Here is a 144179-nt window from a genome sequence, read left to right on the forward strand (position 1 = left end):
ATTGAAATTTTTCAGGAAGAATACTTATTTACATACAATTCGGGATTATTTAGTATTATACAGTAAAGCATTGTTTGTACGTCTTTCAAGAGATTGTCACAAAATGCCGTACAAAAAATATAACCGAAATTGCTATGGACAATTTTTAAGTATTTTAATGTTAATTTAAACTACTATATATTACGTAGGTTTAAAAAGGGTTATTAAACTTTTCCTTATTATAAAAGTGGGAGATTTTTTTTATTGTATAGCTTAAGTAGTATACACTTATTTTATGATTTATGTTTAAGCATATGTTTAACAGACAGTCATGCTCAGTATCTGAGTGTAAGTACCTATTAGGATTCGAATTCAACTCACTAAATGGTTTTTCAATGGTTTGACGAACAAAAGTACGGAGCTTTTCGTTACGCCTTTAAAGGAATGTAAATAACTTCATTCTTCGTCTTTAATTTATTTAATGAAAAAAAAGGAAAAGGATGTTATAATCTCTGGATATTTGGAAAACATCCTCCCTCAAAAGAATGAAGAAATAATGATTGATGCAAGAAAACTTGGTTATGCATCGTCCTCTTTTTATTAAAATACTCTAAATATTCTTTCGGATAGATGAAAACTTTATAGTGAGAATGATCATGCATGAATTGGAACTGTGAAATGGCGTATAAATAAATCAAGCATATAAACGATGTTCGAATGTGGCTATAAAGAGAAAATTATGACCATCGGTTGAAAATATAAGATTGTATTCGTGATAGATATGAAACGATTTAAAGATGATTATGGCTAACGGAATGATGAATTAGTATCGAACATTTCAGTTTATCGGTGATTATCAGGAGCGAATACAGATAAAATATAGAAAATTTTGAGCTTTTCTAATATAAATAATGTACTGCCTTTATTATACTTTTTATCGAACATAACTTTTCTTACATGCAAAAGTTACATGCGTCTTGCAGTATCTAATTGCATGCATGCATGCATTGAATTGCGCATTGCGTATTAGATTTGCAGGGGTTTTATAACAGATAAGATATTCAGATTGTATTTTGAATAGGATTACCATTGTAAAATTCAACTTTTCAAATATGTCTAGAAAATAAATTACTACTTGAAAATATACATTTTTTTCCATTTAATTTCGATGCAAATGATGTAATTACATGTAAACGATGTACGCACTTTTTGTAATTAACATTTTTAAAAATACTGTTAAACACATTAAGTATTGACACTTTTCATTGTTTCAATAACTACGTGTATATAATATTAAATACATTGCTTATGCGCAAATTCTAATTGCTATAATGACAAACAAATGTTAGTGAAGACAAAGAAAGCTTTAAACTCTGAATAAGAAAAAATTGCATTTGTAAATTGTAAAAATCATTACTCACAGAATACGGAGGATGATGCAATCAAGTCAGGTGCGGGCAAATTTTCTAACATATTATACTACCAAATTTTTATCTAAAGATTCCAATCTTTAACTTTTTATTGAAATAAAAAGTCCTCCAAACTAGATAAATATGGAAACTATCGAATTCAATATCTATAAACGGAAAAAAATTAACTGCTAGACTAAATTTTTATATATATATATATATATATATATATATATATATATATATATATATATATATATATATATATTAATTTTCGCTATTTTACTGTCTAACGCTTTACAGTTTAGATTCTTCTGCTGCCTTTCTTCAATATTTTGCCTTTCCTTAAATTCGTTCTCGCTTTCTTTAAACATTTCACTGTGTAAGTTAATTATATGCTTGAGCTAACTAAAATGATCAAATTCAATATTTGCTGTAACAAATAAAAAAAAAATTGTAGTTGTAAAATTCCAAATAAATTGCTTCGGAAAAAACATTTAGTTCCGAAATTATTAAACTCTCTTTAAAAAACGTCAATGATTTTCCGTTTTTAATAGTTCCCCCATACCACGTCAGAAGAGCAAGGGTCATATTCAGTCTAATGTCGCATGTTAGAACACAATTGTTTTTTAAACTGCGAATTACGATCCTAATAGAATACAAAAAATAATTTTCCCAAAATCGCATAAAGCATTTCTTTTAGATTCTATAACACTTGACAGAAAAATATTGTTAAAAAAATGTCTAAACTCAACTTCTTTGAACTGTATTTTACCTTGATAAATTCGTCATTTTCAATTACTTTTTTAAATCTTTATTATAAAATAAACTTAAAATGTTTAGACTATAATTTTTCCACTCAAATGTATAGCATATTTGAAAGGAACAGCGGATATCAAATTCGCATTATTTAACTGAAAATATTAAATGGTAGTATATCATTGTAAGTTATTGCATATTATAGTCAGTTTGTTTTAAACTTCTGACCAAAATTTTAAATAATAGTTTCCGAATTAAGGGTTTTTTTTCTTGGTTGTGAAATGGTGAATACATGTATTGTGTCAGATCAATTATTGCTGACTGGGTACGTGGTGTAAATGTTTTGTGCTAAAAAAGAGTGCACATTTTAAAATGGCACCTGACAGAATGACAATGTGCACGTAATTAAATGCATATTTTTGTGAAAAATGCCATTATCCAAAATTTTCTTATCCATATGCCTTAGTTTGGTTGAAAATAAAAAATAGTTGCATAACACATTTTTCAAATATCATAACTTTTTTTAAAAAAACAGTACCAGACTATAATATAAAATTTGTCTAAAAGAGAAAGTTTAACTCAAGTTAATTTGAGAAGAGTTGTACAATATTTAAATAAGCACTGCAAGTGGCATACAGAAAGCAAATAAAATTGTACAAGATGTTTAATATATTGCCATTCAACTGTAAAAACACTAAGGAGACATAAAGCTAATCTATTCATTATAGAAACAGGATATTTAATAAAAATTAACTAGAAAAGTTTTTTTACTAAATGATTTTTGTGAACAAAATTTTTAAATTTTTAAATTTGCAAATTATTTCACTACTTTTTGCATAATAAGAACTTTAATTCACATATAATTAAAAATATATATAAGCAATTTGTTTCAACTCGTGTTTTATTAATTTTATCTATTCATTATAAATATTGAATAGTAGCAATGTGGTCGTCAATGGAATCTCGTTCTTTATCACTAACCAATATTTTCAGAGCTTGTCCTCTATTTTGAACAGAAGTGAAAGAAGTGAGTTTTGAAATATTTCTATTGGTATTTGCAGCGTTTCCAACTTCCAACATTCGGTTGATATTGATATATTTGTATTTTTGATTTAAAATATTTGTCTAAAAGTTTTCCCATTTCCATTCATTACCCAGAATGGCAGTGAATAAAAATTGTATGGATTTTTCAAGTGAATTTAATCTTGAATTCAGAATTTACCATTAAATTCTTTAAAATAATAGTGACTATTAAATTCTTGCTGCAAATTAATAAAATTTCTTTTTTTCAGTTGCAATACATCCCAGGAAAGTGATGCAATCTGAAGTAGGATCAGATATCTAAATACTTCTGTGCATCATTCGAGTGAAAGTACGGATGGCTTTCAAGAAATGAGAATGACGTCATTTAGAAACACAATACTCCGGCAAATCATAATCAAGTACTTGAAGCACAAAATGCTTATTTTGACTCAATATTAAGGTTTTTCATGGTGGAGGTATATATTGATCTTTTCTCACTAACATTGGACTAAAGACATCGCAATTTCGAAACTTTTATCAGTTCGTAACTCATTGTCAAAACTTTCTGATACTTCAAAATGATAGACACGTGGAAAATACGAATTGATGAAAAGTATGCACTAATTCTCAATTCTGGAGATGAGGTGGTTTAATGAGAAGCCATTCCAAATCAGTTCAGTTGAAAGAATGGTCAGCATTTGCCATACAGTCTGTAACCAGAGCATTCTAAGTTTCGCAGTTTAAAATGTCATCTTGTTAAAATTTTAGTTCGCAATTCTAGTAGAAATATTTGGTATCTACTGCTAATGACAAATATTTTTTCCAATAAATGGTAGTGCATTTTTCGGAGGCTTTTTAGTTAAATTCAGTAGATACTGAGATCAGATTCTAAATATTTTGAAAGGACAGTTTAGGTAAAAATTACGCAATGAATAATAATAATGAATAGTTTCTTTTCGACTTTCTCGTAAGTGTGAACTATTTGAGGGAATGTCTCTTTGGTTTTGCATTACAGTTAAAGAACGTTTGTATACTTGTTCGTTGATGAAGTCCAGTATTTGAAACGGATAGAATTTTAGTAATAAAACCACAAATTAATAAAATTTAAATATATGTTCACATAATGCAAGGACTCGTTGACATTTTTTTTTCAAAAATTAAGTAAAATTATCTTTTGAATGTAAGGTTCTTAAAATTAGTCCATTTTGCTTGGTGGAGAGAGACTTCTAGCAGATGGAATGTCAAAGATATTCAGATCGGAAGATATTCAGTTTGTGTTTAAAGGCAGTTTAAGTTTCTTTTAGTTGTATTTAAAGGCAGTTTAAGGCATACTACGTAGCTGATTGCACTTTCCAGTCATCGAATTCCAGCCATCGAATTCCAGTCATAAAAATAAATCTCAAATAATCTTTCGAACTGACTAATGATGAGAAAAATGAATATTTAAATTCTCAAGGTCGATTTGTGGCAACATGACATCTGACATCGGTATGAGAAAAAATAAAGATGGTATGAACATTTAATCTGGTCTAATTATGCAATCTTCCAATAGTATTTAAAATTTTAGCACTTGTGAATAGGAAAATGAAAGTAAAAAAATTTGTATTGTTCGTCTTGTAACATGAGAGAAAAACTTGTTTAACCAGAATAATGAAGCAGTTTTTTGAAACGATGCAACCGTTTTACGGGAAAAACAAAATTTAATAGAGTTTTTTTTTTTACTAAGCCTCACTTTAAGGTTTTCAGAGAATTTAGGTCACTCCAAAACGAATCAAAGAAACTATATTGGTCTAAATGTGCATCACTTAAGAAAATCGATGAAAATCTCTAAATGAATGGAGAAAATGGCAGTAATTAAAGGTGATTTTACTGTAATTGTCACTCATTATAAAGATATTCCATTGTAATAATCGCCAGAAATTACAAATGAATTGATCAGAATTTGCAAGGTGTAAGTTTTCTGAAGCATTTTTCATGCAATATCTTAAAACATTTAATGGATCTTTTAATTATTTCTGACTAATGTCAATCTTACAACTTAATCTCAAATTTCAAAATTTATTAAAATTCAGATTCATCGTATTTTGCAGTTGATATCGAATATTCAAAAGTTGTATAATCCGCAGATATGATAGTATCGATTTTCTAAATATTTCGCTATATCTGAAAATTCCTTCTTGAAAACTTAATCTTTATTTGAAATTGATTTTTGTGCATCTAGATGCCAAATTAAGAGAAGGTTGTTCCTGAAGAAAACACATTTTTGAATTCCGATCTTATTATCATCGATGTAGTCGTGTAGCGTCAATTTTTTGAATAAGTTTTTCATATTGTATGCTTTTTCGCAGTTGTCCAATTCAATGTCAACATCTCCTGTTGAATTATTCATTTCTGATACCATTTTGGTGATTTATTCTTCGAGGTTTATGGATTCTTTATTGGTGAAGGTTTCTGGATCGATACATGAAGAAAGTTTGGAAAATAGAATGTATCGTCATAAAGCTTAAAATGTCACAAATGGGTTTTTCTTATACAGGGAGACATTTATCACTATCTAAAGTTATCGGATGAGCGATCAATTTTAACATCAAGTGTCTTGTCATTAACGAAATCTTATTAGTAGTATGCAAGACGTCTTGCGTAAAGGATCTTTTCAACCTCCCTAGATTTCAAGATTGCAGTTTCTGCATTCGGCTGTCTGAATAGATTGTCATGGGTTGAAAAATTTGTATGAGAACAATTTGGCAACCGAGAAATTTTTACCTTCTTAGTTATTTCTCAATGTTCAGAAAAAGACTAGAAATATTTTCCAGAAACAAAATTTTAAATAATCAATCGATACCAGAATGTTTTTCAAAAATGTGCCCCAACAATTTAATATGAATCTTCGCATTTTTATTACCTAAAAATAACTGGCGAAATTCGTTGTTAAACTTAGTTAGTTGTAAACGTTGATCTAAATATTTTTTTAATACATCTTAGGGCTCTACAATGCATATTATTAAGTTTCCTTTAATTCTTAGCTAATTTTTGATAGAAAGATAATTCTACATGAATTTTAAGTGGGAGCCGACGAATATTAAAATGTGATTACTTTCAATTTTTACTATTATCAAGAGTAATTGGAGTTTTTAAAATAAGATAGGGAAGAACCCAAAGGGATCGTATGAATATTGTCTTTAGTGTTTGTAAACTCAGCAATAGAGAAATCCATGCATCTTTTACTTTTCCTTACTATTCCCTTTCTTGTGCCTTTGATTCTGAAAATATTAAAAGTCAATATCCGACGTTTTATCTTGCGTTAATTTTTCCCATTCAGATAGATTGTGTAAATCAGTATTTCTAATAGCTAGACTTCTCATTGTAAGAAGTTAGAGAAAAGTGTAACAAATTCCAGAATAAAGGTTCTGGAAATTTGGTATCCAAGTTGAACCAATCTCAAGCGGGATTTTTTTTTCACCTGAGCTATTTATCGCTATTCCAATACAATTCTGAAGAACATACACGCGGTAATCACCGGCGGCGGTAAGTTATCAGTAACTTTTCGGATGGTATGCAAGACCTGCATTTTGGATATGTTTTACATAGTTATATTCAAAAAACAAAATTCTATGGTTTTATTTATTTTTGGTAAAGAGGTCTGAAAAGATTATCAAAGACTGGAAAGTATACATAAGAAAGAACTCTGGATTGTTGTAAATATTTTAGTTCTTTAGATGCACTTGATGTTTTGTGACCAGAATGGATTTGCGCTTTTCCGGAAAGTCAATATAATCAATAGGAAACATAATTTCTTTTAAATTAAGGATTGGACAGTTTAATATGCATCTTTGAAATTGTAACAATCCGAAAATTAAAATTAACAATTTTTCTGTATCAAGAAGCAATTGCTGCTTTAATCAAAAATCGGTATTTTCAGTGAGATAGGTCTGTATTAAAAAATGTATTGTTGAAAATGTCTGTATTAAACAATGTATTGTTGAAAATTTGTTACAAGATGAAAGTTTTGCCTCAAAGTGAAAAATTTTCGTGTTATACTCAGTAGAAAAACACAGTAGAATCGCCCACTTGAAATATGTTTTAGTGTTCCAAATCCATAACAACTTATTCTATTAATTTGTGAAAAAATGCAATTCGACAAGTGATATAGATTCTTTCTTACGAGATCATTTATGAAAGGTGAAAATTCAAAGAATGTTATAATAATTTGTCAGGAATTACTTCAGGTGATTGATGCAGAGTAGTTAAAGGTACAGATGCCATTTTTGTTTCATCTTTAGGATATTATTTGGTGTGTATTACGCAAAGATATTGCGGAATATAGTGAATGCTCCGTTTTATATTTGTATATAATGATTTGTGCGGATTGGAATTTGCATGCAAATTTGAGAAATCTAAATTTCGAACATGAGATCTGTAGACGGCACGTACTGCATGGATATTATGGTGAGAGAATTATAACGAGAGGCAGCGGGTGATGGAATGCGAATTTAAAAGTTAGAATTGTGTTGGAACATAAATGAATCGTGACTGACATTGCGATTATAAATAATGCGGTAAGTTAGAGAATTAATAAAATAATGGGTCATCCGAAGAATGTGGGAGTTATGTATCAAGCAATTGTATTTTTGATGAAGTTTGAAATGCGAGAGATGTATAGGGAGCTGTGGTGCTTTGTTGGACTGGGTAATGAGAGGAATGAAGTCTATTGTCTTGTTGGAATGGGTAATGAGTGGAATGAAGTCTATTGTCTTGTTTGATTGGGTAATGCGCGGAGTGAAGTCTGTTGTCTTCTTGGACTGGGTAATGTGTGGAATGAAACCTTTTGGACTGATTGCGTGGGTAATGTACGAAGTGGGGCTTGGGCTTTAGGGCTGATGGCGTGGGTAATGTGTGAAGTGGGGACTTTAGGGCTGATGGCGTGGGTAATGTGTGAAGTGGGGACTTTAGGGCTGATGGCGTGGGTAATGTGTGAAGTGGGGGCTTTAGGGCTGATGGCGTGGGTAATGTGTGAAGTGGGGTCTTTAGGGCTGATGGCGTGGGTAATGTATGAAGTGAGGGTTTTATGGCTGATGGAGTGTGTAGCTTGTGGAGTGAGTAGTGCTGAATTGTTGGAGTGAGTTATGCTAGTAATGTGAAAACTGTGTGTTGTGGGAGATGATAGTTGTAATGCGAGTCATGGAAGTAGACAAATTTTTCGACTGCGAAAACTGTGGATCGAGATGGTATTTACAGTGTGTAGAGAAATGTGAATTCGTATAATGTGTATATGTGAAGTGTGTAGGATGTCCAGAGAGTGTATGGAATTGTGTACATATACGGTATGTGGAGCTTCCAGTCAGTGTTGGTAATTGTGTAGTCATGCGGTTTGGAGACTGCAGTGTTTGTGGGTAATTGTGTAGTCATGCGGTGTGTGGAGAGTGCAGTGAGTGGGTAATTGTGTAGCCATGCGGTGTGTGGAGAGTGCAGTGAGTGGGTAATTGTGTAGCCATGCGGTGTGTGGAGAGTACAGTGAGTGTGTGGAATTGTGTATCCATGCGGTCTGTGGAGAGTACAGTGAGTGTGTGGAATTGTGTAGCCATGCGGTGTGTGGAGAGTGCAGTGAGTGTGTGGAATTGTGTAGCCATGCGGTGTGTGGAGAGTGCAGTGGGTAATTGTGTAGCCATGCGGTGTGTGGAGAGTACAGTGAGTGTGTGGAATTGTGTATCCATGCGGTCTGTGGAGAGTACAGTGAGTGTGTGGAATTGTGTAGCCATGCGGTGTGTGGAGAGTGCAGTGAGTGTGTGGAATTGTGTAGCCATGCGGTGTGTGGAGAGTGCAGTGAGTGTGTGGAATTGTGTAGCCATGCGGCGTGTGGAGAGTGCAGTGAGTGTGTGGAATTGTGTAGCCATGCGGCGTGTGGAGAGTGCAGTGAGTGTGTGGAATTGTGTAGCCATGCGGCGTGTGGAGAGTGCAGTGAGTGTGGATAATTGTGTAGCCATGCGGTGTGTGGAGAGTGCGATGAACGCGGGGAATCGTGTAGTCATGCGGTGTGGGGAATACTGTTTATGTATGAAGTGTGGGTGTTTGGTGACCGCAGTGTGAATGGAATGAATTGTGAAGTCCTGCAGTGTGAATTGAACGAAGTGAAAAGTCTACGAGTTGATAAATGCGGATCGAGATTGGACAATATGCATGTAACTTGAGATATTACTGAGTACGAAATAAATGCTATTAAATCGAAGTAGTGTCGAATAGGGCCCAGGTGAAGGTTCACTGTTTGGAATATGTGAAAAACGGCTTTTTTGCTATAGGTAATACGGATTGGATGAATTTATTGCTTCGACAATATCCGGCGTTTGAAAAGATGTTTGGTCGTATATTTGGCGATATGCGACTTACTGTTTTTTTCTGGTAGATTTGATTTTTGGAGATAAAATATTTTTTCTTCAATTTTATTAAGAGAAATATTCTCTTTCCTTCGTTAAAAATCAAATAATTTGTTGTATTTCGCATCTAACACTTGTTTATGCCCCTACAAATGAATTTAGTTTTATTTAAAATTAATAATTTAATCAAAATGCTTTATAAAATTTTTTTCCTTCAATTTTAAGCCCAGTTGAGATTCACAAGGTTGAGAAATTTTTCGCTGATTGCGCGATAAATTCATATTTATGCGAAGAATTTTATTTTATCGCAGCAAACATTGATCAGTCTAGTTTCCATCTTAGTGAGTAAATCAGTACATACCAGTTATTTAATGTGCTTGACTTTATGCTGCAAGCATAGAATGTCACACTTGTTTTCAACGACCTATTTTAATAAACGGAAAACCTCTGAACGTTATATTTTGGTATAAACATGGATTTTATTCTACAAACACCCAAAACAAAGTTCATAAGATCCCTTTGAGATTTCTCATCTCCTGTTTTTAAACACTTTCATACTCTTTATCCCTACAAAATTCGCAGATATTAAGATTCAAGTATTTTGTTGGTTTTCCCTTAAAATTCATATATAATTATCTTTCTATCAAAAATTAAAACTTTAAGGAGACTTAATTATCTGCGTTGTCAAGTATCAAGTCAGACTTAAAAATATTTAGATCAATTATTGCAACGATATCAGAACTATTTTAACAAGTGAATTTCGTCTTTTATTTTTCGGTAACAAAAATGAGAAGATTCATACTAAAATGTTCGATACATAATTGAAAAAAAAATATTTTGCCGGTTGCTAATTTCAATTTTTGTCTGGAAAATATATCAAATCTTTCCTGCCACCGAGAAATAAACAAAAAAGGAATTCCTCTATAGCCGAGTTTTTATTCCTTATGCATATTTCGCCGCCTATGAGAATTCATTTAGACATCCGAATGTAGAAACTACAGACTTAGAATCTTGGGTGGTTGGGAAATTATATTTAAATAAGACATATCCCAAAGAGTATGACATACTGCTGGTTATATTTCGTAGATGACAATGCTCCTGACTTCTAAACTGGTCTTTCATCCAAAAACTTTGGCTAGAGATAAATTTCTCCTGTATAAGAAATAAGCGATTTTTTATATTTTAAGTTTTATAGTGATGCATTCTCATTGTCAAAACTTTATTCTGGAATCAATCCGGCAACCTTCGCTATTGGGAAAATCCAATAGTTACGAAGAGTAAATCGCCAAAATGGGACAAGGAATGAATACCTCAACAAGAATTGTTAACATTGAATTGAGTAGCACAGTGAGAAGCAAGCAATATGAGAAATCTATTGAGAAAATTTAAACTACCCGTCTACATCAATGATAATATGACAAGAATCCAAAAATATACCATTTTGAAGAAAGGATTTTGACACTTTGGATAACAAATTTTAGAAAGACAAATTTGAAGTAAATGATCAAGTTTCCAAGAAATTTAGAGGTATGATATTCCTGAACTCCGTAATATTTCCAAATCTGTTGATAACATTGTTTTCGATTATTGGATTCCAATCAACAGCAAAATACAATAAATATCGATTTTAATAAATTCTGAAATATGAAATGAAATTGTAGGGATGACATCGACGCAAAAAGAAAAGATCAATTGAATTTTCACTTATTGCATGATAAATGTATTGGAAAACCTACTACGACTTGTAAATTGTCTTGAATTCCTTGATAACTACAAATGATAATTAAACTGATTATCTTTACAATAAGTGATATTAATTGTAAAATCTTAAAATTTAACATTTTTGCCATTCATTTAAGAATATTCATCGATCTTGCGAAGAGATCCGAATTCATATTCCAACTTCAGATAGCTTTTCTGATTCACTTTGGAAAAAATCAAATTTTTTTTAAAATTCTAATGTCTAAATTGGATGCAAAATCATGAGTTTGATTGAATTTAACATTTCACATAAAAATGTTACATGATATTTAAATGATTTAAAGCAATACTCCACCATTCTCAAAAATGAATTTGTTATTAGAATTTATTTGTAAATTAATTTTAAACACTTAACATCTGGTTTTAACTTTATCTTATGTCCAAATAAGATGTAACGTTATTATTACAATAAATTAAAATATTCTGGAGAATATCCTCACTTTAATCTTTCTTGGAGCCTAAATCCATTTTCCCTGGACCTTTAAACAGAGAATTATTTCCATGTTTCAATTCATATGAGGGCGTAAGTAAATTGTTCAATGGCCTTTTTACCGAAATTGCACATTTTTTTCAAAGTTTCGGCAAAATGAGTTGGGTAGAAGTTTATCTATCATATTCATGCGAACTTTCCATTTGAAAAATGCAGCGAATTGCAGCGATGAAATTAGGGATATGATTTTATTACGAATTATAGATTTTTAGTAATTTTAGATCGCATCTTCAAGGACATATTTATCATACGATACATTTTATACATACGAATCTGAATGCGAGAAATCTAATGTAACAAGCAGAATGGACTCAGTTAAATTTGAAGAATCTTATATTAAAAATATAATACTGCTTTAATTTTAGAAAATTTTGTCAGTCTAAAAATTATCTGTTCATGTATGCGTGTAATAAAGTATATGGTATTTTTTTTTTTTCAAATTCCAATCTTTAAATATTGGATTAGATTTATAGGCAAAAAAGTTAAAAATGCATATGACAATGAAATATAACATGAAACCAAAGAAATTTCACAGTATTTCGCAAACTTACTAGAAAGTCGTAGGGAAAATAGTCTTCGTGATCTCATTACTTACAAACTGAAATTACATGACATTAATTTATGTATTCAAAATCGTCTGAAACTATAAAGTAATATTTTCTTAAATTATCAATAAATAATGAGAGAACCTGAAAAATGTATCTTTTATTTTAATATTTAATTAGTGATATGATATCCGAATATCCTAATACAATCATCAATTTTCTCAAGTGTGTAGTTAGGAACTTGATATTTTGAAGGAAATACATGACACCATTAGAAGATTTACTAAGCTTAAAAACAAATATAGTTTATTTGAGAAAATAAGATCACGTTCAGTGTATGTGACGGATATGGAAGTTCCTACAAACTCCAACTTCTAAAGGACGTGGCATCTGAAATGAATATATTTGAAATGACTAAGATTCAGTGCGGATAAAGCAAGAATCAATTTTGAATTGAATTATGGATAAGGATGGAATAATGTGTTCAATAATAAGAAATTGTTATTCAGACTTTGAATCATCTTATCAAAACTTACAATCAAAATGAAAGAACAATGAAAATGAAATGAAAGAAAAATGAGATGAAAGGAAAGAACTTAAGTTGAATGCTTGTCTTCCAATTCAATGTAGGATTGAGTATTATAAAAATTGAAATAAAAATAAAGGAAACAAATTTTAAAATTTTGAGATTTTCTTCAAAGTTTTTATAAGTTTATTTTTTAAAGCTTAACTAGCTTGGATATTTGGCCATGAACAATACTGAAGAGAGCATGAAATAAGCTCTATACTATCCGACTACACTGTCATTCAGATATATGGTATGATTTTTACCATTTTTTTTAATTTGTGTCCTGCATGAAAAGTTCTCTTTTTCTAGAATTCGTATTGAAACTTCAGAATACAATCCTATATATTATTGATAGATTCTAATTTCTAAATTGTTGGAAGCAAATTTCTATAAATATTACATATGAAATGTTTTTAATAAGAAGCAAGGATTGCGCACTTTCTGTAATTTATTTGAATGTAGTACCAGATAAATCAAGAATGGAGCTTATCAATAAACTCAATATTCTATGGTAAGACCAGAACTGGCATGTGAGGTTTTTCTTAATTGATAAAATTGTTTTGGATAATGTCAAGGCGCATTTTCATGGCCATCTTCAGTCTACATCTTGTCCTTCTGGATGCTCAAGAAACTTTCAAATTGGTACAGGAATTTAGTTCAAGGATTTGTTAAGTAAAATTTATAATAAAAATAATAATGTAGACAAAATTTTCATTTTAAAATTCTAATGCATATTCATTTTTTTTATGAAGTGTTTAAGTAATTTCATGCAGAGGCATGCAAAATAACGAGAAAAGTGATAATTTTTTTAAGATTAAAAACACATTCTTGGATCCTCTTTACTGGGTATTTTATTTCGGATATCGGTGAATAAAATCTTCAATTTAAAGCAACTTTTTATTGTATTCAATAGCATCAACGATTAAATTCCAAATTAATTGCATCTCGGATAAATTTGAATTCCCGACTTAAATTACTGAGCGGTATCCTGATGGATTAATGGATTCCTTTCTATTCTGAATAAATGCAAATGTGTTTATTTTTTTTCCAGATCTTACCGAGTACATATGCTTCATTTGGAAGAAAACTGAAGGCAACCGAATAGCTAAAACATCCAGAGAGGTCCATTAGCATTATCCATTGTGCAAGCAGAGGTTAATAAATCCTCCACTAAATGAAGTCAATTACCTAAACAAAGAAAAACCATTATGATCTTACCCCAGAACTAGAAAAATTGAAGGCAGTTCTCTTCAATTGAACAGTGTGTTCAAGAACTGAACAGTTACCCAAAATGAATTGATTAATAAGCTACTTTAATGGAAGATCTAATAGAAAATATTTTTGTGAAGCAATACTATATAAACCAATATTATGATATGATCATCTGCCAAATAATTCCTGAATCTAGACAAAACTTTATTTTTCGGCGAACCGACCTGATCATTACTGTTGGTAATGTACAGAATTTTGATACTTATTTTTTATTCATAATCATAAGTTGACACATTGCATAAATTTTTATTAAATCAGGAGTGATCCAAAAATTATTTAAAACTCTTTGCAGGCATACAGTTTATTCTATCGTTAAAAAAATTGGCAATTATTTCGCTTTTGAGTAACATATCGTCAATTTGAAAGGGTTTTTAAATTTCCAATAGCTTTTTAATTAAAATTATAAAATTTAATTAAAATTTTAATTAATATGTTATTGAAATGCTAATGTCTTCCTTATGTAACTTCTAAATGTATTGCCATAAAAAAAATCCTTTTAAGGGTATATATAACTAATTTCACTAATTTTAATAAATATTATAACAATTAGTCTTTAAGCACAATTTTGTAGTAATACCTTTCATTTATATAACCTTGTACAAAATTGTACGATTGTAAATAATTAGTGTCAAGATATTAATAGCTGTCATCTGACTGAGCAAAAAACAGAATTTTTAGTTTCAAAATTTTGATATATTTTTAAATACTGTTGCTTTTTGATACATTATTAAGTTGGCATTATTTAATTAGATTGAATGAATACTTACGCCTTATCAGAAATGCCGTGATGATAGTGAATTTAAGGATTTTACGCGATAAAATTATTTCTATGAGGAGAGAATTCCCTTGTGTAATGTTTGAAGGTAATTTATTTTTAATGAAGTTTTTGTTAAGACTATAATATATTTAAGCAGATTTTAGAAATGGTGTATAATGGTGACAAACGAATTTTTTGTGTTAATAATTAGCAAAATTGCAACAAATTTCAAATTTCAAATTCCCAAATGAGCTTTGACCTCGAAAGTGATTAATTTGACTTTTCAGACAATTCCCGAGTTCAAAACCCATGGTTTTGGAATTATATCTGTTGTTATTGCTAGCCAATTGCTTTCAGTCAGAATAGATGAGAATCGGCCTTAAAACAATATTTGAACAATAAATTAAATCTGTTGAACGAATTCTATTCAGAAAAGTTTTCAATTTGAAAACAAGTGAATGCTAATGATAAAACGAGGTAAACAGATACTATTTGATAGTTTTAGCATCTAACTTACAGATTCAGGTAAACTTCTGAAGCAGATTCATCAATTGTGTGATCTTTTGTTGGTCTGTATATACGCCTATATGTTAAACGTGATGTAAAAAAGCAATGATTCAGATAATCGAAATTCTGTATGCAATATTTCTACTATAATTACAGTTCATCAAATTTTTCGTTCCAGCTGGTAGAAAATAATTTCCAAAGTACATATTTAGTTTTCTTTATAATGCATTAAATGTAAATCTGAATACTCGTGGCCTTGACGTGGGCCCGTAATTCTTATGCAGTGAAAGAGAGGACAACATCTTTAATATAGAATGTATGAAAGTTACAGCGGAAGATCACTGCTATCGATTTATATTGTCCATAATCATTTTTTTTGTTTAATTAATATAATGTTATTTCATTATCATCCGTATTTTATGTGATGTATTAAGGTTTCTTTTTCGTTTTTAGAACTATCAAGTCTGGAATATTGGTATGCATATCTGTACAACTCGTGACATCTCGGCTGTATGTCGGAAGACACTGTATTTAAATGGATATTTTTAAAGATTGTCAAGAATTTCCTTGGATCCTCATCGAACTCTTAATAAACTCCACATATTTTCTGCTCAAGGATTAGAAAGGCAAGTAACAAAAAAATCACCTTGATACTGACAATTTTGGAATCTTGTGACAATATCAGTGACATATTGACGCATAAACTCCAACTTAGAATGTCCAGGATTTCTGAAAGATTATAGAGCGAAGAAGAATTGTAATGTTGAATATGCATCAGAAATTGACTTACAAAGAGCCTCGTGTATAAATTAAGGCTTCAAGTCTAAGCCTTAAGCCTTAAGTCGCTGGGCATTATAGCAAGTGTGTAATATATTGGAACACAACAGTGAGATCATATAAGAAGCAATCATTTTAATGATATCGTAAAACCGTTCCCAAGTTGAACTGAGATATGTTGCCTATAATCAACATTCTTTTTATTGAAGTTACCAGTTAAAATATTCTGGTCTTATTTTGAAAGACTATTGATGTTGAAATTTCAATATTTTTCTGAGTTTCTAACAGTATAATTTTCTAAATTTCTTCAGTGCATTATGACATCTACTTCAATAATTTAGTCCTTTTAGGAAACCAACAAATCTTTCAATTATTTAAAATTTCAACATGCGTATTTAGCGTTCCAAAGAACAAATAATTTTCAAGATTATATCTAATCTTCATTCAAAATTTTACCGTTAAAACTGCAATATTATTTTTGACTAGAACACTGAATACATATTAAGTTCCTAAAGATAACATTTCCATTGTTCCTTTGTGAGAAATATAAATACACTTTAAAATCTCGTAGATCAAGATTTTGCTTAAGCCTTCATTCCACAGTTGTTTCTGTTTTCAACTTTCTTGCCAGTAGTGGATAAAAGGACTTCAAAGATTAGTCAATTTAAGTTTTAAAGTTTCATATATTTATATTGTACATGTTTATAAATATGTATTTACATATTTGTGCACCATAAAATATTTTTCTGCTAATATTATTTAACCCTTTTCCTTAGTTATGATTGAAATAATGAAAGCAGCCTGACTAGAATTATAACTGCAAAAATATACTGTAAACAAAAAAATACACTTTGTAATCATTTGTTTTCTTACTCTCAAGCCCATTGAAAATAGTTCGAAATAAATCAATTTATCTCCATGTAATTCGGTATAATAATAAATCTCTTCTGAAAATATATTTATACACCAAATTTTAAAAGTATCATGAACCATTGCATGTATCAAGAACTAATTAAATTTTTTGATGTCTTAATTTTCTTGAAATGTTTATGACCCTTTCACCTAAGTATTAATATATATATATATATATAAAACTTCACCTAAATATTAATATATATATATATATATATATATAATATAATATAGGCATTTTTCTGCTACGAAAACGATTTAATCTCAAGATTTTTCCCTCTCCATCTCCTGTTATGTAAAATTCTTGGAAGAATTTCATTTAAACTTTAAAAAAATATATTGAGCTTACAAACTTTTTTTTAAATCATTTACGAAAACTTCTCCATAGCTAATATTGAATAAAATGGTACAAAGTTCCTGTAGTAAAAATTTTCTACCTTTGCATCATTTTCCTATTCACTTGAACTGTATATTTTCACATTTATTTTATCACTTTCGCTTTTTTTTGTACATGTATAAATATGAAATATGTTTTAAAGTAACTCATGTGTGAAGCTCTTGTTTTGTTTCCATTAGACTGACATTTGACTCCTAAATTTCAGTTTTAATACATATATTTTATATTCGAGACGAAATAAACATTTGTGTTTATCCTAATAGAAATTGCCAAGGCTAAGCTTGTGACTATAAAATGAAGTATCTTAGTTTACAATGAATATGGAACTAAATTTATTATTTTAACAATTTTAACAGCAATCTCGTTAAAATATCTAATTGTATATCTAGTTATGTTGTGCATAACTAATTTTATATTTGTTAGCTTATATGAAATTGAGCCGGATGTTATGAATTTATTTTGATTGTTAATCACATTCATAACAAAGAAATGTATTGTTAACTTGATTATTTAAGGTATGGATATAACCATTAAAATTTGTGATAAAAATATCTTTGAGACATTTTGAAATTATAAGATATATTAGCATATCTAGAATTTTTTCTGCAAGTTAAAGATGCCAATAATGTCTTATAGAAAAGGCTTATAGTTATGATACAATTTCAATATATGTGTTCAAAAATATTTATTTGATTATAATTTTTAAAAAATTACGAAAACTTTTCCCATTTCTGCAAGTAGTTTAAAATTAAAATATTTTGCAATTTTTTTTGCATTCAGTAAAAAATATATTTTCCATGGAAAAATGCTTTATTTTTTATATTTTAATTCTTGAATGCCGAGTTTAAACAGTATTTAATAATTTTTCAATATCCTAGTATTTATAAAAAAAATATATTAAATGAAAGGGGAAAACATTTTCGCGTTGACATCCGACTGGTTCGGCCGGTCAGCCAATCGGATATCACCTTAAATAACAAAATATTGATCATCATGCCTGATCAACATGATGATCAATATAATTTTGAAATGTTGTTGTAGAACTGAAACTAATAGAAATTAAAATGATGGTTAGCTTTTGAGGAATAAAATACATTTTCATGTCTAATAAAATTTTAAATGCGAAAAATGGCAATCATACAGGAGCATATCTTTAGATTTCATTTATTTACTTCTTTTAAATTTTAAAAATCTTAATAGGCTCCTTCTAGAATTCAGTCAATTTTAAACGGAATTATAAAATTTAGAGTAACTTGTCTTATTGAATAATAAAAAAAAAAAAATTCTAAAATGTTCAATCTAAATTTCAAGTTTTTTAAAACTTTCGTTAATAATCGTATTTTGAATTTAATATTACGTATTAATTCGCAGACATGTAATTTGTTAAGAGATTTTTATATGTTCTCTATGTGAATGTTTGGAAGCTTTTTTAATATTATTTGAATAAAGTAAAATTGTAAAATCGTTTTCTGATTATTTTACTCCGTGAATATATTGTATTTATCAAAACTATAGAAAAATATAAAATTTAATTTTTGTTTCGATTTTGCAAAGATAAATTTTTTTTTCCATTCCTAAAATACATTTGAATTGAAATAATTCTCTATTAATTATTTCGTGATAATTCATGAATTATTTCGTGTTCTCGATGACCATATACTTTTATAATACTAACCTAATTATTAAGTAATCAGTTTAATTGTATTTACTATTTAGTATCAATGTATTTTTATATTTTTTTATGAAAATGATTCAAAGATTCCATATTTCTTTTAATGAATTATAGATTAAAATGAAAAAAAAAAATTTCGAAATTCAATTTTGAATATGTAGCTTATCAAGTTTCGTTAAATTTAATTAAATTAGCATAGTACATTTTACCGAGGATGGAATTCTGCAATTCATTTTTTTTTTTTTCATTTTCTGGTATATTTTCATTAATAATGCCTTATTTCCATATTATACTAAATTTTGTTTGATTAATTATTTTGATTGATATTTTATTGTTTACTAGTGGCATTATTAAAACTGCACTTAAGTTCTGTAATATTTATATATATTTTTTTAAAGACTAATTTTTTTTAAAGTAATTATTGTACAATTCCAAAAAATGTTTAAAACTTATACTGTGTAGAATCATTGCAAACGTGTTTCCTGTATTGATATAATTTTATAAATGTATTATTGTAAATTAAGCTTTCAAATAAAATTTTATCCCGAATTACTATGTTTTCAATTTTTATGAAATCGCTATTTTTATTTATATAAACATCTGCTGCTCAGATGGCACAATCTTCTAGAATTTTAAAATATCTGAAGTTTTGTATGATGAAGCTTCTTAAACTGTTATAAAGTAAAAATAAATGGTACGTGAATCTCTCTAAAAAATATTAAATTAACATTAAATTAATTCCCGTCTGAATAATCAATATTGGGAACTAATATCTTAGGAAATATAAAGTAAGGAAGCGTAGGCCATTTAGTGTATTTTAATGCAATTGTTAAGTAAATTTAAATCAATTTGCTACCATTTTATTATAAATTAATTGTTTTAGATCGATAAATTACGAGTTAATGTAATTTTTTCTCCTATTCCAAAAATATTATAACGTATAAAATAATTAGAATTCGAGATTTTGACAAATCTTAACGTTTCAGATTTCTTTAAAACCGAAAAATGTTTTTGGAATTCTATCTGTCAAAAGATGCAACTAAAAATCCTTTAAGCTAAGTGGAAGAAATTGGGATTGTGGTTTTTACTGCAAATTTGCTGATTTTCTTTAAACAAAATTTTATTCTTATATAAAACCTTAAATAGTTTATAATTTGAAATATCTATTAAAATTTCTATATTTGAGTACATTTGTTTTTAGTTTTTATCAAATTCTATGAAGGAACAAAATTTTTTCTTCTAATATTTTTGCCAACAATAGTGTGCACATCTATGCATGGATAATTTAGATCTTACAAGTAATGTAATGTAGCACAATTCCTTTAATCTGGAAGGAAGGCTGCTGTATCACTTATGGGTTGGAGGATATAATCCTGAAGCAATTTCCATTAAAAAATCGATAGACTCCGCTGGGCTTTGTAGAGTTTACACAAAAGCTAAACTTTTTGTTTCAGTTTCCATTATCAGATATTTAAACTTTGATAGAAATTTTCAAACAGCAAATTTCTACTTAATCCGCTAGGATTGATGATTGCTTTGGGAATTTATTCGGGAAGTAAATGGAGATGTGAAGGCATTACAGTATGGAGACTCTCGGGAAGTTTTTTTTCTTGCTGTCAAAGCCATTATCCATCAAACGTAACATAGAATATTCATGATTTTTTTTCTTTGATTTTAATTTGATTGTGAAATCCATAGGTGTAAATACTTAATTTGACATTTATTTCTCAATTAAATGCGTAATATTATCATACTATTTCCCCCCGGATCTGCAAAGTTTGTAATTTAAAAAAAAATTAATCTGAGTACAACTAAGCGAAACCGGTTTCTATAAAAAAAATGCAGTCAATAATGTAGGTGAATTATGGTGGTATAATAATTTTAAATAAAAAAAATAAGTTGAATTTCGTTTTATTTTGGAACTTGGGCTTTGTTTATTTTGTTCAAAAATGAAATTTTTCAAAAGTGAATTAATAAATAATATAAATTAAAATTTCAAAGCTTACGACATTGTGCTAAGGATAATGCTCAGCTAATTTGGAAATTATTAACAATACTCAGAAGAAAATGATACAAACTTAATTTTCTATAATACGATATTTTCAAAATATCCCCCACTAGCAATAACAAAGTGTTAAGGTCTTGAACTAAGCTTATTGCGTTTAGCTACGAAATTTATTGAATGGGGAAGTACTCTACGAATTTGAACCATTGCAAATTTATGTAGAATGTGTTGCGTTAATTCATTGTAATCTGGAAAAAACGCCATTTCTTTATAGGAAATGGTCAAACCTATTTCTTTCAACAGATGCAGCAATACTGAGCTAGCAAAATGGAGATTACCATGTTTCCAATCGTGCCATTTCCTTATTGATCAACCTGCACAGAAAAAATAAACTTTATTTTATTAACTAAATGTTTCTCACTATGTTTATTCTCTGGCATCAAGATAACTAAATTCTATCCACCTGTTTTTACATTAAATGGTCAATGTAAACACTTTTTTTTCATAAATTACTCTTTATTCTCATATGTATATGATTAAAATATCGATGTCATTTAAAATATTGGCAGCATGAGTACAGATGTGATTCATGTAAGTGATTGAAAATAAATCTGCCTATAGCCATCCATGGACGTATCATAGTCTTTCTTTCCAATATCTTGACCAGTTTCCATGTTATTGGAGTTCTTTTCTTGTGATATTCTTCTACCCGTAGTAGATTTCAGTGCCTCGAACAGTTTTCATTAGCACATCTAATCATGAATTCATTTGAAATATCCAAGTTCTGTGGCCTGCCAACGCATTTGTTTAATCTAAGGGTTGACTGTTCATATTGGAGTCTTTCATTGCTATTATCACAAAAGAGGAAATGCTGACAGATCATCCTTTTTCCCCTCAAGGATCAGAAAGCGCTCTTCGCTTCACATTTTCCTTCCCAGTTATCCATTAGTCACATTCATAGATAATCAGCTGGCATATTGAATGTCAACCATTACACACACACACACAATATTGCAGTTATGTAGTCTTTTCAAAATATTCGAGAACGAGTTATCTCACGCATTCTTGGCAGTAGCACTGAGCTGAGTCTTGCATATAAAACGATGCTGCAGTTTCAAAAATGAAAGTTAGTGAACAAATTCAAGCCACATATTTAATTCGATAAAAAGGCAAAGTTTTTAATAAACTAGGCAAAATTTTCTAAGCTGATCCACATATTTATGTTCATCTTTTTCAAACGTTTTCACATTGTTTTTAAAGCTAAACTTTTACATTTTAATCCTGAAAAAAAATACAGTTTGGCGCAACATAGTCAACACCATGGCTCTTGTGCCAATAAAATTTTTAAAAAATCCAAATTCCAAGTTCAAGCCTGAAATAGAATACGGAGAATAGAAAAATGTGGTTTATATAGGATACCTTTATTGAAAAATCATTTACTCGTGTTTCCTATCCAATAAAATGTCCTAATATTTCATGAATTAAAATTATTTTTAGCCCTAGCTCTCTCTGAAAATTTCGTTATTCTTCAGGAATTTAGTTTTCTAAGTCGTGGAATCCCAACATAAGATTTTAGTGTTTTCAAGTAATAAAACATATTGTATAGTTATTTTCCAGTATCTGGGTAATTTGAGAAAAGCAGAAATCTAATTAAGTACAAAATTAAATGTAATATTTTCAAAACCTTCTGCTTTGTTACTGCAGTACATCATAAATTGTTTTCTGAATATAATGTATTAAGGCTTTTTAAAACCTTTAGCGCTACATTGTCAAAAATTGTATCAAGTAGAATGAAAGAAATCGTCCATCAACATTGCTTTCCATTCAATTTTTTATGTTGTCGTTTTTCATTTTTGAAATTCGTCAATTATTTTTTAAAAATCTGGATTATTAAAGAAAAAAAAAGAAAAGAAAAAGCTTTAAATCAAATAAATTTAAAAAATCGAACTTTTATTCTCTACCAAGACTGTTTAGTTACCAGGTGCTAATTTGAAGACTCTCAATAATTATCCAAAGCTAAATCATATCTTCACGTCAAAATAATAGTATCGTATTATATGCTATTTTAGATATTTATTACAAGAGTAGAAAAGTTTGTAGGTTTTCAGAGTATTTTTAAACCATTAAAAGCTATTTACTGCTTTCAATACTTCATTAATTATTCTGTTTCTGCCATAGAAATAACTCTACAAAAGAAAAAAATCCTACTTTCTATACATTATATGACATTATGCAAAATAATATATTGAATTCCACTTTTATTATTTAATTATTTGCTTCTGCAAGAGATTTGAGTTTGGATCCAAAAGTAGTATTTGAAGCAGCTGAGACAATATTTCATAAAAATTTACTCTTTTACATGCTTTAAATGTTTCAATGTATCATGTTAACTATATAGGAGACATTTCATACTAACAATAAATATTTTCATCTCTATTAAATATAATTTATACTTCAAATTTTCTACTAGTATCTCTACGCATTGCTTTTTAGACACTTCTAGGATAAATGTATTCACGTTACATTATTCTCAAGAGAAAGTATTTTTTTCTTCATTCAAATTGATGTTCTGAAAAATTTAAAAACTTCCTTGTTTATAATGCTCATATCTCTAGAGGGCTTCTACGTTGTCTAGTTCAATTGTTTTTCTTAAAATCTGAGTCGCAATCCATCAGTCTTTTATTTCTTGAACAAACGTAAACAAAATGGATTTCCCCTTCGAAAATTTTGGACAGGAAACAAAAAATGTATTTGAAACAAAACAAAACAAAAATATTTGCAACTTAAGCACGTTGTTAAAGATTTTTTGCTGTTTGAGATAAATATTGTTTATTATGTTGTGAGCATTAAATTTTGAAAATAGCTTAGACATTAAATTTGGAATATATTATAGTAGAAGTTATTTTTTGAGTTTCGGATGGAAATATTGTTATTTTACGATCAATAGCATTTTTGAAAAATAAACTAATTTAATTTGCTTTTACTTTGAAGAAAAACATATCAGAAACATGTTGATATTATTAAAATAAAGATATTTAAGTATAAGCATTAATTAGTTAGATCTGACAAGAAATTCAGGTGATCATTTAAACTTACACTTTTGTGATGTTTCAATAAAAGCTTTGGAATCCATTATTCAAATAAAATGATGACTTTCAAATTAACTAAAATTAAGTTAACTTTACATTCATTTATATTTCACATGTTTGAGTACAAGAAAAACATTACAACAAGAATTGGTTCCTTTTCTGACTGCCTCAAAATTGAAACATACTGTTTCTATAAAATAATTACTGAATTATACTGTAATTTATTAATAACTGTATATGTTTTTTCATTATTCAATTTTTTTTACAATTGGTATCAAAACCTTGACATTTCTTTAATGATCATCTGATCTTTCTCATTTTGTAATAGCTCAAAATAATTCCACTAGTTCTAAACAGTTTTGGAAAAAGAAACATTTTATATGAATCCATCCATTCGCTTTTGAGCCTGAAAACTCATAAAAGAAATACGTCATGCTGAACTTCTGCTGAAGCGATATTTTTTCTAAATTATCCCACTTTTTTTTCACGAAGAAATAAGAATTTAAAAGAAAAGTAAGACGTTTTCTTCTTTATTGTGCACAAAACTATTTTCTGTTGGGGTATGGTTTCATTAAAAAATTCCATTTTGCAATATTTTTATTCGATTCAACTAAAATAAAGCCTAATATTTTCTGAAATACTAGATTGTTAATAATTTTTTTTGTCTGAAAATTTTAATTCTTCACGTTATTTTATTTTTACATTCATAACAAGAATCATGAATGAGCTTATGAGCTTTTTTCTAAAAAAATTCGTTAAAAACTTAAATGAATCAATTTTCATCTGGGAAATTTTATAAATACATGGAAATATAAACGGTTTGAAGCAAATTTAATGGGGTTCAAATTTGAATAAAATTTGTTTGTTAATTTTTTTGTATTTTTGCCATGTAATTAAAAGTTGGCATAATAAAAAGCATAGATTACATTTATTTAGTAGATTATACTTCTGTGCTGCATATTATATTGCATTTAGTTAAAAAATTTAAACGAATCAATTTAAGCGAAAATGTGATGTAGGAATCATAATCATTGAAATGACTGTTGCAATGAACTAAAACAATAGTAAAATCATAGGTCAAAGGGATTTTTTCTGAGGAAATTCTCCTCAGATTTTAAGTTTCACATACGTGGACTTTGACAAAAGAAAGTACTGTATTCTTCGAAAAGTCCAACTAGAGATATTGTTGGACCTTTTTTTTTTTCTCCCTGAGCACATAAAACTCATTTCTGGCATTTGCGAGTGTTTGTCTGTCCATATGTCTGTTTGTCAACAGGGTAATTGAAACGCATGAAATTTGGCAAGTTTTCTTTATATTAGATGTGTAAATTTTTAACAAAATCCATACCATTTGAATTGTAATTCATTATATTGTGCAGTATATTTCCAGAAACATAGAACATACTGAAGGAAAGTAGAACCTACACAGAACGTACACAGAAAACATGTCCAAAACTCAGAACATCAGGTCATCTCCTGATGCTCTCTTTTCACTCTGTCGGGTGAAAATATCCGTCGCTGAAAGAACAAAATCTGGAATATCTCAATTATGTCATAATGCCCTATATCAAAAACTACATACAGCGGAACATATGATTTTTTTGTATCTGTTGGATTCAATAATCACTCTTGGCATTTTATGACAGCAGCAATCGCATGAAAGTGAGATAGTCAGCTCAGATAACAAATGTGAGACCAGTTGTAGATAACTTACAAAAAATATGTTTGCATCAATAAAATATACTGCAATGATACTACTTTATAGCAATATTCATGCTATGTAGTTTTCTAACAATAAGGATATTAAGAAATTACCTTGTATAAATCCCAATTATTTAAACACTACTGGTAATAGGAGGTATAATAGATTTTATTCATTGTAGCTATTTCTTTCACATTTCTAACAGAGCGTATTACACTCTTTCATGCTGATAAGATGCCTGAATATTGTTACGAAATTTCCGAGGTTCGTTTGGATAGTGGGAATTATATGGTATGGAGAACGCTCAATCAGCAGGAAAGTAGAGAATAAAACAACGACGTTTATTTACACGAAGGAACACAGGACAGCACAGAAGACGATTATCCTCAGCCCAGACGTTGAGCACACAACAGCATACACAGCAGCATACAACAAAACACTCTACTGCAGACAGTAGCGCACAGCTTAGTTCAGCAATAGCTTGACTCTGTCGCTGCTCTGCTAATCTCTGGAAGGCCAGTTCTTTACCGTCGATTCCGACTTTGACGACCCTGTCAGCCGCGGCCGCCTCCTTTTATAGGTCTCAGGGGGCAGGGCTAAAAGCCTCTCAACCAATCAGGAACGTTCGAGGCGTATCTCGGTTCCTACTGGACGGTACGGGAAAATTCTCGATGTTTCGGGTAAATCTATTTTGGCGCCAAAGTCGCCAAGTCGCCAAATGTTTGCCAAATTTGTCGCCAAGCTCTGGGACCTCCGGCGCGACACACGGATTCCGTCCAATACAGATGACTGTAAAACATTCTTTCCGATGGTGGAACCAACTATGCTGGGAAGCAGCATTACAGATTCGTAACAATATGAAAAATTCACTTTGAAATTAAATTAATAAAAGAATAAATAAGCAAATTACCGAAACTGTATGAAAATAAACGATGTGATATTATATGAAACAATATTCTTCTAGAAATTCCAAAGTCGAAATTGAAATATCATTGCCCATTACTCTCAACTATAGGCTTCATACTTAATTCTAAACTGTTAAAAGGTGTAAAAAATTATTTCGGAAAATCGAGATCAATTTAGATTTCATAAATGCATACCGTCCGTAATTATGTATCACATGTGCATCCAATTCTCGATAGTTCAGATGTCCTAACTTATACAATTATGTGTGACAAATAGAGAGAGGTCAATTTCAGCCATAGAAAAGGACAAAGAGAATTATTATAATTATCGCTTGTCTGGCAAGTATTTATTTCTTGGAGCGAATTTTTCTGGGGATTTAATTTAACCTCAAAAGAAAACCGTCTTGGCACCTTTACTTCGGAGAATAAAAGCTTTAAAGAGACTCGATCAAAGAATCAGTAACTAACATATTGTTACTAAGTCTGGAATTAAAGATACGCATTTATTAACTTTGTGATAAAGCTTCTAATATGGGATTAAATTTGCAATTCATGGAAGTTATTTTGTGTCATTATCTGTGATTATGGCTTATATTAGAAAAGTTCAAGTAATGACTTGTTTGGTGTGAAAAATATGAGGAATGATACATGGTAAAAAAAGGGAATGAAAGTTTTGCATTAATTATGTGTTTTCTAATAAAAGTGGCTCGAAATGATTTAAACAGTAATGTGTAGAAATAAATATTTAAGGATCCAGATCGGTAGAAACATTGAGTCAATAAATTTTAGGTCTAAATGCATTTAAAAGGGAAAGCTACTATATGGCCACTATGTATGTCATAAAATGAGGTACATGATGGAATTAAACGTTTAATCAAACATCTAATTGCACACTGTCAGCGTTCATTTCGCATCCTTATGAATTATATAGTGTACATTTGAACATTTAAATGATATTTAGTTATATTAACATCCCATTTTAAAGCAACAATAGGGCTATTTTGGGATGGACTTTGTAGTTTTGAACCACGGTCAGATGACGAGGATGAAACCTGAGCTGGCACCCGCTCTCCAAACTCGCACATCATTCCAGTGGGAAGATATGTGGCCCGACAGATTTAATGAGCACAAGACCAGCTTCCAAGATGGTTCTCTTGTGGAATCGGGTCACCAGCCTGGAACCCTTGGGTAACGAAGACTTCAGCGGCCTAACATTGAAGTGAACGAATAATTTGTGACAAGTAGCATATTCGTTGTATTAAATATTGGTAAAAGTTATGAAAGCATATCAATCACCTTATCATATATAATTCCTGAAATATACTTTTCGCTTAAAAATTCGAACAAAAAATAAATTAAAATATTATATTCGTACAAATAATATAATATTATCATATTATGAACTGTCATATTTTTTCCTCTCATATTATGAAAAAAAAAGGAATTTATATAAAAAAAAATCAGTTCGTACCTTTCGAAAAAGAAGAAAAACATATCATTAATTATTTATTGAAATAAGCATAACGATATCAATAAACGAAACAAAACGGGAATAATATGCGGGTTATGCCATTGATATCTTAATAAATTTAAAAAAAATTCTGCATTGAATTTGACGATTGTAAAAAGTATTTTTGTATAATAATACTTTATGAAAATTATGAGCGAACAATTCCAAAATTAGGCTTTATTGTTAATTATTTAAAATTCTGTTTAAAATACCTTAATAAATATCTCTTATGCGCACATTCTCACCGTCCACTAATTTCAAGAAAAATTAGACCCGAACGTTATTAGTTAGCTCAATAAATCAGAATTGTATTGCGCTAACAGACATATTCATGAACTTACAGAGAGCCAAAGAATACACATTGCTTTTATTATTTTTTAGAGACAAAATAAAACAGAATTCCGTATAAAGTAAAGAAATACTGCAAATAATTCTTTAAACAAATATTTTTCTTAGATAATCTAATATGCTAATCACAATCAGAGTTTTGGAACACCTTGCTAAAAATATTAAAATTTGTAACATTCGAATATTCCTTAAAGATTTTTTTCGAGTTTTAGAGAAACAAGTCATAGTTTAAAATCTGATGTATTGCATACCTTAAGAAAACATTCTTATTTCAGATTTCCGAAAATCATGCCTAATACTTTATCTAAATATTTTGAAGACGACAAGTATGCGATGCATTTGTCATGGAATGTAAAATGTGAAACTAATCCATTCCCTTTTAAATAGATAATACAATATAAGAATTCGAGAAATGAAAGAATTCAGATAATAGTATTTTCTGTCTTCACTATTTCTAAAATAAATATTTGAAGGAAGGAATATGCATTTTATATTCAATGTTTATTTTTTTATAAATAAATGATATATTGATTTTTTAGAATATGTTATAATTTTGAAAAATCGAACTTTTGCCTGAGTTTCTCCTGTCCTATTCTTTAAAATCATTATTTTTTGTTCAATGATGTGCTTGACTCTCAAAATCAATTGTTGTTTTCTAACTAAAGAGATAAAAGTCTTAGCAACACTTTAATTTGATAACGTTTTTACGCTGGCAATATAATGGAGAACGAAATATGATGATGAAGAAATTTATGCAAAGAAGATCTTCGGCCTGAGAACTATCAAATTTAGGTTTTAGCTTTTTCATAGGAAATAGATGATCGGTAAGATAAAGGTTATGAAAATTTTCGTGATTTTTTTTAAAATTTAATATGATTAAAATTTTATGGTTTTTATTCATTTTCGTTGGGTACATTTCGCCAAAATATTTTTTTTCCTTTTCACAATGTTGTGCTAAATATTGTTTTTCATCGCCACTTGTGAAAAATTATACAGTCAGAAGCCTTATATACTCTGTGCTGATTTTTGGTATACTATATTAATTAACCATTATAAGATGACACTAAATTAATTATCTATTATTCTTATAATCAAATATATGTTTTCTTCAAGTTTATTTATTTTGTCGAAATCTTGGAACATTGAAAGTGTAAAGAACTCATGCATTTCAAATGAAATAAAGATTTCGATTCAATTCTTCCTCTTAGTCTTACTTTTGAAACAACGTTACCCAATTTATAGCCAAACGGTTAATATAACATGTTAATATATCAAACGATTGATATGTTTCTAGCCAAATGATTAATGTGTTAATATGTTTATTAATATTGATTAGACATTATGGACTACTTTACTACTTGTAAAGTTTTCGAAATATTGTCCAATATCTTAATTGGCTTGAAAGAAAATGCTAACAGTTAGTGATGATTTGAATTGCAAACAAGATAGATACATATCTGGTACATTCTAAACAATATTCTTTTCCAAAACAATTTTTTCTAATATCATCTTTCAACTTGTTTGCTAAATTTTCCAATAATACAATGTATCTCACATGAATAAAGCATAAATATTTCATAAACAACAGTATTCCTTTTTTGATCTTTTACGATAGAGAGAAAGTTGTCGAAATATATATTTCCACATTTCAAATTCTATTTCAATTTACTTTCAATTACGTGCTCAACAAGGAAAAATAGCGGGCTTTAAAAAAGAGAAAATCCTCTCAAACAAGGATTAGGGTATGCAGTTTCCATGTCTTTGACTTTGTCTTGATCGGAAAGGAAAGTTTATCGCGGTCCTTTAGAAAGGATATTTGAACGGATTATAAGTCAACTCTTCTGTTGCGGGGATAGTTTTCTTTTCAGTATCTTTTCGAAACGCAAGAAACAATTTTAGCTTCATAAAAGCGAAATGAAAGTGAGAATTTCTCTCTTCTCGAATGGTTTTCTTTCTCTTAAACATTTTGTATTCAAAATGTCTTATTTAGCAATTAACCCTTTAAAGGGCCTTTTTTTTTCTAGTCATATTATGTTAAAATATTTTTAGGCTTGGAATTAGAATAAGAAAAGGGATTCATTTAGCTTATTAGATAAATTTAATTTGATTCATCAATTAATTTGGTTCATTAATAATTAAGTAACAAATCAAGACACATCATTTTGTCCGAGATAAAGAACTGAAGCATGTAAGTTTCTGACTTACTAAAAAAATTTGTCAGAACTTATGCCAACCTACATAATTTCATACAAAGATTGATAAATTTGGTGGAAAGCATACTTCTCACAGACCTAGAAAGGGTTAACTTCAGAACTTCTGTTATAGAAAGAATGTATATATCCAAGATTTCAACTGATTATTGGTTTAATGTACAGAGGTTGAACACATTGATTTGGAATTTTTTTGATAGATTAAATAATTTTTCGTTTCAATTGTTTTTTTAACTCACATTAGGGAGAAAATTTAGTATCTCTAACACTGAAATAGCAAAATTAAAACAAACCCAACATTTATATTCCCAACAATTTGTTTTTTCTGTTACAGATTCTGTATCAGCTATTAGCGATATTTCAGCGATATTGTTCGACATTCTGAATGCCAGCGATTTCTTAAATGTACCATACTAATATTTTGAGGTATTTTGTATTAAAAGTGTTATGATTTTGAGACAAACTAACTTAGAGAATGTAGCGGAAGCGTGCTGCATTCTTATTTAACATGCTTCTAAAGCAAATTACATGAACAAAATGCATATACTTGCAATCCATCATAGTACTTCCCTTTCACGTATACTGCCTTACTAGCTGCAAACAAATGGCATCTGCATATGACAAGCATAGAAATAAACTATTTTCATGCATAAATTAGAATTTAAAAAAATAATTGGAAAGTAATATCATTTTTGTGCATTTTTGTCATTTTTTAAATATTTTTATTTTTTATTCAGCTAAAGAATAAGAATGAATAATATCTTTGTGTTTATTTCATATATTCAATAAATATTTTTTGTATCTTACAGAAGAAATCGTATCCAACAGTAACCAACAAAGTATCATCGGGATTGCACTCCGTGAAAGTTTCCAGCATATACTCTAATAAATGTCCCTGCGTATTGTTAAACGCAAAAGAAGAACAATATTTACAAAAGAGTTCATTAGCATGGGATCTTAGTGATTAATCTCAGACGTCCGATTAATACACAAGCTGTTGAATATCGAATTTATATTTAGAACGTCTTTTTTCTGACTGATTAAGACCAAGATTTAGCACAAAATAAGAATTGTAGTCAGAAAATTGCATACCACACTCCACATATTTATGTCCTTGTGTTTTTTAGTTATCACATTTTCATGCTTGTGAAAGCACAGACAGACTGATGGTAAAATCCTTTGCAGATTTAATTCCAAATTTGACTGCCGTTTAAATTTTATGTGTTAACTCTGTTTACTAAATTGTATCTGTTCTATCTCCCTTCGTTATATAGTTATTGTGCTAACTTATATTACGACAGTTGGATAGACATACTTATTGCCAATGAGTGTCGCAGAGAATCTGATAGATATCTACAAGTCAGATGAGAAGTTCATAAATGAAATTTCAGTCGTATAGTTCAAGGTCTCATTTTTCAGTCATCTTGTTCACAGACTGACCTAATTTCAAAATTTGTTTTTCGTACGCACGGAAATCTGAAACCTGTAATTTTTTCAAAATATGGAGTTTGATTTTTTTGGACGATTATAAGCCTTTTTTTTGTATGCTATGTATACGATTAATTAAAGAACTTCCTTATGAGCCACTTCTATGATGTTTTTTTTTCATTTCTTTCGAAATAAATAATTTTATTACGCATAATTTATTGATATATTATGTATTCCAGGAAACCCATTTGTGCAACGGATAAAATTTTTATGTTAAAAAAAGTTTTCTTTTATCGGGAATATTTATAATCTTATTGGATTAAAATAAATGTTTAAAATGCAGTAATGTCTCAGTTGTTAATTTTCAATTTGTAAGCTACAAGTTTAAAAAATGATCTTAGATGTTTCAAATCTATTTGTTTATCTAGAAAATAAAATGATATAAAGGAATCCATCTCTCCCATTTATTTTTAAAGAAATTTAAAATACAACAAAATAGATATTAAAATCATTGATAAACTCTGAATTCTAATACTCTTCCATAATTTTCTTATGTGATTTAAAATATTTCAGAGCTTTGAATTTCAGTTATCTGCTTTATTTGAATATTTTATATTAAAATGAGACTACGAATCACTGTCTTATGTCAAGCTGCTGCTATTAGGAATTTCTGCATCCATAATTTTCAAACACTTTTATTTACAGTGACTAATTTCAGTTTTCATTTTGCAAAGATGGCATTGCCTATTCGAGTTTTTGAATTCACTTAAATATGTAATATAGATTTCTTATGTGACTTACAGAAAATTTAACAGTGCCTTATTTTATATATACTATATAAAAACACTAAGAGTTTAAATACTTAGTTCACTTAAAGTTTCATCAAAAACTTAATGTAAAATAAGAACAAATAAAGTAAAACATCTATCTTGAATCGAATAAGATTCATAGCATTTTAAAAATATATTGGTAAAGAAAAATCTGACATGGGGAAAAAGATATTTTGAAATTCTAATTTCCTTGTAAAATTTGAATTACTTCTGTATTAACAAAGTTACGATGAAATCGGCTAATTAAAGAAAACTCGTACTTTAATATATTTTTATTAATTTTTTTGTATTTTTATTTAATTACTTTATTATATTTTTATTTAATTACTTTATTATATTTTTATTTAATTTATTACAAAATGGTTTTTATAAATAAATTCTGAATAATTAATTATAAAAAATAACTTTATTATCTGTTTCCAACAGGCGAGTCTTGGTTTTGAATTAAGCATTTTTTACCACTTAATTTATTCATAGCATTATTCGAAAAGAAGAAGCAAGTTTAAAACACCTATTGCTAATAAATGGCAGTAGATAGACATATAAACAGTACTTTACTTGATAGAGAAATATTCAAAGTTTTACACAATGTACTTAACCTGAATTTCATTTTTCATGCTACAAATGTCGATTCCATTTTCTTTTCTAAAGTAAAGTAATTAGCTTCTTGTAGCATCTGTAAACCTATTTAAAATGAAGCTTCTCTTTATTGAACCGTCGTCCTGGCCTAGGGGTAGTAAGTCTTCCTCGTGATTTGGGCGTCCCGGTTCGGTCATGGTTATTCTTATGTGTTCTATCAGTGAGGTGTGTGAAAGTAAAAAGGGGTTGTGCAAGCGAATGTGACGCATGAAGTAGCTAAGTCGTACTTAGGGATTGCAATACCGGTATACCAGGATACCGAATACCGGTATTTTGAGCCATTTGTACAATTTCGTAATACCGGTATTCACAAGTTTAAATACCGGTTTTTCGGTATTTACTAGAAATTTTTAAAATTGTCTCCACTATATGTTCAGGTATCGCGAACATAGCAAAATAGTATACGTTTTTGTTTCTATGTCTCCATAATGGGCGAAATTAATTAGCTAATTAATGGATTAATTAATTGCTTAAATCTAAATTAGCGAAACATGGATTATCTCTGAAAGAAAATATTGTATCCATAATGACTGATGAAGCAACAATTATGAAAAAAGTTAGAAAGTTGATTGGTGCAAATCAGCAGCTGTGCTATGCACATGGAATTCAATTAGGAGTAATAGGAATTCAATTAGGAGTAAACCGAAAAAATAAAGAACAGAAGAATTCAAATACTGTGGATATAGAAATTTCGGACTCCAACTTTGAAAAGAGTAAGAATGAGAGTGATATTGACAATGAAGATAATGACAATGTAATTCTTGAAGAAGATATTGCTAATCAGGATGAAATATTAACCTGTCAAGATTTGCTTCCTATAATTTATAAAGTTCGAAAAATTGTTAAGATATTTAAACGTTCCCCTATAAAAAGGATATATTACTAAAATATGTACTAACTGAAAATAAAACAGAATACATATATGTTAATATTGGATTCTAAAACAGTTGGAACAGTTTACTCCTAATGATGGAACGATTTTTGAAACAGAGAAATCCAATCCAAAAAGCAATAATCGACTTAAACCTGTAAATTAATTTTTCAGTTAGTGAATTCGGCTTAATATCCAGAACTATATCAGCTCTACTACCAATAAAACTGACTATTGAGGCATTATGTCGGAGAGATTTTAATTTATTAACAGCTAATGCAACAATGAATTTCATGTTGCAGTCACTGAAAGAACAGCACACATCACTATCTGAAGAATTATATATTACATTGAAAAATCGCACAGAAGAAAGGCATACCGAAATAGAAAATGTCTTATGGTATTTACATAATTATAATGATTTTAAAAATGAAAATTATAAAGAAGAAAAGAAAATAACCCATTCAAATCTGATTAAGTTTAGAGTAAATTTTCGTAAAATTGTTTACCCACAAACCTATCCACATTCGGAAGAATTCGGTTCAATTATCGAAGATTATGATGTCACTACTGTCGATAGTGAAAAGGAATTGTCTCTTGAACAGAAATTAGAATTAGCGATAAATAAAATTTCTACGAACCAAAAATACAATACAGAAATCAGTTATATCCAAACCCACCCGACGGGAAATCGATTTATTTGAAGATGAGGGATTTAAAGGTAAATACTTGGAAAAAGTATATCGCGCATTGCTAACAGTACCACCAACTATCGTAGATGCCGAAACATCGTTTTCGACAGCTGGTCATTTTTACACAAAATTACTTTTCAGGCTTAATGACAGTACAATTGATGCATTATGTTTTTTAAGATCACATTTCAAAAAGTTGTAATAGTACCCCAGACTGAATAGTGATATTTACACTTTTTTGTGATTTAAATAAATAAGATATTTCTTTACTTTTTTGTGATTATATAAATTTATAATTTATAAGTTACAAATTATTTTTGTGATATTTACACTCTCTAACAAATCTGGCAAATGAAACAAAGAAACACCTGTGTTTTCTTTCTTTTTCAAAAATTTCTAATACCAGTATTAAAACCGGTATCCCGGTATTAAGATTTAAAAAATACCGAATACCGGTATTGAAATTTGGTCCGATATTGCAATCCCTAGTCGTACTCTTGGCCCTAATTGGCGCTACTGAAAAAACAAGAGACGCTCACTCGGCTTAAATCACAGACAGATAACTGTCGGTGGGCTTGTAAAATGCCATAAGTCACAACAAAAAAATAAAACTAATTTGACTTTATCCGTTAGTTCATCATTCGTAAGTCCTAAAAATCGCATGCATTACACGCCATAGAAAGGGAATTAAAATTCAAGAATTACTTATAACGTAAGAATAACTTAAAAATTAGCGGGCTTGTAAAGTGCCACAAGTCACAGCACAACAGCTGTAAGAGTTCAGTCTTGCAGATCTTGAAGCACACACTACGCTGATGGCTATGAAACTTCAAGCTCCCAGTTTCCTCTGCTTATTGGCTTTTTAAGGTTATGTTTGAAAGCAGTTTGGCACGCTCAATAATTTTACCTGACTTGCTAGATGGGAATCTACTGATACTTTTCTTTTTGAATATACAGCCATCTTCTACGAATTTCTTGTACCATCTGCAAATCTATTTATGACGAGGCACTCTTTGTTGAACATAAAACGAAATGCATTCTATAATGCAGCAATGGACTCACTCTTTGTATACTGCAGTACACAAAACGAATTTTACTCATATATATTTCTATTTCTTCATGAATAAACTACAATGGTACTTCTATCGGAATTATTTGAATATGGGAAATAAAATTTGAATTTTTCTCTTTTCAATATATGTCTCGATCCATAGCCGTTTATTACAAATAAATATTTTAAATATATTCCTTTTTTAAAATTATGTATGTATGTATGTATGTATGTATATATGTATATATATATATATATATATATATATATATATATATATATATATATATATATATATATATATATAGAGAGAGAGAGAGAGAGAGAGAGAGAGAGAGAGAGAGAAACAAAAATCGATAATTGTTATTTAATTATGTTAATTTAATTTAAATCCTAATTAATTTACTCATTTTGATCTTAATTTAGCCCATGTTACTTTATTCTAAAATTTCTCTTATTTTCTGATCCAAATCCCACTTTTTATTTAATTTTTCTAACACACCTCTAAAATATTGATGACTAGCGTATTTCTCATACATCGAGTGCAGGGAAAAATATTCTAAATACTACGGCTTTCTCTTAAAGATACCTAAGATTCCCTTTCCTAAGTCTATACGATTCGAAGAAACACCTATCAGTATATCTTAATAAAATCCCTAAAAAGAAAAATATCTGTCACTTTTCTCTTGTGTCGCTAAACATTGTTTTGTCTTGTGTTGTAGACGCGATTTTTTTTTCCATTACTATCCTCGTGTACAAAATATGCATTCAGAGATAAAATAAAATGAATTTTATTCGAAAATTTTCTTCTTTCTGATCACGCATCAATAAAATAGTGTTTGCAAGTATATATATATATATATATATATATATATATATATATATATATATATATATATATATATATATATATATATATATATATATATATATTTATATATATATATATATATATATATATATATATACAAAAGTATTACAATCAAATTAATAGGAAAATCAAAAAAACGAAATAAAAATTAAACCAAAAAAAAATATAAAAAATAATCCGGCATGAAGACTTTTTCAAGGGTCACCCTCAGGCAGGGATTCGAAGAAAGAGATTTTTTCTGTGAAGGAAATGCAGACATTTGTCTAATAATGATTCCTCGCGACCCGAAAATCCCCTGAAATTAGGCCCAAGTGATATACCATTTTAACAGAAAGGAAAATACAAAACAACAAATTAGAAGAAAATAACCACTACTAAGTAAAAATACAATAACAAAATAAAAATAAAAACAAAAAATACCATAAAATAGCACTAAAGGGAAAACGAAAAGGCAAGAATTCCATCTGCAGTCAAGGAAATTTTAAGCTATCGATTGTGATTCCCGCATTTTAAAAACACTAACAGTCAAAAAGCTAACGGTAAATTAGGTAAAAAATGGTAGGCTTCCAACGCCATCTATTGAGTGATCTAATATGCAAGAAAAATTCTATTTTTATTTAAACCAAAGAATTAATCATAAACCCTACCTTGTTTAATTAAAAAAATTGACATTACAGTAATTTCTAGGAAATTCATTTTTAATTAAATTTTTAATAAGGTTGTTTGATGCTTCAATATAGGAATTTTTATTATTGCAAACCCTTTTGATCCTGTTAACTTGTGAGGAAATTAGATTTTTGAAAATTTTAGAGTTTAGATTGGAATGGTAGTTACATAGTTTTGTTATTTTAAAGTTGAACCCGTCGCGCTCTCTACCAAGGGTCACTGTGGAAAAGGGATGAATTCAACTTTAAAATAACAAAACTATGTAACTAAAATTTCCTTGACTGCAGATGGTATGTCCTTGCCTTTTTTTCTTTTAGTGCTATTTTATGGTATTTTTTGTTTTTATTGTTTTTTTTGTTATCGTATTTTTACTTAGTAGTGGTTATTTTCTTCTAATTTGTTGTTTTGTATTTTCCTTTCTGTTAAAATGGTATATCACTTGGGCCTAATTTCAGGGGATTTTCGGGTCGCGAGGAATCATTATTAGACAAATGTCTGCATTTCCTTCACAGAAAAAATCCCTTTCTTCGAATCCCTGCCTGAGGGTGACCCTTAAAAAAGTCTTCAGGCCGGATTTTTTTAAATATTTTTTTGGTTTAATTTTTATTTGGTTTTTATGATTTTCCTATTAACTTGATTTTAATATTTTTGTATCAATTCATCTATGTTTTAGAAGTAGCTGCAGTTGCGCTCTCTAAATACTATGAAGTTCTTTTTTGGTTTTAGTTTGGATAGGTAATAAATTATAGTTGCGATTTCGAAACTGTTTCGTTCCGTTATCATTTTAATTTCGTTTTCAAACTTTTTCTTACTTTAGATTGGTTACTTATATATATATATATATATATATATATATATATATATATATATATATATATATATATATATATATATATATATATATATATATATATATATATATATATATATATATCGTGTATGTGTGTGTGTGTGAGAGAGAGAGAGAGAAAAAGATCTTATTTATTTTAAAAGTTACAAATTATTTGAAAAAGGTAAAATAAAACTAATTCAGCCTTTTCTTCAATCTTGTTTTCAAACTTTCTTGGTTTATATGGAGATTTTTATTTATTTTATTAAAGAATATAACTGCGCATTTTGTATCAAAATAATGTTATTGAAATCACTGTACAAGAAAAAACAAACACACAGAGACCATAAAAGTGTACAATACCATCATTTGAGATCATGTAAAAATACGATACGGCTGAAGTAAACTGTGCCCAACCTTCGCTAAATATTACTTTCCCCCCTTTCAGATAGATTGCCAAATGTTGCAACCCAATTAACTGTGCTAGAAAGACGATTTTCAATACCTGGATTAATTTCGGCAATATTTGACAAAATTTAATATTCGTTTTATTCATTTAAGTCTTATCAGTGATGATAAACATCTCAAATATAGATCCCAACTATGTAAACTAAAAATCTTAATTAGACGTGGTTCTGTGTACACAATAAATAAAATTAAAACCACCATATAACATATATGATTTATTGCTTTGTTGTCTGAACTTCCATTAAGAATTTCTTTCCTACTTTCTAATAACCATACAGATAATTCTCTCTTTACATGATCACTAGTGTTTATCAAAATAATGTTAGAAAACTATTTTGATTAAAACATCTTGTAAACATCTTGTAAATTTTAATTACATATTACATTATTGATATCAGATAAAAATACATAAATCATAAATTATTCAAGACATATATAATTCATTGCATATTTAAATAATCGGGATATGTATTGTTAAATTATCACTGGTAATTCGAGTAGGGTAGCTATTTTAACTCGGGGGAATTCCATATTCCCTCGAATGAGCATTGGATGGATAAATTCTATCGTTTTAATAAATCTAATCGTCGAACTATCACAGTAATCTAAACTTATTTTCATTAGAAGCAATCCGTATTTATGAATATGCACACTAGAAGTTTATTAAAATCGGCAGTGCAATTGATTGTTAGCATCACATATGGCTTGTCTTTTGTGACTAGTAACAAGAATTCTAAAATGCTTCATTCTAGATTTTATCCATATTTCTTTATTTGTCAAATTATTGAAATCGTTTCTGCATTCTCAAATATGATGTGCATAAGGAAAAAAAAAATATCATTCGGTAATTTCGATTTCAATATTTTACTGAATTTCATTTTAAGTTGCCTTTAAGAAAATCATTTTTGATTCATTTTTATGTATCCTTTGTAAGCATTTCAACATAAAAATTCGAAAATGGAAAGAGATTGATAGATGAAATAGATCTTAAACTAAAATAGTAAACTTGAATTTATTTCTGGATCAAACCCATTAGCAATTAGAGGTACTTTTCAAATTACATTTTTATGTTCTTTATTATACTGTAATAATAGAATGTATTTGAAGTATAAATATGTTTTCAAACATTTATTGCTATTTTCAGACATGATAGGTAGTACGTTGATTTTAATTAATTTATTTCCTATCAATAATTTATTATTTAATTATGATGTATCTTGCACATGTTAATCGAATAACGCCTAATTCTTAGCTATTAAGTTGTTCTATAATCCCCTGCTATTTTATCAACTGAAATAAAGGTATGTTTAGTTATATTAACGTCCCGTTTGCAGCAACACTAGAGCTATTTTAGGACGGACCTCGTCATTTTGAACCGCTGTCAGATGAAGAGGACGACACCTGAGCTGGCACCCCCCTCTCCACACCACACCAGCGGGAGGACGTTTGGTCAGGACGGATTTAACGTGCAACAGACCCCTTACCCGACGGTTCTTCGGTGGAATCGGGTCTCGAACCTGTAACCCTCCGGTTTCGAAGCCGAGACCTTACCACAAGGCCACCGCGGCCCCGAAATAAGTGTATGTGTTAGTATGCACTATATCTGGACCGTAACATAAAGTGAAATTTTAAAAATCCTGAAATAGATATCCTGATAACCAAACTGACTTCAATAGGAAATAAAAGAGAATTTAACGAAGCAATGTAAACTGTAATGTGGTGATTAATAAATAAAATAATTTAAAATAACTATAACTATTGTATAAGAATTGCACTCATAAAAATAGACTTTTTTCTATAATAAGCAACGTCTTTTTAAGAACAATGAACTAATTTATTTATTAAATTAACAGTTTTATTAAAAATTTCAATATTTGTAATCTCGAAGTTAAAAAAATCATTCAATAAATTTGTATTCTGTAGTGTGTTTATGAATTTTCCTTTTTTGTATGTAAATAATTGTATTTACTACTAATAATGAAATAATTTTCCATATTTCTTTTTAATTCTATATGCGAATTTTTTATTTACTTTGTAAAGTAACTCCAATTGTACAAAATTCAATTCACGATTCGCTTTACATCGATTTTTAATCAACATAAATAGATAATGTGCGTATATTTTATGGTCAATATGATTAATTTCTTATTATTTATAACTAATATTACTAACCATAGTTAATATTAATAATAAACGATTTAAAATCATTGTTAATGCCACTTTCAAATAATACTACTAAATAACGACTAGTATTAATATTAATCGATAATTAGGTTCAACGTAACATATATTTATTCTAACTTTTCTACACTTCATTTCTAATTTTTTATTTCTTCTTTTCTGACTTTTAGAGGAGCATAGAATGCAGTGCTCTTTTGACTTCTCAACTCCAGTTATTGAATTCTGAATTGAGCGATATTTTTCCTTCTGCCAGTTTCATAATTTTGAGTGCAAAGATCAGCTTCGGACAGGATTTCCATATCAAGATGGAGAAATAACACCAAACTTTCTAAAAAACAATGCCAAAAATGAAAAATTGATTGAAGCACTCGCTTTTTGCTAAATTTTCATTACAAAATGGCTTTTTTTCATTTAATTGAATGCTACTAGATTGACATAAATTCTAAAGTTTTGGATATTCGATTCACTATTAATGCTAAAGAGAAAAATTTTAATATTCTTCATTGTCATTTGATAATGTTGGAGTTCCACTTTTTTAAATTGTAATAATTTATTAAATTCTAATGTCTGAACAAAGTACTACATCAATTCACGAAAGGAAAAATGTTATTTATTATTTTTCAATATGGTAATTATAAATGAAAAGTGATTTCTTACTTATAATGAATTATTGATACTGAAAAAAGAAATTGTATTTTGTCAGTATTTATAAACTTGAGTTCAGATTCAAAATAAGTATTTTACAAAAATGCTAAAATTTTTTTTAAAGATTCTGATTTTAGTTTTAATATTATACATTAAATCTAATATCTAAATCTTATGTATTGCGTCGTTTCTAAACATTATTTCTAAAAGAACTTCTTAGTATCTAAAATTCGGCATTAAACGTTTCTCATCTGAAGGAAAAAGTAAGTATTTAATTTAATATAAATTATACAGATTAATAATTTTTAATAATCTAAGCGTAATATTCACCTAATACGCCTTACAAAGCGCATATTTTTTATAATCTAACACACACCTCAAAAAAAAAACAACATTATTTTGTATTTTTGTATTGATCCTATCTTATCGTAGATGAATCAGACATCTCTTCATGTTTTTCGATTTTATATGTAGAAACACAAAGAAAGCTCACACTATAAATATGCTAACAATCGCAGATACAAATATGACAGATTTGAAAATAATATCAAAAATTCATCAGCAAGCGATAATTTTAGAAATATCTCTTGAAGTCATAAATGGAAATAAAACCAAGAGAAACTATAAATGAATTTAAAATTTCATTTGGCCTTAAAAAGTTGGGCCCTTTCTTCCTTGTCTTGAACGACCTTTCAAATGAAATGTTTATGTAAAGAAAAAAAATCGATATTTACAGTTGCAAATACTTTTTCTTGTTTCGATCAACTTTTATATCCCAGACATTTCTAAAATCATATGTCTTCTACATTACAAATTATTTTCATAATTCTCTTTCACCTGCTCCTACATTATTTTCCACTCTGTATTTCGAAATTTTCATCTGCCATTTCTCTGCGATTTAAATATTAAATGAAAAATTTCCATGAAAAAGTTTACTTCTCCTACATCTAATAACAATTCTTTCTAAGACTGCTACTTTGGTGATGCGGTAATAAATCGATGCTAGGACAATGCATATTCGTTCGCAATGTTTGGAATTGAATTTTTAATCATTTCCCAATCACTTTTCTATTTGATTTACGCATCTTCTAAATGTATCTTGTCGTTCCTTTGCATCTGATTGCTTTTCTTCTGAAGATTTTTTTTGTTTAGGAATTCAATTGAAAGCATTTTATTGGAAATATGCAAATAATAAAGACGTTATTTATGTTCTATTTCGGTGTCTTTGGCATTTTAGATATTCGAAAAGTACTTTTGATAGTACTTTACTAGTACAATCTAAGTAGTAAAAATACTTTAGTAGTACTTAAAAAAGAATTTATTTCTGCTATAAAATGCTAAGGCATTGTTAAACTCTGCAAGGCATAAAGGATTTTCGGTTCAGGCTTTCATTATGTATAAAGGGAGTTCGAATGCGTTTTCTAAAATTTGAAGTTTTATATGAAACATGTCCAGAAAAATGTGAAGGGCAATCATTTACAAAGAATATCACCATATTTGCTATAAAATGATTTCTAATTATTGCACTGCAATTATGCTAAAATTTGTTGTTCCTGAAAATTGCATAACTTTTTATCCTATTTTTTAAATTAAATATATTTTTCTTTATACTTAACTTGGTAACTTCTAAAATTATGGATCCCGTGCATTTTGCTAACTTTGCAAATTCTACAATTATTCCTTACCATATTATAACAGCAATTCAAGATTGCAAATAATATGACATATTATGGAGGAAAAAATGTGACGTCAGGGATTATTTTAGGATTAAAATATTTTAAATATATTAACATGAATATTCAGATATAACTGGATTCTCAGGCATGAGTACGCGCTAAGAAAACAACAATACCTATCTGTTCCAAATAAAATTTTGAACGGATTGTACTGGCACTCATTTATAGTGTTTAAATATTAATAATAAATGTAGTTAGTAGTCAAAGTTTTTTAAAATATTATTTAAAGGATGTAGTTAATTTTTTATTATAACTATAAAATCAAGTTCTCCTGATTAGTCTGATTAGATTAGTAGGACGGTAGAGAATCTGCTATTGTAAGCATCAAAATGTCATCCTTCCACGAATAGTTGATCTAACCGTTATTTAGAGAGTAGGTTTAGTGATTTTTGTCATTAACTTTTAGTTTACAATTTAAAATGGGAAGAGTTTTTAATAGGTGGAGAGTTCTTAGGGAATTGGGTTTCAAACTCCCTATGGAAGGCTATTACCCGGCTAAATGTGCTTAGTAGCAAGAATTACGTAGCATTAAACTTACTTAAATCAATGTGTGAACGAAGAAACACATTGATTTAAGTTTCAAAATCATTAAAGGAATATATGTCTGTAGCAACGTCAGGTAGGAAATGAAGTCTTAGAAATAAGTAACTTTAAACTCATTAACTGATGAGACGAATGTAACTTACATTTTAATTTTTTTTCTAAACTAAACAAAATATTATCTCAAACAATAAGAATTGATACAGCAATCAACTATTATCGCAGCACATTGTAATAAATTTAATTACTTTCATAATTTACAAAAACAATAGGTTTTTTATAGAAATAGAAATGATTCGCATTTCTAACTCCTATATTTTTTATTTGATTAAACAGTTTTTTTATAACACTGAGACCAAATTCTTTATATTTAAAATTATAAACTAATATGATACAATATTGATTAGGATCAAGGAAGTCCACAAAAGTTCTTGTGCAAAGACTAAGAAACTGAAGAGTCTTAAAATTATGCTAAAATTAAAGTCATGCTAATTATCCTACAAATGAACGCTTTTGAGAAATTGAAGATCCCATTATTAATAATTGGTTTCACCACATGTTTTAATAAAATAAAAATAATTTTAATTCTTCTGCTTACATTGGTTTATTAATACACACAATATTAATACCTGCAATTTTTTAACAAAATAAAAATTAACCTTATAAATTTTATGTGAAATGCAATTGCATTTCATAACTTGCAATAAACTCAACGTATTCGATCCAGCTACAAAATCTCTCACATTTTTAATATCTTACTCTTAAGTTAAACTGCAGCAATAAAGTAAAAGTTCTCTTTTCGGACGCGTTTTACAATCACATAAAAAAATACCGATTATTTTAAATAATTTTAAAAATGGTATTTAATCATATTTGTTTGCGTTCACTTCAAGAATAAAAATCAAATGTAAAATCGAATATTTGTATATGAGTTTTAATACTTTATTAAAGTTTTCAACTATTTACATTAAAAAGTTCATTTGACTTAATTATCCAGCTTTCAATTATTTTTCAATTAAACTACTTCGAATTTTAGACCATTTTTAGTCTTTTTTTTTCTACTTTGTCACAAGTAAATCCAAGCAAAATTTTACGAAATTCTAAATCCTGTATAAACTTATTCATTAAAAAAAATATAAGGAATCTAAATGGAGTATGAAAAAACACCATATCGATGTGCTGTGGGTAAATGATTTAAGAAACATATAATTATCATAGCATGACGATAAATCTTAATCGTTATCAGTATTTTAGAAAGAATAATTTCTGTTCCTACCCGGGAATTCTTTTATTCATCCCTTCATCAGTTTTGAATTTAAAATGTGGAAAACCACACTAATGCTTTATATTCGCCATACCATTTGAGAATGATACTCTAAGCTTCTATATTTCTGATTTCCAAGTCATAATTTTATGAGCATAGGATATTTTACAACATCTCCACAACGTTGTTCGGAATTCCGAATGACAGAGAATGTCACAGATACATTATTATACCTTTAATGCTGGTAGGTAACGTCTCAGAAAGCATTCTATTTGATTAAATGCCATACAAAAGTTTATATCAAAAGCGGGCGAGACTAGTACTATATTTCATTTGATCTCTCTGTTCTATCTACGTGGGAAAGTATTACTGCCTGGTTTTAATTTTCAGTAAAGGTTATTTTGTCAAAGTGCAAAGTGTATTAGATATGATACTAGAATAATTAATTACTATTTTTGATCATTAATTTATCGATGGATTATTTATTTTGAACATTCTTTATCGAATGAATAATGTAGATCAAATCTTTTTTCCATTTTTGTTAATAATATACTTATTATTACAGAATATTAAGATCAACGATTTCAAAGTACCGCGACTGATGTACGAACGTTATTCTAAATGATATCGTGAGTAGAGAGAAATATGTTGTTATATCATAATGTAATTATATGGACTTACTGTAGCAACTTAACCCGAAACCAACCCTAACTCATAACTGGAGACTTCAATTTCCTCACGTGGCCAGAGACATGGAATAAAAATTTCTCTATTATTATTTTTTTATTTATTTGTCTTTTGTAAATGGCATTGGAATTTATATTAGAAACATAATACATTTTGGAATTCATGTACTTATCAAAAATATTAAAAGTATTAATATTAAAAATGTTAAATGCTATATTAAATATTGGAAAGATGTTGTAAGAAAAACGTAAGCAATCTTTTAATGAGTATTTATTTCGCTTAGATGTTACAGAATTACCCTAATGTTAATCACTGTTAGAATTTAACAAACAAAAATGAAGAATACAATATTTTTAAATATTTTTTAAGGAATATTTCTTTATTCTTTTCACATTATTCAAATTAAAAGTAGTCTCAAAAATGTGGAGTCAATGACTCCATATATAACAACACAAACTTAGAAAAAGAATAACTCGGCTATATGCATGTATTCATACTTAGACTTTACAACAAAACAACTTGACATAGACATAGACATAATATAATATGACATAACAATAAAACATAGACATAACAATTTGAAGGTACTGAAGAGATGATTATATTCAAGGACAAAATACCACCTGATAATCAGAGTTAATGATCAACGTGGAATCATTTTGACTCCCGTCTCCAGTTACGGGTTAAGTCACGACTTGTAAGTACAGTCAATCTTCCACGAAAATCTCATGCAAGCATGTCATCTAAGTGTAATTCCATTTATGCCCGTTAGGGTTGAGCGAAAAAATCCATTTTTGATTTTAATTTTGTAATAATACGGGACAATTTCCTTCTGGTATAGGTAAAATGAATTATAAATATGAAAAATTTTGGAGTAGGTCTTGAGGTACCATAAGGATGCTAAAGTTTCATATAGTTCAAATTTTTGCAGCATTTTTTTACGAAATATTCAGCTTTAAATTTTTAATTTGTAATAGAACGGAAAAGTTGCCTTTTGGCATAGATAAGATAAATAAAAATTATTAAAAAAAATATTAGAGATATCTTGAGGTGCTGTAAGGATGTTAAAGTTTCATAAAAGCACACTTTTTTCAACTTTTTAAGGATTTTTGCGATTACGAAATTTAAAAAAGAAATTTCCTTAGGCATTGACATATGAATAAATGTATAAAAACAGTTTTACTATTCCACTAGCATCACACTGAGGTGTCGCCGGTGCGGTTGTTATTGAGGTAAGGCGGAGATTTGTCTGCATCCGGTGACAAGAATAGAGCGAATTTTAAATCAGTAGCTTTGCCGAGTTCAGTTGAGTTGGCGTCTCCCCTCCATCTATTGAGTTACTGACTAGTGTAACATATTTGTTAGTTTGTGCTTTGTGTGCTTTGCTGTGAGTAAAAATGGCTCAGACTAAATCAGTGAAAACGATATAAATATCAAATTGTTCTCTTTTTGGGAAATTTAGTGATTTGGTTGAAGTTGAACACACTATTGACGAATCTAGTTCTACTGTTATATTAGACATAACCTCAAAATTGCTTCAGAAAAGGATCCTTTTGTAAGCGAAATGTGTGACACTTTAGTTCGCAAAATTGAACAAATATAGTAAAGAACTTCTATTTCCGTTGCTTCTAACAAAATAATTTCAGAAATTATAAAATATTATCATATTAAATACAGGAATTTATTAAAATATGAAAGCAGAAATGTTAAGATAAATTTAATTTCAAGCTCACACAATTTAGAGAAGAAGCTAGACGTTTATTTGATATTGCTGACTTGTATAAAAAAAGAGACCAGTTATGGAATAAAAGATTCTAAACGATGAATGATCTAACAAGAAGATGGTGATAGTAATATTGATATTGCTACCACAAGCACTTTGAGGAAGAAAGAAGCAAAAAAGAGTAAATAACTACAGAGAATAGTTAAATTTAATTAATAACGGGCAAAAAATGCTAGTGCGTCAGAAACAATTATTGGGGACAATAACAAAGCTGAAGATCAACAGTGTTCTTTACAAAAAGAGACAAGCCAATCAGATCCATCAAATCGAAAAGAATTGATAAAATACCAAGTGCTTGTGCAGTTTAATATTACGTTAAAACTTCATACACATGGCATCTGAAGCTGAACATAATAGTATAGGGAACTCGGTTATCGAGTTTCCCAGGCTTCCTTGTCACATGCAAGCGGTGGAAAGATCTGCGAGACTGGTGGCCGAATCGGCTCAAAATGTCTGTGGTTCAATCGCATGAGACGGATACATAAAAACAAAAATTGACTCAAGTGTGAATATGCCAAAATTTCATTTTTAAAAAAGTTTAAAGTGGCAATGAAGTAGAAACAGACATTTTTCAGCTGTAACATTTGTAATCATGAAGTATACAGAAGTAAGAAACGCAAAATTTGATATAAAAAATATTTTTTATTATTATACTTTGTAATTAATAATTTTTTCCAATTCTATTGCTTTATATATGTGTTTAAAATTATCTTTTATAACATTATATGAAAAAAATTCTTAAAAATATTTTATCAATATTTATCATTTTTCAATTTTTTTTACATATTTTACCTTTCGGCACCTCGAAATATTGTTGTATTGCTACCAGAATTTTTTAAAATTCTTTTTGAACTGAAAAGCTAATTTTTCACCTCTATTACCAAACTAAAATTGAAGAAAAAAATTTTAAAATTCTTTTTAAAAATTTCCATTTTTAATTTTTTTTTTACAAATTTCAAGTTCTTTGCGGAAACTCAAGATGTAATAAGTTAACCAAATTTTTTAATATTGCTTTTAAACCTAAAAGGAAACTTTTCCGCGTTATTACCAAACTAAAATCTAAAAAAAAAAAAAAAAAAAAAGAAAAAAAAAGCCATTTTTGTTTTACCCTAATGCCCACAGGGAAAGTAATGCATATGCACAAACTATTGTCCACTAGCAACTGGTTACTATCATGCAGCGTAGAAATGAAAATAAAACTTTTAATTTTTTGTACAAGAGATCTGCTTTATTTAATTTTCTCCATAGTTGTAGGAGATTTGAGAAAGTTAACAAATTTCAATTGGCAGATTTATTTTGGAGTATATTACAAAAATAATATTTTTTTTCAATAGCATATTTTTAATTGCCAATAAAAGTAGATTGTTTTCTTCTTTTCATTATTTAATTTTTCGTAGTTTTTAATTTATAATTCAATATTTTAAGTATTAGAGAATCTTAAAATTTAGATGTTATCAACTTAGATGCAACTTGAAGGAACTGAAACTTTATTTCACTGATTAATTGATGATTAAATTTCAAAAACATTAAAACTATGTAATGATATCAATGATTTATTACACCAGTTATATCTAGTAAACCAGGAAATAAATGAAAAACTCCATTATGAAATTTCATGTTTACAAACATAAAATGAGTCAAAATACATTGTAAACAGAAATCTGTGTCAATGTTATTGAGCTTTTATATGCTTTAACTTAAAGTGGTGAAAAAATTTGTTATTTCAATATTATTTTTCAACCAGTGTCTTTCTGATATTTACTCACATACTCACTAACAAAGATATTACCCCCAGCCCCTTTGTATAGATTGTGAATGCATACGGACTCAGAATTTGGTTTTCAGAGTCTCACACTTAAGAATTAGTGCTTCATAATGCAGCAAAGAAAACCGATATGTTTGTGTTAATTACATGATATTGGCTAAAAATAGTTACGAAAAGTCGATATTTGTGTCAATCTAGTGTACGATTTTTAGTAGTGTTTTTTGAAGATTTATCATTAACATTTAGTTAATTCACAAGTATCGGCACACAACTGCAATTTTATTCATAAAATAACATACCAAATTTCATTAATTCATTGTATTTTTGAATTCACGTACTTATATGCAAGCAAAATAACTGACCTATAATCAGTTAACACATTGTCGGATTTAGTCACAAATTTGACACAGATCTCTATTGCAGATTCTTAACCACTGTATTTAATTTAATATCTCTAGCGTTTTAGTTTTTATAATTATCTAATCACTTGTATTCGATCAGTTGATAAAAAATTACAAATAAATTGCGCTCAAATTTTGATAGAAATCTAACAATTGATATAAATTTCATACGCTAAACTACATTTTTCTAGCAAAAAGCATTCTTTAGCTATCATGTTCCTCTACAAAAATACTTCAGAGAAATAAAAATGGTTAGGAATTGCATTGAAAAAAAATAATAACACGATTTCCTCAAAAACTGTAGCGGAAACATATACATACGATCATCTATCTTACCTAAATACGAGTACTGATGTCTAAAATTGCAAAACAGTAACGGGAAATCGGAGATTTAGGAATTTGCTGTTACAAAGCCTTTTCTCAAATGAACCTTTACAAAGAATGTAAAATGTATGCCTTCTGATCTATCTTTGAGTTTAATTTCTTCATCTGCATAGGAAAACCAGGCAATAAATCATTTTCTGATCGATATTTCGTCTTCAAATCCACATCAAAATTGTGATGAATTGCAAAGTAATAAGTGCATGAGACGCGAATTCAGCAGAAATGTTTTCAATGAATATCTAAACAGGGAAAGAGGATAAAGTTTGCCTCGTCTTAAGTACTGTGAATTGCAAATACAAAGATGAAGTGAAAAAAATAGTGGCACAAATTATTTAGGAGCACATAACTGAAGGATAAAGAACATATTAGAATATAAATAACCAATGAAACTATGATTTAGTAATTTAACTTTTTAATGATAAAGTGTGGTAATAGAAATTTCTTTTACGCAATAAAACACAAATAAAATGTTTAGAAAGTATTTTTATTATGAAAACAATATTTTTCATCTTATACTGTAAATCATGCGGCAGCTTTAGAATTTAATAAAAGTGCTTTTTAAATTTTTTTCTGAGAAAAAAGTTTTAATTTTAAAGTTGATATTTAAAAAAAGAAACATAAAAAATATTTTTATATAGGTGGTAAAGGCAAAAAGTCAATTTTGTACTTTTAATTTATTTTTGTAAGTTTTTATTTGTACTTTTAACGTTTTGTTTTCATCAGACTTGAGGGAAATCAGAATTCTTTAAAAGCTATTTTTTTTCTTGTATACCTCTTACTCAACATTAAAGTGTTTAAATTCAAATATTTATAATATATTGGTAGAACAGATACATAATAAAAATATATTACTTTAAATATATTATTTTAGTAGTAGCATGTTGATAATTATTAATAATTGAACATCCATAAATTTTATTAAAATTTTCAGATGAAATATTCACATTATATTTTTAGGGATATTAATTCACGAATAAATATCATAAAAAAAATCAAAAGATAGTAAAGCAAGTATACACTTTTATCAATCTTGTTTGAATCTTGTTAATTAAATCATTACTAAAAAAACAATATTATCGAAACTCTTAATAAAAAAGGAACCTTGATAATGTAAAAACACTTAGATATTAAGTGAAGCTTTTATCTTATATAACTTATTGACAGCTATACCATGAATGGGCTTTCCATATTTTGATTCATCTGCAACTAAAAATATTAAATGTGTATGAAACAAAATTTCGTTTGTAAATTATGGAAGGCAGGGGTAGGTAAATTTCCCCTCTGCTAAAACAAAAAATAACCAAACACAACTTTATGGAGATTGTGGCACTGTCAGAACGAAAATGGTTCGATAGTTTTATTGATCTCACGAAAAATGAACAAAGCAAAATTTGGTCAACGTTGCAGCTTTAAAAAAATTAACTCATGAAATGAATGATATGTAATGTACAAAAAACAAGTTTTTATTAAGGAACTTCAAAAAGAAACATTTTCAATGAGCTGATCTTCTCTGTTTAGAAGATATATCTTATATGATATTTACATATTTTTTTCAAAATTTATATCTCCGGGATTTCCACATTCTGCATATGAAATGCGATTTAACTTCTTTTATTAGTTTCAACAGTAGATTTGTTCAAAAAGCTACTTTATTATCATCTTATATATTTCAGAAAACTTATTAAAGTCATTTTACATATTTTTTTCTTAAATTAAATCAATAAAATAAAAGAAATAAATTTAATGAAGAAATTTTTCATCGCATTTAATTAAAAGGCATTGTCTTTTCCAAATCAAATAAATCTATCTGGATTTGGACATTTGACGCAAGATCCTGAAATAGTTTATTTTCACCGAAACTGTGGTTAAAATTAATCCAGTAGGAAATAAAACATAATCCAATGTTAGAAAATGAATGCTAATATTTAATCAATTAAAACTTCAGGAATTTAAAAACTTCAGTGTGAAGATTTTCAAATAATCTATGACAGGAACGGCAAATAAAGTGAATCTTCTATTATCAACAATATTTCTATCATGGAAGTTTAACTTAGTCAAAGACAAAAATAATCTCTAAAATGAAACATTAATATATGAAATAAATAAAAAAATGAATTTTCAAGTGTCAAAAAAGGAATTCACATCGTATTGATCAGAAAAGGAAAAAAAATTAAATCTCAAACTTTTGAAAGTAGTCAAGAATTGTCTTTGTAAAGATTCTTTGCAAAATACTGAAGTAGCAGCTTTCGGCAGCAATGTTATTAAAAAAATGAAAATATTTTTTTTCATGAAGAATTTCCTTTATTACTTGAATCTCGAGAAATAAAACAGACAAAAAATTTCAATCTCAGCAGGGGAAATAATCTAGCAACAAAAGATTGGAAATTACTGAAGTGTTTTGTAATTTCGAAAAAAAGATGTTTTAGAGTGGTTATAATCGTTATGCTTGTATTTATGAAAAATATGAAAAAACTGCGTCCAAGCGTTATCTTTACAATTTTTTGAATTCTATACAGATTGCATTATATATGTCTTTTTCGTGTAAAAAAATATAGCAACTGTATTAAATAAAATAAGCTCTAATACTTGGAAAATGCGATAAATATAAATGGGGTAAAATAGAGTACTTTTTTACTTAAATTTATTTTCTAATATTTCTTTTCTAATTTATAATCAGCAAATTAAATGTTATGAAGTTCTTAATCATTATCTCTTAAATTTACAAATAGTTGGCCTGAATTATATGAAGTCAAAATTTTGAAAATATTAAATCTTTATAGAAAATACAAAATCATTGAAAAAAGGCATGCTAAAACAATGAATATAATAAATTAGAAAATAACAACATTCCATCTTTAAAAATAAGAAAGAAGTAGAGCTATATAAATCTGAATGAAAAAATGTAAAATTGGAATATATTTAATAATGCAAAGGTAATTTAACTTCTATGTATTCTCTATATGTAAAAATAATATAAAAATAATATATTTACACGTTTTTACAGCTATTTCGAAAAAGAAGATAAAAAAAGCAAAAGATTTGTAATAATCATTGATGATAATAAATAAATATTTCAACAAAGAAATACCGTCTGCAATCTTTAAATTTAGTTTTCTTTCAAAATGTCACGTATAAAAATGAGATGCGAATTGGAGGATATATTTTTGAGGTTCCGAAGTTTTCCATAGTTTAAAAATTTTATTAAATACAAAGCAGTAAAATTTTAAGTGCAGAATAAGCAACATTATGAAATAGAAAAAGAAATACAGTACATCGTTACATCTGGAGTCTTCTTTCCATGTAAAGAAAGACCAGAAAAAGGCACTTACATCATCTAATCTGAATCTATGGTAACTAAAGAAAACCCGTCGACTCAAAATTTCAATGCAGGGTCTTTAAATATATCTGTAACAATAATAAATCAAATAATATAAAACGATTTACAGTTTTTTACAAGAACAGAAACGTCATATTTTCCATCGTTTTTCGAGGTTCAATACATGAAAACTATTTAACAGGCGATAAATGGAAGCACATTGTTGTCCTTAATAGAGCATGGACTCTCGGTCCTCTATTACAAAATATTTAAATACATCTGTAGAAATAATAAATACACTAATATTTATAGATTAAAAAATAAAACTCTAGAAATGCCATGTTTCCCATCATTTTTCGAGATTCAATAGATAACAGTTTGTGAAACCATGTTCGATAACTATTTAACATGTGATAAATGGAAATACATTGTAGTTCTTAGTGGAACATGGTAAATGGAAATTAATCGCAAGATCTTTAAATACATCTATAAAAATAATAAATCATATAATATTACCAAGATTTACAGTTCTATAAAACCCTAGAAATGTTACGTTTGCCTTCCTTTTCCGAGGTTAAGTACAAAACAGCTCTAAACTTTTCATACAGGATTTATTTATTAATATACTATTTAACATACAGAAAAAATTATTTAGCCTGTGATAAATATAAATACACTGCAGAAAAATATTTTAATTTAATTCCATTGCATAAAAATATAATAATTCAAATACACCTGAAGAAATAATAAGTCAAATAATATACCAAGATTTTACAATTTTAAAGAACCCCCTGAAATGTCTTGTTTACCATCTTTTATCTAAAATTCAATGAAGAATAGTTTATGGAACCCTCTTTAACAGGTGATAAATGGAATATATTATATTCCTTAATGGTGGTGGTGGTTGTGGATGTGAGTTTTAGTAGCGGAAGAGCCAACCTTCGCTAAACTGCGCCAATCATATAGTCCTTAATAAAGAGTGGATTCTTGAAATTCCATTGGAAAATTTTCAAATATATCTACGTAAATAGTAAATCAAACAATATACCAAGATTTAGATTTTTTCAAACCTCTAAAAATGTCATCTTCGCCATCGTTTTACTAGGCCCGAAACAAAACCATTTGTGGAACCCTGCATGAAAACTATTTAAAGGTGATAAATGGAAACACTTTGCAGCCCTTTGTATAACATGTGTTTCTCTAAATGGCTGCAACAAAAACAGATCTATCTATGATAAAAAAGATGATGAGAACGAATGTATAAACTGACTCAATCATTACAAAGAAAGTTTATGTTTGTGATCGCCGCAAGGCTCCCTAACAATAAAATATTTAAAATAAGAGAGAAATGAGCAAAATTTGCATCCCAAATTTACACAGAAGACATCTTGTTTCTTTATCCCAAGAAAGAGTATCTGCAAATTTGTTTATCCGAACTGCTATTCATTATATGTTCTTTCAGGATCTATAATTAATATAATTTAAATTAAAAAATAATGCAGCAAAGTATAAGAAATTTTCTCCACAGAAAATATCTGTATTTATCTCTCTTTATCGACGTCTGTCTCCAAAGACTATGGACAATCTTCAAGAACTAAGGATAATAGCAAGAATTTCTTTCTTTGCTCTTTTAATTTATAAGCTTATTTATTTATAAGAAAAGTCAATTAAAAAAATTGTGCTTAAGTGATTTTGTAAACTTCAAAAATATTCCTAAAAATATTAAAACCACTTAAGTGAAAGGGATAAACTATCAGTGATAAGAAAAATTTCGATTCTTATTAAAATATTTTTATTTGTGTATCCGAAATCGAGAATGTTTTTTGAGAAGAGGAAAAGGAATATCTTTCTCAACACGATATAAATTATAATCATATTAAAAAGTGCATTAACATTCATGATAAAAACATCACTTTTTTTATTTAAAACCAAAGTTTTTCAATCATTAATATTTCTTTGCATCCTGTGAACATGTGGAGAAGTTTTTCAATCACTAACATTTTTTTTTACATCCTGTGAACATGTGGAGAACGCCCGTTATCAAACCAAAGTATTTCAATCTCTAATATTTTTTTTACATCCTGTGAACATGTGGAGAACGGCCGTTATCATTCTATGGATATCCCATCATATCCTGTGAATATGTAGGAATATAATGGAATTTTGCTGGCCAGATTGCATAAACTATTGGCACGAATTACATCTGTTTCTACGGGGAAGGAATATGAATGATATAATTAATAAATATGAATGATAAAAAAGTTAGAATAAATTCCATAATAAAGAACAATTTGAAAATTTGGGACATGAAAACAATGTTAGATTTAAAATAGCCTTATTTAAAATAAAAAACGCTATTTATCAGAGATTTAAGAAATTTAAGAAAGTTAAATTGCCATTTTAACTTGTTTTTAAACAATATTCCGTTATTTGATGACTTAATATTCGATAAATAGTATCTGGAGCATTTAAGTATTGCTACATATAGTTTTTGTACCTTTCAAATTTCTTGTAAGATGCAAATTTAAAATTATCATCTGACTGCCTGAATAAAAAATAAATGAACTGGCTGAAAAGTGTGAAAAAAAGGAAGAAATTAGTCATTCATTTGCGTTAGTACAAGCGAGACTCGATTTATGCGTTTCTAAGAATATATAGTTCCTAGAAAATGTGCAAAAGTGAAAACTTTTAGGAGAAATTGCAAAGAAAGAAGTAGCTATACATACCTTTCTGCTTTCTTTTCTTTCAATTGAATGTGCAAAGGTATTTTTTTTTTTTGTGGATCGAAGTAAAGGTAAGAATACGAGAACTGAATATTTATTCTCTTTCTTTGTTTGGAGGAGATTATATCTTTTTTTCTTTCTTCTTTTCTGTTCTTTCTTTCCTTGTCTTGTAGTACACTTGGAAAGAAGTGAATTGAAATGGAAGGTGTAATACAGATGGGATTGTTTCCTGTCGATCGGGAAAAGAATAGTTCGAAAATCACTTCAACTGATGAAATTTGCTGTGGCGTTTTTAATACCTTTTCTCATTCCTACTCAAGCCATTTATTTTAAAAGAAAATTCTGTAATGGAATGAAAAAATTTAAAGAATAATTTTTTAATTATATTCAATTAACTTTGTTTGATTATCAAAGGATTTTATTGTAATATATAATTATTTAATAATCAATATATAAAGTAATTATAAAACTGTCCATGACTTCAAAAAATGGCAACAGCTACAGGCATAAAAGATTTTTCTAATATTTATTAATATTTTAATCAATTAAACAACTCAAGTTAAATTCAGAATTCAAAGCAATCATTTCCATTTCAAAAACGGTACAAGAAAGGAAAAGTTATAAATAATCATCAATTAATATGAACCATTATAAAGTTATAGATAATTATCAATTAATATGAATCATCATAAAATTACAGATAATCATTAATTAGTATGAATCATTATGAAGTTATAAATAATCATCCATCAGTATGAATCATTATGAAGTTATAGATCATTAACAATTAATACGAATCATTATGAAGTTATAGATAATCAATTTAATATGAAAAATGACATTTCTTTAGAGAGCCTACCAGTTTGTAGGTTACAGATTTTAAAACAATTACGTCACGGAACGTGAAAGAAAGAAGCTTTTACTTGTTGTTAATCTCAGATATCTTTTACTCTAAAATTGCTATCCATCACCAACAACACACGTCTCTGCGAAAGGTCTCCGTAAATTCGAATAGTATATTCTCCAAATCCTCAAACAATGTACTCCCGTTTGTTGATCTATTCTATCAATAATTTATAGCATATTATTGATAATTTCGTTATTAATATTCATTGTGATTTCTACAGTTTATTTTTATAATTTTTATTTAAGTTTTTCTAAGAAATTTGCATTGGTGTTTAAATATTCAATTCATGGGCAATTTAACTAAATGATAGGCTGATATATTCCAATATTTTATATATTAAAGAGAAATAACAAATAGTTGAACATCTATAATCAACATACGTTAGTTGAAGATTTATTTGAAAAGCTACACAACATATTACATTCGAATTAAACAATGGAAGCAACCGCTGCTCCGATTGTCCTAACATTGTGACCAAATATGATGTGTATTCATGAAACCGAGCAACTACTGGACAATAATTTCATCAGCTGGAAGTGAACGCTCATATTTCATGAGCAGATACTAAACAGTTCCAATAGTAGGAATCAGTATCTATTATCGCTTGAAGAAACATTTAGGTTCTTGCTATTTGTAAAAAGAGGTAAAAAAAAGTTTCATCAAAGTTTTGTATAGGCTCCTAAAATTAAATAAATAGAATATAAAAATTGTTTAATATCTTTGTGACATAATTAATTCATAAATGAATCATTATTCTGTGTTTACTTAAGTCTTTATTATAAAAAAAACTAAGTTCTTAAAATGTTTTGATCACTTTTTATCGCATCATTTCTTGACAAATAAAAATGTCTATTTTTAATGCAGTAACGCAATGAATATTATGCTACAAATTTTTTAAAAAATAATATAATTTGATGTTTTGAAATTGCTCTTATAAACATTGCCAAAATCTTTTTTTCCTCAATTTCTAAAGTAAAAACGCATTTCATTGAAGTTAATCGCATCTACAAGTGTGAAAAATAGGACTATGACTTAAGAAAAAAAAGGGGGTCTTTCTGGGTTGGATAGAGTACGAACAATTTCTTGGTACTCATTTTCTTGCTAAATAATGTTAGTAAATATATTTTTAAAATATACAATTCCGATAAATTTATAATGGTTTTAACTTTCTTTTTTATTGTTAAATCAAAAATATTAATCTTCAGCTAAAAATTATATTTACTAAAATTATTTATCAAGAAAATGTTTGACATAAAAGACCATCATTTTTAACTCTATAAAATTAAAAAAAAAGATTCGAATGCTACGATGGATTTAATACAAATCCTTGCTATTTATAATCTGATATCTGGTATTTGGCAGCTGCTCATGTAATTGAACGATTTTTGATATTGAATAACTTATTTCAGCTTCGGTATTTTTCCGGTGGCATCAATACAATTTACTTTAATTGCCATCTCGGAATAAAATATATTAAGAAAATTACAATATGTTTTCACTATAATATAAGAATGCTTTCTTTTCCAGAAAATAATTAGTTTAAAAGGTTCCATTTTACAATCGAACATTAGAATTATTTATTTGAGGATGAATAAAATATTTCAACGAAAGATGATTGTGAAAGATATTTTATTTATGTTTTCTGTTTTTATTTAGTTTGAAAAATATAATGATTAACGCAATAAAGATATTATTGGCCTATTTATTTATCTGTAAAGAATTTTACTGATTATTTCATAGTGAGAAGTAGAAGAAAAGAATTTTATCCATGGGAGATAATGAAAATAACTTAAATGAATTATTAATTATACTGATAGTTTTCCATTAACACAAAAATACAATAAATTAATTTATTTTGCGTATAGAAAATACAAGAGAATAGTTTTCATAATATTGAAGTTTCTATTTTGATTTTAAAAATTCTTAAACATTGCTTGTTTGGACGCTAGAAAAAAAAAACTATTGAATATCAGAAATATTGAACAAGTAAGCATCAAATAGATGTTTTGTATTTTAGATCGATTATTTACATTTTATTTTTGAATTTTTTTATGGTTATGCAATTTTGCTTCAAACGGGACGTTAATATAACCAAACCAAACCAAACCATGGTTATGCAATTATGATTTTACTCTTATTTAATTACATTGTTTTCTAATTATGTGATTCGGCTTTCTATTACCAAAGAGTATATATTCATTATTATACAGGGTGTTTATAAAGTCCCGGACCCATTTTGATGTTTAATAACTCATAAAATAATAATGATAGATTAAAATTAACAACATAAATGGTTAAATAGACTCAAAAAGTTTCATGACCCTTGTCAATGAACTTCCACGTGTGCCTCCTTCGTCGCACGGAGAATATCAAGTCGATAGTCAATTTCACGCCAGGTAGCGACAAGCATGTCGGCATCCACAGAGCCATTTGCGCACATTATGGCGATTAACAATGCCAGAAACATGAAAGGATGCTTCATCGGAGAACATTATGCTCTTCAGAAAATCAGCAGCATCTTCTATTCTCCTTAGCATATCTGTTGCAAAGGCCATCCTCCTAGGCCTATCGTTCGGTTCCAAAACTTGAACAATTTGAACTTTGTATGCATGCAGTCTTAATTTTTTCTTAATAACCTTGTACACCGTCGAAATTGGCATATCCAATTCTGTTGCCGCTGATCTCACAGATATTCTAGGATTGTGTAAAAATGTCTCTCTGACACGCTCAACATCAAAATCACTTGTGCAAGGACGTCTGGAACGTTTCTTATCTTCGATACTTCCAATTTCTAGTAAATTCTTTTTCCACCGCAAGATGCTGTTTTTGGATGGAGGATCTTTTTGGTAAATTCTTCTGAAATTTCTCTGTGCTTGCACTATCGATTTCATTTCTATGAACCACCATAAAATCTGTGCTTTCTCTTGTGGTGTACGCATTCTCCTTAATATCCACTCGAATAAAACATCACATACAAAAGTACTACATAGAACAAACACATCAAAAGTAAACATAACATTGCAATAGTTGCCAAAAACAAAAGAGAGAAAAATGCAATTAATAAACAGACAATATTTAGAAAAGTACAGATATTTAGACTGGAAAATGAAATTATCTGAAAATAACCACACGTGCAGACGATATTTACAAAAGTAAAAATATTCAAACCTGAAAAGGAAAATATATGAATTATTCCATCAATAAATGCCCTAAGTTTGTTTATATCTTTATTATTTTACGAGTTATTAAACATCAAAATGGGTCCGGGACTTTATAAACACCCTGTATTTTATATATTGTTGATGAAATTGTCCGAATTTATTTTCTTCTATAAACAATATGGAGAAATAAATTGTAATCGGAAAAATAATTCAATTTCTAGATCCGGTACTCTATCTCTAGACTAGAGATATCTAAGACTTATCTTCATGAACAATCTGGGGTTAACACAACAACACATTTTATATGTTTGATGTGTTCGTATATGATTGTGCTAACTGAAAAATATTGCGAACTATTTGTAAAAAATAATATTGCATGCGTCTATTATACCTTAAATGCAGACTTCTAATTTTGGAATAAATCATTCAACGGGTGCAGGCACTATTAAGTACATGAGTTTCTTCAAAATACCACAAAATTAAATACTTAATAAGCCATAGTCTGATATGCTCATGTTGCCATTCACAAAGACACAATTAAAATAGTAGTCTATAATTATTTATTTATTTATCCATACATTTACTATGTTTGTTATTCTGAATTTACATTAATTTAAGACTGCGTTTTGCATTCTTCGTGTGGTAATAACTTCGATAAAAAATATATTTTAAGGTTTAATGTTTCGGGTTCTATTAACGGCTTATATTAAAAGTTCTTTGGTGAAATTCCGGGCATCCTCAAATGCATCTTTCAATTAATTTCAAGAAGGAATTAATTGATACAGATCTGCCTTTACCAAGGATATTTTATATTTTACATAGGAAAACCTCGTATTACCATGGGGAATTTCAGATTCAGGAATAAGAATTTGATACTGTAGTAGTTGGTCATCACTAAACTGGTGGATTTGGAAATGGTTTGGAATTGACTATTCCTACCTATGACAGGACGTGTCCCTATTGGAAAGATTGTGCCATGTCTTGTAATAGTGCTTAAAATTCAACCATCGTTCCCGCCAATGTAGTTCTGACATTCCGATCATTCTATTTTTCCCGAATTTATTAAAGGGGCGGAGTAGACACTTTTAGTTATACATGTATAACTTATATTAAGATGTTTGTATATTTAATTTCCACGTATCTTAGGTTTAAAAACGTGTTTTAGATTGGAAATTTATTGTTTATTTAATACTAAACATGAGGATGAGACAAGACTTTTTGTTTCCCGAATAAATTTAGAAATAAATACTTTATGGTATGAATTATACCTCATTACTTCAGTATTCTAGTTCGTTTAGATTTAGATTATAAAATACGCCCTTGACGACTGCTGAGACTTTTATATATGCAATAAAAGATTGCTGAAACAGACAGCTTAAGTCTCTTATATTCTGATACAATTATTTTCACATTCATTAAAAATAACTCAGCATTATTCACCAAATTGTTAATTTGTTTATTAAGAGGAAATTTGATAGAAATTCCGTTATCTACGGATGATAATTTGTATTATAGAACGTTAATGGATTTTTTTCCCATTTCAATAATATTTTTTACATGTCTACCAAATTTCCAATAACTCATTCAAGAAATAAGATTAAAATAAGCACATAAAGTTAAAAAAAAGAGAGACGAAAGGATTCGATAACTAACAGTCAGATTTTTCACAAATACATTATTATTTTTTATTTTTAACTAATTCTTAACTATTGTATTTATCAATAACATGTTATTATTAAATATTATATAATAATCATTAAAATTTGTGTGACAATTCAAACCCATTTTTTCTTCCATACACAAACTCAAATATTTCATGATGAATAAAATAACGAATTTTTAAGTTATGATATAAAAAAAAAACTAATTTATTTTATTGATAGTTAAACTAATTTCCTGCTTTTGTTTGCCTAATAAATGAGGTTATATATAGATAAAATAAAAGATACACAAAAACTGACTTAGATTACTTTTGCATATCCCTTTTTGATACAATGAGGCCAAAATGATCTTATAAGATCAAAACAAATTGAAGAAAATATGTAAATAAAGCACTTCCTTTCTCACTTCAAGAAATACATATTTCCTATTACATTCCTTTTGTATTTTATACATATAATACGTGGAAGTGAGTAACTTGAAACAGTGAAGGCTTCGAGGTATCCTGAGTTTTCGCCGCATATTGGGAAAAGAGGAAGGAATTGTGTAAGAGAAATTCCGAAATTGGTTTTTTTTTTTAATATAAAGAATTATCCGCATATAACGTAATTTCTCTAAAATTTCATCTTTATAAATAAATGAATAATCTGTTTGATAATGCTGATTTTTTAAATGCTTCTGAAGATACTTATATGAGAATATAATGGACGTAAGCTGATTGAGCAATTTTTGACGACATAGATAAGCCGACGCCGTAGACAAAGCTTAGACAAAGGCCTTTTCTAAAACTTTAATATAAATTAATTGGAATGCTGTAATAATGAGATAGCATGCATGCAATTAAAGCATTTATTTCAAAATTTATTCGGAAACCAAAGTGTGCAGTTTTATCTGCATGTTTAATACAAGGGAATATAGAGTTTCATTTCTGTAAAGGATTTATTATACATTGAATTCTCGAATGTTTCTGAATTAATCATGCATTGTTTCCTTTCTATAGTTACACTTCATTACATTCTGTTAGAAAAAAAAGTATAAGCACTATATCTAAACATGAAGTTTTGCTTTTGTTCCAGTTAAATGTTTCACATTTCTTCTTATTTCTTCCAGAGTCTGAATGGGAAAATAATAATCTATTTTATTACATAGCTGTGTCAGCTCTGTTCACGTCGATGATTCTGATAATAAGTTTGCCTAATTTTAAGAATGCAAATACTCTTGATGATGTCGTGCCAACACGGAAAGGGGCTACAGTAACTTCTGAGGGTAAAGACCCCTGAGCACCCAAGCACAGAAGTCTGTCTTCTAGCTCATAAGAAGATGAATCTCACACACTCGCTTACACAACCCCTTTTTACACCAGGGCACATTCACACACCTCACATATAAAACACAGATGAACAACCATGCCCGAACCGGGACTCGAACCCAAGAAGTCCAAATCACGGGGAAGACGCGCTACCCCTATGCCAGGACGTTGCGCAAATACTAATGAATAGCAACTTTTAATTCGGCTTTGACACCAATTTCAATTTTTAGATATAAATATGTTTTCCCCTGAAACGCAACTGCATCCTCTAATGAGTGTGTCAGTAATGTTATCTGAAATTTAATATAAATACTATGATGCACTTGAAGAAACATAAAATTCCCGACACAGGGTATTCTAATGTATTCTGAAGATGATTAGATATGTGCCAAAAATCGCATTACACCTGTAAAGAACTCATAATTGAAATAAAAAAATAGCACTGTAATAGCTATCAAAATCTTTAAAATGTATATGTACTAGATGAAAAAAAAACTAAAGACAGCCAAGGAAAACAAAAAGAAATGGAACAGACATAAAAAGAAAACGTGGACAAAGTCTGAATAACTCAAGCGGTAGAGCTTTCCATTTAGATAAGTTTAATGTCATAGATGTGGTATTCACTTTAAAAAACTTTCAATTACTGTGTGTGCTTTGCTCATAATGAATCAATTGTTTGAATGCTAGTAATATTCTCGAGAGATAAAATGCAGTGTCCGCTCGTGCAGTAGTGAAAAGAAAATGCAGTCATTTTTCTTGCAACACTTTTTTCTTTTAATGTTTATTTTTTAATTAAATCTTTTTTAATATCTAGCTTTAATTTTAGCTTCCATGTCATTCTGTTATATCAAACATAATAGATTATGACTTACAAAATATAAATTAAAGTTCTTTTGTAAATTCACAGAGAAAATGATAAACGATCGAATTACTATTTCTACAAAACTGCTTTTAAAGAAGTTTTCAACGATGTTTTTTTTTACTAGATTTCCTACATTATTCCAATGAATCGAAATGGGAATTGAAAACATCAAAGAGATACAGCAAAAGATATCTGCAGGCCTAGAACAAATACTTAAAATTTTACAGTTAAATATTTTAAAATTATTTTTTTCACTGAAAATTTGATTTTTTAAATATTCCTTTACTACAACAACATTATTATTTATTAATGCTTTAGGTTTTTTTATTTCGAGACAAAATCAATGGCTGAAAATTTCATTCGAAGTATCAAGACCACAATATATGTAATAAGCATTCTTCGAAGTGAGTACATTTTCAGCCTTGGATAATTTGGTTGTTCAAACTAATCAAGTTACCTATGAAGAAAATTATGAAATATAATGTGGCTGCAGAAATGCATACTTCCATAAAGAGCGAGAACTACTTATAATTAAATTCAGCTATGAAAGAAAGGTGTATCTGCTCCAAAGATAAAGGCCCTAAATAACCCTGATGAAAGGATCAGTAATTAACACGAAGTTGTAAGGTTTCCATGAGAATAAGACGGATTATCGAATACGCCGACTAGACAATTGCCTAAGGGTACTCAAGAAAATGTTTTGTAGAACATGCAAATTTTTTTTATTAATTTTGACTTTATTCATTTAAATTTCGGAATATTTTTCTTAAGATTAATTTTCTATATTTAAATATGTATGATTGAGGTCTCCTTTTGTATTTAACAGGCTGACTTACATAATCAGAATTTTCCTTGCTATCATGAAATAAGAAAGGAAACATTTGCTAAAGCTGTTCGGTCATTAGGGTTGCCACTTATTGTGTTTCTGCCACTCTCTGCATAGTGTGGATCTCTCTCTCCCCTCTAATTTTAAACTATGAAAACTGCAATATTTTGAAAATGTTTTTACATATTTTATTTTCTTGTTTGTTAACATTTATCAAACCACTAGCTTATTTATCTGGTTTGTATGAATTTAAAATACTTACCTCTAATAATTTTAATATATCAATTACTTCTTTATAAAAAATTATAACGCACCTTTTATCGTCCAAAAAGGTTTTAATTCAAATGATAATATTAACTGAACCAAATGATTTCTGACACACTAAATGATTTTTTTTTCTCATTTGTAAAATATACATTTTCGTCAGCATGATATAAATATATTTAAAAAATATATAGCATGGTTTATGAAAAGTTCACCTTTTATAAAAGTAGGTTAATTGTTTTATAACTACTTATAAATTTTTAATCAATCTGTAACAAAATCTGATGTATTTTTGGTATGTGTGACGCTTGCAAAAATATAAAAATTCGGTTTTTCTGAGTGTTCCCCCTTCTAAACAAAATGTGTGATTTCTTTGAATAAAATCTTATAACCTATATTCAGAAGCGTTAGCAGTAAACTATTATAAAACAACAAGAACTATTTTTTCTTTCTACACTGGAAACTAGCAACTTGATTGATCACTTAAGATTGGTAATTTAATGATATTACCAAATCTGTCGTGAAAAGGGAGTGGGGAAGGGATTAAATACTCTGACTTCATAAATTTATATTCAAGGGAAATACATTTGGATAAATCTCTCAGACCTGATTGGACAAATATGTTATTCTGTTACCAATGGTACACGACAACATTGCTTGAGATTAGGATCAGAGAAAAAGCAATTCTTCCAATGAAGGCAGTTATGAGACATTGAGATAAGTACTGCGACTTACACAAATAAATAAAACTTGATTTTAATTGGGAAATCAATAAAGTCCTTTAAAGCTCTTTAAATTCAAATCGGTGTTTAGTAGAGTCAGGGAAACAACATTCAACTTAGTGAAGTGATTGAATTTATTGAGACAGGTTGCAGTGTCCCTAGCGGCAAAATAGTTAAGTCACAAAAGTAACTGAAAAAAATGAAGGATATCAGCCAAAAAGTCCAATTAGAAAAATGTACCCTATATCATAATAAAAACAAACTGAAATATTTAATTGATTTATCTGTAAAATTGGCTTCGTTATCTGTATTATATAATAAATGATAAATGTTAACTGTTTATATAATATTGCTTTTTGAACATATTCTCAATATTTTTGCTAAGAGGTACATTATCTTTGGTAATTATCTCTTACTCTTTCGAAACTTTACATTCATATGGAATGGAAAAGTTTAAAAAAATTTAGCTCTTAGTGTGGTCACAGTAGTAGCAATTTTGTCAAGGGATTAGGGTCATTTTGGTGCGATCATGTCAGCTTTAACGTTTTCGACGGCATTTCAAATTTAAATCTTCTATGCCATATGTACTTTGAAGATGAAATCTCATATGGTATATATAGTTTGCGTTAGCTCCATAACATAACAAACTTTCGGTTAAATTTTATTTCGAACTCATTTTTATTCAATTTAAATCTGAGACCTCATTTGGGTCGTAATAGCTGAGTGATAAGGTGGCAGTTTCCTGCCAGAATATTTCAGCTGACTCAAGTTCCAAGCTCATCATCTGAATGCAGTTAAAAATAATGAGTCTAAACGGACGGGAATGTTATGTCCGAAATTTCTCGCGCATTACTTAACCCTTTAACGGGCCATTTTTTTCTATACTCTGTTTCACCCTAACTTGGCAGTAGTGTATATTCTAGGCTAGCCGAATCGCAGTCGTTGTCAGGGGAACTCGGTTACTTTAAAGTACAAAGTTACTAGAAATGCAGATCGCTGGCGAAACTTTATCTCGCATATTTTTCGCCAAAAAGTAAACATTTATTTACTTTATTATATTATCACTTTTTCAGAGAATTAATTGTTTTCTTATTTTCATTATTTTTTCAATATTATTGATACACTATTTTAATAAATCATTAATGTTATTTCATTTCGTTTCATCGTTTCTCAAAAAAAAAAAAAAAAAAAAAAAAAAACTAAATCTTTCAATATTCTGTAAAGCGTAGTTCGGCTAATGTTTTTCGAAAAGATATCTGTATCATCGTTCACATCTTTTAAAACTTTATCTAATGTTAAGATCTCATTTCTAAGAAAAAATGCAAGGATTTTTCGTCAAATATAGGATAATGTAAAATCATCATATTTTACAAGACCTGAATGTTTACCTACTGAGCCAGGTCGCTTCTTTCCAGGGGTACTTAAAGGACTGGATGCCTTTATTATTTATTTTTTTCAAAAAGAAAACTGTTCATTGCGAAACAACTGTAAGGTGCGAAACTTTATCGACGATTTGATTGATAGAATCTTGAGGGTTTTCTCGGAGTCGAGAATAAACATTTAATATGTTTCTGCATGCTTCACTTTTTGTTGGTTTCACTCGTCTTGAAGGTGTGCACAACTTAGTCGGTGATAACACTTTCTATTTTTCAGATATTTTAGAAGTGAATAAAAATGACGAATCGAATAAATATTCAACAATCAAAACTAATAACTACTAATGTGATTAATAGTATCAAAAATATCAGCTGGTAAAAAAGCGAGAATAAAGAAGTACGAAAGATAACGGTTGCGAACTGAATGAAGCTGAGTTGGCGGTAACGTAAAAGAAAAGCGCGCCAAATATTTGACCTTGAGGACCGGTTCCAGCCAAAGTGGAATTCATTATGTCAATCTTTTAGTTTTATTCGTTCGCTTTATTTACAAAATACTTAACAGATAGCATTTCTAACTTGAGAATAATTTTAAATACATACTGATCAAAAAAGGATTTCTGTAATTTATGATATTATTTGATAAATTTCCGAGCATTTTAACTATTTTAAAGTCGGAATTGATGGGGAACTCTTTCCCAAAGCGGAGCGTCACATTTTCTACCTTTTACAATACTGTCAAGTTAGGGTGAAACAGAGTATAGTCATATTATGTTAAAATATTTTTAGGCTTGAAATTACAATAAGAAAAAGGATTCATTTAGCTTATTAGATAAATTTAATTTTATTAATTAATTAATTCGGTTAATTAATAATTAAGTAACAAATCAAGACAGATCATTTTGTCTGAGATAAAGAAATGAAGCATCTAAGTTTCTGACTTACTAAAAAAATTTGTCAGAACTTATGCCAACCTACATAATTTCATACAAAGATTGATGAATTTGGTGGGAAGCATACTTCCCACGGCCTTATAAAGGGTTAATCAAAGCATTGTTCCCTTTACCATGTATATGGAAATTGTGAAGATTGATTATAGCCATAGACACCACGTGTGCTCAGATTTTTATTTTCACAGTAATGTTTATAAGCATCTCTCAATATAATAAAGAAAATCAAGGATGTATTTTAGACGTCTCACGTACCGAATATCACAAATCTAAATCATTGCCGTTTACATGTAACATTTATATGCAAGAGAATTACAGTATTTACTTGCAAAGGAATGATTAAAACGACAGATGGATTTGGTTCAAAATTTGATATGATACTAACTTTAGATGCTTATGTCTTAAATTATATTTATATAAACTCTTTATTTACGGAAAGATCTGAGATATAGGAATTCGTCAAAATCTCGAATATTAGAATACTTTTTCTTTGTGTAATTAAAAAGTAAAACGTCCTGGCGTTTTTCTATATAGGGAGATAATACAATTAAATGAAGGGATTTATCAAATTCTCGAGAATTAAAGTACATTTTCTTTGTGTACAAGAAAGAAAAAAGTCTTCTAGTTTTTCAGTTTAGGAAGAAAATATAATTAAACGTAGGAATTTGTCAAAATTTCGAGTATTACAATTGTTTCTCTTTGTGAACGTTAAAGGTAAAAAGTCTGAAAAAAGGGAGTAAAGAGTTTGAATCCAAATATCTAATCTGCTAATGATTTTTTTCTTAACCATCATGAATTATGAGTGGCAAACTTGCAGAAATTTTTGGAAGAAGAGAATGACAAATTTTCCGATGCTCCTTTATTCTGATAAAGCAGTTAATCAAATTGTGCTTTGTATTCGTTGCGTGGCATTTTAGGAAGCACTGACTGAAATTTTGTGGTATTTGTGAATTTTGATAATTGTTAACCTGGCAAAAGATAAGAGCACCGATTCTGGAGCATGTGCTTGGAGAATACCCCTTCATTCCTAAAGACCGTAATTCCATTGAATTGCAATTACTCTTTTTTAGTTCTTGAAAAGGATTATAATAATCTAGTTTGATATTCTAGCATTGTTTTTTATATCATAATAGAACTTGGATATTAAAATACTTCGGAAAAGAAAGGTAAGTTATTTCATTTATTCATAAGTACGAAGATAATTTTTTTCATGAAGAATTTAATTCCTCTTTAAAATGATGTGACTTTGCGAATGAAAATTTTGCTGTCTTTAAGAATTTGGTTTTCATTTTTCAAAAAAAATGTTTTGAAAAAAAATCATTTTTCTTTAGATAAAATTCCATATATAGAAAATGCAGTTGTTGTTGTTAGATAGTTTATACTGTTTTATTGACTATATGTATTGAGTTGTGTACTTAATTCTTTTTTTTTTTTGTCTTTTTTTTATCGTCGAAATTATTTTAAGGAAAACTGGAATTTATGGTTTATGTAAAATCAATTCGCTAACTAATTGCTTAATTTAATTGCTTTACTCGCCATTAGTAGCGATTTTGTTACGAATCCGTTAGACTGTTGCTTTGACATGTTAGTAATAACATTTCTGGATTTAGATTAACAGGGACTCTTAATGGATTTTGAGTAGATATCAAGTCAATAAGATAATTTCTATAGAAAAAAAATCTTGTGTGAAACATGAAGATTCCAAGAATATCAAAGAATTCTATCTCTATTGGGATCTTCAATTTCTCCCGGAAAATTCTACGCTTATTAGAATTCAAGGCATTCGCTTTAGAATCTCTTTAATGTATTATCACACTTCAAGCTGGTGTGACGAATTGTTGTATATTTTTGCTATTTTGCAAAATTAGTAATTTCTGTGGGTTTTCCTATTGCTGATTTCTAGCCTGTTTAATGACTTTCAGTGATTTTGTGTACATCTCCGCACCAATTTTACTGCCTGCTTTTCCGGATTTTTGAAGGACAAAGCGCTGTTTACCCTCATTCAACTTCTGTTAAATTCAACGCACAATCATTAAACGATTTCTATACTATTTGTATGGCAGATTCATCAGGGAATTTATTTTCTATTTAATTCCACTTTCAGACACGAGTTTGATATTTTCTGGTAGAATACTTAATTACATTCAATTCAGGAGTGCTTAGTTTTTTACACTAAGAAACCGTTTATAAGTCTTCTAACAGAATGGTGAAAAATGACGTGCAAAAAAATATAAAAATTCCAATGAACAATTTTTAAGTTTTCGGATTAATTGAAACCAATATATATTACATAGTATTCAAATCAGCAATTAAAATTTATCGTAAACATAAAATTGGGAAAATTGTATTGTAAATCTTCAATATTATGCGTTAATTTTTATTTATGTGTATGGGTATAGTTTTTAATTAATAAAATAACAATATATATTGTTCATTGTCTGAATATAAATACTCATTATGATTCGAACTAAGTTCACTGAATCGGTGAATTCACAAATAAAATAATTTCAAAGCTTTTCTTTGCGTTTTTAACTTAATGAAAATAACTTCATTTGTCCCCAATTGTATTTAAAAAAGAAGGAAATGGATGCTATAGTCTAAAGATTTTAGGGTTTTTTTCCCTCTTAAAAGAACATAGAAATATTGACGCAGGAAAACTTGATTATATCAATAAATTCTTATAAAGGTGGGTGGGTAAACGATGCATAACCGAAACTTTCCTACATAAAACGGAAGTATTTTATTAAAATGATAACGTATGATTGAAACTGTGATGAAATGATGTATAAATAAATCAGAAACACATAAACAATGTTTCACTTTGGTTGTGAAGGAAAAATCCTAACCATGGGTTGAATACGTGATTAGGTTTCGTTTCGACGTTTTATTCGGGATTCAAATGCAAACATTTAAAGATGATTACTGCTGAGTGATAAATTGATATCGGATTTTTCAATTTGCTGAAGTTCATCGGAAACGGATGCTACTAAAATGTAAATAGTTGTGAGTATTGTTTTTAATAAAATTCTGCATCATGAGAATACAGAATTTAGAATAAAATTTCTAACAAAAATGCATCTTCTTGCATGCACGCATTGAATCGCACTTTTCAAGTTTGTATCGGATTTATAAGAAACTAGCCGCCTATGGAAAGTCGGTTCGCCAATCTTAAAGTTCGTTTAAATTTTAATAATTAAATATTTTACGCAATTCCTACATTAATAGATTCTTCAGCAAAATATTTTAAAACTTCAAATTTTGATAGTCATATAATTCCCTTATAATATTATAAAGGCCTTCAATCATAACGTAATATCTCTCTAATTTCCTGTTAGCTCTCGTAGAATTTATGCTTTAAATTAAAATGGAAAGAATTCATTTGCAATTAATATAATATTTTTTACTGAAACAAAGCATTATTTTATAATGATTACTGATAACAGATGCACTGAGCGTTTAAACTCTATGGGCACTAAAGAAATTTATGTAATATCTCACGAATTTATCAACAAAATTTTCTCAGATTCATCATGAACAGATCGATTAATTAACAATGTTTCATTTTAAATGCATCAAACTCTAAGAAAATAAAATGAATCGTTTAAAATCTGTCGAAAACAGGTTTCAAAAAACTACTTAAAAAACGATGTACTTAAAACTATAAGCATATTCAAAAAATATATAACATAAATACAATTTAATTACAAAAGCATGCAACCAACCAAAAAATAATTTAAATCGAGAATCATCCGCTGATAATACTGTCAACAATCGGAACACAATGCGCATGCGTGAATTTTCAACGCCAGTTACGGTAACGCAAATGCGTGCATTTTTCTACGCCAGTTGGGGTAACACTATGCAGATTAGAAATTTTTAATTTCCTTTATTCGGTGTTATTTTAATTCAAAAGTACTTCAGAATGAATCTGAAAGATCGATTAATGAACAATGTTTAATTTTAAATGCATAACACATTAAAAAAATAAACAGAATCGTTTGAAATAATTGGCCGAAAAATGTTAACCCTAGCCTCATTACTGTTGGGGAATAAACTGAAGCCTAACTGATTTGGCGTTGGGGAAAATGAAAATATTTTTTGGCGGGAAAGGAAGTTTTTAATTAATAATTAAAATTCTAATTAAAAATTCAAAAAAAGGGACCACAGGTGTACATTCCCGACCTCTAAGGTATACATGTACCAAATGTGGTAGCTGTAGGTCAAATGGTCTTTTCTGTAGAGCGCCAACACACTCACATTGAGCTTTATATATAAGTATAGATTAACAAAATAGTTATTGTATTTTGATTAGGAATACCATTATAAAACTCTAAATTTTCCAAATATTTCCAGAAAATTATTTCTTACTTTAAAATTCTTATTGTTTCAATTATATTCACGTGCATTTATATTAAATATTTTTTGTGTGAAAGTTATTGTTAAAATTATGAGCGAATTGTAAACGCCATAAAGAATGCTTTAAAATCAGAAATATGCTTTACTGTGCGAATAGTTAAGATTTTAATTAGATAATAAACTGTCTTCATCAATGTTAGGTGGCATTCTTTATAAAAATTAGGAAATGAGAAAATTATGACTCTTTGAATGTGGAGGCTGATACAATCAAGGCAGTTAAAGAAAGGCAAATTTTCTAAAACACTATGCTACGATAATTTTATCTATAGGTCCAAATCTTTAAGTTTTTTTGTTGAAAAATTGCCAACTATACAATTAAGTACCCATAAATGGAAATAAATTAAACTATTAAAAATGAAATTTTTATCTATTCTCAGTACCACATTGACTCATAATATTTTCGATGCTTCTGCTGTTTTTATTCAAACTTTACTTTTCTTGAAACTTTTTTCTTGCTTTTCCCTTAAACATTTATTTTATCAATGCAACTAGAAGCATAATTATTCACTGAGCAATTAGAGACCATTATTTTCGAAGGCAAGTAATGTATTGTATAATATAATTATATAACTAAAATTAAATTTTTCAAGGAAAAGTTGCATTCGAAAACATTAAACTTTTTGTTAAAAAAAATATCAATGATTTTCCATTTTAAATTGCTTCTTCAAACCACTACTGGGATGTAAAAACCACGTTCACAATAGTGTCAACTGAAAAAATTTAGTATGCATGTTTTTTAAACTACGAATTATCTTATTAGAATAAGTGTAGAAAAATAAGAGGTTCTAAAATCTTATAAAGCAATTCTTTCACATTCTTCAACGTTTGACAGAAAAAGGTATTGAAAAAGGATTTAATTTAGTTACAATTTGCTGTGCTAATTTTTTTGATGCTTAATAGGTCATTCTTAGTGAGTTATTCAATTTCTTTTTGAATTTTAGAATAAAGTTAAAATTTTTGGCTGATAAAGTTTTCTGCCTAAAATTGGACTGCAGATTTGAAATTCACAATATTTTTCAACAGAAAGTACAAAATGAAAATGCTAGTACATTATATTTATTTTACAAAGTGTCCCTGAATTCATGGGCCAAACTGTATGAGTGGGTAATATTTTATATAAAGAAACTTTTTTTGGTATAGCAATATAAAGTTGGAAATGAATGAAAAAAGCTTTTTTTCTGTATCGTCTGCTCTAAAAATATGCAAAAAGCTTTTTTTCTGCATATATTTTTTAGAGCAGACGATATTCAAGTTTTTGCGACATAGCTTAAAGAAAGATTAATTTTTGAGGAGAAAAATAATGAATAACTATGACGGCTTGTTTAATTTGCAAAATTATATTGAGATTGAATGGTATTATGCTAGCTTCAAACGATTCTTTGCTGTTAAAGAATATTTTTTCGTGCTAGACCAATTTATGCTCTGAGAAAGACGTGCATGTTATAAATGGGGCTACAAATTGTAACAAAAGAAAGGCGTTACGCTTGTACAATGAACGCTTCTACATTAGAATAAAACCGAATCTCAAAACTTTTCTGTGTTTAAACCGATTGCCATAAATTCAGTATCAGGACACCCTGTATATTAGCAGATTCATTTCAAATTTTAAAGGTTTTTGATCAATATTTTAAATCTTTTGATGAATTTCTTCGGATTGTTTCTTCTCCTTGGCTGTGAGATGGCTATATTTACTACATCAGATCAATTATTGATGATTGGGTACATGATGCAAATGTTTTATGCAAAACAATAGATTTTTTTAAGAGCACCTGCAAGGATGGACACAGTTCAAGCAAGTAAATGCATTTTTATGTGAAATATGCTATTATGAAAAATTCTCTTACCATGTGCTTTAGATTTGTTTAAAATAAAGGTATAATAAGTTCTTCAAATCTAGTAGCTTACTAAATGTCAGTACCAAATATTAAAAAATGTCGTAAGCCAAATGCTTCCCTCAAGTTAATTTGAGAAGAATTATACAATATTTAAATAAGCACCGCATGACATATCGGAAGCAAATAAAAGAGTATAAAATGTTTTGGAGTATTGCCATTGCACTATAACGACCACATTAAAGAGAAATGAACCTAATATATTTTGTATACAGGCAGTTTTTTTGGTCAATTTTTTTACTAAAAGCTTTATATGTGAACAAAATTTTGGGATTTCTAAGTGTGTAAATTATTTCAATTTCCTTTTTATTGATATAATTAACTGTTAATTTATGCGTAATGATAAAGATTATACAAATAACTTGTTTCAACTCGTGTATTTAAACTTTATATGTATACATATATTCTACAGAAGCAATGTGGGCGTGAGTGTGGCCCCATTGTTTTCGGGTAAACATTTTCAGAGCATGTCTACTCTATTGAATAATTGTTTGCAGTTTTCCAATGTTTTGATTCATTGTACTTGATAAATTTCTTAAAATGTGTTTTACTAACAATTCTCTTCCATTTTCATTCATTACAAGAACAACTACACGTGGTTTTTATTAAGTGAATTTGAATATTTTATTCTAATTATAGCACATTCAATTACATTCTTTAAAAAATAGTAACAATGAAACACGTTTCTATTTTAAATTTTTCTACAAATTAATAAAGTTTCTTTTTTTTTCAGTCCCAAGAAAGTGATGCAATCTGAATAAGGATCCGGCATCTTAAGTGCTTATGCACATCATTCGACTGAAAATGCCAATGGCTTTCAAGAAATAAGAATGGCGTCTCTTGAAAACGTATTATTCCATCAAATCAGCAATTCGTAAGCAAATATTGGATTCACAAATTGTTTAACACATTGATTTTTCTATAATGGAAGTATTTTATTACTCGACATTTTTCACTAACAATGGATTAAAATAAGAAAGCTTAATTTTGGATCTTTCGTCACTCTGGAATTCATTGTCCAAAATTTCAAATAGTTTAAAATGGAGAAATGTTGAAAATAAGAATTGATGGAAAGTACGGTCTAATTTTTAAATATGGTGAAATCTGGAAATGAGATGTTTTAATGAGAAGCGATTTCAATGCAGTGCCGTTCAAAGAATGGTCAGCCAAATGCCATATAGACTGTAACTGTCATATAGTCTCTCTGATTGAATTTCATGATTTAAAAGACCATCTTGTTAAGAAAATTTAATTTGAATTCTAGCAGAAATATTTAATATTTACAGCAAATTATCATTCCAATAAATGATATTGCGTTTTTTCGAAGGGTTCTAGTTCAATGCAGCAGATTCCCATATAAGATTTTGAATATTTTGAAAGAACCATTTAGGTAAAAATTACGAAATGAAATCGCATAGTGTTTTCCTTTCGACTTTCTTGTAAGCCTGTACGATTCGAGGAAATTTATCTTTCGTTTCGTATTATATCTAAAGATGTCGCGAATATATTTTGGACCTTTTTGTTCATTGATAAAATCCAGTATCTGAAACAGATCAGATTTTAATGAAAGACGAGCCACAACTTAATAAAGAAATCGGTATATGTTCGCCTATTACACGCATACGTTTACTTTTTTCTAAAATAAAGACAAATTATATTTTGAATGTAATGTTCTTAAAATTAGTTCGTTTTGCCTATTAAGCTCAAGTAATCACTTCGCATTGGCATGTATGGAATTTACAAACACGCATTGGATGATGAAGTCTAAAACTGAAGCAAATTCAAAATCCTGGTTATAAAATTATAACCTAATTTCATAGATGTAGCTTGTTGCTTTATTCTTTTGAGGTGATTACATGCATAATGTGAGCAATAACTTCCAGCAGACATATTGTCAAAAATTTTTATATAATGGCAGTTTAAGAAATTCCCTCCATCTTGCTTGTTCTGCTTTTCTGTCACCGAATTCATGCATAAAAGTAAATCTCAGATTATCTTCCGAACAGAGGAAATGATAAAAACATGAATATTCAAATTCGCAAAGCCAATTTGCGACAATAATATTGCATCCTGCGCCCAAATAAAAAATTAAGATAGTAATATTGCATCATTAAAACCAGATTAAATACAATTGGAAAATTAAGATAATTTAAAGTTTTGACACTAACAAAAGAAAAGAAGAAATAAGTAAATAAACTTTTTATTCTTGAAGCATGAAAGAGTAAAACTTACTTAATTAAAGCAATGAAATTAATTTTAGGAATTCTGCAACTATCTTATCGGAAAAACATTTAATTGAGCTGATGTTTTTTAACTTAATTCCAATTTTTTTTAGAAAACTCTCGAATACCTCCAATACGATTTCCAGACACTTCAACGGGAAATGGATGAATATCTAAATGAATGGCGGAAGTGTTATCTTAAAATGATTTTAATATAATTACCACTCATTATAAAGATATTCAATCATAATCATTGCTTTCAATTATTAATGAATTTGAACAGAATTTACAAGTTGTTAGGTCTACCATACATTGACCATACATTGCATCTACCATACATTGACTTAAAAATTCAATTGATCTTTTAATGGTTTCTATCTAAATGCCAAGTACATTTTAATTCTGTATTGCAAAATTTATTAATCAGTATTCATTATATTTTGCAGTTGCTCTTCAATATTCAAAAGTTGCATAATACGAGGATATGATAACCAGATCTTTGTAATATTTGGTTGCCTACAAGTTCCTTAAGATTAAATTAATTCAAACTTCATCTATTATTTCAATTATTTTTTGGTAGTCTAGATGTCGAATGAAGAAAATGTTTTTGAGAACGATACATTTTTAGATTCTGGTCTTATCATTGATGTAGCAATGCTGTGCCAACATTCTGAGTAGGTTTCTCATGTTGTGTGTTTTTCACGGTTGCCCAATTCAGTGTCAAATCGCATGGTGAATTATTCATTTCTTATCCCATTTTGGTGATTCACTCTTCGCAACTTATGGATTCTTTATTGGTAAAGGTTACTATAACGATACCCTAAGTTCTGAAACTGAGAATATATCGCCGTAGAGCTTAAAATTTCACATATCATCACTAACCAAAGTCATTGGATGAATGACCGGTTTTGAAGTCAGGTGCCTTGCCATCTACGAAATCTTACCAGCAGTATGCAAGATTGTTTTGGTTACATCTTATGTAAAGTACATCCTTCCAACTTCACAAGATTCTAAGACTTCAATTCCTACATTAGGATGCCTGAAAGGATTGTCTTAGGCTGAAAAAAATATGCGTACGAAAGAGAAACCCGGAAACTGAGAAATGTCTTCATTTTTAGTTGTATTTCGCGGTGCTTAGAAAAGGTATGAATTATAGCAAAAGCAAAAATTTGAATTTCACGGAACATTATTTCCATATATTTGACGAACAATTTTATGAATCTTTGCATTTTTATTACCTGCAAATAAATATGGAAATTTATTCTTAAAATGATTAATTTTTGCAACCATTGATCAAAATATATTTATATGACTTGTTTCTCGACAATGCAGATTAAGTTTTCTTAGATGCTTAGCTAATTTTTGATAGAAAGATAGTTTTCTATGAGTTTTAAGGGAAAGACGACAAAATACTTGAATCTTTCTATTTGCGATTTTTGCTTGGATTAAGAATACTGAAGTTTCTAAATAGGAAATAAAAAATCAAAAAGGAATCTTATGAACATTGTTTTTAGTGTTTGAAAACTCCACAATAATAAAATCCATATTCCTTTTACTTTTCCTTTATTCTCCTTTTCATGTGTCTTTTACTATGTTCCGATTCAAAGTCAACAACTGAAGTTTAATCTTGCAGTAATTTTTCCCATTCAAATAAAGTTTGAGCAAATCAGTCTTTGTAATATTTAGACTTCTCTTTAAGATGTTAAATAAGTGTATCGAATTCCGAAAAAAAGGTTTGCCAAAATGATTTGATATTCTAGAGCTTAACAGGATTTTTTTACCACAGATATTTATCGTTTCCCAATATAAAATTCAGAAGTTTTGCACTCATGCGCTTAGTTACTAGAAACTTTTCGGGTGAAATGTAAGACTTGTGCTTTGAATCGTTTTAAATAGTTGTATTCAAATGACAAGACTATGTGTTTAATTTTTTGGATAAAAATTGTTTGAGAAGGTTATCAAGGACTAGAATGTATGCCTGAAAATGAACTGGAGCTTGCTATAAATATTTTAATTCTTTTAATGCACTTGATGTTTTGTTACCAGAAAAGTTTTGAAATTTTCTAGGGAAAATCGATCTAATCAATAAAATTCTCTTAAATATGGATTAGGTCATTTATACATTTCTTTGCTAAGTTTTTAGATTGTTACAATTTCAATATATCCTTTTAATTTATTATTGCTTTATCCTTAAATCTGATTTTCAGTTATGGATATCATGGTCGTGAGAGGAGTCTGAACTGACGTCTGACGTCAAATGGGAAAATTGTCGTATGCATGACTTGTAGTTAAAGCAATCGCTTATTCTAAATATTTTAGTATTCAAAATTCATTAAAATTTATTATCGGTTTGTAAAAAAAATTAATTTGATATATGCTGTAATTTTTTTCTTGCGTAATCATATAAAAGATAAAAATTTCCAAGACCGATATAATAAAAATAGTCAGGAATCGGATATTTTGAGGAAAAGGAAATAATACCGATATCAAATAATTATTTGGCCCTGTTTGGTTTATTTTTAGAATATTGCTAGGTGTACTATTATTTAAAGATATTGCGGAAAAATAGTGAATGTGACGTTTTTATATTCATATACAATATATTGTGTAGATTGAAAACCTGTGGAATATTCGAAATATGAAAAATATAAATTTTAGTTATGAGTAATGCTTCGAGCATGAGAACTGTAGATGATGACGGTACATAATGCATTGGTAATGGGCAGTATAGAAAGTGAGGATTATGGAGAGGAGTTGCAGTTTGGAATGAAAATTGTGATGAAACACCAATGATTCGGGGAAGTGGATAGTGCATTGTATCTGAGCACTGAGATTGTGATTGGTTTTTGTGTGAAATAAGAGATTTGTTAAAATATTGGTCATTTGAATTGTCAGTTTGAAATGTTGCATTGTTGGAGTGGGTGATGTGTGTAGTGCGCTTTTCTGGGTGTTTGGAGTGGACAATGTCTGGGGCGAGATCTTTTGGGTTGCAGGAGTGAGTAATGCCTGGGGTGAGATCTTTTGGGTTGCAGGAGTGGGTAATGCCTGGGGCGAGATCTTTTGGGTTGCAGGAGTGGGTAATGCCTGGGGCGAGATCTTTTGGGTTGCAGGAGTGGGTAATGCCTGGGGCGAGATCTTTTGGGTTGCAGGAGTGGGTAATGCCTGGGGCGAGATCTTTTGGGTTGCAGGAGTGGGTAATGCCTGGGGCGAGATCTTTTGGGTTGCAGGAGTGGGTAATGCCTGGGGCGAGATCTTTTGGGTTGCAGGAGTGGGTAATGCCTGGGGCGAGATCTTTTGGGTCGCAGGAGTGGGTAATGCCTGGGGCGAGATCTTTTGGGTCGCAGGAGTGGGTAATGCCTGGGGCGAGATCTTTAGTTCTTGGTGTGGGCAATGTGTGGAATGGGCAGTGCTGTATTTTTGGAGTAGGTAATGCGTGGTGTGACCACTGCAAGAATGTTGGAGTGAGAAATACTACGAATGTAAAAATTACGTGTTGTGGAAAATGGAAATTAAAATGCGAGTCATAGAAATAAATTTTTGTACTGCGAAAACTGTGGATAGAGATGAGGTTTTAAAGCGCGCAGTAAAATATGTAGCCGTATAACGTGTGTGAGTGGAATTGAGTGTCTAAGGAGTCCAGTGAGTGGGTGGAATTGTTTTGGCGTACAGTGTGTGTGTGGAATTGTGTAGGCATACGGTGTGTTGGCGTACAGTGTGTGTGTGGAATTGTGTAGGCATACGGTGTGTTGGCGTACAGTGTGTGTGGAATTGTGTAGGCATACGGTGTGTTGGCGTACAGTGTGTGTGGAATTGTGTAGGCATACGGTGTGTTGGCGTACAGTGTGTGTGGAATTGTGTAGGCATACGGTGTGTTGGCGTACAGTGTGTGTGGAATTGTGTAGGCATACGGTGTGTTGGCGTACAGTGTGTGTGGAATTGTGTAGGCATACGGTGTGTTGGCGTACAGTGTGTGTGGAATTGTGTAGGCATACGGTGTGTTGGCGTACAGTGTGTGTGGAATTGTGTAGGCATACGGTTTGTGAGAGTGCAGTATGTGTGAGTGTGGAATTGTGTAGGCATACGGTTTGTGAGAGTGCAGTATGTGTGAGTGTGGAATTGTGTTGGCATACGGTGTGTGAGAGTGCAGTATGTGTGTGTGTGTGTGTGTGTGTGTGTGTGTGTGTGTGTGGAATTGTTGGCATACGGTGTGTGGGAGTGCAGTATGTGTGTGTGTGTGTGTGTGTGTGTGGAATTGTTGGCATACGGTGTGTGGGAGTGCAGTATGTGTGTGTGTGGAATTTTGTAGGCATACGGTGTGTGGGAGTGCAGTATGTGTGTGTGTGGAATTTTGTAGGCATACGGTGTGTGGGAGTGCAGTGTGTGTGGAATTGTGAAGGCATGCGGTGTGTGGGATTCAAGTGTGTGTGTGGAATTGTGAAGGAATGTGGTGTGTGGGATTCAAGTGTGTGTGTGGAATTGTGAAGGCATGTGGCGTGTGGGATTCAAGTGTGTGTGTGGAATTGTGAAGGCATATGGTGTGTGGGAGTACAGTGTGTGTGGATTTGTATAGGCATACGGTGTGTGGGGGGGGAGTATGCGGGGAGTTCAGTTTTCGTGGTGAGGAAATTTTTTGACTTAAAGTGCGGGTCTAGAAAGACGAATATGCCTATAACTTCAGAAACTACTGAATGCTAAATGTTGTTGGATCTTAGTAGTGAGGAATAGACGAGGTAAATAGTGAATATGTGAGAAATGGGCTGCTGGTGAATATATGAACTAAATGATTTTATTTTACTGCGAATATCTGGCGCTCGAAAGGAAAGTTTTCATGTTTGTTGCGATATGCAAAGGAAACTTGAAATTCTTTCTAGTAGATTTGATTTTTAGAAAACGTTTTTTGAGTAAGAGAACTATTCCCATTCCTTTGTTACGAATTAAATATCTTGCTGTATTTTTTGTCTAACAATTGTTTACTTTCTGCTAGAGAATTTGGAAGTGTTTTATTTAGAATAAATAAACATTATTTCGCATGTTTAAAAAAATTTCTTACTAATTAAATTAATTGGGATTCAACAGGTTGAGAGGATTTTTGTTTACCCAATAAATTCATAATTTTGAGAGAAATTTTATTGTTTCAGGAATGATAGATCAATCTGGTTATATTCTTGATGAATAAATCGATAAATATTCTCTAATATAATACGCTTGACTTTATATTGCAAGTTTTATATCCTTTTATTTTCCTTTTTATATATCCTTTTATTTTCAACAACTTATTTTGATAAACATTCTTCAGAGTAAAACCGTTCAGAGATTTCCGAAAGATATTTTTAGCTTAATCATGTACTTCATTTTAGAAACAGATCAAAAGTTCGTAAGCTCCTATTCGGTTTTCCCTTCTCCTATTTTTTGAAAATCTTCAGTAATCTTGATCCAAACAGAAATTGCAAATAGAAAGATTCAAATATTTTGTCGGTTTTCCCTCAAAATTCACGTAGAAATATATTTTATCAAATTAGCTAAGAACTTCAGAAAAATTTATTATCTGCCTTGTAGAGTACCTGGTCAGATTTAAAAATATATCAATCAATAATTGCAAAAATATATATATATATTTTTACAAATGAATTTTTTAATATATTTTTAAGTGATAAAAGGATTAATGCTAAATTGTTCTATATTTATTTGAAAAAAGTCTGTCACTGATTTATTATTACAATATTTTAAACTTCGTTATTTATTACTTCAATATTTAAAATCTTTTCTGGCCACTGAAAAAAAAACTATAATGGGAAATTTTTCTATTGGTAAGTTCTCTCTCATTTGTATATTTTTTTTAGCTCGTGGCAATATTCTGAGACATCCGAATGCGAAAACTGCAGTCTTAGAATGTTAATCGATTCAGAGAGTATAATTACATAAGACATACCCAAAATAGTTTTTCATAATGCTGGTAAGATTTCGTTGCTGATTAGGCACCTGACTTCAAAACTGATCATTTATCTAATAATCTTGGATAGTGATGAATTTCTTCTGATTAAAAAATGACCCATTTATGATATTTTAAGTTCTACGACTACATTCTAATTTTTGAAACATTCTTCGGGAATCGATTCGGCAACATTTATCTCTAAAAAAACTCATAAATTATGGAGAGTGAATCCCCGAAATTGGATAAGAAATAAATCGACAGGAAATGTTGACATTGAAATAGTGAAAAACATACTACATGAAAATCCCATTTAAAAAGTTGACACTTACATGGCTACATCGAGGCGACTAGAATTTTTTTTTTTTTTTTTTTTTTTTGAGAAACGCCTTTTTAATTATGTATAAGCATTGCTAAAGACTAATTTGAAGAAATTGATCAAGTCTAAAAGGAGGAATTTGTAGACAGATATTTTTTGTATATTAGACAGATATAACTATTTTAAGAAATTTCGGAAAAATTAAATTGAAAGGTTGACATAGTGTCATAAACAATTAAAAGATCAATTTAATTTTAAGACAATGTATAGGAAATGCATCGGAAACTCCTTTACTATTTGTAGATTATGTTGAATTCATTGATAATTGCAAATAATAGTTACGATAGATTAGTGGCATTCATTTAAAATAATCATTCGACATAAGAAAAAGATCTAGACTTTAGATTTCAAAGTAGCTTTTGTAATTCATTTTAGAAAATCTAATTTTTTAAAAAAATCTCTTCAGATATAATTTAGATGCAAAATCATATGTTCGATTGATTATAACAATTCACATGAAAATGTTACAAGATTTTTAAATTAAAATGATTTTTAATGCAATACCCGCTCAAATAAAAACTGAATATATTGTCAAGGTTTATTTGTAGATTAATTTTAAAATCTGACTTTCTGAAATATGTAAGACGTAAAATTATTTTGACAATAATCGATTTAATACATCGTTTTTACCACAAAGGATTTTAATGGTAAGAAAATTACGCGAATTTATGTATTCGAAATTGACAGAACGATAAAATATTTTCTAAAATCAATGAATGGGAAGGAAGAAAACCTGAAAAATGTAACTCAAAATTTTCAATTTTAATTAGCGATATGAAAGCAGAAATTCCTAATAGAATCTTAACTTTTCTCAAAAGTGTGCAGTTAAGAAAATCGACATACAGGAGAAAATGCTTGATAGTGGTAATAGAAGTTTCTATGAAACTTGTAAACAAATATTTTGAGATAAGATCATTACTCCCTAAGATTCCTAGAAACTCGAATATTCCAAGGGTTGAGACATTTGAAATCGAATACATTTTGATTGATTGATATGCAATATGATTGGAACAAAGAACAAATTTCAATTGAATGGTGGAATTAGTTGCTTAATAATAAAAAAAACTATTATTCAGACTTTGAATTACCCTATCAAAACTTGCAGTTAAAACGAAAGAATGTATAAGAGCTAAGTTTCAATGCTTTTATTTCAATTTAATGTAGGATTGAAATCAATAAAAAAATGAAATATGAAAAAAAGAAACGAATTATAAAATTTGCTATCTCCAAGGAAGTTTAAAATAAAACTCAGCTGTCTTGGATACTTAGCTATGAATAATATGGAGAGTATGAAACCAGTTCTATACTATAACATTGTCATTTAGAAATAGGGTTTGACTTTTACCTTGTTTTCAATTTGCCTTGCATGGAAACTTCCATTATTTTTAGAATTCGAAATAAAATTTCGAAATTCAATCCTGTGGTTTATTGTTGGATTCTAATTTCTAAATTGACGAAGACAAATTCCTATAAATAGTGCATGTGAAGATTTTGAGAATTAACGAGGACTACACACTTCCTGTAGTTTTGCTCATTTGGTTAAATGCAATACCAGATAAGTCAATTATGAAACTTAACAGTAAACTCAATAATCGATGATAATAAGACCAGAACTCGCATGTGAGGCTGATTTCTTTATTGAGGAAATAGCTTTGGATAATATCAAGACGCCATTCTCAGTGACGGTGATCGTTGACCATCTTAAATCGGCATCTTGTTCTCCTGGATGTTCGAAAAATATTCTTCAAAATGGCACATAAGTTTTTAATTCAAGGCCTTGGTAAGTATGAATTATAATGATGTAAATACAAATTTTATTTTAAAATTATGATGAATACTCATTTCTTATTCAAATTCCATTCATTTTTACTTCCTGGTATACGTGTTATAGTGAGTATATTAATGTACAAAACACTCGAACTCAAGATTTTGATGAATCTACACGTTTCAAACCTTCTCTGAGATTTAAAAACACATTTTTGGGAAATGTCCATCCGTCTGTCTGTGACAAAGATAACTCAATCTCTTAGTGCTATAAAGACGAAATTCGGTATGCAGTCTTTTAACCGAATTTGTAGATATCTATCAAATTTTCAGCTAAATCCCTGCTTAGGAAGTTTGTCCGGCTCTTCGAATATAAGTTGATACATAACTAGAGCTCGGTACACAGATTTAAGTTCTATAGTCTAGATTCCTATTAAATTTTGAGCTAAATTCAACAAGGAGTTGACCATCCGTTGGTCTGTACTTTGGGAAATATGTAAATTGGATAACTCAACAACGCAATGACGTATATATATCCAATTTGATATGAAATTTTGTGACCAGAATAGCTTTCGGTCAAAGTTTTGTTTTAATCGGTTGGCGAAAACGTGTCAAAAACAAGTTCGATTTTCAGATACTACTACCCGCATACCAGAGATTAAGCGCCAAAAACCCCGCCAAGGATGTCACGACAGACCCAGGGAAAAAGTTAAATTTACCCCAAAAGTTAATATTTCGTAGCTATTTACGCTAATTCAAGGGAATGCATTTTCTGAGATAACACCTTTATTACAGTGTGGTTAGATAAAGTTTTCGAGAGACTAATATCGTTGGTTAATGAATGAAGTTTTTAAATAAGTGCACACACAAGCGTTAAAATCAGCGAGAAAATTACTAGAAATTTTTACAAGATTTAAAAAAAAAATCCTATTTGCTGCGAGTTTTAGGATAGCGATTAATCAAAGCTTTCATTTAAATGCAAAATTTATTGCAATCATTTTCATTAACAATTAAACTTCACGTAAACTGCATCTCATATAAATTCGCAACTTACCAAAATACATGGAGATATTCTGATCACTATTGGATTCATATCTGTTCTGAATAAATGTAAATATTTGTATTTTTTGTAGGTTTTGCTGAGTACTTATAATTCATTTAGAAGAAGGATGAAGGTGATATAGCAATTAAAACATCCCCAGAGATACATTAGTAACCAGTGCACAAGTAGAATTTAATAAATCCTCCACTTAATGAAGTAAATTACTTCAAGAAAGAAAAACCTGAATGATCTCATATCACACCAAGGAATAGTCAAGATAATTGTCTTCAATTGAAAAGTGTGTTCGAAAACTGAACAGTTAAACCAATATGAACATATTTATAGGCAATTTTAATGGAAGCGCTAAGAGAAGATGCCTTTTGAATCCATGCTATATAAACTAATATTAAGAACTGATGCGTCTGCCAAATATTTCCTGAATCTAGAAAAGACGTTATTTTCTTGTTGACTGACCCTGCTATTACTACTAGGAGGTAATATACATAATTTAGTTACTTATTTTTTTTAAAATAAGTATAAGCTGACACATACTACCTGTAAACTTCTTGATTGGTCTTGAATGATGCAAATATAGTTTAAATTGCTTAATCGTTAGCAAATTAGTCACGCATTTCGTCTTGGTTTCAGTTTGAATCTTTCAATAATCAATCGGAATGATTTTTAACTACTCATTGGCTTTAAAATTAAAACTTTATTGTAATGCTGATGTCTTCCCTATATACAATATGTACACAATATCATACAAAAATCCTTTTTAAATACAATTTTGTATAAATGCATTTCATTTATATAGCCGCTTGAAGCAAGATAGGCCTATCGTAAGTAATCATTGTAAATATTTTAACACCTGGCGTGTCTTTGAACAAAAGTAATTTTTTTCAATTTATAACAAGCTCTTCGACATATTTTAAAATGTCTGTTGTTTTTCACATATTTTTATATTGACATTATTTTTTTAATTGAATGATGACTTTTCTTCCCTTTCAGAAATTGCTGTGACTATGCAGAATTTTCGATTTCAAGTGATCAAGTAAGGAAAAAATTAAATTGTATTTCTAAGGGGAGGAGGTAATTTCCTTGTGTAATTTTTTTAAGAGAATTTATTTTTAATGATAAAGTTTACAGTTGAAGATTTTATAGCATATTTAAGTTGATGGTTGAAAGGTCTATATTAAAATGAAAGATAAATTTTCTGTGTTAAAGTGTAAAAATTTACAAATTCAGAATTTTCAGGCGAGCTTTGTCCTCGAGAGCTTGAATGATTTCCACTTTTCAGACCTTCTCAAGAGTTAAAAGCACGCTTCGGGAATTATATCTGTGATCATTCACTCAAGTGCTTTTGGTCATATGGATGGAAATTAGCGTTTGGTATTAATATAATTTGAACACTAAATGAAATCTAATGTTGGACAAATTCTATTCACAGAGAAGTTTTCAATTTGGTAATAAGTGAACACTAACAATAAAACGAGATAAATAAATAAAATTAGGTAGTTTTAGCATTGAAATTACATATTAATATAAAATTTTGAAGTAGATCCATCAATTGTATGATCTTCTGTTGGTATATATATTCGCATACATGTTAAAACAAGAATGTTTAATCACAGTGATTTAGAATACCAAAAGTTGGTGGTTGGTGATATCTTTACAAAACTTATAGTTCTGTAACAAAATTTTTGTTTCACTTGGTTGAAAATAGTTTTCCAAATACATTTGATTTTCTAATTACTACTGGAACATGAAAATCTGAATACTCTTGGCATTGGCCTTGGGTCTGGAATTTCCATTTAGTGGAAGACAAGGCACTGCCTTTATTATAGATTATGCGAAAATTCCAAGGATTTATACTGTCCAGAATTTTTAGTACTTGAATGAAATATTATTTTTTTATCATCGATATTTATCTTGATTTATACTCTTTTAGAATGACCAAGTCTGGAAGGTTTAGACATGCATATATGTACAATTTGCGAAATCGCAGCTTATGTAGAAAGACGCATTATTTAGAAGGATCTTTCTGAACACTGCCAAGAAGAATTTTCATGGACCATCGAACTCTTCCTATTCCCCGCCTATTTTCTGTCCAGGGATTAGAAAGACATGTGAAAAAAAATCAGCTTAATACCAACAGTTGGTATTAAGCTGTGAAAAATTAGGTATAAATTCTAATAATGCATTATTATGTGTACATTAAACGATACAAATCGTATATCTATATAATATATCTGGCTATAGTCTTGTTATAAGATCTTGTTGTAAATAATTAGTTTCATATTTGCACATTATAAAAAAAGCAAATATGACCTGAAAAATTGTTAGATATAATGAAACTAAACAAGATTTTATGCATTAAATTTAATAGTAAATCACAATAATTTATAGATTTTTGTATGTTTCAGGTATTGTACAAACTGTTCAAAACATCTTTTTGATAAAAAAAAATAATTTTTGAGATATTTTTCTAATAAGTTACCATAAGATGTTTTAGAATATCTAGTATTTTTAGTGGAAGATGAGATTGTAATAACGTCTTATTGGAATTAATTTCAAATACAGTTTCAATATGTATCGGTTCAACGATAGTTTAAATTCTTGTATAAAGAATTTTCAAACATTTTTTCTATCATCTGGGAAAGTAATTTAATATTACATCACATTCAATTTTTGCATTTAATGAAAAATATATTTCCTGAGAAAATTGCTTTACTTTACATCTTACTATTTTAAATCTTGAATATGAATATGTTTAAACTGTATTTAATAATTCGTTTATATTCTTGTCTTTATAGAAAACGTTATTTAATGAAATGGAACTATTAAAACTTCCCTCTTTTGAAACTGTTTTCAATCAGAAATTCGATTGGGTCGGCCGGCCCGCCAATCGATATCCTCTTAAATTGAAAAAGAAAATGATCGACATGTCTGATTATCATGATCAATAAAATTTCAAAGTGAGGTGTCATAAAATTAACGCTAATAGAAATTAAAATGCTTATTAATAGCTTTTGAGGAATAAAATGTCAAATATCTAGTAAAATTTTGAATGAGAATGGCAATGGTGCAGACGTTTACTTTAAATATATAATGTTGTTGTGGCTATTATTTAAACTTTTAAATCTTAGCAATCTTAATGATCGGCTCTTTATGAAAATTAGCAGCATTTTAGACAAAAATGCAAAATTTGTAGAATCTTTTCTTCCCATTAAATTATTAAAAACATCTATAATTTTTTATTCTAAAATTATTTTTAAGAGTTAATAAAGTTTTCGTGAAAAAAAAAATAAAATTTACTATACAATATTTTACTTTTTAGAAATTTAATCCATTTGCACGTTTTTCCTTATACTTTCTATGTGAATGTTATTTTTAGCAACTTTTTAAGATTATTAAAAGATTTTCTGATTATTTTACCATTTTAAATATAGTGAATATTTTATATACTCTTAATAAATGTATATACTTGTTTCATATTTGTAAAAATAAATTATTTACTTTGATTTTTTTTTAAACTTTTGTTCTTGCTTTCCCTTATTTTATCCCGCAAAGTATCTATATGCATAATTATTCACTGATTAATTATTTACGCCGAAAAGTATATATATATATATATATATATATATATATATATATTGCATAACTGCAAATCAATTTTCCGTTAACAAGCGACATTTTTTTTCATTTCCAAAATTATTAATCTGTATTTAAGAGACGCCAATGATTTTTCATTTTGAATAGTTGCTCGAAACCGCCTCAGGAGTACACGGGTCATGTTCAATCTTATATCGCCTTTAATACCTTAGAATACAATTATGATTTTAAAATTGAGGAGGAGAAATAATTTCAATGAACAAGATCATCGAAAATCTAACAAAGCATTTCCTTGAGATTCTTTAAAGCTTTCCAGCAAAATAGCGCTGAAAAATCGTCTAAATTCTGCTAAAATTCACTGTTTTTTAAGTTGTTAAAATGATATTTTTACGACTTGTTTTTAATCTTTTAAAATTTTATAATAAACTTAAAATTTGCAGATAAATTTTTCCAGTCAAAAATGAATAGCAGATTTAAGAAATTCAAATTTACAGTAGTTTTGAACCAAAAATACTAAATGATGAAATAATAGTCCATTATCCTAAATTTTTGCATATTAGTAGATTCAATTATTGAAAATTCCATAATTTTGGCTAAAATTTTGAATTTTTGTTGAATAGCTCAGAGTTGTTTCTTGTCCTTAACTGTGAAATAACGACTAAATTTACAACATCAGATTAATTATTGCCCGTCTGGGTACATGATATAAGTGCTTTATGCGAAAAAGTATATATATTTTTAAAATGGCATTTGAAGGAATGACAACGTACACGCAAGTAAATGCTTTTTTTGTGTGTGTGGAAAATACTGTTACGCAAAATTCTCTCCCAGTATGTTTTAGTTCTGTTTGAAGAAAAAATATTTAAATAATAAATTTTGCCATATATCATGGCTTTTAAAATTATTGCCAAACGATATTAAAACAATCGCCGAAAGATAAATGTTTTCCTCATAATAATTTGAAAAAAAATACAATATTTAAATAAGTACAAGTTTCATAAGGGAAACAAATAAATTGTATAATTATTACAATATTGCCATTCACCTGTAATGTTGGATTAAAGAGAAATTAATGTAATCCATTTTGTATAGAAAGAGAATATTTAATAAAAATATTTTTTTTGTCAAGAAAGTTTTACTAAATTTTTATGTGAACAAAATTTCTAGATTTTAAATTTTGCTGATTATTTCACTTTTATTTATATAATTAGACATTTATTTCATATATAACCAAAAAAGATTATAGAAGCAACCTTGTTTTAACTGGTGTATTTTTTAAAAAATACATTCTTTATAAAAATTAAATAGTTGCAATGTGGAACATTAGTGGAATCTATGTTTACATCTAAACTATGTTTTCAAAGCCTGCCCACTGCTTTGAATAGATTTTTTTTGCATTTTACAATATTTCCACTCTTTGTATTTGCCACGTTTCCATTTTATGAGGCTCGGTGAATAATGAATTAATTGTACTTTTGATTTAAAATGTTTGAATAAGATTTTTTTTTCCATTGTCATTCATCATTCAGAATGATCACATATAGATTTTTCAAATAAATTTGAATATTTTATCCTAATTATACTATTTTCAATTAAATAAATTAAAAAATAGTGACTATAGAACATATTTCTTTTCTTTTCTTTTTTCTTCTGCTACAAATTCATACAATTTCTTTTTTTTTTCAGCTCCACTATTTCCCATGCAAAGTGAAGCAATATGAAGGACCAGACGTCTAATAGTTCTGTGCATTATTCGAGTGAAAATACTAATGCCTTTTAAGAAATGAGGACGGCGTCACTTCGAAATACAATATCCCAGCATATCGGCCATTCGTAAGCAAGTATTTAAAGCACGAAGTACTGGTGTTAATCAAAACAGTGATGTTTTGATAAAGGAAGTGTTTCATTATTGATCTTTTTTCACTGACGATGGACTAAAGCAAGATGGCTCAATTTAGAAAGTTTGTCACTCAGCAACTCATTCTCAAAAATTTCAAATTTAAAATAGTAGAAATGTGTAAAGTGTGGTTTAATTCTCAAAAATGGCGAGTTCTGGAACAGATGGTTCAATGAAAAGCGATTCCATTACAGTGCAGTTGAAACAATGCCATATAGCTGATAGCCTTAACACTTTGACGGAACTTTCGTCATTTAAAATGACGTGTCAAGAAATTCCGCAATTCTGATTGAAAAATTTGGTAGTTTCTACAAATAAGAATTTCTCCTAAGAATAATTAATTGCAAATAAGAAATAATTTTCCAAGAATTTCCAATAAATATCAGTGCGAAAAACCGAAGGGTTTTAGTTAAATTCAGAAGATTCTGGGATAAGATTCTGAATATTTTGAAAGGACAATTTAGGCAAAGATCACATAATGAAATCACCAAGTGTTTTGTTTTCGACTTTCTGCTAAGCCTGTACAATTCGGTGAAATTTTCTCTTTGGTTTCATTTTGCAGCTAATGAAGTCGCGTATACATTTAATAGTTTTTGTTCACTGATTAAATTCAATATTTGAAGCAAAGCGGATTATAATGATAAAACTTAATAAAAAAAATCGGTATATGTTCTTATATTACACGGATCCGCTGACATTTTTTTTCAGAATTAAAGCAAAATTATATTTTGAATTTAAGGTTCTTAAAATTAATTCATTTTGTTTTCTTACATTCGAGTAATCACATTAGCAGGCATCGAATTATTTACAAATAAGCTTTTGACGGTAAAGCAGGAAATTGAAGCGAATCAAAAATTCTAGGCACAAAATCATATTCTAATTTCATAAATGTAGCTTATCGCATTGTTCTTTTGATGTACTCACGTGCGTGGTGATGGACCGATGGACTTCCAGCAGACAGATTGTTAATAATTTTGCAGAGATATATAATTTGTGGTTAAACAGATAAGAATCGAAATTTAAAAAATCTTAAATCGATTTTCGAGATGAGGAATGATTAAGAACATGAATACTATAATTCGCAAAATCGATGTCGTGGCAATAATGTACGCAGACGTACGTAAGAAGATGGTAAAGGCATTTAATCTAGTCTAATGATGTAATCTTCCAAACGAAATTTTAGAACTAATGAAAGGAATAACGAAATTAACAGGTAAATTTTATTTTATTAATCTTGCAGGGTGGGAAAATAAAATTTAATGAAAGTAATTAAGTAAATGTTAGAAATTCTGTAACCGTTTTATTGGAAAAACTAAATTTAATCCAGTTTATTTTTTTGTTTAGATTCAAAATTTTTTAGAAAACTCGGGTGCCTCCGAAACGAAACGCAGAGACTCTATCGGAATCTAAATGGGCGTCTTTTCAGGAAATCTATGAATATCTTTAGGGAAAATACGAAAATAAGATAATACAATAATTGTCACCCATTATAAGTATAGTCAATCGTAATTATCAATTTTTAAAGAATTAAATTTAATAATTTTGGAAAGAATTTACAAGTCACAAGGGGCTTTCTGATGCATCTCAAATACAATGGCTAAAATTACAAATTATCTTTTAATTGTTTCTATCTCGATAACAACTCTACAATTTCTTATTCCAAAATTTATTAAAATTGGTATTGATTGCATTTTGTGTTGATTGGCATCCAATACTCCAAACCGGTGTCAACGGTAAAAGCAATATTCAAGATCTTTGTAATATTTCGCTCTGTCAACAGATTTCGTCTTGGAGACATCAATTATTTCAAATTCATCTTAGGCAAATTTGAGTTAAAGGCTTTTCTCAAAAATGGTAGATTTTTAGAATCCGGTCTTATTATCCTTGATTTGGCCATGTAGTGTCAACGTTCTGAATAGGTTTTGCATGTTGTGTGCTTTTCAATGTTGTTCAACTCAATATCAACATCTCCTGTTGAATTATTCATGTTCCAATTCGGCGATTCACTCTTCGTATAACTGATGGACTTTTCATTGAAGATTGCCTTTGAAAATGAGAATATGAGAAAGAAATTTTGAAAATGAGAATATGTCGCCGCAGAGCATAAAATATCACAAATGAGTTATTTCTTATACAGTATAACCCAAGTTAATGGATGAACAATTAGTTCTGCAATCACGTGCCTTGCGATCATCGAATTCTTATCAACAGTTCACAAGAATATATTGGGTTCGTCTTATGTAAATGTAATCTCCCAACAGCCCAAGATTCTAAAATTGCAGTTTCGATATTCGGTTGTTTGAAAAGTGTAAAAGGTCTAAAAAAATGCATACGAAATTCTCGGTAATAAATTCTTGTAGCCTTGTACTTTTCCTTATCACTCCTTTCATGTACCTTTACTATTTAACGGTTCAAAGTGAACATCTGAATTTTTATCTGGCATTAAATTTTAAGGTAAAGACAAAAAAAAAACCAGTCTTTGTAATAATTCGACATTTTATTGCAGCAGATTAGAGAGTGTTGCAAATTCGATTCTGTAAAAATGAATTGAGATAAGTTACAAATATCAAAAGGACTTTTACCAGAGATATTTATAGCTATCTCAATATAATTCTGGTTTTACACTCGGGCGCTAAGCTATCCGCAAATTTTCAGTTAATATACACAATATGTGTTTTAAATAAGTTTGGAATATTGTTTTCAAATGACAAGATTCTGCGGTTTAATTGTTTTGGATAAAGAAGTATGAAAATATTATAGACGGAAAAGTATACATAAAAGAAACTCGGTAATGCTGTAAATAGTTTAGTTCCTTAAATGCATTTGATGTCTTTGCATCTTTGAAATTGTAAATAGCCAAAAATTTTAAATAAGCGGTAAACTTTCTGTTTTAAGAAGCAATTGTTGCTTCATCCATAAATCAGAGGAAGATTGGTCTCAAAGGAGATAATTTTCTTGTGCAGTACGAAATTTGAATTTATAATTGAGATGAAACATAACCGAGTCTTGGAAATGGATAATGCATGGTATCTGAGCACTGAGATTGTGATTGTAAGTAATGTGAGAAGTAAGAGAATTGATACACTATTGATCATTAAGAATTTGGAGGAAGTGTTTATTTTTGGAAATTTCAAATGTGAGAGACCCATAGGATGTTATGCTGTTTGTTTGTGTGGGAAATGCATGAAGTGGACCTTTCCGGTTTGCTGGAGTAAAGTGGGTTCTGGGTTGTTGGTGTGGGTAATGTGTGAAGTGGGACCTTTCTGGGCGTTGGTGTGGGTAATGTGTGAAGTGGGCCTTTGTGGCTGGTTGGTGTGGGTAATGTGTGAAGTGGGGCCTTTGTGGCTGGTTGGTGTGGGTAATGTGTGAAGTGGGCCTTTGTGGCTGGTTGGTGTGGGTAATGTGTGAAGTGGAGCCTTTGTGGCTGGTTGGTGTGGGTAATGTGTGAAGTGGGGCCTTTGTGGCTGGTTGGTGTGGGTAATGTGTGAAGTGGGGCCTTTGTGGCTGGTTGGTGTGGGTAATGTGTGAAGTGGGGCCTTTGTGGCTGGTTGGTGTGGGTAATGTGTGAAGTGGGGCCTTTGTGGCTGGTTGGTGTGGGTAATGTGTGAAGTGGGGCCTTTGTGGCTGGTTGGTGTGGGTAATGTGTGAAGTGGGGCCTTTGTGGCTGGTTGGTGTGGGTAATGTGTGAAGTGGATCTTTTTCGTCTGTTGGAAGAGCTAATGTGGAGTGCGTTATGCTAGATTTCTGGAGTGGGTAATGCGTGATGTGATCTCTGCAGGATTGTTGGAGTTGTTAATTCTAAGAATGCGAAAATTGTGTGTTGTGGCAAAGATGAAAATTGAAATGGGAGGCATGGAAGTAAAGAAATTTTTGGATTGCGGAAACTGGATTGAGATTACGTTTAGAGTGTGGTGCGAAATGTGTAGCCACATAATGCGTGTATGTGGAGTGGAATTAACTGTGTAGGGAGTACAGTAGCTGTATATTTGTGGAGAGCTCAGTGTGCATGGCGAGAAAATTGTATGGCTTGAAATGTGCGGATCTATACAGGCGACTTTACATTTGACTTTAGGTACTACTGAATACGAATGGTTGTTGGATCGTGTAGTGTGGAATAGGGCAGAAATAAATCTGAAATGTGCTGAATATATGAAAAACGTTGTTGGTCATATATAGTATATGAATCAGATTATTAGATTTTTTTCAGTAATATACTGTTTTTGGAAAGAAATTAAGTCACATTTGTTGGAAATTTTCAAAGGGAATTTGAAATTGATTCTGTCAAACTTGTTTTTTAGAGAAAACATTATTTTATTAAGATAAATATTTCGTTACGCATTAAATATTTTTATATATTTCGAGTCTAATAATTGTTTATTTTCTCCAAGTGGATTTGGAAATTCTTTATTTGAAATAAATAAGCATTATTTAGAATGAATATTTTTTTAAAAAAATTCTTAAATGCTAATTAGATAAGTTGAGATTCACCAGGTTAAGAGTATTTTCAGTAATTACACGATAAATTCTTAATTTCGAGAGGAATTTTATTTTATCCCTGAAAAGACTGATCAGCCCGGTTTAATTCACGAGTAAATTGGTGAATACCCAATTATATAATTTGTTTGATTATGTACTGCAACTATAGTATGCCACATTTGTTTACAAAAATCAATTTTGAAAAACATAACCATTCTCTCGAGTAAAACGATTCAGATTTCAGAATAATAAATGTCGGTGTAAATAGGGATTTTATTCTACAAATACCAAAAACAAGGTTTGCTTGGGATTTCCCATCTCCTAATTTTAAAAACTTCGGTACTCTTAATTCCAACAAAAATAGCCAATCAAAAAATTCAAATAATTTGTTGGTTTTTCTGTTGAAATTCATGAATAATTATCTTTCTATAAAAGTTGGATAAGAATTTAAGGAAACTTAATTATCTACCTTGTCAAGAACCAAGTTAGAATTACAAATATTATAATCAATGGTCGCAACGAAATTTGACCTTTTTTTACAAATGAATTTCTAGTTTCATTTGTGAGTAATAAAAGTGAAAATATTCATAGTAATTGTTCTATAGATATTTGAAGAAAAAGTTTCTTTCCTTTGTCATTATAATTTTTATTTCTGTCTTTCCTTATCACTGAGAAATACAAATAGGAAGGAAAAAAATCTTTATTGCAAAGACTTCTCTCAGTATATTTTTCAGCGCACAACAATCGTTTCAGGCATCCGAATGCAGAAACTGCTATCTTAGAATCTCGGAAGGTTACATTTTTATAAGACTTACCACAATTTTTTTGCATATTGTCGGTAAGATTTTGTAGATGACAAGGCATCTGACTTCAAAACTGGTTGCTCATCCAATAACTTTTGATAGTGATAAATTTTTCTGATTAAAAAAAATTATTCATTTATTTTATTTTCAGCTTTACGGTGACATATCCTCATTTTCAGAACTACCTTTGGGAATCGAACAGGCAACTTTCATGAATAAAAAATCCATCAGTTACGAAGAGTGAATCGCCGAATAGGAATGAATAATTCACCAAGAGATGTTGGCGTTGAATTGCGCAACGCTGAAAGAGACACAAGAAACCTATTCAGAAAGTTAACACTACACGAATACATCGATGATAAGACCAGTGTCCGAAAATCTACCATTTTTGAGACAGCCTTTAATTCGGTTTCTAGATTGCCAAGACAAATTCAAACTAATTGATCAAGTATCCAGGAAGGAATTTGTAGACAGAGTGAATTATTATGAAGACCGGCAATATCGCATCTTAAGATAATACTGTTTTGTAGTATTGGATGTCAGTCAACAGCAAAATACAATAAATATCGATTTTAATAATGTTTGGAGTATGAAATTTTAACTATAGGATTGACAGCGATATAGAAACAATTCAAAGACCAATTGAATTTAAGTTATTGTATGAGAAATGCATCAGAAATCTTAAGACTGTAAATTCTCTTAAAACTGATAACTGAAAGAGACGGTTACGATTGACGATTTTTATAATGGGTAATAATTTAGTAAGATCATAAGAGCTGACTCTTTCGTCATTTCTTTAAAGATATTCATCGACCGTACGAAGATAGCCGAATTCAGATTAAATGTTAACTTTTGTATTCCATTTCGGTAGATTCTAAATTTTAAAATTCTTAAGGTTTAAGATGCATGTAAAATCCCAAGTTTGATTGAATTTAACATTTCGCATAAAAGTGTATCAAAAGATTTTTTTAATGCAAGATTTGCTCATCTCCAAAAATGAATCTGTTATTAGGATTTATTCGTAGATTAATTTTAAACTCTTGACATCTGGGTTTTAATTTTCTCTTGTATCCAACTAAGACAGCGACAATAGTCATAATAGTGGATTTAGAGTTTTTGGAGAATATCCTCATTTAATCTTTTTTGAGGTCTAAAACCGTTTTGGGAATTATTTTTGTGCGAATTCAAAGATTTGAGAACCGAAACTAATGGAATTCGTTGAATGGTCCTTAGACCAAAATTTCGTATTTCTTTAATTTTTGGCAAAATCCATTTGGTAGAAGTATATACATCAGTATTCTTATCAGCATACCGGTTATACAATGGAACGAATTACATAGATAAAAGTAGGGATATGATTTTATCCCAAACTAGATTTGTATCAATTCAAATCAATGCGGACGTGTTTGCCAGTATTTCTACACAAGTGAACGTAAATGCTATAGATGCAACAAGCAGAAAAGGGTCGATTTAATTTTAAGAATCTTATATTCAATATATAATGTTGCTTTAATTTTGGAACATTTTAGCAGATAGGCTGTTAATGCGTATGTGAGCTTAACTGTAAACATGCGTCATACGAATGAACATTCGGTGTGGTGTTATCAAAATTCAATCTGCATTAAATATTGGACTAAAATTGGTGGACAAAAAAAGTACAAAATGCGTATGCTACTCCTTTATAATGAAATGAAGAATTGCCTGACTAAATGAATGAAACCGAAAGAAATTTCCCGTAATTGTCCGTGCGCACGAGAAAGTGGAAGAGAAAATACTCCAGCTGATTTCATTTTGTAATTTCTATTTAAATTGTCTATTCAGAATGTTCAGATTCATCTCGTAAATATAGCCAATCCCTTTCCTTCAAAGTGTTGGAATTTTATCTTATTTTAAAATATTAGCAATGAAATTTACCAACTATAATACTATTTTACATTTCTTAAAATTCATGAAATGAATGTTTTGGGAAAAACATCCAACGCCATTATTAAGAATTAAATTTAATAGGAAGGTGTCGATCGAAAACTATCAAGGAAATATAATATGGAACTGGAAAGAAAATTATTAAACTAATTAACTTGTAATCAACTATAATCTAACAAAATTCGTTTGGGGAAAATCTTACAATTACCCGTCGTAAGAAAAATTTCAATTTTATCTTATTTGTTTACTCTTTGCCGAGTACTTTTACTCGATTTCATTATTTGGCTTTTTTTCGTTATTTACATTGTTGGTATATTTTAGGTTATTCCTCAGCGGGTTATAATAGAAAGAAGCGAAGTTACGTGGCTTTATTTGTCCATTCGAAATTCATTGTAAGGAGATAGTAATATTTTCTGAAATTACAAAAAAAAAAAAAAAGGAAAGAGAACCTGAAAAAGGTTACTATTAAAATTATTTTCATTATCAGTTAATGATATGAAAGCAGAAGTTTCTAATAAAATCGTAATTTTTTTTCAAAAATGTGCAATTACGGACTCAACAGGGAAGGAATGCCTGTCAGCAGAAATGAAAGTTTCTCTTACCTTGTAAACAGATGATTTACTTGAGACAATACCATCCTATTTATTGTACGTAGCGATTACAGAAGTTCCTAGAAACTTTAACATTTTTCTTAAATGAATACGTTGGAAAGGAATGATATGCAAGATGGATTGAACAAGAATAAAATTTGAATTGAATGATGAAAAGTGCTGGAACTAGTTGTTTATTAATAAGAAATTGCAATAAAGACTTTGAGTTATCAAAATTTGCAATTAAAATAAAAGAACATATATGAATTGAACTTGAATTCCTGTCTCCCAATGCAATGTAGGATTGAGAACTTTAGCAAATGAAATAGGAAAAAAGGGGCACATATTAACATTTGGAGTTTCTCTTACAAATGGTTTTTTTTATACGTTTATTTCTAAGCTAGACTCGTTTGGATTTTTTTGTTGACATAAACAAAACTGAAAAGAGTATTAAACTTACTATTTACGATTGCATTATCATTCAGAAATATAGTTTGACTTTTATATAGTTTTCACTTTGTCCTGCTTGCAAAGTTAAATTTTTCTAGAATTCCCATTAAAACTTCAGAATCCAATCCTATAGTTTATTGCTGGATTCGAAATTTTTAAATTGCTGGAGGCAAATTTCTAGACATACTGCTTGTGATGATCTTTTAATAAGAAGCGAGCATTGCAGACTTCTTGTAGTTTTGCTCCTTTAGTTTTATTCAATGCTAGAGAAATAAAGTATGGCACTTATCAGTAAACTCAATAATCGATGGTAGTAAGATCAGATTTTAAGACGAGGACGATTTTTTCATTGATAAAATTGTTCTGGATAATGTCAAGACGCCATTCTCAGTGACAGTGATTTTGACCAACTTCAGTCGACATCAGGATCTCCTGGATGCGCAGGAAATACTCTTTAAATTGGTACAGAATTTACTTCAGGGACTAAGTAAGTACAAATTATGATAATAATGAAGTAAACACAATTTTCAATTCAGAATTATGCATACTCATTTTTATTTCATGAAGTCTTTAAATAATTGCACGCAGAGACATAAAAAGCAGCTAGAAATTGAAGAGATTTTTTTTTTTCAAAATTAACAAAAAATTCTTGGATTTTATTTGCTATGAATTTTATTTCGAAAATTGATGAATAAAAGTTTAAATATAAAAGCAAATTTTTACTACATTCATTTGTATTCACGATTAAACTGTATCTTGGATAAATTCGCAAATTACCGACATGCATTATTGGGAGGTAATCTGATCATTACCGGATTAATATTGTTCTGAATAAAGGTAATTTTTGTTTTTTCCAGATTTAGAGTACTAAAGCTTTATTTGGAAGAAAAATAAACCAGATTAACAGCTAAGACATCCCTAGTATAACAAGTACGCAACAGCATCCAATGTGCATGTCGAAGTTAATGACTCTTCCATTCAATTACTTACACACAAAAAAAAACTCAAATGATCTGGTACCACACCTAGAAAAAGCCAAGATAAATATTTTTAGTTCAAAACTGTGATCAAAAACTGAATAGTTAACGCAAATGAGCGGAAGTTACTTCAATGGAAGCTGTAAGAGAAGATAATCTTGGGAAACAATAATATACGAACCATTATTAAAATTTGAAGACTTCACCAAATAATTCCTGAATCTAGACAAGACATTACTTTCTGGCTGACTGACCCTTCCATTTCTATTAGGTAATATACACAATTTGGAAACTTATTTCTTTAAATACATAATAATAGATTGGTTAGATAATATTAGATTACCTGTAAAATTTCTTGATAGGTCACGATTGATCCAAAAATTGCTTGCAATTCTTTGCAGGCATAAAATTGAGTATATTAACAATTTTAGCACGTATTTCATCTTGGGTAACATATCCTCAGATTGGAAGAATTTTTATTAGTTTTCTAATTGCAATACTAAAATTTTCTCCATATAACTCTTAAATGGATTGCCAAGCAAAAATTTGTATACTTTGTTTAGATTTAAACGTGTAATTTCCAGATAATACTTTATTTCTATTTTTAATTAAATTTTATTGGTCTTTTAATAGAATTTTGTGAAAACGTTTTACATTTATATATCTGCTTGGAACAAAATAGGATGATTGCAAGTAATCAATACCAATATTTTATCAGCTGCCGTAATATTGAGCAAAAATAATTTTTGTCAGCTTAAAACTAACACTTTGAGAAATTTTAAAATATTTGTTGTTGTTTTTTTGGCATAATTGTTATGATGAAAATGTTTCTTTCAATTGAATGATGGATTTTGGACCTCTAGAAATTGTTGATTAAGCAGAATTTTCAAATTAACATTTCCTTGTGTAATGTTTGAAGATAATTCATTTTGAATAATGAACATTTCATTGGAGGACTTTACATTAAATTTATGTCGATAGTAGAAATATGAGTATTATGACAACAAAAGAATTTCATGTGTTAATAAGTAAGAAAACTAAAAAAATTTATAAATTTAGAATTATCAAGTGAGCTTTCAACTTTAGAATTTGACTCATTTCCAGATTTCAGACATTCCAGAATTTGAAAAACAAGCTTTTGGAATTGCATCTGATGTGATGATTAACTCCAGTCAGTGAAAATTTGTATTTGATCTAAACATTAAATGAGAACACTAAATTAAATCTAATTTTGAACGTATTCCATTCATAGTAATATTTTCAATTTGAAAACAAGTGAACTTTAACTATAGAACGAAGTAAATAGATAAAATTTCGTAGTATTATCATCTAAATGAAAGATTCGGGTATGGTTTTGAAGCATATCCATCAATAGTGTAAGCTTATGTTGGTCTGTGTATTCGCATTCATGCTAAACTAGATGATGTAAAAACGCAGTGATTTAAATAATCGATATTCGATGTGATAACGCTACTAAAAGTGTAGTTCTTTGTCAGATTCTGATTTCAAATGGTAGAACATTTTCAAAATACATTTATGGTATCATTACTATTAGAGCATTAAATGAAAATCGAAAAAGTAGGGCATGACCTCGTCCTAGGCCCAGAATTTTTATGCAGAGAGAGTCGGGACAACACCTTTACTATAGATTATACGAAAGGTTTTGAATTTATACTATCCATAATCTTCTTATACTATTTCTTTATCATCAATATTCATTTTGATGCATTTTGTTCCTTTTTAGAATTGTCAAGTCCAGAAAAATTGGACATGCATATTTGCAGAGCTTGTGAAATCTCAGCTTATACAGGAAAGTAAACTAAGCAAATGGATCTTTCTAAACACTGTCAAGAAGAGGTTTCTTGGATCATTATTGAACTATTCCTATTACCCTACCTAATTTCTGGCTAAGGAGTAGAAAGGCATTAAGAAAAATCATGCCAGCAGTTGTGGATCTTGACAATATAAGTATCAGATTTATGTATAAACTGTACAAAGTATAGCTTAGAGCTTCAATATGTTTCAAAAAATCATCAGAAGAAAGAGTTGTAAAGCAGAATGAAATTCATAAATTAACTTACAAAGAGCACATGAATCAATTAAATTAAGGCCCTAATTCTAAATTTGGCCTTGGTCATTACACCAAGTGTGAAATACATTACTGCATAGCGATATGAATATGTACCAAGAATCATTTTAATGATGCAAAGAATCTTATTTCTAATATAATTAATGGTATGTCTAATTGTAAATACAAATTATCGTATGTCGTATGACTATATAATATATCTGGCTAAAAACTTGTTATTGCAAATAATTAGTTTCATATTTACACAATATGAATAAGCAAATATCCCCTGAAGAATTGCTAGATACAAGGAAACTAAGCATTTTCAAATCTTATATCTATTAATTTTAATTGCTTATGAAAAAATATTTTAAACTTCTTGAATGCTTTAGGTAGTGGATATAACTTTTCAAAAATCTTTCATCACAAAGTTTTGAGATTTTTTTTCTTGAAAATTATCAAATGTTTTAGAATATCTATATTTTTATTTCAAGCCAAAGATTGCAATAATATTTTATAACAATTAAATTCAAATCTTTTTAATATATGTAAGTTTAAAAATATAATTAGAAGAATTTCAGAATATTTTTTATCGTATGGGCAAGTTATTTATTATTAAATTATATTGCCATTTTCTGCATTCGATAAAAAGTATATTTCCTAAGAAAATTGCTTAATTTTATAATTTATTATTTTAAATATTGAATATCAAATGTTTAAACTGTATTTAATATTTTTTTATATTCTAGTGTTTATAGAAAATTATAGTAAATGAAAATGAATGAAGACTCTACTCTTATGAAATGATTTTCACATAGGAAAGCCCGATTGGCTCGGCCGGCCAGCCAATCGGGTAATCCCAAAAATAAAATTTAAAAAAATTGATCGTCATGTCTGATCAACATGATGATCAATATAATGTGCTATAAAACTTACACTAATAGAAATTAAAATGCTTAAGAAAAGCTTTTGAGGAATAAAATATTTTCATTTCTAGTAAAATTTTGAATGTGAAGAATGGCAATAGTGCAGACGCAAAATTTTAGTTTCGTTATTATTCTTTACTGCATTTAAATCTAAATAATCTTAATCATCAGCTTCTTTTAAAATTCGGAAACTTTTAGATGAAAATGTAAAATTTACAGAAATTTTTTGCTCTGAATTACTAAAAATCTAAAATTTTCATTCTAAAAAATTTCAAGAGCTTCAGAAACCTTTTTGTGAATAGACTTATTTAGAATTTAAGTAATTTGTAGAAATAAAATAAATTTAACTGTCTACCACTATGTCCTACTTAAATGCTTGATAAATTAATATTTGTTTTGAATAAAATTTTAAAATCAAATTTTCTGATTATTTTATTTTGAATATATTGCAATAATTTTATATGCTTTTAATAAATACATTTTTTAAATTTGTTTAATGTTTGTATAGAAAAAAATTTTATATTCTTTCTTTTCCTAAAATACATTAGAATTATGAAAATCTTTAAATTCGGGTTCTCATTGACCGTGTACTTTAATACTGTAATAGTTATACTGTCATCAATTTTATTGTATTTTGTGTTCCATATCATGATGCCACTTGATTTCATTTTCATAAAATTAAATTCAACAATTTCATTTATTATAATGAATTACAGATTAAAAAAAGAAATTTGAAAAAATTCCAAAATTCAGCTTTTGAATACTTATTAATTTAAGTGTTTTATTAAATTAAATCAAATTAGCATCGTACATTTTAGCAAAGATGTAATTCTACAATCGATTTTTTCCGTTCAATTTCTAATTGTTTGTGCTAGTAAAGTATTATTTTAATGTTGTATTTACTTAATTATATAGTTTTAAATTTCATTACATATTAGTGACATTATTAAAGACTATACTTAGAAGAAACTTATTTCAAAACTCTTTGATTTATATTTTATTTTTATAGATGAAAATGTTTAGATGTGCTATAATTATATTTTTTTCTAAAATTTGTTTGTGAAATCTTATTCTGTATGGATTCATCGCAAACGCATTTCTTATTGCTGTAATTTTGTAAATACTTATTGTATATTAAAATTGCAAATAAATTTTTCTATCGAATAAACGATGGTTTTAATTTTTTATGAAATCGCTATTTTTATTTTTAAAATCGTCTGCTGTTCATGGGGCATAGTTTTCTAGAATATTAAAATATTTGAGGATTTGTATGATGCTTCATATAAACTACTATATAATGTAACCTTAAACGGAGTGAAAACTTTCAAATCGAATTCCTGTCATTATAGTCAATATTTGTAGTTAATAAAACTAAGGAAGCGTAAGTTACTTAGTATATTTTATTTAAATTTTCCAAGAAAATTGCACTGATTTGCTATCATTTTATTATGCAAAATTACTTGTGTTAGATTTATTAATTACGAATTAATTCAATATTTTCTCTAATACAAAGAAAAAAATTATTATAATCGTAAGCAATTTCGAGGTTTTTGATATCCACATTTCAGATTTCATTAAGCCCGAACAATATAATCTTGGAATTATGTCTATTAAGGGATACAACTAAAAATTGTTTGAGTTAACTATATGAAATTTGACATACGTTCTTTTCTCCAAATTATTAGATTTTTATTAAACAAAATTTGATTCCTCTATGAAATCTAAAATATTTTATAAGAAATATTATTCACAAAAATTTCGATATTTGAATATTTTTTTCTGGGCTTTTATCAAAGTTTTCATATGAAGGAACACGTTTCCACAACTATTCTTCAAATTTTTTTTATTAACAATAGTGTTTATATTTGTACTTCAATCATTTAGATGACACAAATAGTAGAATAAAGCGGACGGAATAATACTTATGCAAGAGAGATTCCGCTGACCATTCCATTTAATCTGAAATGAAGCCTGTTCTATCGCCTATGGGTTGGAGGATAAAATACCGAAATAACTTTCATTAAAGAATCAATAGACTCGGTCAATCTTTGTAGAGTTTACAGAAAAGGTAAAAGTTAACATTATCTTTCAGTTGTTTCAGTTTGCATTATGAGACTGATTGAAACCTTGATGGAAAATTTTCGAAAAGCAAAGTCTTGCTTGTTTTGGTTAAAGTGAAAATAGCTACAGGAATTTATTCGAAAAATAAATGGAGAAGTAGAGGCAATACATAGTTGTATAGAGGCTCTCGGAAAGTTTTTTTCTTGCTGCCAAAAACTATTATCGGTCAAACATGACATCGAATGTTCATTCCACGTGGCAGATTTTCTTGGATCGCACATTGACCATCATATTTGCAGGTCGAAATGTTTGACATTTATATATCAATTAAATGTGCATTGATATCGCATCATTTTGTCTCAAAAATGTAGCTGTTTTGGTTTTAAATGATGGATTTAAACATAATTGCATGAAATTGGTTTCCACAAAAATGAGCGGTCAAGTAAAAATAATACAGTTGAAACATGATGGTGTAACAATTTAAAAAAAATGGATTTGGATTTTAGATTTGAACATGTATTGTGTTCAAAAATGAGTTTATTTGAAAAATCAATAAATAATAAAGAAAAGTTGAAATTGCAAAGTTCGCTCCCTTTTGCTTAAGAAAGTAGATCGTCAGCCAGCTAATTTCAAAATTATTAACCTTACCCGATAAGAAATTTTCAAAATATCCACTTCTTGCATTAGCAAAGCGTTATAGCCTTTAACTATGTTCATTTCGTTTTGGTGTGGAATTCCGTGAGTAAGGAAGTTTTCTCAAAGCCGTGTGAAGGATTTTGAACCCCTATAAATTTATTTAGAATGACGTTTACAATGTGATGCACCGCTCCTTTTTAATCGGAAAAAAATTGTTATTTATTCCTTTAGAGGAAATGGTCAAACCTGGTTCATTTACCAGATGGAAAGATATAGTATTAGCAAATTAGTGATTTCCATGTCTTCTCCAATCATTTCATTGCCTTAATGACGAAGTTGTGCAGAAAAGAATTAACTTTATTAGATAACCTAAATTTTTCTCACTATGGTATAGCATTCACTATGGTAGTGAATGCTATACCATACTTGTTACGAGCATTTCATCAAGAGGTAATCACCACAAAGTTCTGTCCATTAGTTTTGACATTGAAAGGTCATTGTAAGCATTTTTTTCATAAATTACTCTTAATTCTCGACTGTGTGTAGCTAAAATGTAGTTTCAAAATGTTTTCTTCAATATACTGTTAATTTGAATACAGATTAGGATTGATATTATCGACTGAAATTACCTTTGTGTCCGTCCTTGGACATTTCATTTCAAATCGGAAATAGGTGTTAGCTTCCTCGTTGTTGAAGATCTATTCTCATGGCATTCTATCCGAAGTAGGTATCAGCGTCTATCAAGTGCATCAGATAAAGGATTCATTTGAAATAGCCAAGCTCTATGGCCTTCTTTCATTTCTCTTTCAATTTATAATCTTAAATTCTAGCTTAATATAAGGGGTAGCTGTCCATATTGGAATGTTCCATTCCAATTCTCCGAAAAGGAGGAAAGGTTGAGAGATCGTCATTTTTGTCTCAAAAGTCAAGGCTCGTCGTTTCTTATTTGTCTACAGAAAACACCAAATCATCCATCGGGCCCATTCATTGATAATCTTCTAGAGTGATTGAATGTCAACCATTACTCGCACATGCCATCAATATTACTGAAATCCAGTTTTTGCAAACCATCTGAGATCGTGTTTCGTATATTCTTGACTGGAGGGGAATTTCGTAAATGAAGTTTTCTTACAGCTTTTTGAAGGACTTTTAACCTCTACAAATATATTTAGAATGTGATGCAATAAATCTTAATGATAAAAAATGGCTACTTATTCATTTAGATGAAATGATTGTCAAAACTAGTTCCTTTATCAGATGCTGAGATGTTGGCCAAGAAAAATTACATTTCGATGTCTCCATTATAGATGAAGCTGAACAGAAAAAAATTAATCTTGTAAGACAGCAAAAATGCTTCCCAATATAGTATTTCTCTCTCATCAAGATAACTAAGTTCTGTCCACCAAATTTTACATTAAATGCTCATTGTAAATTATTTTTTTCTGAAATGAGTCTTCATTCCAAAATATTCATATGGTTAAAATGTAGGTGATATTTCAAATATTGATTATATGAGTGCAGATGTACGATTGATATTGGTGATTTAAATAAATATGCTTATATCTCCGTCCATAAATTTATCATGTCCTGTAATTCCAGAAGTATTTATGTCGGCTTCGATGTTATTTGAGCCCTCTATTCTTGTGGGGTTTTTTTCTATCAGTAGTAGACTTCAGTGTCTGATAATTTTTCCAGCACATCTGATTAGGCATTCAATAGAAATATCCAAGAATTATGGCCTTTATTTATTTCTCTGAATCATATCCTCTAAATTTAAGGGTTGAATGACCATATCGGAATCTTTCATTCCTGTTCTTACCAAAATGCTGATAACTATCATTTTTATTTTTATTTTTTACTTCAAGGACCATGAAGTGTTCTCTCGCCGTTTCGCATTTTTCTCTACAAAAAAAAGAAAAAAAAAAATGCCAAATCTTCCATCAGACCCATTCATAGATAAGCATCAAGAGTGATTGAATATCAACCGTCATAAACACTCACACCATCAATATTACAGACATTTAGTTTTTGGAAATCATCCGAGAATGAATCGTTTCGCGCATTCTTGGTAATAAAAGTGAGTTAAATCTTGCATAGAAACCGATGTTCACTCTAGTAAAAATGAAAGTTAATGGACAGACCTTAACCCATTAAACGCCAAAACTCAAAATCATTATTTGTTTTCGATGCAAACAATACAAGTTGACATTTTGACCACTTATAATAGTAATTTAATGTAAAAATAAGGAAATTGCAATTACCTTTAAAAATATAGGGTGTTGCGTTGACGCAATGTCAGCGGAAAAGAAGTACGAATGTTGATCGTTATCACCGAGCACTACGCCGCATTTTCTTCACGTTTTAAAAACTAGAAATTTTTGTGAGCTTATTAAAGGGTGTAAAATAGTCAAAACACTTCTTTGAAAATTTTAATTTATTAAAACCTAACAAATATAGTTGACAAGCTTATTGTGTAAGAATAAGGTGATATAAATTTCAAGTATGATATGCTTCACTACAATTGTGGTGTAAAGCAAGTTCACAAACATTGCAGCGATAAATAGTTTGGCCGTGGCAATACTTGCAACGTAGTCTTCTACTGTCTGTAGACTTAACAGTAAAATGTCCTTCGGATATTGGGTTTTGTAAGATTGAATTTTCTCGGACGTCCTGTAGCTGATCTTTTCTTATTTATCTCATTATCCAAGAGCGTCTGTAACAGATGAAGCACAACCACTCGTCTAAAATCAAACAGTAACTTTTTACTTCCTTCTTCAGAAACTTTTGGTATTCTCCAAGCATTTGTTAGTGCAACATCGATGAAATTTAAAAATATCGGTCACCGCCATCTTTTGTCACGGACCTTAATTCTGTAATTGGAAACAAAATTGTCCCACAAATCTACACCAGCTATTTTCTGATTATATTGCACAAAGCAGTGAGGTTGGGATACTAACATTTTCTTCTTCCGATTTTTAGAGTATGGAGAAACATTTTTCAGTGGTTCAATTTTTCCAAATGTTGACCCTATTGTCACAACAGAGTTGTCGTTCCAACGAACAACAAGTATTTTTTTGTTTTCTTCATACTGAAAAAAAAAAGATTGAAATTATCTGCACTAGTTTTATCTTCTATGATTTGTTTGATACGATCAATTGAAGCTTTTTCTTCATTTTTTGTTTGAGGCCTATCAGTTGGTTCTTTTCTTGGCCATCGTAATTCTTCTTTTTTCCGTTTTTAGCAGAACTTTTGGAAGGATCTAACTTCTTCTTTACATGAACTTCAACTTCCCCTGCAGTATCTCTAGGTAAAACTTCATTATCGTTATTTAAAATATTTTCATTGCTTTCTTCTTCATCACTAGCATCTGCTGTTTCTGGATGTACGACAACAATATTGGTCTCATCTGCATCTTCGTCATCGGAATTTTGTTCGAAAACTTTTTCCAAAGCTTCTTCTAACGCAAGATATCTTTTTCTACGCATTTTAAACCACAAAGGAATAAAAAGTTGCTACCAATAAGACGCACAGTACTGAAATGAAATCTTTCAAGAAGGATAATAGTCTACCCCCTTTCCGCTGACGTTGCGCGAACGCAACACCTGTTTTTACTTTCCCCTCCTCTCCCATAGAAACACCTGCTTTGTGGAATGTACTGACAAAGAGTGACCTTGGCTAATGTATTTCACAGCCAAACCCCAATTTGCTTCTAATTTTTATTTTTTCTCAGAAAAAATGAGTTTGGAAATTTGAACAAAAAAATGCTTAAAGTAAAACATCGATAATTAGGTGTAAAATAATTTATTTAAGTCAATTTTTTCACTGATTTTTTAGTAGTGCTATTCTTTAACATAAAACTGTAATTTATTCAAAAAATTGTTTAATCGTTATTTTTTTATATTTATTTATATTGACCGTTGCGTCAACGCAACACCAGAGGTTAATGGGTTAAGGTATAGTGAGGAGAACGAAAGAACGCAGTCACTGGATTGAGTTTTCGCAGAGGCTAATACTCGATTCCTCCGATCACTCACATTTCAAAAAGATCATTTGGCCACGCTTCCAGTCCGTTGAAATTTTGTTAATAGTTTATTTTTTAACATCATTTTAGGGGCTTTGGCTTGATCAAAATGTCCGCCCTTTATCAACATTTTAGTTTTTTAGGTGGGGGAATTCCAGCATCAGAATTAATTATTTAGTGTTTTCAAAGATTTTTTTTTTCTATTTACTGTTTTAATGGCTGAATAATTGAGGATAAGAATATACCATTGAAGTAAAAAATGAAATGTAATGTTTGAAACACTTTTTTTAAAATTGTTTACTGATGTACGTCATACTCTTAGAAAACAATGCATTATGTTTTATTTAAAAGCTTCAACAACCCTTGTCAAAAATTTTGTAAAATAGAATGAAACAAATCGTAAGGTAAAATTCTCCCCGTTCATTTTTCCAAACTCGCCAGTAATTTTTGAAACGCTTTGATTATTTAGGTAAACAAAAGTGTGAAGTTAAATCAAATAAATTTATAAAATGAACTTCGATAGGTGTTAATTTGCAGAGGCTATCAATAATTTATCCAAGACTAAATCATATCTTCACTTCAAAATTAGAATCATGTTAAATTCCACTTTTGATATTTATTAGAACCTTAGAAAAAGTTTTTGGTATTTTGAAACATTTTTAAACCCTTAATAGCTATTTCGTGTCTTAAACATTCCATGAATTATTTTGCATCTGCAACCGAAATTCTGCAAAAGAAAAAAAGAATCTTACTTTTTATAGATATATTAGATAACATTAGCACACAGTATAATATTTTGAAGGACGCTTTTATTATATGTTTATTTGTCTCTGCAAGGGATTTATTTGACTTCGAATACAAATGTAGGATTTGAAGTCACACAGACAAATCCTAAGACATTTCAAAAATTTGCGTACATTAAATGTCTTATTTACAATATGCCATTTTTTTATACTGGAAACATCTCACATTAACAATAAATACATTTTCTACTACATTAAATATATTTTTGACATCAAATATAGGATTTGTATCACTAGCTATTACTTTTTTTTGACACTCTTTAGAACTATATAGGCATATTATATTCTGCCCAAGAGAAAATATTTGTTTCTTCATTCAAAGTAATGTTCGGAAAAATTCAAAAGCTCTTTTGTTTATAACGCTTGCACATCTGCAGTGTTTCTAATATATCGATTGTCTAGTTTAATTTCTATGCTTAAAATCTGAAAATCCCAATCCATCGGAGAATGTTTCATTTCTTGGGCATATATAAACAAAAACAACGGATTTTTCTATTGTTAAACATTCATCAGGAAACATAAAGGTATTTGAAAAAGAAAATATTTGCAACGTAAGCATGGTGTTTAAGATTTTTTTTGCTGGTTGTTTATGAAAAATATTGTTTATTTTGATGTCTGCATTGAGCTTTGAAAACAACGAACATTAAATTTTGAATGTACCTTAATAGAAATTATTTTTTCAGCTTAGAAATAATGCTAGATTAGATCTAAATCAATTTTTCATCAATAAATTAAATTTAAATATATATACACAGAAAAACTTTTGATATTAATGAAATTAATAGATTTAGTATAAACATTAAATATTACGTAGAATTATTAAATTTGATTTGGTATTCGAATATTTTTTTTAAATAATGTTCACGAGACTGAGCTCACAAAATCTTTCGAATGCATTATATAAACACAATGATGACTTTCAAATTAACTAAGCTCCTTTGTGCATACTTTCATTTATATTTCACGTATTTAAATGCAAAAATAGCATTTATTGTATGAAAAATTGTGCTCACATTATGACTGTTTCAAAACTGAAGCATACTGTTATTATCAAATAATGTTGAGATATACTGTTATTTCTACTTACGATAAAAGTTTACATCATTGTTAAGACTATTTTACATTGGATTTTAAATCTTTAATATTTCTTCAAAAACTATCTGATCTTTTTTATTCTGAAATATCTCAAAATAATTCTACAAATATTTAACAATTTAGAAAAGAAACATATTTAAATAGATTTCTAGGCTTTTGCGTCTGCAAAATGATTGAAAAAATGGGCCAGACTAAACTTTTTCTAAATAGATTTTTTTTTTAAATTCTTGCCTTATTTTCTTTTATCCCGCAGAAAGAGGGATTTAAAAGAAATATGAAAAGTCTTTTTTCGTTACGGTACTTAAACTATTGTCTTTTGTGGTATGATTCGATTCGAAAATTCCATTTTGAAGTATTTTCAGACGATTTATCTAAAATTAGGTGGCTATTTTCTCCGAAAATAGATTGCAAACGATTTTTTTTTGTCTGGCAAGCTTAATGTTTCCCGTCTTTTTTTATTTTATTTTATTTTGCATTCGCTACAAGATTTAAGATTGAGCTTAAATTAATTGATTGATCAAAAAAATTAATTGATTAAATTTTATCTTGTAAACAATACCAAAACTAGAAAAGAAGCAAATTTAATACTATTAAAATTTGAATAAAATCTATGCTTTGTTAAATCTTTATATTTTTAACATATAATTAAAGATTTTAATTTGGCAAAAGACAAAAGAAAAAAAAATGCATTTATTCAATTGACTTTACTTCTGTGAAGCTGACTATATTGCTCTTATTTAAGAAATAAAAATAGTTTTAATGCAAATTTGCTCTAGGAATCATGGTCACTGAAATGCTTTTTCAGGGACCATGTTCACTTCAGATTTTTCGAAAAAAAAATCATTGGCCAAAGAGATATCCTTTGTAAAAACAAGAAATGAAATTATCTTCCGATTTTTATTTTCGCATATATATCTATGTAAAAAGAAAATTTCGCATTCTTCGAACTGTCAAGTTTGAAATTTTGACTAATCTGGCCATTTCTTTCTTCCCCAGTTTTAAAAGAGCATTTCTGGCATTATGTCTATCCTTGTCTCTCCGTCTGTCTGTTTGTAAACTGGGTCACCCAAACTCATTGAGCTGGAGACATGAAATTTGGTCTGTGGTCTTTATACCAGATTTGGAAATCAAATTTTGAACAACATACATTCAGAAAAAAAATGTCCTTTTCTGACTATCCGAATATAAGATCATGCGATAACAACAAATCTATGAGAGGTAGGGGAATCAAATTTTGTACGCATATGAAAAATTTAAAATATAGATATGTATCCAATTTGGAAACTAAATCCATCAAGAAGTTGACCATCTGTTTATCTAGGCTTTCACAAGCCTGTAAATGTGATAACGCAAAAAATTCTATGACTTCAATAAATGAAATATGTTATGTGATCTTTTGATTATACTTATAGTTATGTATTACGTTGAAAAACTATTCATTTATACACTTGTGACTTGCTTTACTTCTATAATATAAATATAACCATACTATTTTTTAACTACATCTTGAATACAACGTTAATTTAATTCTCATATACTTGACATTTGGATTTTAATGAATTTTTTTAAGGTTGTTGATTTTTGTTGTTCTTGTTTTATAGAAAAAGTAATCAAGGAGTTTGCCATACAGACATTATGCTTGTTCAGATTTGGTCTGAAAATTAGCTCAGATATTTCTTTAGTTATAGCTCTGTGTGTTCTTCATTAAACCGACTTCATTTTGGAGGATTCCAAAACAAATTCACCAAGTTTACAAACCATGAGAAAAGAAGAATTGTTCGTTTAGGAGGCCCTATTTATATCCAAATATGTATTAATTTTGTTGACATCTATCAATTCATTTAAATAATGATAAGGATTATACAAAAGCATTTAAACATAATGTATATCTTTGATTAGAATCCCGATTTTAACAAAATTTGTGAATAATCTACGGGATAAAACATAGACTGAATATGGTTCATAAAATTAAATTCCACTTATAGCTTATAAATAGCTTCATTTGTGAATGACTTTGATTTCATTAAAGTATCTTAAATATAAAACTAAAGCAATTAAAAGGAATTGTTACATTTTATCAGAATTTAGTTTATAAGGAAATATTATATTTGAAATAAAATATGTCTTCTTTCGAATAATTCTTCATATATGCTATATATTATTTGTTATATTCATAATGTGTTTATTGCCAATGAAATCCCCCGAAGTTTTTGATGTTCTCCCAATTTGAGTTGGCATTCACTATATTGTACATAGATGCTGACATACTAAAAACATAGAACATGCTGACTAAACATAGACCCTATATAGAACATATCCCAAACACGAAGTATATCCCTGGCACAGAACATACTCTCATCTCTTGATATCTTTTCTCTTTAAAAAGTAGAAATATCATTCACTGAAAGGATAAAATCAGGAATATCGGAGTTATATCGAAATGTGCTATGTCAAAACCAGCAGAACATGACATTTTGATGTAATTTCTGGAAACACTAATCACGTTTGGTATTTATGACAACAGTAATCACATAAAAGTGGGAAAGGTAGCTCGGATAAGAGGTATGAGAGTAGTTGTGGCTAACCTATAAAATATTTTTTTCATCAATCAAACATTCCGAAATGATATTATTTCATAACAATATTGATGCAATTTAGTTTTATAACAAAAAAGGATATTATAAAATTTCTCAGCCTAAATCCAAATTATTTAAACACTGTGAGTAATTAGAGGTGCAATTTAATAGATTTTATTCATTTTAACTATTTCCTCCACACTTCTTACATTAAGTATTACACTTTTTCACGTAGGTAAGAAATATGAATATGAAGAATTCAATTTGTCATTATATTACCAAAATATTATTTCATATTATATTATTATTATTGTAGTATTATATCAAATATAAATACGTCATACTATTTACTCTGTATAAAATAAATATTATGCTATTATATCATACAATATCCTTCTTGAAATTGCAAAGACGAACTTAAAATATCTTCATCTAGTTACTAGCAGAAATATAAATACTGCGATCTACAAAAACTAAATAAAGATCAATATTATTATATCAAAAAAAATTCTTTTTGAAATTCAAAAAGGCCGCGGTGGCTTGGTGGTAAGGTCTCGGCTTGTGAGCCGTAGGGTTTCAGGTTCGAGACCCGATTCCACCAATGAACCGTCATGTAAGGGGGTCTGTTGCACGTTAAATCAGTCATACCAAACGTCCTCCCGCTAGTGTGGTGTGGTGTGGAGAGGGGGAGCCAGCTAAGGTGTCGTCCTCGTCATCTGACCGCGGTTCAAAATGACGAGGTCCATCCCAAAATAGCCCTAGTCTTGCTTTGCAACGCCACGTTAATATAACTAAACTAAACTAAACTTTTGAAATTCAAAGCCGAACTTAAAATTTCTTCGCACAATTACTCTCAAAAAGAAGTCACATACTTAATTCTAAACTGTAAAAATGGGCGGAAAAGTCTTCTGGAAAATCAAGATCAATTTAGATTTCGTGAATAAACTTCAAGCCTGAGATCATGAATCATGCATGCATCAAATCCTCGAAAATTCAATTATTCTAACTAGTACATTTATATGTGACGAATAGGATGAGGCCGATTTCAGACATATAAAAGGAAATAGAGAATTATTACAATTATTGCGTGTGAAGCAAGCATTTATCATTTGCAGCAAATTCTTCTGGTGATTCAATTTAACTCCTACAGAAAATCGTCTTGGTACCTTAAGTTCGAAAAATAAAAGCCCTAAATAGCTTCTGCTAAGGAGTTCAGTAAATTGGTTCACGGTTACTTAGACTATGATGGAAGATACACGTTTTCTATCTATTTGTTATGCAATTTCTAATATGGAATAAAAATTTCACTTCATAGAGAATATAAAGTGACAGATTGGACTTTTATCAGAAAAGTTCATGAAATAATTTGTAAAGTAAAGTGAAAGTATATATTTAAGGTTTTAGCTAGATTAAAACCTTTACTGTAATAAGTTTTATGTACAGACTCTTCGGAAAAGCAAAGTGATTTAATGGCTATATGTATTTTCTAAAATAAGGTCACATGAATATATATTCTAACGTCCATCTGCACATTGTCAACGCCAATTTTACCTTCTAATTTCTTATGCAAAATATACAGTTGATTCGAACATTCAATTGAAGAAATATTTTACGTCGAATAGCATGTCATATTAAACAATGTTCATAAAATTTTTTAAAGATATAATTCAACTTACAATCTGTTTCCTACTATATATATATTCAATAATATATATAATGTTTATATATATAAATATTTTATAAACTCACTGACAATATTTAGATAATATGAAAGAGGATAAATCTTCAGGCACCGCAAAAGAATCCGGTATATAGACAAAATTAGCATTTCGTAGATTTCGAGAAAAAAAAGTGTGCTATTAATTATGTATAGAAGTAAGCATAAAGACATCAACGAATAGAAATAAAGATACGTAATTTAACAAGTTATGCAAAAGATATCTCGATATATTCTCCAAAAAACACCCCACTGAATGGAAATTAATTAATAGCCATTAATAACGATTCCATTCAATTTGAAATTGGTGATAGTTAATATTTTTATGAATACTATTTTACAGAAATTATCAGTGAAAAAAAAATCAAAATTTTATTTTATTATTAAATGAAATATCTTTACTGAACATATTCACGACATCCATCAGTTTTCTGTGCAAGTATGTTTGCGCCTAAAAAGGTAGCTCTAACTCAATAATTCAGCACGGTAAAGAGCCAAAAAACCTACCCACACACTCAAAAAGAGACACATGCATACACATTGCTTTTATTATTTTTAGAGAAAATACAAAATAGAACTTCTTAAAAAGGATACGAATGCTGTATATAATACTTGAAGCAAACATTTTTCTGAGATAATCTAATATATTTATCCTATTCACAGGTTGGGAATATCTTGCAAAAAATATGAATAATTTTTTAACATTCGAATGTTCCATATTTTTTTTTTATTTTGCTTGAATTTTCGAGAAATAAGTAATAGTTTAAAATCTGATGTATTGCATACGTTGAGAAAGCATTCTTTTTTTCAGATTTCTGAAAAGGATGCATAATACTTTATCCAAATATTTGGAAAGCGACAAGTATGCGATGCATTTTTCGAGGAATGTCAAATGTGGAACTATTCTTTTCCGTTTTGAATAGTTAATAATAGATACGAATTCGAGGTACGAAAGAATTCAGATAATACTATTTTTTGTCTTCATGAATTGTAAAATAAATATTTGAAGGGCGGAATTCATATTCTATAATCAATTTTTATTTCTATATATAAATAAATAATATGTTGATTCTAATTTTTTGGGACATGTTATAATTTCGCAAAATCGAGTTTTTACTTCAGTCTATCCTGTCATATTCTTTAAAATTGTTATTTTTCATTCAGTGATGTACTTGACTCTGAAAATCAATAGTTGTTATCAAACTAAAGAGATAAAAATCTTAGCAACAATTTAATTTGACAATGTTTTTATGCAAACATGCATTCTATAACTTGCGCAAAATATTGTTAATAAATCTATGCATAGATCTTCTGAATGAGAACTATCAAATTTAGGTTTTAGCCTTTTCTTGGGAGATGATCGCTGAGATAGACATTTTTAAAATTTTCATAAAACTTTTTTGAATTTAAAATAATTAAAATTTCAATGTTTTTATTCATAACAGTTGAGCGTTTTCGCCAAAATATAATTTCTTTTTTACAATTTATCGCTAAATATTGTTTTTCGTTGTTACTGGTGATATATGGGCTCAATTATGCATTCAAGAGCCTTAACACCTCGGTATTGATTTTCGGATCACTATATTAATTATATTCATACATTCAATTTTTTCTTCAAGTTTATTTTCTTTTGCTGATATTTTGGAAAATTGAAATTGCAAAGAACTAATGCATTTCAATTGATATAGATTTCGATTCAATTCTTTTTCTTACCCTTCCTTTTTTAACCCCTTACCTGCCGAGGATAACTTGCGGGATTCGTTCCCAAGTGCCAAGTATATATACGTATATAGTTGCGAGCGAGACATATATATACGCCAGGGGGTGTTAACACATTGATTTAGGGAGACGTATATACGCCAGGGCAGTTAATACATTGACTTAGGGAGACGTATACATACGCCCGCGGCAGGCAAGGGGTTAAAAACAACAAGCAATTACTAGACTTAACGATTAATATCCTTTGCGATTATATGGATTATTTCACTACTTGTAAAGCTGTCGAAATATTGCAGAATATCTTGAATGATTTGAAATAAAATAATAATAGTTGTTGATAAATTGAATTCTGACCTAGGTAGTAACATAACTGACACATTCTGAACAATATTATTTTCTAAAACATTTTTTTTAATATCATATTTTACTAAAGCTACCAATGGTGCAACGTATTTAACATAAATAAAACGAAAACATTTAACGTAGAACCGCATTCCTTTTCTGTATATTTTGCAGTTGCGAGAAAGTTGTCGAAATATATACTTTCACATTTCAAATTCCATTTCAATTTGCCCTTACGTACGTGCACAACATGGGAAAATAGCGGGATCAAAATAAGAGGAAATCTTCTGCAAACAAGGAATGAAACATGTAGTTTCCATGCTCTTACCTTTGTCTTGAACGAAAAGAAAAGATTTGCGCAGTACTTTTAGAAAAGATATCTCTAAGAATTATAAGTCAACTCTTCTTTGTGGGGATTGTTTTCCCTGCAGTATCTTTCAAAAAACACAGAAAACAATTTCAGCTACGGAAAAGCGAAAATGAAAGTGAGAATTTCTCTCTTTTCGGATAGTCTTGTTTTTCTCTTAGGTATTTTGTATACAAAATGTCTTTTTGACATTTAATCTTGAGCACTTTTGTTACTGTAAGTGGTAATGGTAAGAAAGCTTATATCCAAAATTTCAAATGGTGAATGGTTTATTATACAAAAACTGAACCAATTCATTTGAGATTTTGTTTATACAGTGAATTTATTTTCGTTTGAATCGGTTTTTTTTAATTCACATTATGGAAGAAATTTCATATATTTAACTCTCAGATAGCAGGGTAATGTCAAATGTAAATTCCCAACAACCTGCTTTTTAATTTTGATTTAATTTCAGTAACTGTTGCGATATTTCACGATATTGTTCAATATTCTGAATGCCGAGCAATTTCTTGATGGTGATGATGTCGTGTCCGCGTTACCACGGAAAGGGGGTGCAGTAGCTTCTGAGGGTAAAGACCCCTGAGCATCCGAGGGCAGAAGTCTGACTTCTAGTTCATATGAAGATGACACACACACATTCGCTTGTACAAAGCCTTTTTACAGGGGGGCACATTCACACACCTCACAGATAGAAAACAGATGAAGAACAGCCATTCCCGAACCGGGATTCGAACCCGGGGCGCCCAGATTACGAGGAAGATGCGCTACCCCTATGCCAGGACGCCAGGCGAGCATCTTCTTAAATGCACTTTAATAATATTTTGGGGTATTTTGTGCTAACAGAGATTGTGATTTTGAGACAAACTGACTTGGAGATTGTAGCGCAGGTGTGCTGCTTTCTTATTTAACGCTCTTATTTTAACACAAAATATTTGATCAAAATGAACATATGTGCAAGCCATCAGAGTACTTCCCCTTCTTGCATGCTGCCTTACTAGATGCAAAAAATGACATCTGCATGTTGCAACTATAGATATAGTCTATTTTCATGCATAAATTTGTTATGTGAATATAAATGGAAATTAACATCATTTCCTGTGCATCTTTTGTCTATTTTTTTATTATTTCTGTTTTTTTTTTTCAGCTGAAAAATAATAAAGAAAAATGTATTTGATTTATTTTAGTCATTCAATAAATATTCTAAGTATATTATAGGAATCTTATCCAAAAGTTACCAACCAAGAATCAGCAGGAGTGGTCCCCAAGAAACATTCTCGTATGTTCTTTAATGAATGTTCATGTGTATTATTAACCTCAGATGGAGAATAATATTTACAAAAGAATTTATTAACGTGCAGTCTTTGAAGATCAATAGCTGGTGTACGGTAAATACACAAGCAGCTGAATATCGAATGTGCATTTACGACATCTTTTTTTGATCGATTTAAACCAAAAGATTTAACGCAAAACTTGAACTGTAGCCACAGAATCACATACCAATTTCTTCATTTCTAAATCATAGCTTTCTTGAGTTATCACATTTACATGTTTATGAAAGTGCAGATGACCAGATGATCAACTTTTTGAAGGATTTGGTTCCAAATTTGAGGGTCATTTAAATCTTATATATTAATTCAGTGTACCAAATTTTATCTATCCAGCTCTCTTCATCATGAAGATATTATGATAAATTATATTAAGACAGCTGGACAGACAGACTTATTCTCAATGTATCATTTTGAATGAATTATAATTATTTTGATTGTAATCCTTTTTGAATCACGCACACACACACACACATTATAATTTATCAATGAAAACACACACACACATCTTTTTAGAAGTTGCAAATTATTTTCAAAAGGCAAAATAAAATTATTTTGGGCTTAATGTCAACCCTATTTTCAGATTTTATTGCTGCAGATGGCTATGTTTATTTCTTTTATTAAAAGATACAGCTGTGCATTTTGAATTGAAATATTGCAATTGAAAACACTGTAAGGAAAAAAATCCAAAAGAATGCCAAATACATCATTTGAAATCAAACAAGAACGTGATACATCTGTAATTAACTGTACTGTACCTTCGATAAGTTTGAATTCCTTCTCGCCGATAGCTTGCCAAATGTGGCAACCCAATTAACATTACTAGAAAGCCGCTTTTCAGCACCTAGAGTAGATTCGCCGATATTGGATAAAATTTAGAATTCGTACTATCCATTTAAGTCTTATTAGTGATGATAAACAGCCAAAATATGGATCTTAACTATGTAAGCAAACAGTAATTAAAGGTGGTGCAGTGTACGCACAACAAATAAAATTATAACCACCATATAACATATATGATTTATTGCTTTGTTGTTTAAACTTTCATTAAGAATTCCTTCCGTATTTTCTAATATCCATACAGATAATATTCTCTTTACATGACCACTAGTATTTATCAAAACAATGTTAGAAAACTATCTTAATTAAAAACATCTTGTAAATTTTAATTACACGTTGCATTATTGATATAAGATGAAATTGCCTAATTCATAAACTATTCCAGGCACATGTAATTCATTGCATTTCTGAATACTTATGGTATGTAGTGTCAAAATTATCATTAATAATCCGATCATCTATTTATTCTCAGAGGAATTCCATATTCCCTAGAATGAGCGGCGGATGGATAAATCATATGGTTTTAATAAATCTCAACGCGAACTATCGCAGTCATCAGAATACATTTTCATTAGAAGCAATCTCTATGAATATGCATAAGGGAAGATTAATAAAAATGGCAGTACATAGATGGTTATGATCACATATTGATTGCCTTTTTGAGATTTGAAGCAAGAATTCCAAATTTTTTTCTATTTTAGTTTTCATCCATATTTTTGTTTTTATTTTATAAAATATTCAAATAATTTCTACTTTTCCAAGTGCATAAGAAATATTTTATTTGTATGGAATTTTAATTTAAATGTTTTGCTGAACTTGCGCTTTAAATTGCCCTCAAGTACAAGAAAATCATTTATAGAGCCGTTATTATGTTTCTGCGTATGTATTTCTATTTGAAAATTTAAAAATGCAAAGAGATTCATCCATGAAATTTGGTTTATTGGTCTTAAACCAAAATCGTAAATCTGCATTTGCTTCCAGATCAAATCTTCAGCGATTAGAGATACTTTTCAAATTAGATATTAATGATTTTGTCACACTTTAACAATAGAATGCACTAGACTAACTGATATGTTTCTAAACACTTTCAGACAGACAAACTAGACTCTATTTACAGACAGGCCAACAGATTTACAAATAAATAGTACATGAATTTTAATTATTAATTTATCTACTTGTTGTTCCTTAGTATTGATCGATTATCATATAGTTCTTAGCTAAAGTTATTCTTTTACCATTTGAAATTTTATCAGATGAAAGTGGAAATAAATTTTTGTATTAGTGTGAACTATATCTTGACAATAACATCGAGTGAAATTTTAAAATTATAAAAATTATGACCGAAATTATTCAGATTACCGAACGGACTACATATGAAATGACACAAAATTGCAATACGGGAACAAATAAATGAAGCAATTTAAAATATCTATAATAACTCTATAAGAATTGCCCTAAGAAAGATAAAAATGTTCTTTTTTAGAAGAATTAATTTTTTAATAAAAAAGATATTTAATTTATTTATTCTGTCAACCCTTCTTATGACTTTCTATATTTTTAATCCCGAAGTTGAAGGAATTTCATTCAGCAGTTATGGTTTCTACAGCTTGTTTATGTATTTTTCACTTTTTATAAAGTAGGTAGTAGTAATAAAAATGCAAAACCTTTCATTGCTTCTTTTTAATTTTCGATTGAAACCAACTACGAATTTTGTACAGAAAGCAATACATGATTTACTTTATATCTTTATTTTTTCATTGTCGGCAGATATCGTATCCATAATTTAAGATCTATGTAATTAATCTCTTATCATTCACAACTAATATAGTTAACCACAGTAAGTATTAATAATAACCTATATCAAAACATTGCAAATGCCTTTCTTGATTAGCACTAATAAACAGCTGTAATTATTTACCACTCGATTTATCAGATTGACGGTAATATATATTTATTCGAACATGTTCTAACACAAGACCTTATAGTATAGTATGGTTTAGACGTCTAGATTCTCTTTATTAAATTCGGAATTGTATTATAATTTTCTTTCCTCAAATTTCTTTATGCTGTGTGCAAAGACCTGTTTCGAACATGATAACCGGATCATGATGGCGAAATAAGCCAAGCTATGCAAAAAACACTGTCAAATTTGAAAAACTGATTGAAGAACTCTTGTTTTGCTGAATTTTCATTAGAAAATGGCATTTTCCATTTAACTTAATCCCATCGGATTGTCATATATTTGAATACTCGATTAAATATTAATGTTAAAGCAAAAAATTTGAATATTCGCCAATGACTCCTTTACAATAATGAAATTTTATTTTTGAGAAAGTAAATTGTTTGTCAAATGTTTTTGCTCGAATAAAGAACAATATTAACTCTCAAATCGAAAAAATATGACATGTACTCATGTTATTCTTGAATTTGATCATTATAAATAAAAAGTTATTTCTTACTTTTAATGAATGAATGGCATTAAAAACAGAAATTATATTTTGTTAGTATTTATAAAATTGATTTCAGATTCAAAATGAGTAATTTCCAAAAAATAAATGATAACGTTTTTTAAAGACTCTGATTTTAGTTCCAATATTATTAAACTAATATTTAAATCTAAGATATTGCGTCGTTCCAAGACTTATTTCTAAAAGAATTTCTTTATCTCTAAATTTTGATATTAAACATTTTTTAGATGATTGTAAGTGTAGATAGTCCATTTAATTTCAAAACATAATAATTATTCAAAAAATTCTCTCAAGAAATACACACCTGTTACTCAAAAACAAACCTTTTTATTTTACATTTTTTATGGCTGGTATGCGTTCATTAAAGAATCCAATGTTTAGAACAAAAAAAAATAGTGATTTTCTATATAGTTTTCAGAAGTTTGATATGCAGAAACACACACACACACACACACACACACACACACACAACACGCACGGACGGATTCACGCACACACACACATACACACAAAAAAAACCGCTATAAAAATGTCGATTATCATAGTCTGAAATATGACAGATTTGAAAATTATACCAAAAATTCATCAGCAAACGACAATTCTAAAAATAATTCTTGAAATCATAAATGAAAATAAAATTAAAGAAAACTTTAAAAGAATTTAAAATTTTATTTGGCCTTCAAAACTCCAATATGTCCTTCCTTATTTTGAATAATCTTCCATATGAAAAGTTTATGTAAAGAAAAGAAAACGATATTTACAGCTGCCAATTCTTTTTTTCTTATTTGGATCAACCATTTCTGAAAACAATATTTTCTACATTACAAATTATTTTCAGAATTCTCTTTCACTCCCACATCACTTTCTACGCTTAGATTAGAAATTTTCATCTGTCTTATTCTCTGTGATTTAAATATCAAATTGAAATCCTCATGAAAAAGTTTATTTCTCCAACACCTAATAAAAATTCTTTCAAAGACTGTTACTGTTGGAATGTGACAATAAATCGATACTAGGACAAAACACATTCCTTCGAAGTATTTGAAATTGAATTCTTAATTATTTCCCAATCACTTTTCTATCTGATTTAAGCATCTTCTAAATGTATCTGTCGTTCCTTCGCATCTGATTACTTCTCTTGTAAAGATTTTTTTTTGTTTGGAACTCCAATTGAAAGCCTTTTATCGGAAATATGCAAATAATAGAGACCTTCTTAATATTCTCATTCGGTGTCTTTCATATTTTGGACATTTGAAAAGTATTTTCGATAACTCTTAAAGAGAATTTATTTCGTTTATAAAATGTTTAGGCATTGTTATATTATACAAGGCATAAATAATTTCTGTTTGAGCTTTCAATATGTATTAATGAAATTTGAATGATTCCTCCAAAATTGGAAGTATTATATAAAACTTAATGCGAAAAACATGCAAAGGTAAACATTTGTGAAGAATAACACAGTATTTGGTAAAAAATGATTTCCGATTATTAGACTGTAGATATGATAAAATTTGTTGTTCCCGAAAAAACGGGACAACATCTTGTCATATTTTTATAACTATATAATTTATTGCACCTGGCTTGATAACCTCTAAAATTACGGATCCTGTGTATTTTGCTAACTTTGCAAATACTGCAATAATTTCTTTCTATTATATAACATCAATTAATGAATTGCAGAAAAATCTGACATATTAGCAAGGTAAAAATATGACGTCAGTGATTATTTGAGGTTTAAATAATTAAAAATGCATTAACATAGGTATTCAGGTCTATTTAGGCCTGAGTATGAGCCTAGAAATCACTAATGCCAATCTATTCCAAATAAGTTTTCCATTTCGATATTGAGCGTATACTAATATTTTTTTAATAATTAATAAAAAATAAGACTAGTTAAAAATTAAAGTTACTCAAAATAATATTTAAAAGATTTGGTTACTTTTATTTTAGTTATAAAATTACTATCTTCTGACTAGCTTGCTGAGTTTAGTCAAGACAATCTCTTTATCTCAAGACAATCTGAGTTTAATTTAGACAATCTCTTTATCTCAAGACAATATGAGTATAATTTAGACAATATCTTTATCTCAAGACAGTCTGAGTTTAATTTAGACAATCTCTTTATCTAAAGACAATCTGATTATAATTTAGACAATCTCTTTTTGTAAAGATCAAAATCTCATCCTACCATTAAGTTGATATTACCGTTGTTTTGAGAGTAGGCTTAGAGAATTTTGTCATTAATCTTTAAAATATGTAGAATTTTACTACCTGTAATATATTTTTTTCAAAAATAAAAATAAAAATAGGCCTTGTAAATTAAATTTTGAGTTAAATACAAATAAATCATATAACTACAAACAAACAAACCGCACGTTTTTTGATCCAACTTCAAAGTCTCTCAGATTTTCACTCTCTTATTCTTAAGCTAAGAGAATAGAAATTAAATAAATGCCCAAAAGATTACATTCAGGACTTATTTTGGAATCATATTAAAAATTCCGATTTCGTTTTAAAAATATAAAAGATTTTTATTAGTCATATCAGTTTGTGTTCTCTAGGAGAATTAAAATAGAATGTGACATGTTGCAATTTTGTATAATATTATTAACATATAAATGACATTCTTAACACCGATGAATTAAAACTTATTACGAGACATATCGAGTAATTTTTGAAATGTTATGATTGTGATTTTTAAGGTTTATATTGCATAGCATTGTTTTTATTATATTAAGTCTTCAACTATTTATATACATAAATTCAACTGACTTAATTATCCATTTTCTATTAAAATATTTCATGTTTTAGACAATTTTTCAAGCTTTTTTTTTTATTTTACCACATGTAATTTAAGATAACATTTTGCAGTATACTAAATCGTGCATATACCCAGTCGTTTCATACAGTTATAAATATTCAAGGGCCGGGATATCCTGGTTGGTAGAGCGTTGGATTCGCGTCCCTTAGGTTGCGAGTTCGAACTCCGCTGGCCGAAAATTCCCCGCGTGCTTGGTGGCTGACGTGCGTATAAATCTGTAGTGGTCACAAAGTCCTCCATGTCGAGAGTAATACCACTGGGGGTACTGGATCAGGGGTGATCGTTCTCTGATTCAGGTCTAAATTAAGACCTGTGAATGCAATGTGTGAATGAAGTCCGCCCCGTAAAAAGGGTTGTGACGTATGTGTAGCTAAGTCGTCCACTTGGCCCTAGATGGGGCTATTATAAAAACAAGAGACGCTCCCCCTCCGGCTTAAAATCGCTGATTGCGTAACAGCGGGCTTGTCCACGGCAAGTGCCATAAGAAACAACATAAATATTCATTTGAAAAATAAAAGATCTTAATAGCATGTGAGAAAAAAAAGAGGGTATGGTGTTGAGGGTAAATGATGCCTCGGATAAATGTTTATCATCGCATGATGATAAATCTAACCGATGTAAGTTAGAAAGTCTAAAGAAATCTAACCGTCATCAGTAAGTTAGAAAGAATAACTGGTGATCGTCCCCTGTATTATTTTTTTTTCATCCCTTTATCATGTCTGACTTTAAAATATGGAAAATCTACACATATGTAATGAATCTACAGTGCCATATAAAGAGGGCACTCTGAGCCTCTATATACCTGATTCCCAGGTCATGACTTTGTAAACATAAGATATTTTACATCTCCGCAATGGCTAAGATTTTTTATTTTTAGATTTCTACCCGTAGGGGTTATGTGCTTCGCAATCCATCAAATAAAACATATATTTGGCATTGGAGAACAATAATTACGAAATAACGATCTTTGAATTTTGACTTACCATGAACAAAACAATTTTAGCTGTCATGTTCAGCTACAAATAGACATGAAAGAGCTTAAATGGCAAGGAATTGTATTGAAAAAAAGTAAACACGCAATTTCCTCAAAATTTACAGATGAAGCATATGCATTGGGTCATCCATCTTCTCTAAAATTAAGTACTGAAGCCTAAAATTTCAGAACAATTTAGTAAAATCAAAGATTTATGAATTTGCTGTAACAAAATCTTTTCTCTAATGAACCTTTACAAAAAATGTAAAATACATGCTTTCTGAGCTATCGCTAAGTTCAATTTCTTCATCTGCATAGGGAAACCAGGCAATAAATCATTTTCTGATCGAAATTCGTCTCTAAATTCACATAAAAAGTGTGACGAATTGCAAAATAATAAGTGGATAAGAAACGAATTTCACAGAAATATTTTCAATGAATATCTAAATAGGGCGCCAGCATAACGTTTGACGTGTTTTAAGCAAGGTGAAGTGCACATGTGTGATATACTCTGATATAAAGAAGAAGTATAAAAAAGTTATACAACTTACTCAAGAGCACATGATTGAAGGAGATAAAAACCTAGTATATAAATAACTAATGAAATTATAGTTTAATTTTTAATGATAAAGTACAGTAATGGAATATTCTTTTATTTGTTTTAATAAAACATAAAAACTCGAATAAAATGTTTATTAAGTATTTTCATTGTGAAAAAAAATATGTCATCGTATATTGTAAAGCATTAGATATCTGTAGAATTAAATAATTGTATTTTTTAAATTTATTTTCAGAAAAAAGTTTTTTATTTTATAATTAATATTTTTAAAAAAGTATCACAAGGCATTTTTTATATAGAAGGTAAATTCAAATTATCAGTTTTGTATTCTTAACTTGAAAATGCTTATTCATGTTTTTAAGTTCTTCTTTTCTTAAGACATATTGGATATTAGAATTCATTTAAAACTGCTTTTTCCTGTATGTCTATTATTCAGGATAAAATATTTAATTCAAATTTCCATAATATTGTTTCTAAATATTTTTGGTATAAGAGATAGGTAGTAAAAATATCTTGTTTTAGGAATTCATACTAAAATTAATTGGAAATTTGAAATTTTTTTTTTAAATTTTCAGATGAAATTTGTGTGTCATATTTTAAGTGATATTAACCAATGAACATATATAACTAAAGTACAAAAGGTGACACAACAAGTATAAATTTTTCTCAATCATGTTTAAAGTACTTAAATGTCATTAATTAAATTTTTAACGAAAAACTATATTATCGACAATTTCTCAATAATGTAGAAAACATTGAGTTAACAAGCTATTCACTTATGTAATTCATTGATATTTTTGACCTATTTGCAAATGTAAAAATGACTGTAAGTTGAATTTCCATATTTTGATTTATCTGCAACTAAAATATTGAATGTTACGAAACAAAATTTCTTTTGCGGAAAGGAAGACATGGGAAGGTAAATTCCCTGCCTCTCAAAGCAAAAATTATCAAAAGGCAACAATAAGATAACCAAAGATTTTGACATTGCTGGAACGAAAATGGCTCAGTAGTTCTTGAAAAATGAACTCATCCAAATTTCACCAACTTTTGATAGATTAAAAAAAATTACAAGTGAATGATATGCAATAAGAAATATACAGATATCAGCTTTTTATATATCAAATTTGGGTTCCACAGACAAACGGGACGTTTTTAATAAGTTTGTTCTGCTGTTTACAAGATAGACCTTCTACAACATTTACTTAGATATTTAGAAATTTATATCTCAAAGGTTTCGCACTATGCATATGAAATATGATTTCAATTCTTTTATTAGTTTCAATAACTCATAAGTAAAAACAGTTATTTAATTGTCATCTTATATATTTCAGAAAAAATGTTTAAAAATCATTGTTCATGTTTTCTTAAATTAAAGTAAAAAAGCAAAGGAAATAATCTCAAAGAAGAAATTTCCATCGCAGTTAATTAAAATGCATTGCCTATTCAAAGGGAAATAAATCTGTCTGGATTTAGACCTTTGATCCATATTTTAAAATAGAAAAATTGGCACCAAAGCAATGGTTAAAAATTACCGAGTAGGAAATAAAACACAATTTAATGATGGAAAGTGAATGATACTATTCAATCAATTAAGATTATTCTTTCAAGAGTTTGCAAAACTTGTATGCAGCTCTTTTAATATTTTTGAAGCATATGTGACACAAATGGCAGATAAATATACTGCTTCTATTATCAACAGTATTTCGACGAGAGAAGTTTAATTTAAAGTCAAAGAAAAAAATTCGTTAAAATGAATCCGTAGCATATGAAATAAATAAAAAAATGAATTTTCAATAATCGGAAAACGAATTCACACCGTAATAATGAGGAAATTATTAAAAATTCAATTTCAAAACTTTTGCAAGTAGTTATGAATTTTCTTACTATCGATTCTCTGCCACATTTAAAAAAATCATCTTTCGACCGAGCTCATATTAAACAACGGAAATATTTCTTTTTCATGAAGAATTTCATTTATTACTTGAATCTCGAAAAATAAAGCAGACTATAAATTTCTATCTCACTAGAGAAAACAATCGGACGACAAAAGAGTGCAAATTATGGAAAGTGTTTTGTGATTTCGGAGCTAAATGTTTTAGAATGATTATAGCTCTTACGCTTCTGCTGATGAAAAATATATGAAACAGCTGCACTCAACTGTAATCTTGATAATCCTTAAACGTTGTGGAGATAATATTAAATATATGTGTTTTCGAAATAAATAGTAAAGCAATTATATTAAATATAATCAGTTATTATACGGTAAAAAAATGTATTTATTATAATTATTTTAAAATGTAGTATTCATTTGCTTTAATTTATTTTCTAATATTCCTGTGCTAATTTATAATTCATTTTACAAATGTTATGTGGCTTGAGAATAATTTTTCTCAAATTAACAAGTCAGTAAATTGATTTATAAAAGGACAGAATTTCGAAAAATTGAATAGATTTTTAAAATATTAAATCTGAGTAAAGATTAAAAAACTGCATGCTGAATTATTGCAAATAATAAACGAGAAAATAAAAAAATCCCATCTTCATAAATATGAGAGAAATCAGGCGTAATAATTCTGTATGATTAAAATTATAAATTAAAACACTATTTAATGATGCAAAACTAGTTTAACTTCAATCTATAAAAATAATATGTAAAGAATATATTTACACATTTTGATAAAGATTTCGATAAAGAAGTTAAAAAGACAAATGTTTTAGAATAAAAAGTTATGTCAACAGCTATTTATTTTGAATGAGAAATATCGTCTAAAACTTATAAATTTAGCCTTCTTTCAAAATATCAGGTACTAAAAAATCTGTGGAATGAACGATATGTTTTTGCGTTTCCCTAAGAGTTCCATAAATTAAAATTTTATGAAAAACATGCTATTAAAATTTGTAAGTTTAGAATAAGCAACATTATTAATTGAAAAAGGAAAACCCGTGCATCATATCATTTACAAGAAAAGACGATTCCAAAGAATTCCAGGAAAAGGGGCATACATCTTCTAATGCGAATCTCTGATGTGAAAAGAAAATCCGTCGATTTAAAACTTCGTTGTAAAGTCTTTAAATACATATGCGACAATAATGCATCAAATAATGTACCACGATTTACAGTTACAATCACCATAAAGATGTCATGCTCACCATCTTTTCCTAAGATTTCGTACAGAACCATGTATGAAAACTATTTTACAGGTGATAAATGGAAATATAATTTAGTCTATAAAGAGACATGAGTTCATAAAACTCAATCGCAAAATCTTTAAATGCATCTTTTAAAATATAATTCGATCAATATACCACGATTTATAGTTTTAAAAAACTACAGAAATATGAGGTTCAGATCTTTTGCCGAGGTTCAGTACATAACTGCTTGTGGAATCTAGTATGAAAATAATTTCACTTGTGATAAATGGAAATATATAGTAGTTCTTTGTTTAACATATGTTTTCTTAAATGACTGCTACAAAAATAGATCTATTCCTGATCGAAAGCAGTAACAAAGAGTGCACGAACAGGTTCCGTGATTTCAAAGAATGTTTGTGATTCTGTAGTTGTTTAATAATGAGATATTAAAAATAAAAACAATGATAAAAAAGAAAAATCTGCACCCCGTGTTTACTTAGACGAAATTATTTTTCTTTATCCCAATAAAGCGAATATGCAAAATGTGTATTTCCACACTGCTATTCATTACATATTCTTTTAGGATCCACAATAATTTAAATTAAAAAATAATGCAGCAAATTATAAGAAATCTTCTCCTCTAAAAATATTTGCAATTTATCTCTTTGTATTGATGTCTTTCTTTAAAGAATATGCAAAAAGTCTTCAAGAACTAAAGATAGCAGCAAGTATTTCTCCCTTTTCTCTTAAAATTAGGGCTTATTTACTGTGAATTCAAACTCTCGGATGCGACTTCTGATATGAAATTCTTTTCTTTTAAAGATGAACGATAAATATTAAATAAATGTTGTTTTTCAAAAAAAATTCTATATAAAATATTTTTTTTAAATTTGAGATTGATTTAATATTATGACAGTATGTGCATAAAAATCCATGTCTGTAAGCTCAATAGATTTGTCTCGAAAATGTCAGTACTTTAGATTTGAATAATCTGTCTTGTCTTCGAATAGTTTAATTCCAAAAGCAATTTTATTGTCGGTATAATATCACAGTAGAAATATATATGTATTACATTTTGTAATTTAGAAAAAAAAATTACGGCCTATAAATATCACAATGTAAAATTTTATTGTAAATTTCAAATCACAAAGGCACATAAAAAGAACAACTTCATGAAGCATTAAAATTCGGTTAAATTTCTTTACAACAATAAAAAACATTGTTTTAATATAAAAATGATTTTTTTTTTCAAATTAAAGAAAAAAAATGCAATAACTGAAAGGCATATTTTTGAATTTTAGAGTGGTAAAGAAATTTTAAAGAGCGATAATATGATTTGGAGCTATTGAAGAAAAACATTGAAAATCATATTCTTTATTAATTAACATAAATCTTAATTGAAATTTTGAAAACTTCTGTATTAGTGAGAGCATACTACACGAGAAATAACGATGTGACAGACTATCTCATTAAAGGCATTGCTTCGACCAATCTTTTTTTAAATTTGTAGCTAAATTAATTTTAAATATTAATGATATAAATTAAAATTCATACATATTATTAAATTCACACGGGAAGGTAATATAGTATTTTAATAGTTTCAGAAATTAAATAACAGTTAATCATCAATTAAATTAAGTTTTTTTATTTATGGAACGTAAACAAATAGATAATTTTGGAAATATATGGCCAATAAAAATGGTTGGAAAAACTTAAAATAAGAAAATTTTATGTTAATTTTATTAGGAAAATCTTACAAAAAACCTTTTTTTGAATTAAGAATCATTTTTTACTTTTACAGATTTTTTGCGGAATTCTGAATTCTTCTTATTATTTGAAATTCTTAATGTTGTAACATGTTTCCTTACAAAACCTTTAAAATATTGGTACTAAGTCTACTTTTTGGAAAGTTACACTGATTTTATAATTGCATTTGTATACGTTTTAATGCTATTTTACAACTTCAGATGCTATTTTCTCAATTCTAAAATTTAATAGAATTATACCTCAGAAATAAAAACCTGAAGCGTATTTTTTGTTCATATTTGGTATTCTAATTTCCCAATATGTCTGCAGTTCCAAACTAGAGATTAGGTAAATTCTTTGGAAATATTTCATAGTTTTTCAATGTACAAAAAATTGAAATTTTTTTATTATTTATCAGTTGAACCCCAATATTTAAAGAATGGAATGAAATAAAGCTTATTTTTGGATCAAGAACTAGATAATATATTTTTTAAGCTATCTACAAAATTATTAGCTAATTATTTCATAAAAATCTAAAGTATAAGATCTTTGCTTTGTATCTCTTTTTAGCCAAAAAAAAGACCTTTTTCCAATTTTTAAGGCATTTTTCCGTTTATCTAGTACATTTTGGTCTTTTTTAAATCTTTTTTATTCAAATATTCAAGAATAAAATTTCCTAACTATAACTTTCAAAAATATTTTCGAATGTTTTTCAAAAAATTTATTCCGAATGTAGTCGCATGTTCTCATTTATTGCAGATTTCAAAACTATTCTTATAAATATTAAAACCACTTAATAGAAACACTACAATGATAATCTATCTATAGTAAAGGAAAATTTTAATTCTTATTAAAATATTTTTATTAGTTTAACCGAAATTGAGTTTGTTTTTTGCAAAGGCGAAAAAGAACATCTTTCTGAACAGACATAATTTATAACCATGTTAGAAAGTATTCTAAAAATTCATGACAAAAACATTATCTTTTTTTTTTTTTTTAAGTAAAAAAAAGTAAAAAATAGATATGTAAGCACTTTATTTTTTCAAACGCAAAATTTATCACATCTTGTGAATATACAGAGAATGGCCATTATTATGCAAGCGTATAATGGAATTTTTGCATGTCAACTTGCACAAAATATTGGCACTAATTATAACTGATTCTGCGGAAAATCTTTATGAATAATATAAAAAAACATAAAGGTTGCTGTAATAGAAAATAGTATAAAAATTGTAGATTTCTGAAAACAACTGTTAGATTTTAAATTTCTAAATTTTAATAATGTTTAACAATGTTATTTAAAAATGAAAGATACTATTTAATAGGGATTTAAGAACTTTTTATCTAGCATTTAAACAAAAATTCATTATTTGATGAATGAATATCTGGAAAACAGTATTTGAAGTATTTAAGTATTGTTACATAAATTATAGGATTTGATGGTATTTCTCTACTAAAATCTACTTGAATTCTATGCTATTATTAAATACATATTAGTTTGTTTTTTGATAATAAAGCAACAATCTAAGATATTTCAATTAACCTTGACTTGGCTGCTGGTCAAATGTCTCAAATGTCCATTTCCAAATTTTTTTGATCTAAAATATTTAAGATTAAAGGTGATTGCCAATTTAAAATTCTTATCTGGCAGTTTGAATACAAAATAAATGAGCTGGATGAAAAGAATGGAAAAAAAAGATGACATTTTCATTTTTTTTTCACGTTCCTACAAGCGATTCGTGCATTCCTAAGAACATATAGTTCTTGGAAAATTTACAAAATCGAACACTTTTAGGAGAATTTGCAATGAACGGAGTAACCTTCCGGCTTTCTTTTTCTTCAGTTAAATGTGCGAATATATTTTTCTTGTGGATCGAAGCATAGGTAAAAGTACGGGAATTGTACATTTATTCTCTTTCTTGTTTGGAAAAGATTATATATATTTTTTTCTTCTATTCTTCTTTTCCTCTGTCTTATAGCACACGTGAAAAGAAGTGAATTGAAATGGAAGGTGTAATGCAGACGGGATTGCTTCCAGTCAATTGGAAAAAGAATAGTTTGAAAATCTCATCAATTGATGAAATTTGCTGTTGCTTGTTCATTCCTACTAATGCAATTTATTTTTTGAAAAATATTCTTTGAGGAAATGAAATACTTGAACGAATGATTTGGAATTAATCACATTCAATTATCGTTTGTTTGATCTTAAAAAAAACCTTTAATGTAATTTGTAAATATTGAATGTTTAATATAAGAAGTAAGCATAAAACTATCCTTAACTTCAAGTAATGACAGCATTTACAGACAGTAAAGACTTCTTTAATATTTTATTCACTCAAACAGCTCAAACATATTCAGAGTAATCATTTCTATTTCAAAAAGTGTGCCAGATAAGAAAAGTTATAAATAATCCTCACTTAATATGAATCATTATGAAATTATAGATAATCATCAATTAATTGGAATAACCATGAGGTTTTAGATAATCATCAGTTAATAGGAATCTTTATAAAGTTATACGTTATAATCAATTAATAGGAATCATTATGAAGTTATGGATAATCATCAATTAATAGGAATCATTCTAAAGTTAAGGATAATCATCAATTAATAGGAATCATTATGAAGTTATGGATAATCATCAATTAATAGGAATCATTCTAAAGTTAAGGATAATTATCAATTAATAGGAATCATTATGAAATTACAAATAATCATCAATTAATGTGAATCGTTATGGATAATAATAAATTAATATGAATCATTATAAAATTATATAGAATCATAAATTTAATAGGAAAATTGACATTTCTATTGAGAACCAGTTACAATTTTTAAAACAATTACCTCACGGAATCAAACGACAGAAGATATTACTTGTTGTTAATCTCAAAAAGTGCTATCCATCACCAATATTACATAACTCTGGGAAGGTTTTCTGTGAATTCGGATCATACATTCTGCAAATCCTCAAATAATGTACTTCCGTTATTTTATTGAGAAATATGTAGCATTTTATTGAAAATTTTGTTATTAATATTTTTTATGATTTCTACAGTTAATTTTCAAAATGTTTTATTTCTGTTTTCCACGAAATTTATATTGAAGATTAAATATTTAATTTCCCCTCGATTAATTAAATAATTGACTACTCTATTCCAATATTTAATATTTTAAAGCAAAATAACAAAGAGTTCGACATCTACTATCAGCATGCGTTTATTTGAAAACTGTAGAACATATTCTGTTGACATTAAACAATGGGAGCGACCGTTGTTCCGATTGTCCTAACATTGTGACTAAAGATGATATGTATTCATGAGACCAAACAACTACTGGACAATAATTTCATCAGCTGGAAGTGAACGCTCATATTTCATGAGTAGTTGCAATAGTAGGATTTAGTATCTATTTTTGTCTGCGGAAACTTTTGGGTTCTTACTATTTGTGAAGAAAAGGGAAAAAGCTTCATCAGTTTTGTAATGGTTCCTAAAAATAAAATAATTAGGATATAAAATGTGTTGAATATCTGTCTGAAATAATTAATTTATAAATTAATCATAATTCTGAATTTCATTATTATAAAAAATTAAACTCTTCAAATGTTTTGAAGATTTTTTCCGGATCATTTCTAGACAAATAAAAATGTTTATTTTTAATATATTTGTGATATGCAGAAACTAAATGACTAAATGAATAATAATCAAAAATTGCTGCTTATATGCTGCAAATTTTAAGCAAATAAAATAAGTTTATGTCTTGTGATTTCTCGAATGAGCATGTATAAAATAAAATTTTCTCAACCCCAAAAATAAAACGCATGTTAAATTTCATCACATCTACAAGAATTAAAAATAAGACTAAGATTTAAGAAAAGAAATGGTGTTATTCTGCATTTGGAAAGAACTACTCTTTTCAGTATTGAATTTCGATAAATTTACAGCAGTTGTAATTATTTTTTATCGTTAACTCAAAAAAAAGTAATTTTCAGTTACATAAATACGAGTATAAGTCATAAAGTAAAGAGACTTTTGCAATTTGTATTTTTTTAGGGTTAGGTAACCTTAATGGCATACAGCTCTGAATTATATAGTCGACAGCACTTGCAACGTGTCACACTTATTTACGAGTCAGTCGTTGGAGTTTAGCAGATCATTGAATGTGGCAGCTAATTGTCGATCTGCACCATGGAGGAAATGAGAGTAGTGATTCGCTTTTTGTTTGCGGAAGATATTAAACCTGCGGAAAATATTCGTCGAGTACAAGCGCTGTGTGGTGACAACTATTTACCGAGAAGCAAAAGCTACGAATAGATAGAGTACCCCAAAACGAAGAGAATTTCTTTATGTGAAGATCGGACAGGCCATCGACGTCAACCACTGAGGACATTTTGAAAGTCGTTGAGATTAGGGTGACGGAAAACAGACTAAACAAGAATAAACTGAAACCTACAATCAGGTCCAATCAATGTGAAAAACTGCGAAACGGTGCAATCCTGCAACAAGATAACGCTCGACCACATTCTGTCTATCGGACGGTTAGAACAATAAAGGAGTTGGAATTCGAAGTGTTGGAACAACCACCATACTGTCCAGATCTCGTTCCAAGTGATTATCATACTGTTTTGGTCCATTGAAGAAAGCGTTAAAGGGAAGAAAATTTGCAACTGATTAAGATGGAATTGATACGGTGCAAAATGGGTTACAGATACAAAGGAGAAACATTTTTTCCTACTGAATCAAAAAATTGTGAAACATTGGGAAAAGTGCTTTCAAGTCCAGGATGGTTATATAGAAAAATAAGGTATGTTTAAGTCTTTAAGGTATGTTAAGTTTGAGTTCATTAAAATAAATGCACCTTTCCTCAAATGTGCTTTTACTTTTTAACACTCTCTTGTATATTTACTAAAATTATTTATCAAGAAAATGTTTGATACAACTATTACATAATCAATATTGCTAGAAAAATGGTTCATTTTAATCCAGATCTGAGAGAACGCTTATATCCAAATACATTTATTTTACGTGGTCTACATTGCGCAATTGCATATAATTAACAGAAAGAAAAGAGGATTTTTTTTAATTAATCCAAAACTTACGGAATTTACATTATATTTGTTGATATTTTATAATATTCCCTCAGTGACAAATCATCCTTAGCTTGTCGAAATTTCCCACTATAATATAAAAAAGCGTATTTCGCAAAAAATAATTAAACTAAAAGGTTTCATTTTGCAGTTGAAAATCAAACTATTTGTTAGAGAATGAATAGGATATTTCCAAGAAAAAGGATAGTGAAAGAGATTTCATTTGTGCTTGCTATTTTTATTTAGTTTGTTCGGAAAATATAGAGACAGACGTAATAAAAAAATTCAAGACTTATTTCTTTGCAATAAAGAACTTCACTGATTAGTTCATAGTAGAAACATGAAAGGAATTTTTACTTATGGTAAATAACAAATATGAATTATTAATTATACATAAAGCTTTACTTTCACACAAAAATGTTTTCACAAGAAAAAATTTTTTGAAAAATATTTAAACATTATATGTATATTAAGTTAGAAAAAGCTATTTAATATCAGAAATATTTAAAAAGTAAACATAAAATAAGTGTTTAGCTTTTTATACCGATAATCTTATTTTTGATTTTTTTCATGGTGATGCAATTTAATGCATTATAATGGAAGGCAAGAACAATTTTATATTTGTTGTCTTATTTAATTAATTTTTTTCAAATTCAGTTATTTATTTTTCTTTTTCCTGAGATAATTTTTTATTATTATATTTTATAGATTGTTAATGGCATTGTTTCACATTTTGCTTTCTCGTGTAAACCATGGCCAAAAAGAAATTATAATCAACAAAATGTCTCAATTTCTTTATCAAGCTCTAGATCTCCTCAAACTGGTTTTCTCCTTTTTATGACTAATTTGAAGTAAACACATCAGACCAATGTGTTTGTTTCGTATTGATTTGGGGCGTTCGTATATGAATGTGTGAACAATAAAACATAATGACCTATATGGATGAAATCTGACATGTAGCTTTTATATACAAATTATAGACCTCCTAAATTTGGAATAAATCATCCGTCGGGAAAAAGTACTACTTTGCACATGATTTTCATCAAAATATTACAAAATAAACATTTTATAAGTCACATGAAATGCGCATTTTCTAATTCATATTTAAGGAAATTAAAATAGGCATTTTTAATTAGTTCAACTGCTCGTGTGTTTCCACACGTTTTCAAGTGTAAATCAATTTTACATTGAAGAGAAAGTCCTATAATTCATATAACAAAGCTTGAAGTCATTCTGAAAAATTTCGTAATTGTGAAAAAATAACTTTTAAAAGTGTAAATCAATATATTCAATATATTTATTTTTAATTAATACAAAACACTTCTTATTATATATTATATTAACAGTTTTATTATTTAATGAACTTTTCATTTTTGATATGCTTTTATTTTATATTTCATGCTACATGGCAGAGACTATTTCTTGGTAATAAGAAATTTAAATAATTTAAAATATGTTTTATAACCATTTCAACGAGAACGCTACATAAAAGACTATCCCCATCAATTTAGCTTATAACTTACCTTTAGCTTTACCTTAAAATATTCTAGAGAAAACTGTGACAAACTTTTATTCCAAAATTATATATTATAAAATGAATTGAAATCCCTTACACACGTACTGTGATAATATCTGATTATCAAAAAAGAAAAAAAAACTCAATTAATATTTCTTTTCTAAATAAGTATTATACGTTAAAACGTTTGCTCTCGAAAAGTAGAAATGTTTTTAAAATGAATAATTTTGTAGTTTAAAATGGCAATACCAAAATTATAACATTACCTTAATAAAATAATGTCTGCCTCCTACACAGAAAATGTTTTTTGTTCTTTAATATATGCATTGAATGGCAACTGTTATTCGTTTTAGAATAAATAGCATATTTTATACACGGGGTATAAAAATGTTTTTTGTGCGCAGTCATAAATATAGTTTATTTGCAACTAAAACTGAAATATTGCTTTAAATCTTTAGTAGCATTTATTTATTTTAAATAATAGTAATAATTACGAAAATTATAATCAACTTACTGTCGCACCTTTTGTGCCTCTATAAAATAAAAAACAATTTATCTTTACAAAATTATAAAGATATTTATTCCTATTTCAGTTCAAACGAGTATTGCTTCAAAATTAAAGAATTTTCTTTCATCTCTTGTTACCTTCAAATTATGCTTTTTTTCTGATTCAAGAGTTGTGCAAACATTCATTGAATTCTTATTATTTTATTATCCATCAATATTTTTTAACAGATTGCGAAATAATGTGTTTGTACAAAAAAGACTGATTGCTAGACAGATAAATAAAAGTAATCATCTATTTTCATTACTTACGAAAAACAATCTGAAAAATGGCGTAGTTCTTTAAAACAGAGGAATCTAATTTATAGTTCAAACATTTTACTTATGTATTTTTAAAAATTGTGTTTTATAGTTATTTACTCAGAAAAATTCAACATTTGTGAAAAAAGTTTATGAATTGAATTGATATTTCGAAATGAATTATTTTTAAAATGGAACACTAGATTGCGTGTATAAAGTACTAAAAGAAAGAGACACATCAAAATAGAGCCAGGTTTTGTAAAAATATAATTCACAATAGCATGATAGCAAAAATAATACTATATAAATTCCTATGCAACAGGATAGATACAATGTGAAGTAGATATATCAACAAAAAAGCAACACAAATTTAATATGCTTGTTCAGATAGCCTGACATTCGAAATGATACGCTATTTGCAAAGTATTGTCTATGCTATTGTTGCAGAACTATTCTGAATTTACATTCCTTTAAAGCGTTTTTTAAAGTTTTCTTTTTTTTTTTACATTCCTTTAAGTTTTGCATTCTTTTTATGGTAGTAAGTCACCTGATTTTTTTTTTTTGTGTGTGTGTGTGTGCTCACTCTTTCTTGATTTGTTGCAGAATTATGATAAAAGTTCTTTAGTCAAGTTGTAGACATCATTCAAGATGTATTTCAATTAATTCTAGAATACATCAACTGATACATGATATGATTATAACTGGCTGGCTATCCTCACCTAGTAAGTTTAGAAATAGTTTGGGGTAAATTATCCCTATAGATGAAATCCCTTGTAGAAAGTATTGTGTCGTGGTCTGTAATGGCCCCTAACACTTATCCATAACTCTCACGAATGCTGCCGCGACTTTTCGATCATTCAATTTTTCGGAATAGATCAGAGTAGCCACTTTTGATTATATAGTTTATTAATTTACACCAAGATGTATACATGTATACCTAATATCCAAAGATCTGAGATTTTAAGATATACTTTACATCGGACATTTTATGTTAAGTATTATTTATATTAAGTTTCAAATGTTTTGTGAAAATAAAATGCAGGAGGTCATTATTGTATAATATTGATCTTGTCTCACACCTTCCTAAAAATATCTTAGATTTTACATAAGGAACATTTTTTCCTACTTGGGAACAGACACCTCAAATGCGGGTATAAGAAACTGCCAGTTAGTGGTTCTCGCTACCTTCGTGGTACTGAAACATTATGGAGTTCGTTATTGGGAAAATGGAGTTCGTTGCCTTTAATGATGACGTACCTTCTAGACATATAGAAGGGATTGCACCTTGGCCGATAATGGCTGTATGGATTCTGCCATAGTGTACGGCAATGATGTCAGTAGTAACAGAGTAACTATTTGTGATTATATAGATATAAATTATATCTGGACAAGGATATCTTATTTTCAAAGATCTTAAATTTTTAGACAGACCCTGCGTTGGAAGTCTTACGTTTCTTTAAGTGCATTAGAATAATTATATTAAATTTTGGATACTATTATTTGCAATCTAATTGAAGGAACCAAGTACTTTCTAATACTGATAACGTTTTAAACCATTTTAGATACTAAAAGTCGTTCTTTCTCAAAAAGAAGACTATTTGTAAAATTTGATAAACTTATTGTCAGAATGCAGTGGTGAAAATTAATGCTCACACAAATAGAATAAAATATATTTTATTTTCCCGCTCAGGCTCATGAAAAAAAAAAATAAGAAGAAAAGTGAAATTTTAAACAGGTGACTAAACGAAGCATGGTCCACAAATATTGCATTTATTTTTTTGTTTTCCCAAACAGAATGGAATGAAATATAATTGAATAGATATAAAACAATGCATGATTAGTTCAGAAATATTCCAGAATCGAATGTGTAATAAATCATTTACAGAAATGGAACTCCATTCTATAATTTATTAAACAGGAAAATGAGATTGCAAAATTTCTTTCCTGAATAAATTTAGAAAAAACATACTTTGATTCCACGCATAATTTCTCATTACTTTGATAATTCAACTGGTTTTGATTTAAATTTTATTTTAAAAAATGTACTTGTCTAAACGGTAAAAGATTGCTCGGACAGCTTACACCTGTTATATTCTCATATAATTACCTACACATGGATTAAAAAGTAACTCAAAATTATCAAACAAATTGTTAATTTATTTATGAAGATAAAATTTTAGAGAAATTTCTGATTCCAGTAGAGGGCACATTACAATGTAGAAAATTATAGAGTTTTCTTGTCACACTTTAATAGTATTTTTCCCATGTTAGTTGAATTTCCGATAATTCGCTAAGAAAAACACAAAATAAGATTAAAATTACCACATAAAAAAGTAAGTTAATATATTTTATATTTAACAGCCCCGTTTATCAGGAATGTATTGTTTTTAATAATAACTAATTCTTAAATATTATTTTTATAAATAACTTATTATGATTGTTATATAATAGACACTGAAAATGTCTACGATGCCCTATTTCTCTTTCCATGTTTATATTGGAATGCTTCATGGTGAATACAACAAATCCTTTGAATAATGATAAAATCGAATTTAATTTCTGCGATTGATGGTTAAACTAACTTCCTGTTTGTTTGTTTTTTTGCATAACAAAAGAAGTTTCATGCAGGTGAAATAAAAATATGAAGTAAAAAATTGACTTACATCAATTTTGACATCCATTTTTGGTATAATTGGTTCAAAATACTCTTGTATGATCGAAGCAAAAATAAGAAAACACGTGAAAAAAGTACTCCCTTTCTTACTTCAAGAAACACGTATTTCCTATTACATTCCTTTTGTGTTTTATATATACAATACTCGGAAGTGAATTAATTGAAACAGTAAAATGTTCGAGGTAGACTGAGTTTTCACCGCCAATTGGGAAAAGAGCAAAGAATTGCCTGAGAATTGTTTCAACAAAGGAAGGCAAGAGATGTTTATCCGATACTTATTTGTTCCTTTTCTATATCTGTATTTCTCTTAAGTTCGCTTTGAGGAGAAAGTGCAACAAGCACAAACCAATCAAATGAGTTTAGGAAAATGTAACAATCTTTTATTTTGGAGCTTATAAGATTAGCCTGATTTTTAACTTTTCTTTTCCCTTTATTCAGGCAAAGATCCTCCCAACTATGATCTCCCAGTGCGTATGCAATCTAGTATTCTATTTTTTAAATGATTTGTTTCAGTATATCTATCATCTCTATTTTTAAAGTATCTCCACGAAATTTAAATTATTATGATTAGATAAATTTGAGCCGCAAAGTTTTAAAAGACATAGCTAAAATATTTGTACAAGCCATATTCCTTTGTTTACGGAATCTGTGCTATTTTCCTTATTGGCCTTTGTAAATAATGAAAAAGGTAGTTTATTTTTTATCCCCTGCTGTGTGTGTGTTTTTTTTCTTTGCATGGTTGCAAAGTAATCAGTCTTTCC

This window comes from Argiope bruennichi, chromosome 10 (assembly GCF_947563725.1).
Source record: "Argiope bruennichi chromosome 10, qqArgBrue1.1, whole genome shotgun sequence".
NCBI classification, from domain to species: Eukaryota; Metazoa; Arthropoda; class Arachnida; order Araneae; family Araneidae; genus Argiope; species Argiope bruennichi.